Below are 140,687 nucleotides of genomic sequence, written 5' to 3'. Positions count from 1 at the left end.
CTTTTTACTGCTTTATATTCTGGGATCTGGATGTGCCACCATTTTCCTGACCATTCTCCGACTGGAGACAGCTGGGTTCATTCCAACAGGGTTGTAACAAATAAAGCAGCTGCAAACATTGGTGTATAGATTTTTTTTAGGTGAGCATGAGCTTTTGTTTCTCCCAAATAAATGTCCAAGATTGCCGGCTCATTGATTAGACGCATGTTGTGTTTTGTAAGAAAGAACCAATTTCCAGGGCCAGAGCAATAGTACAGCATTGAACAGGGCTGACCCAAATTCCATCCCTGAAATTGACATGTGACATGGTCCCCCAAGCCCTCCCCATCCCAGAGATCTGTGGTTGTGTACCATTTTACTCCTCCACCTATTTACATGAGTTCCTGACTCTCTACAAGGTCTCCAGCATTGGGTGTTATCGTTCATCTTTATTTTATCTTCCTTTGAAAGGTATGGAGTGAGATTGCCCGATGGGATATTAATTTACATTTCCCTAGTGGCCAAATGATGTTGAACAGACTTCCATGGGCGTATTTGCCATCTGTATCTTCTCTCTAGTGAACCGCCATTCTTTCTCTTTTGCACTTTTCTGATTGAATGGTTCTTTTTTTCTTGACTCTTGCTATGGTCCTTTCTTACGTGTCCTGGGTTCTAGTCCTCTGTTGCCTATGTGGAAACAGCATTTTCTCCCAGTCTCACATTCCCCTTTCCCATCATCTTTGCAAGGGGCTCTCGGCCCAGCGAAAGCTTTTATATTCACAAACTCTGAGCCATCCGTTTTCCCGTTGGTGGGGTCACGCTTTGCATATCAAGTCTGAACAGAGACCAGCAGCTTGATTCCTGCCCGTCCTCTGTCTGCTGCTGATGGTCAGGAAGGAAGTGGGTCCCGAGGACTCAGGCGTGTGACCCCGAGAGCCGGGACTGTGATGTGATGATCTGCTATTGGGGACCCAGCCCCGGGTCAGCCTTGGTGTTTGCTCAAGGACCGTGAGATGACGGGCATGTGGACAGAAAACTGCTTCCATAGTCTCTTTCCAGAACCTTCCCTCGTGTCCCCCAACACAGGCCAGTTTTCACTTGAGACCCTCTGTCTGTAGCACTCCTTCCTGCCCCCGGGGCCCCCATCCCTGGGCATCCCCTCTGGTCCTCTGGTGCTCGCCTCCCCAGCCCTTCCTCGCCGTGCCCCCTTACAGCTCTGTGCTCCCCGCTTGCCCAGGGGCACCTCGTCCTGCTTTCCTGTCCACGCGGGTCTCTCCTTATGAACCTGTGGAAACCACAACGTTATACTGAGACGTCAGAATGGAAGGCAGCTTCTCCTCCTCCAAAACAGGTTTCCCAGCCTTGCGCCCCTAGCCTTGTGTCAGTGACAGTTCCTTGTTGTGCGAGGCTGTCCGGAACCTGGGGTGGGGGGTGCTGAGCCGCCCCCGCCCCCACCGTACGCTGACCCTTGACCCCCTCCATGCCGGTGGCCCCATCACGTTCGGTGTAAAAACTAGGAATGTCTCTGCTGCTGCCCAGTGGTCCCTAAGGTTCAAAGCTGACGGTCGCTCATTCTCGACCAGGCGGTGCCACATCTGGGTCTGCCCTTGAGCTCCCGTGGTCCTTGCCTGGCAGGCAGCCCGAGGCGATGTTGGAGAGCACCCTGGAAAGAGCATCATGGATCCAAAGGCGCCAAGGAGGGTAGAGCTGAGTGAGCCCCAAACTCTTCACGGCTCCCCTTCCTTGACGGGGTGCTGGTGCCCTCCTCCCTGTGGGCTGCATGAAGGAGCCTTCCACTTCCTGCCTGATTAGCGCCCACATCCTCTGTGACTGCTGCCCAGGCAGAGAGAAGGGATCAGCGTCGTTTCCACCTCCTGTCCCCACCCCCAGCTCTGAACTTCCGACCAAAGAGGGGATTCCACAGGTGGGCAGGACCTTTCTAGGTGGGCGCCCTTGCATGCCGCAGGCTCCTTCCTCCCGCTGGCTGGTCGCACCGCCCCCCTTTGTACCTGGGGAGGGAGGAAAGTAGGGGTTGGGGCTTGTTCTGGCTTAGCTGTCACCGTCTGCATGTAATTAACTCCAAATGTTCCCAGGGAGAAAGTACAGTGATCATAAGAATAATTTGGGGTGTGGGCAAAGGTTTGCATTGTGCGATCCTTCTCTCAGGACCTGGCAGTCCTGTTCTCGGACCATAAATGATAGAGTTGGTTTTGGTTAGAAAGAGGGGGGAGGGTGGGCAGGCGAAGAGAGAGAGAGAGAGAGAGAGAGAGAGGCGAGAAGGAGAGAGAGAGGGAGGGAGGGAAAGAAGGAGGGAGGGAAGAAAGGAGGGAAGAGGGGAGGGGGAAATGGAAGAGGGAGGGAGGGAAGGAAGGAGGGATGGAGTAGGGAAGAAAGGAGGGAAGAGAGGAGGGGGAAGTGGAAGAGGGAGGGAGAGAGAGGGAGGGAAGGAAGGAAGGAAGGAGGGAAGGAGGAGGGAAGAAAGGAGGGAAGAGAGGGGGAAGTGAAAGAGGGAGGGGGAGAGAGAGAGGGAGGAAAGGAAGGAGGGAGGGAGGAGGGAAGAAAGGGAAGAGAGAGGAGGGGGAAGAGGAAGAGGGAGGGAGAGGGAGAGAGAGAGAGAGAGTTACCGAGAGTAAAGGTAAGCTACCCAGAAATGTCCCCAGCACCACGTGTAAGTGCTCCCAAGCCCTGCCAAGGGTTGCTCCTGAACACAGGTGGTCAGGAGCACCTCTGGGTGTGACCTCAAGAAAAATAGATAGAGGGCCGGAGCGATAGCACAGCGGGTAGGGCGTTTGCCTTGCACGCGGCCGACCCGGGTTCGATCCCCGGCATCCCATATGGTCCCCCAAGCACTGCCAGGAGTAATTCCTGAGTGCAAAGCCAGGAGTAACCCCTGAGCATCGCTGGGTGTGACCCAAAAAGCAAAAAAAAAAAATAGATAGAATAGAATTGCTGGGTGCCATAAGCAGCTTTCCTACCCCCGGGATGAGCACTGGGATGGTCCGGCATGACCTGATGCCCCCTGGACAACGGGGGACAGTGTCAACCTCCTCCTTCCAGGCTGAGAACCCGCCTCTGCACCAGGGTGACAGGACGTCTGTCCGGTTAGGGACAAGACAAGCCCTGCGCCACTGAGCTCCCTTCTAAACTCGAGGATTCACAGACTTCAGCCCAGGACAAGGGAAGTCAAAAGAAGAGAGTGTTTTGGGTTTGGTTTTTTTTTTTTTCACTTCTTTTTTGGGCTTAAACTCTTTCTTTCCAAATTTGTATTTTCATGGCTATCTGGGGGGCTTGGGGAGGTGCAGGCCTGGCAGTGCGTGGGGACCCTCAAACCCACACCTGGTGGTGCTGGATTGGGTGCTCATGGCACCAGGGATCAAAGGCAGGACCAAGACTTGCCAGGCAGGGCTGGAGTGATAGCACAGCGGGTAGGGCATTCGCCTTGCATGCGGCCGACCCGGGTTTGATTCCCAGCATCCCATATGGTCCCCCAAGTACCGCCAGGAGTAATTCCTGAGTGCATGAGACAGGAGTAACCCCTGAGCATCGATGGGTGTGACCCAAAAGAAAAAAAAAATACTCTCCGGGAATGGAGTCTGCCAACTGAGTCACCTATCTGGGTCTTCAAGCCCCACCCAAGATGGCAGAATGTCAGGCTTCAGCCATCTCTTCCCCTTGTGTGAGCCCCAGAGTCTGCAGGTTCTTCTCTTCTTGGCTTCCGTGTCTGTCCTCGGAACATGAGGGGCCACTTCCTGAGCTGAGGACTCGCCTCTAGTAAAGTCGAGGGGCTGGAGCAATAGCACAGCGGGTAGGGAATTTGTCTTGCACGCAGCCGATCTGGGTTCAATTCCCAGCATCCATATGGTCCCCCAATCACTGCCAGGAGTAATTCCTGAGTGCAGAGCCAGAAGTAAGCCCTGAGCATCACTGGGTGTGACCCCCCTCCAAAAAAAAAGAAAGAAAGAAAGAAAGAAAGAAAGAAAGAAAGAAAGAAAGAAAGAAAGAAAGAAAGAAAGAAAGAAAGAAAGAAAGAAAGAAAGAAAGAAAGAAAGGGAGGAAGAAAGGAAGGAAGAAAGAAAAGTTGAACTGGAAGGATAGTACGGCAGATAGGGCACTTGCCTTGCATGCAGTCAACCCAGGTTCAATCCCTGGCATCCTCTATTGTCCCACCAGTGCAAGCCACAAGTAAGTCCTGAGCACTGCTGAGTGTGAGCCCCCCTAAGCCAAAAAAAAAAAATATTGAACTTTAAAAAAATTACCAAAAACAATTGCTACTCTCTAAAATAACAATGAATAGTTTATGTTCACAGAGTCAGATCATAAGCATTATTGTAATCTACACTAGGGACTGTTCTAAATACAGGCAGTAAGAGATTAATAAGCTCATATTCCTGCCTTTAAATATCTACTACATGGCTTCAGCCACATAAAAAGTTCAGAATGGAGCTACCGTATGCTGGGGGAAGCACAGCAGGAAATGCCCTATGGAATGTAACTTCCACTTTATTGTACATCAAGAAATTTCACCATGGTCTTATTCTCCTTTGCCTCTAATGACCATTTTTTATTCACGTTTTTATGATCGTGTGATTTCATCGTTATCGTCTGCCTGTAACCGTTTCTGTTCTGCTTTCTTATACACGGCAGTGGATCTAAATTCTCAGGGCTGGTTTTTATGATGGGGGCCGCTTCACTGGTGCTTGGGGACTGGGTGCCCACTGGCAGTCATACTCGGCCCACCAGCGCTGGGACCAGCAGAGCTGGAGGGTCGTGCAGTGTTGGGGATCAGGCTTCGAGAAGGCGGTGCAGGCACTCTACACCTTGGAGCTGTCTCCCTGCCCCGCTGGTGCTATTTTGGGTTGGCAGAAAGGGGATGCTTATTTAACAGATGTATTCATTGCCCTGGTTTTGAGAACAGTTTCAGGAGCAAACAACTTAAACTCATATTCCCACCGTGAGAAATAACTATCTAGATAATATCTTGATATTTATCTGTCTAGGTTCCCCCCCCCGTGTCTGTGTATAATTTTTACATGATTAATCACACCATAAAGTTTTCTTCTCAACAGCGAAGACGTACGCAGAATACATTACCATATCTTTAAAGTTTTCTTCCAAACCGGCTTCTTTGTCACTGAAGGGTGCTCCGTTGGGTTAAGACTAGTCTTAACCGTAGGGCGGGCGGGTGTCATTCTGAGCTGCCTTCCCAGCCGCAACCCCTGAGCGAAGGGTGAGAGAGATGCAAAGGTTTCATGGAAGAATTGTGGCAGGTGGAACAGCAAGGGAGTGAGGAGGCAGGGGTGGGGAAGTGCGGGGCAGACCTGGAAAGGGAAGCAGCCAATCAAGGAGGTCCTAGCAGTCAGCGCTCTCCCTCTGGGAGTTCTGGAGAGCCGTGACACCCTTAGGTGCTCTCAAGTCAATGGGTTTCAGCCACCAGTCAGCAAACCAGTACCGATCTACAGGTGTTAATAGGTTGAAAACCTGGCCAGACATGTACAGGAAGTAAGCTGCTTGTCTTGCTGACCCACATTTGATCTATAAGGGACCCTGAGCACTGTCAGGAGTGATCCCTGAGTGCAGAACCAGGAGTAATCCCTGAGCACTACTGGGTGTGGGTCCCCTCCCGCCCCCCCACCCAGCCACCACCAGCAACAAAAAAAGGATTGAAAACCTGGCAAGGGAGATGGCTCAGAGGGCTTGAGTGCCTGGTTTGCTTGCAGGAGCCCCAGGTTTGATCCCCAGCACCGCATGGATCCGTGAGCACCACAGCTCGAGGAGCCTTGGGTAACCCCTCAAGTGTGGCTGTCAAACACCCACATAAACAAATCAAGTAAAAGGTTCGAGCTGAAGAGAAAGTACAGCGTGTAGGTCTTTTTCCTGGCATGTTTCCAGTCTGGGTTCAATCCCTGACACCCCACACGGTCCCGTGAGCACCTCCAGGAGTGCTCCCTGAGCACAGAGCCAAGAGTAAGCCCTAAGCGCCTTCAGGCATGACCCCAAAACAACAAAAAGTGAATCAAAGGTTGCAGAACACTGATGTGGACCCCTTTGAAGAGACAGGGCTGGACCTTCATCCTCTCAGATCTAAAACCAGCACTGTGGGCCTCCAAGATGGAGAAATGGTACCCATTCTCTCCCAACCACTTAGGAAAACATCCTTCAGCTTCCGGTAACTTCCGGTAGCTCCCAGTGCTCCCAGCAGTCAGCCTCTGAAGGAAACAGGTGCAAACCATTAGCACCAGCACCACATTCTGAAGCCGGGGCAGTGCACAAAGCTAGGTCAAGGTCCCCGGGGTCCCCTCTGAAAATGGAGGCTTCAGTGATCCTTTGTATTTCCTGCAAAGAATACAGCAGTGATTCTAGAAACAACACTATCATGAATGTCTTTAGACCCAAATCTTTTTTATTGTTGCCTTACGTTGATAGAGGGTTATTACTGTTCTGAGGAATATTACACACTCTTCAAATTATGCATGCCAAAAATTGCCTTTCAGAAAGATTGTTACCCATTTATACTTCCCACACTTAACTGCTCATTTTTTACTAGCAGCCATCCAGAGAGCATTGATTTCTCACCTGTAAACATCACAGTTATTCCCAGGGATAAGAGAAACCATGTTCATAGTCCGCCCTTGAGAACAGACAGACCAAATCACATCACTAAATGGATTTGTAACAAGCTTCTTGATGCCACGATAGAGCCAAAAAATTTGCATTTTATTAAAGTGCTCAGGAATTCACAGCAATTTTTTATGATGCATTTTCACAAGTACTAAAAATAGAATTTGTCACAAACTATCTGTAACACTTTTTCTATGCCAAAAAGTGCATGTTAGCCAGTTTCTGACAGCACCATGGGTCAATAGCCCTCTAATGTCTGAGGTCTCTCTCTTGGCTATTAATTAGGAAAGCACCTATTTGAACTGTCGTATCTTAAAAGATTTGTCAATAAGTGAGTCTATAAGTGCAAAATACAGGGGAATAGATCAGGAAAGGCAAGGAGGGGGCCTCTTTAAAATTTTTTTTAAAAAAAAACAGGAATCAACTCTGCATCCCATCCATTGTGTCACCAGAGGTGTTCAGACCAACTCAAGGCCCTGAACTTGGAAGTGCGGTGTCTGGTAGCCTGTGGTGTTGGCGTGAGAGGGAGAGGGAGGTGGAGCTTCCGGTGTTGACTAGGAAGGACGAGAGCTGCTGCCACAGGGCTGGTGGGACCTCTCAGTGCTGTGGGACCTCGAAGAGGGAAGAGCGAGGGGAGTTCTTCCCTGTGGTTGATGTCTAATCTTGGCAATGATGCAGAGAATACAACCCCCCAGGACTAAGCCTCTAATCTGAGCCTCAGGCTACCTACTTCTCTCGGACCGGAAGTGTTGGCTTTGCTACTGGAACAAGGGCAAGTGCCTGTACACCGGGGACCCGGAGGACTCCAGGACACCAGTGAACTCATTCACAGAGGAAAGGATGCCCAAGACTGTTCAGGCCAGGCTCAGCCAGAGTCTCAGAGATCCCCGCAGCCATGCAGGAGGAGATGCTTCCTTTCCAGCCATCAGTGAAAAGCATCTCCCACCCTTGCTGCCTCAGACTCCCAAAATTCACCTGTTTGCTTCAGCCTTGCAAGGGAGAGCTGGCACGGGAAACCCAGTCAAATTGCAGGAAGAAAATAGTCCCCCAATGATGACAGCAGGCTGGACCGAGAGAAGGGATTGACTGAGCTGAGAGAGAACAGATGAGGTCACAGAGGAGAGATTTCAGACCCAGAGCAGTGATGGAAGGAAACAAAACCATCTCACACCAAGGTCCACCGGGCCTCCTGGTGGAAAACCAGAACAAATGTTGGAAAAGTTCTAGTGACAGTGAGTGAGGATGAAATGCCTTCAGAAATCAGCCTAAATGCCACCCCAACCCGGAAGCCTGATGGAAAGTGGATTTAAATGAAAGCTGTTAGGAAGAAATTCAATCAAGGACAGCAAGTGCCCGCTAACATAGAAAGAAACGTTAAGAGAAGAAGAAAGGGAATGCAGGAGCAAAGGGATGCTGTTAGCGGAGACTGAAACTATGAAAGAAAAATTCCAGATTTACTAGAAATAGAAAACACAGTGACCTAAATGCCTCCAGGGAGAGCTCAACCAGTAGGTCCAGTTTCACAGAGGAAAGACAAGTGAAATCGAAGACAAAATTCCAGTCATGACTCTGCAGATAGGAGAGGAGAGAAGTGAGATTTCAGATAAAAGGAAGAAATCCTTCAGGAACACCAGTCTCCATGAGCAGAAGAAATACCAGGATAGTGGATGTTTTAGAAGCAAAAAGAGCGGAGGGAACAGGTGCCTCGTCAAACAAAATCTACAGGACATATTGTCCTACATAAAAGCAGATTTAATGAACTGAGGCGGCAGAATGGAAAATGTCTCTGAACCAATAAAGGTTTTTGGGAGCATACTTGTCCACCTTCTCTCCTAGCATCAAACCACTTTTTCTGCACTCTCAGAGAGCACAGAAAAATTAGACCAGTGTTGTTTTTAGTCTACATCTTAAGTAGTTCGCAGGAGTTATAAGGGTAGAGGTCATACTTTGGTAAGAGGGTGTGGGATTATCACTTAGTTCCTTAGCTTGATCCTTGGACATTTTTAAATAACTATTGAAAAAATTCAGAGATTATTTCACACATTGACCATTGATTGGCGGGATAGACAAGGAGAAGGAAACCAACATTTATGGGAATTTCTGCCTTTTATGGGAATTATGCAACACCCATGACCATGTTTGCTAAAATAATGGAGCAAAAGGCTCAAACTGGGGCCAGAGAGATAGTACAGTGGGGAGGAGGGGAGGCACGTGCATGCATGTGGCCAACTTGGCTTTCATTGCGGTGCCACCTATAGCCCCAAGCCCTTCCAGGAGAGATCCCTGAGCACAGAGCCAGGAGTAAGCCCTGAGCACTGCTGGGTGTGGTCCCAAAACAAACAAACAAAAAGCCTTCTGCTCAGGTGAACCAAGATAGTCTCCTGACTGTACACATGACCTCATGATAGTGAATGGTAAAGTTTGGGGTTTGCACCTTAGATTATTTTTTCCTAAAATGTAAAGGTAAATAAAATGGATACTTTATTTAAAATCATAGGGCTGGAGCGATTGCACAGCGGTTGGGCATTCGCCTTTCACGCGGCCGACCCGAGTTCGATTCCTCCACCCCTCTCGGAGAGCCCGGCAAGCTACCGAGAGTATGGAGCCCGCACAGCAGAGCCTGGCAAGCTACCCGTGTGATTGGATAAGCCAAAAAACAGTAACAATATGTCTCTCAATGAGAGACATTACTGGTGCCCGCTCGAACAAATCGATGAGCAACGGGATGACAGTGACTCTATAATCTTGTATTTAAAAATATAGACAACTGAAAGAGTTCCTATTGTCTTCATTTTGCCCTTCTCCCTAAACTCCGAGAGATGTTTCAGGGAGAATGATATATGGATGAAAGGCACTTGATGTCAGAGTTAATAAAACACACATGCTTAATAAAATGTGTGTTTCTCTTCAACGAAGGAATCTTTGAAGCATTGCTGTCCATTGCAGCAACTAAAAATGTCTCTCCTGAGTATTTTTAGGTTCTTCTCTGGCTAAATTAATTGGTGTCAAAGGATCAAGCATGCATTTTGAAGTCCCATAAAAAATTGAAGGGGAAAAAAAAAATCTGTGAAGAAGTCTCTAAGCCCCTGTCCACTGAAAAAGCACATTTCAAAACCACCACGCTGCTGCCTTCATCACTGTGATGAGTCAGCATTTTCCTCTCCTGTCTGTTTTCAAGATGCTGAGTCATTCTGATAATGCTCTGTGCACTTCCCAAGGTATCAAGATGATCTTCAGCTTTGCTTTTTCATCTAATTTTCTATCTTAGGGGAAGTGATAGGCGTGAGGAAAGTGAATTAGTGGCAATAGGTGAACTTGTTTCCAAACAGGGCTGGATAGCACAGCGGGTAGAGCGTTTGCCTTGCACACAGCCGACCCAAGTTCAACTCTTCCGCCCCTCTCAGAGAGCCCGGCAAGCTACCGAGAGTATCTCGCTTGCACGGCAGAGGCTGGCAACCTACCCATGGTTTATTCGATATGCCAAAAACAGTAATAAGTCTCACAATGAAAGACATTACTGGTGCCCGCTCGAGTAAATCAATGAGCAGCGGGATGACAGTGACACCGTGATTTCCGAACAGAGTCCCCTCAGCATTGTGGCAGCATCTCTGAGGCTTGACACCCGCTGTGTGGATATTCGCAGCCACTGTCACTCTGCAGAGTCGCCTTTTGCAGTGCAGCCTCTCTTTAACCCCTCTTTGCATGTGAGAAAGGTCATGCTAGTCTCCCTTCTGGTCCACATGGTCCTCCTTAACGCCCCTCAGAGCTCTGCATGTGGCCCCCGACCCCTGTCCTGCACAATTGTTTCTTTGGAAGGGGTGAGGGGTCTGTTAGGTGAGTCTCAGAATAGGGAACAGGGCACCATGGTCAAGGGCATGCCTTGCATACATGAAGCCTGGGTTTGATCCCCAACCCCCTATACATTTATAAAAATAAATAAATAACATGGAAGGGCCTGAGAAAAAATACAGAATGTAAGACACTAACTGGTCTTCCAGTCTGCCGTGGTACTCAAGACTCCAGGCAGCAGACAGAGGTCCCTTGAGCACTGTTACTTTTCATCACTCGAGAGCACAGCACTAGGAATTGCCCCTAGGGAGCAAAAAACCTGGTGCGACTCAACCCCTCCCCTCCAAAAACAACAGCAATGAAGCAAAAAGAATTGTCTTGATTTTAATACAGTCAAATGTGTGGCAAAGGTTCATCTGTCCAGGCTCCAATTAACAAGAGTTCTTACGGGGCTGGAGCGATAGCACAGCAGGTAGGGCATTTGCCTTGCACGTGGCCGACCTGGGTTTGATTCCCAGCATCCCATACGGTCCCCCGAGTACTGCCAGGAGTAATTTCTGAGTGCAAAGCCAGGAGTAATCCCTGTGCATCGCTGGATATGACCCCAAAGAAAAAAAAAGTTTTTACTATCTCAAGGGTACTGGAGCAATAGCACAGCGGATATGGCGTTTGCCTTGCACGTGGATGACCCAGGTTCGATTCTTCTGACCCTCTCGGAGAGCCCGGCAAGCTCCCGAGAGTATCCCGCCCGCACGGCAGAGCCTGGCAAGCTACCCGTGGCGTATTCAATATGCCAAAAACAGTAACCATAAGTCTCACAATGGAGACGTTACTGGTGCCCGCTCGAGCAGATCGATGAACAGTGGGACAATAGTGCTACAGTGCTACCATTCCCAGAACCAGGATCCTTAGAGAGCAGAAGGATAGCAAAACTTTTCTGGTGCTTGAGAAAGTGTGTCCACTTTGGCTGCCCTTGGGGAAACGGCACTTTCCTCTCAGAGAGCAAGTGTGTCTGACCCTGAAGCATGTCTCCGGACCAAATTATCAGCCCTTGGGGTTGTGAGTGTGTTCTTCATTCCAGGCTCTCAAAGTGATGAAGATCTTATTCTCGAGATGGACTTAATTCAGGTGATTCATCCCTTTTAAGCAGGGTGATCTATTTTGATCCTCGCCCAACCTTTAGCACCGGTTCCTTCTGCCATTTTATTTTGTATCCCTGGCCATGCTGCCCATGGACACTGGCCAGGGGAAGCCGACCCATCCTCAGCGCGCAGTCTGTTTCACCTCACCAGTACTTCAGCATCTGAGGACGGTACAGACATCAGTGACTTTGGCTTATCCACATTGCTGTCACCCAGTTTCCGCAAAGTGAATTTAAGACACTGTGAAGTCGACTCGGATGTAGGCTCTAGATACGGACTCCCCCTCGAAGGAGATGAGATCCTCAGGGAAACGGCACTTTCCTCTCAGAGAGCAAGTGTGTCTGACCCTGAAGCATGTCTCCGGACCAAAAAAAAATTTTAAATAAAAAAATAAACCAAAAACAAGGCAGCTGTTGAGTCTTCCACATCCCAGGAAAGGTTCAGATGCCACTACAAGGAAGCTCATGTTGAGTCATTAGAAGGAATCATTTTTAAAATTTGTAAATCATGGGGGCTGGAGCGATAGCACAGTGGTAGGGCGTTTGCCTTTCACGCGGCCAACCCGTGTTCGATTCCTCCACCCCTCTCGGAGAGCCCAGCAAGCTACCGAGAGTATCGAACCTGCACGGCAGAGCCTGGCAAGCTACTCGTGGTGTATTGGATATGCCAAAAACAGTAACAACAAGTCTCACAATGGGGGCTGGAGTGATAGCACAGCAGGTAGGGCGTTTGCCTTGCATGCAGCCAACCCGGGTTCGATTCCCAGCATCCCACATGGTCCCCCAAGCACCGCCAGGAGTAATTCCTGAGTGCAGAGCCAGGTGTGACCCAAAAAGCAAAAAAAAAAAATAAAAAACAAGTCTCACAATGGAGACGTTACTGGTGACAGCTAGAACAAATCGATGAGCGACGGGATGACAGCGACAGTGACAGTGGATCATGAACTTTAAAAATTGCTAAAACATACGAGCTCACAATTATGTTATGCTCACAAAACCCCTCTGGACAACTAAGGATTCTGGGTAAAATGACTTTTTTTTTTAAAGACTATGTAGGGAACGAATCAAACATTCATCTTTCCTTTGTGATATGGGCCGAACATCAGGATAAGCAAACCATTGGTCATGGAACAAATTCTAGCCGTGTTCCGGCTAATAAATGAAGAAAGAAAGTTAGAATTACATTGGGCGGCCCCCTGATGAAACACTGATCGTGAGTAACTGCTAACATCGGGAAGCAGAGACAGATGGCTCCCGTCTCCTGATTCCACCAGTGCTGATGCAGCACCATCCCTCCAGGGATCTGCTCCTGCAAAAAGCAAGCTGTGAATGGGCTCGACTTCGGGGCTGTGAGGGTGTGTGTCTGAGACAGGCGGGCAGACGGTAAGGGCCTCTGGCTCTGTGGACCTTCGATCTCTGTCTGTTGTCAACTGACTGGCTGCCTGTAAAACCAAGTGAGGCCAGACCCACGCCCGGAGCTGCAGTTGGCAGACCCTCCTGTCAAGAGATGCCCTCTTTCCAGGAAGTCCAGAAGACAGAGACGCTGGTTAAGGAGCATCCTGGGAGTGCAGCTTAGCAACATGGAGATGGCAGGAAACTCCACGCGACAAGTAACCAGCTCCTTCATCCAAAGAAATAAAAGGTGACAAGCCAAGAGCAAAGAAATGGAGGCCAGAGAGTAGGACAGAGGGGAAGGCGCTGGCCTTGCACACAGCTGACCTACATCTGGTCCCTGACACCCCCCCTTGAGCACTGCCAGGAATGATTCCTGAGCAGAGCCAGAAGGGAGCCCTGAGCACTGCCAGGTGTGGCCCCAAAACTAAACCAGAAACTCAACGCAAAGCCCAGTTTGGGAATTTTCTCCACGCGGTAAAGATTTGGAGTGAGGGAAGTTGGAAGTGCAGGGGGAAAGAGAACTCCACGTCAAGGGCCAGACGGGGCTTGTTCCAGCCCCACGTCGCCTCCTGTGAGGCGCCAGGCTTGGAGCGGTGTTCACTGTGGTGAAAATACTGTTCCGGGAGTGAACAATGTCTAGCTAGATCTCTGACCTTCCATGCTGACGCTCTGCAATTACCGTGTGGACATCCTTTAGGGGATGGGGTCAAGGAAGGAGGAGGCTCCCAAATAGTGCTCAGGAATCTCAGAGTCCCCAAGGGCGAATCTCAGCCAAGTTAGTGGGGAGTTCACGTGAGGGCCCAAGATGAAGGATGTTTGAGCCCCGTAGTGCCTGGAATTCCCCGGGCCAGTGCCTGGGGGCCGCCCCGGCCATCCACGGTGATGCTCAAGTCACCATTTGGAGCCTGGACTCAAACCCATGCTGGACATGGCCCTCCCTGCTGTACCATCTCCTAACCCCTGAACAACATCTTTATTCTTTCGCTCTTAGAACGAATCAGGAGGTTTCCCTGTTCTTCCCAGCGAGGGGATCCTCTTATTCGGGAGACCCCAAAGCCTGACCCCTCCGACGGTCAGGGCTGAACAGACTTCCGGTTTGGACGCAAGTGTGTTTCAGTGTTGGGGATTTTATAAGCCGTAAGTGATGCCAAAAACAGTCACAACAAGTCTCACAATGGAGACATTACTAGTGCCCGCTCAAACAAATCGATGAGCAACAGGATGACAATGACAGTGACAGTGACAGAAGTGATGGATGGGTCAGACCCACTCTCCTGGCTACTGAAATTTAGAGAGAAGAGGAAGCCGGGTGAAACGGAATGGGTAGCAGCCAGCAAACTGAGGGCAAGAGGAAGTCATGCCCAGAACCGCCTTCTTGGGTCCGCACTCTGGGACGCATACATTGAATGTTTTCCCCAAACCTCCCAAATACGAGAACCCAAGACAGACACCTGGTGGCAGCCTCCCTCCCCCGCTCCAGAATGAAGCTGACATTCCTGACGCCATTCAGAAGTCGCGCTCAGTTCCCGGTGACCCTTTGTCTGAGAGGCCGTCTCTGCTAAGCAGAGGGACACTTGCCTATCTCGAGGATTCGGCTGCTCCCCGATGCCTCATGGTTCAGAGAAACTCAGGGGATGGTCTGCGCCCATCTGAGGGGCCAGCGTGAACAGGGTCCGTGCTGGCCAGAGGACACCAGTGAGGAGCTGCAGGTCGCTCACCCGTCTGGGACCCAGACGGGATGTCTTGGCTGCTCCCGTACAGCGGAGCTCTCTCTGCAGAAATGGAAGGCTCCCGAGTGCTCACTGCACAATACACGCGAACTCTGCAGACTGCCCTGAACGAGGGCCTCTGAGCTGCACCGGGGCACCTAGGGTGGAGGGGGTGGGCCTGGAGAAGGGGCTCAGCCTGCCCCCCAGTTGGCGTTTCCGTTCTCCTTGCAAAATGCTGGCTCCAAGGCCCAGAACCAGACAGTCAGCGGTCTTGGTCACCCCTGATAAGCCACCGTGTTGGTGCAAGGAAGATTCATCAAGGTGACAGGTGATGAATCCTCTCAGGCCTATCAGCACCCCCACACATCCCCGGGTTCTTTTGAGCCTTGGCCGTGACCTGGGCTGGGTGCGAGAGCATAGACGGGAGAGAGGAGAATCTCCCAACAACGTCTGGTGCCTCCGTGTCTTCCTGGGGCACACACGCTTCACGGGAGAGATAGTGCATCGGGTAAGCGCTCACTTTGCACACGGTCTGCAACACCCAGATGCGTCCAGTCCCCTGAGCCGGCCCGGAGCACAGAGCCATGAGTGGTTCCTGAGCACATCTGGCTCCAAAGCAACAAACAAACCACCGAAACCCTCTTATTCTATCTGCCAAGGCTCCCGGCCTCCCCAACTAAAAGTGGTGACCGGAGGACGGCTTTTCCTGGTCGGCAAACTTGAGCTTAGCTGCAGCTCAAAGGAAGAACTGAATTAGCCACCTGACAGACCCCCCCGTTCCCGTCCCCAGCCGCCGCTTCCCAGTTGGGAGGAGCCGGAAGTCTTTGCTTTTCCATCCACACGTGCAGCCAGAAGTCTTTGCTTTTCCATCCACACGTGCAGCTCGCCTGCCGCTTGCTTGTCAGGGCCGAAGGATGCTCAGGCGGCGGTGATCAAAGACAAGGGCGTGTTTCCCACACTGATTTGTCACTGTGCGTCCGCCTGTGAGCCGGGCGGTCCCCTCCCCGCTGGCGACTGCCCACCACTCTGCCCCACGCTGGCTGTCAACTTGTCCCTTTGATTGGAGTCAGCAGTGACTTCTCCTTAAGAATGTAAGCTGCAGCCCAGCTCTGAGAGAGGACAAAATGATGCAACATATGGCCACCTGGATGGGTCACCTGGAGCGTTGCATGCTGAGTGAAGCCGGCCAGGAGGAGAGCGACAGACACAGAGTGATCCCTTCTCATCTATGTGGGACAGAAAGAGACAGCGTCAGGGAGTAACAAATGCCCCAAGGCAACAGAACCTAAAAACTCATCATCATCATCATCATTATCATCATCATCATCATCATCATCATCATCATCATCATCATCCTGTTGATCGTCAAGTTTCTCTAGTGGTCTCAATAACGTCTCCATTCGTCCTAGCCCTGAGATTTTAGCAGCCTCTCTTTACTCGTCCTTCCCAACGATGCCGCATTGGAGGCTCTTTCAGGGTCAGGGGAATGAGACCCATCGTTGTTACTGGTTTTGGTATATGAATACACCATGGGGAGTTTGCCAGGCTCTCCCATGTGGGCAGGAAACTCTCAGTAGCTTGCCAGGTTCTCCCAGAGGGAGAAGTAGGCTATAAGATGTCTCAACCGTGCGCTTCCAGAAGCTTGGTTTTAAGTCTCTTGATGTTGTTGTTTTTTTTTAGGTCTCAGGTCTCAACATCCAGAGACCTAAAAGCTCATCAATGGAATTGAGGGGTTGGCAGGGAGTGGGGTGAGGGCTGGTGGGGGGGACACTGGAGCAGTGGTGGAAGGAGGTTGACCCTGGTGGAGGGTGGGGGCTGGAACATTATTGTACGCGTGAAACACGGAACCTTACCACTGTGAATCACCACGGTGCCTACGGTCATCTTTTAAGTAATATACTTGTGGTTGGGCTGGAGCGATAGCACAGCAGTTGAGCGTTCACCTTTCATGCGGCCGACCCGAGTTCAATTCCTCCGCCCCTCTCGGAGAGCCCGGCAAGCTACCGAGAGTATCAAGCCCGCACGGCAGAGCCTGGCAAGCTACCCGTGCATATCGGATATGCCAGAAACAGTAACAATGAGTCTCTCAATGAGAGACCTGATTGTTTCCCCTTAGCTTGTCAGTGCCTTAGGACAGGGAGTTAGGTCCTTCGAATGTGGTCCTAAGCCCACAGCTCAGATCAAAGCTGGTCCTCAGTAGAAACTCAGTCAGCGAAATAAATAAACAATAAAATAAAATAAAACAACCGGGGCCAGAGCGATAGTACAGTGGGGAAGGCATTTGCCTTGCACATGGCTTACCCGGGCTCAATCCTCGGCATCTCATATGGTCCTCGAACACCGCCAGGAGTAATTCCTGAGTGCACAGCCAGGGGTAACCCCTGAGGATCGCTGGGTGTGACTCAAAAAGAAAAAGAAAAAAACTCAGTAAGCACCGAGGTCTTGCTGGCCGTTCTGAGAACTGAGTAAAGATCAGGACAGCGTCTGACTGCCCTCGGTTGGAACAGTGAGTGGAAGCCCCCCTCCTCTCCTTCCCAAGCCCCTAACCACCATCTGTGTCTTCGCTGTTTTCTCAGGAGAAGACAGAGTCAGAAAGCGTTCATGGGGACTGGGGACATAGCTCAAGTGTGGCGTAACTGCCCGGCGTGCACCAGTCTCCGGGTTGGGCTTCTGCCATGCCAACACCTCACTGATGTCCAGTGAGGCAGCAGCAGAAATAAGGGCCACCAAGAAATTGCACCAGGGGAGGTCCTTCCTTGCCTGCACACAGCCAACCTGGGTTCCATCCCTGTCACCTCATAGGGTCCTGAGAGCCCCACCAGGAGTGGCCCTGAGCACAGAGCCAGGAGTAAGTCCTAAGCACAACTGGAGGTGTCCCCACACAAGAAATAATAACAAAGTAAGGCTGTGTACCAGGAACACTCCAAGACCCAGGAGAACAGAAGTGCCATATTCCCTTCTGTTTCACAGCATAAACACCATCACTTATTTTTATCTATAATAATACTCTTTTTGTTTCTTTGTTTGTTTGGGGCCCACACTAGGTGATGCCCGGGTGATACTCCTGGCTCTGTATTAAGGAATTACTCTTGGCAGTGCGTGGGCGACCATATGAGATCCCAAAGGTTGAACCCAGTCAGCCATGTGTAACGCAAACACCCTACTTGCTACACTATCTCTCCAGCCCCTACGGTACAAGTTTTAATTTCTTTAAGTGTTTATTTATTTCTTTATTTACTTTATCTTTTTGGTGTCATGCCCAATGATGCTCAGGGGTTACTTCTGGCTCAGCACTCAGGAATTACTCCTGACGGTGCTCAGGGAACCATATGGGATGTCGGGAATCGAACACAGGTTGACTGCATGAAAAGCAAACGCCCTATCCGCTGTACTATCACTCCTTCATGGGCTCATTTTTTTTTTTAATGCTTCATACAGTGGTCATGCTCCACTTCTTTGCAAAAAAAAAAAAAATATTGTCATAAAGTCTGTGACAGTTATACGGTGGTCCTGGGTCCTCTAAGATCTGATGGGAGTGACCACTGGAAAAACAGAAGGAGCAGAGCCAGAGAGATATACAGGGGAGGGCACTTGCCTTACGCACAGACGACCCAGGTTCGATCCCCAGCACCCCATGTGATCCCTTATTAGACTTTTTTTTTCTTTTGGGGTCACACCCGGCGATGTTCAGGGGTTACTCCTGGCTCTGCACTCAGGAATCACTCCTGTTGGTTCTCAGGGGACCATATGGGATGCTGGGGATCAAACCAGGGCCAGCCGTGTGCAAGGCAAGCGCCCTACGCTCTGTGCTATCGCTCCAGCCCCCTCATGTGGTCCCTTGAGTGCTAGGAGTATCCCTGAGTGCAGAGCCAGGAGTGACGCCCTGAGCATCGCCTGGTGTGATCAGAAAACACAGAAGCATAAGGAGCAAATGATCGACTCGGTTACACGGAGTAGATCATTTCTCCGAGAGTGCCGAGCAGGGCCCTCCCATGTAGGTGACGACAGAATTTCATTTCTCTCTCCGCCTCCTTTTCAGGTTGTCCTCGCGGCAAGGAGCCATGGCGTGGCACCTTCCCTTCCTCCTGGTGGCCACGGTGACCCTGCCCTCCGTCTGCGCCCACTTCAACCCCCTGTCCCTGGAGGAGCTGGGCTCCAACACGGGGATCCAGATCTTCAACCAGATCGCCAAGGCCCGGCCGCATGACAACATCGTCGTGTCCCCCCACGGGATCGCGGCCGCCCTGGGGATGCTGCAGCTGGGCGCCGACGGCAGGACCAAGAAGCAGCTCACCTTGGTGATGCGATACAGCGTGAACGGTCTGTGCGCCCGGGCCATGGATCCCGGGGATGGGGGGAGGGAGGGGCGGGGCGGGGGCGGGGCCTCCCGGGCAGGGGGCTTCCCCTCCGGCCCCCAGAAGCAAGAGCAGCCCGGAGGCGCCCCCTAAGCCAGCGGGGGCCGGGGGCTGGCTCCTCTCGGGACAGGCACGGGGCTGGGAGGCAGGATGACCCGCTGGTCCCAGTGGGGCTCTGAGGCGGCCCCTCGGGTTTTCAACACAACTAGAGACACATGACAACTTCCTGCCTGCGCCACCTCCCTCCGGGGCACCTCCCAGAGGCTGCAGGCACCTGCGGTCTGGAACATTCTCTGAAAGCCAGGGAGGTGGAGAGCTTGAGGTGTGAGCTCAGAGCACTGTCCGAGTGGGGGACACGGGGACCACCGGGAGCTGGGAGTGTGGACACACGCGCACAGACTCTCACATTCTCACAGATACACACACAGTTACACACACACACTCTCACATACCCTCACACACACCCCCACACACTCTCACACACCCACACACACTCATACACTCCACACACACTCTCACACTCTACACACACTCTCACATATGTTCACACACCTCCCACACACACTCTCAAACACACACACACTCACACACTCTACACACACTCTCACATACCCTCACACACCTCCCCCCACACTCTCACACACTCCACACACACGCTCACATACCCTGACACCCCCACACACACTCACACACACACACACACTCCACACACACACACTCCACACACTCTCATATACGCTCACAAATCTCCCACACACTCTCTCACACACACACACACACTCCACACACACTCTCACATACGCTCACGTAACCTCACAGATGCTCACATACCTACCACACACTCTCTCATGTACACTCACATATCTCCCACGCACTCTCACACACACACACTCTTGCACATTCTCGCACATCCACATACCCACAGGCACTCTCACATACTCCCACACTCCCACACACACTCTCACATACTTCCCGTGCACTCTCTCTCCCACACACTCTTGCACACACACGCACTCGCACACTCTCACACCCACATGCCCGTGCACTCTTGCACACTCACACATATACTCACACGCTCTCATTCTCACCCCCACACAGAAACACACAGACACACTCTTACACACTCACAGCATACTCTCACACTTACCCACGCACACCCATCTACGCTCGGACTCTCACTGTTCTTACACTACACACACGCTCACACACATAGGGAGCCCCTAGTTGCCTGAGCACAGGACTCAAAGGAAGCCTGGCACCAGAACAAAACAAAATGCAGAAGCAGGGAGCCCAGGACGATTTCCTGGGTGCCCCTGGGCCCCGCCAGCGGGGTCTGCAAAAGAGCAGCTGAGGGGCTGGAGCGATAGCACAGTGGGTAGGGCATTTGCCTTGCATGCAGCCAACCCTGGTTCAGTTCCCAGCATCCCATATGGTCCCCCAAGCACCGCCAGGAGTAATTCCTGAGTACAGAGCTAGGAGTAACCCTTGTGCATTGTCGGGTGTGACCCAAAAAGAAAGAAAAAAAAGAAGAAAAAAAAAAGAGCAGCTGAGATCCGGGTGGAGGCTTCCCGTGCTGAGCCACACCCAGCCGAGCTTCTCGAAAACACTGGTCCAGCCCCTGGGCCACCTTGTCCTTGTGCTGGAGATGAGGACTTTGGGGCAGGGGAGGAGGGGAGGGGGCCATGAAGGTCTCCATGCACTGAAGCATCAGGAGACTGGCCAACGCTCCAGGGAACCCTCCAGCGCCCTCTGCTGGTGGGGGGAGCACGGGGCCACTTACACACCCCTTGGGAATCAGGAGGGTCTGGGATCTCGGCTTTCTGGGACCCCAGGGGCCACCTATCATCCAGGCGCCTTATCTGCTTCCTCACCCCACTCCAGAGCCGAATGGCACAGGGATGAGCAGGTCATGGATGGTGATGCTCCAGTGGCCATAAAATCAAATTCTTGGAGAGGGATGTCCAGGAAAACTTACACGGTTCCTGGATGGTGGCAAGTGACAGTTTCATTGCTGCTGTTGCTTCATTTTGCTTGGGGACCCACCTGACGATGGCCAGGGGCTAGCCCTGACTCTGCACTCAAGGATCTCTCCTGGCGGTCATCAGGGGACCCTCTGGGGTACCCGGGATCACACCTGGGTCGGCCGCATGCAAGGCAAGCGCCCTGCCCACTGCACTACCTCTCCGGCCCCCCATGTGACAGCGTCTTCGGTTCTGTCTGATTTTTATTCATTTCCCCCACCCCACCCCCAAAATAGAGACCATCCGTTTAAATTTCTGGCAGGAGGAGAGCTAGTGTTTTGGCTAGCTGAGAAGGAAAGAGAGGAGGAAGTGGGCGTGGAGGCTTCCAGAGGCCTGTTGGAGGCAGGAGGCACAATCGATTTTATTTCATTTATTGATTTCATTGGGCTGGAGCGATAGCACAGCGGTTGGGCTTTCGCCTCTCACTCGACCGACCCGTGTTCGATTCCTCCGCCCCTATCGGAGAGCCTGGCAAGCTACCGAGAGTATCTCGCCCACGCGGCAGAGCCTGGCAAGCTCCCCGTGCGTATTGGATATGCCAAAAACAGTAACAATAAGTCTCTCAGTGAGAGACGTTACTGGTGCCCGCTCGAACAAATCCATGAGCAACGGGATGACAGTGTTCTAATTGATTTCATTCGAATTATTTACTTTTGCTCTGGGTACCCTACCCATCTCTAGCCTCAGAAGAAACTCAGTCAGCCAGTGGCCTTTTTATTTTTTTATTTTTGGGTCACACCAGTGATGCTCGGGGGTCACTCCTGTCTCGGTGCTCGGGGAACCATAGGGGATGTTGGGACTCGAACCCGGGTCAGCCGTGTGCAAGGCAAATGCCCTCCCCGCTGTGTTATCGCTCCCGCCAGGGTGGCTCCCAGCCCCCATGCCACATTGACTTGAGAGGCTGTGAACGGTTAGAACAGCCGCCCCGGCCCATTCTCAGCCCAGATCCCGGAGAAACCACAGACGAGCCGCTGGGCTCCCGCCCCGCCTTTCCCCTGCTCTCTCCGCCTTGGGGAGCTGCTGGGGAACAGGGTTTGGGGGTGCACCGGACGCTTCCTGCTGTCTCCGCAGGTGTGGGGAAGCACCTGAAGAAGATCAACAAGGCCATCAGCTCCAAGAAGAACAAGGACATCGTGACGACGGCCAACGCCGTGTTCGTCCGGGACGGCTTCCGGATGCAGCCGCCCTTCGTGGCCCGCAACAAGGACGTGTTCCAGTGCGAGGTCCGCAACCTGGACTTCGGGGACCCGGCCGCGGCCTGCGACTCCGTCAACGCCTGGGTCAAGAACGAGACCAGGGGTGAGTCCCGGGGGGGCCAGGGCGTGACTCCTCGGGTCCAAGGCCGGCTAAGTTGCTCTTCCTGTCCCCACGCCCCGGGAGACTCTGCTCCCCGAAGTCCAGCACTGCCCCCTCCCCCACCCCACCCCCTGCCTTTCTTCCCTGACTGGCCATGGCCCCGAGTGGCCCCAGTGTCGCCCAGCTCTGCACGGCTTCCTTGCTCCTTGCGGCTTTGGCATCTCCCATCTCTTGGCCTGTGAAGCCGGGACCCCCCCCCCCCAGGGACATGTTTCTCGGCGCCGTCCCCACCGCCTCGCCCGTCCTGCTCTGTCACATCGTGGGGACGGGATGGGGCCCGTCCCGCGTCCCCCCCCTCCTCAAGTCAGCACCTTCCATGTGGTCATATCGGCCTGTCTAAACTGCAGAAATAGGGGCTGGAGCGATAGCACAACTCGGCCGACCCGGGTTCGAATCCCAGCATCCCATAGGGTCCCCTGAGCACCACCAGGGGTAATTCCTGAGTGCAGAGCCAGGAGTAACCCCTGTGCATCGCCGGGTGTGACCCAAAAAGCAAAATAAATAAATAAATAAATAAATAAAAACCAAATGTTTCTAAACCCTGCTCCCCACCCTCCCACCCCCACCCCCACCCCGGAACTTTAAATAAACAGATAGATAGATAGATAGATAGATAGATAGATAGATAAAAAATAAACTGCAGAAATGCCCCATGAGGATGGCTCGAGCCCAGACACATAGGTGGAGGGGGTCAGGATGCAAGGAAGCGGGGAGAGGAGGCGCTAAGGATGCTGGCTTGGCCTGATAGTGGTTTTTTTTGGGGGGTCACACCCAGCAATGTTTAGGGGTTACTCCTGACTCCTGCACTCAGGAATTACTCCTGGTGGTGCTCGGGGGACCATATGGGATGCTGGGAATCGAACCCGGGTTGGCTGAGTGCAAGGCAAATGCCCTACCCGCTATGCCATCACTCCAGCCCCTCTAAAGATGCTGGCTTGGAGCCAGTTTCTTGGCAAGGGGGGAGTTGGGGTCCTAAGAATAAAGGGGGACCCGTGTGTCTCAGAGAGAGTGCAGGGCTAGCGCATTGATTGGCCTTGCACGGGGCCGACCCAAGTTCCATTCTCAGAACCTGACAGGAATGAACCTTGAGCTCTAATGGGTGTGACAAACATCAGATTGAGATTCAGCTGACCGTAAGACAAAAAACTTGGGGAGTGGGCAGAGTGATAGTACAGCAGGTTGGGCGATTGCCTTGTACGCAGCCAATCCGAGTTCAGTCCCCAGCATCCCATATGGTCCCCCAATCACCCGAGCAAAGAGTAATTCCTGAGTGCAGAGCCAGGAGTAACCCCTGAGCATTGCTGGGTATCACTGTATCACTGTCATCCCGTTGATCATCAAATTGCTCAAGCGGGCCCAATAAGTCTCCATTCGTCCGAGCCCTGAGATTTTAGCAGTCTCTCTTTACTCGTCCTTTCCAACGGTGCCGCATTGGAGGCTCTTTCAGAGTCAGGGGAATGGGACCCATCATTGTTACTGGTTTTGGCATATGAATATGCCACAGGGAGTTTGCCAGGCTCTCCCATGCAGGCAGGAAACTCAGTAGCTTGCCAGGTTCTCCGAGAGGGAGAAGTAGACCATAAGATGTCACGCTGCTGTGTGGTATGGACCAAAAAGAAAATAAATAAATGTGGGGTAGCTCCCACTTTCCAGGCTCTATCCCCCACCCCACACCGGTCTCAGAATGCCCCGGGGCTTAGCCTTAGGGTGCAGGCAGGGGCCCCTCCCGGCCTGAGCCAGAGTCCTCCTCGACAGCCCACCAGCAGATTTTCAGGCGTGAATGTCAGCAGCCCTTGGCAGCACCTGGGAAAGGAGGACGGGGTGGCGACACTGACGGGTGTTTGCGTCCTTGTCCGCAGGATCCTCCCGGGGTTCCCTTCCTGGACTCCACAATGCAAACAGGAAATGAAACCCGCCAACAGCGGGAATGTCAGGGGCGTTTTCTAAGCCCGTTAGAGACCTAAGACCCCTCGGTTGGGAGCTGAGGGGCCGGATGCTCGTGGCCGTGGCAGCCCCTCCCGGCCGCCGACATGGTGCCCACCAGGAAACCATGTCAGCTCGACAGCGGGCAGCTGTGGAAGCGTCTGGACACACGCGGAGTCTGGGCTTCTCGCATCCCAGTGCTCCGCGGTGCAACCAACCCTCACACAGAGCGCCCGAGATGGGCAGCACCCCCTGGCAGCGGGACCCAGTGCTCGTGGGTCTCCGAGCATGCATCCACACGGTGCCTAAAGGGAAACCCCAAATCCCCCTGTACAGGGACATAGGTGACCCTGAGCTGCTTGACCCTCAAAACGTCACAGGGCAGTCCAGTTGCCGATCCCCAGCAGGCATCTGAAAGCTGCCACACAGAGGCCCCGTGGTGACATCCAGCTGCACCACTGCCTGGGGAGGCGTGTTCAGAGCTGGTGCAAGACTCCAGGTTTAAGAGTCCAGGTGTTGGGGCTGGAGCGATAGCACAGCGGGTAGGGCGTTGGCCTTGCACGCAGCCAACCCGGGTTCAGTTCCCAGCATCCCATAGGGTCCCCTGAGCACCTCCAGGGTAATTCCTGAGTGCAGAGCCACAAGTAACCCCTGTGCATCACCGGGTGTGACCCAAAAAGGAAAAACAAACAAAAAAAAAGGTCTGGAGCAATAGCACAGCAGGTAGGACATTTGCCTTGCACGCGGCCGACCCGGGTTCAGTTCCCAGCATCCCATATGGTCCCCTGAGCACTGCCAGGAGTAATTCCTGAGTGCAGAGCAAGGGGTCACCCCTGAGCATCACTGGGTATGACCCAAAACAAAACAAAACAAACGAACATAAACACTCCTGGTGTCTTTCCAGCCCACCTAAGCCAGAGCTGTATCTGCATTTGATTCTTCCCCTCCTCCTCCTCCTCTCTCTCTTTCATTTCCTCACGGCTCCCTTCTAATGATATCCTTGCTTCCACCAGGGGCCGTCAGAGGCTTTATTTTTCAGCAGGAGGAGGCCAGGGAGATTTCTTTAGACACTTACGACACCCTCTCTGCCGAGCGTGGGGCTCGCCGTGATTTAAACCCCAACAACGGGGCCCTGGGTCCTTACCATCGGTTCAGTAGGGGACGGATGCATTATCCTGGGCTAGAATAAAGCACCCTGGGGCCTGGGGGCGGCTCTGTGCTGGGCTTCGTGGAGCAGGAAAGATCCGTTTGGGGTGTAGGGAAGGAAAGAGGTGCCCGGGGAGCTGTGTGTCAGCCGCAGGCCTGGATAATGTTCCTAGCAAAGGCAAGAAACAGTATTCATTGGGGGGGGACCCGCTCAGGAGCTGGCTGTCGCCAGAACAGAGTCATAACTCCCTTCTCGCAGCAGGGGGGTCTGATCCTGGAGGTGCTGGTGGGACCCTCATTCTTTATAGCTGCTGTTGGTGGCTTGCAGGCTCTGATGCCGGGTGACGGTGGCGCCCCCTTCTGGACGTAAGGAGCAGTAAGGAAACTTTCTTGACTCTGCCTTATTATTATTATTATTATTATTATTATTATTATTATTATTATTATTATTATTATTATTTACTGTGGCTTATTTAAATGGTGGTTCATGGCACACCAGAATCTTTCGTTAGCTTCATTTAAAGGGACTGGAGGCGTCTTCTCATGAATTTGGACCATCAGGACACAGTGGTTTTCCTCTTGCCACTTAAAGAATCCCACTGGCATTTCCATCGCCTGTGCCATCGTTTTAACATACACATGGGCCGAAAGCTTAATAGTTTTGCAGACTAGTGCTGTCTCTTGAACACTCACACATTCGCTCACATACGTGCACACCCACAACTGACTCTTCACAGAACACACGAAAGATGGCGAGATGGAAAAATAGAAAAGCTCCAAGACAGCACTTGATTGGTTTGGTTTTTTTTTTTTAAGTTTTTGGCCTTCACCCAGCAGTGCCCAGGCCTTACTCCTGGCTCTGTGCTCAGGGATCACTCCTGGGTCAGCGCAGGGGACAGTCTGCACTGCCGGGGCTTCAACTCAGGCCAGCTGTGTGCAAAGCAATGCAAGCACTTTACCTGTTCTGTTGTTTCCCTGGTTTTTCTGTTAGCACTTTAAGCAATCCAACTTGCACTTATATTGCATGTGACCTTTTTTTTTTTTTCCACACATATGTCGGCCGAAACCTTCATGAACTGAAGGGACGAGAGATCCCTCTTGAACTCTCACTTAAAGTTTGTGGAGGAGGCTTGGGCCACACCTTCTCATGTGCTAGTCCTGACTGTGCTCAGGGGTGATGCCTGGTGATGCTCAGGGGCCACGCCAGGGATGGAGCTGGGTCAGCCTCTCCTCTCCAGTGCTCTCTCCAAGCCCTGAACCTGGCACTTGAGCACAGGTGCTTCCAGACCTAAAAGTATCTGAAACTCAAACTGTCATGTTCGCTCCCTGACCTTGAGCCCTGGCACAAACGAGAGGGAGCACCGACATCTTTTTCCCTCTAAGAAAAGCCTCTTTTCTTTCTTTTCTTCTCCTTCCTTTGCCCCTTTTCATCCCGTCCTGTCAGCTCCCAGCCCAAGCCCCCCTTTTAGTGCCAAAGCTCCCTGAGCGCGGAGGCCCTGTGATGACCCAGGATGAGCATTTATAAAGAGATTTCCCCCAGAACCTCGCCCCTCTCCTCCTAAGCTAAAAGTGTCCCTTCATTTCCGGTTTGGGACCCAGTTGGTTAAGAACAACATGCATTCCTTGGAATAGGGAGCATGGTGACTCGCCGAGTGTGGCTCATTGAAGTCCGTCAAGTTTTCTTCACAGTTAGGACGGAGAAACTCTTCAACTGAGCTTCTCTAGAATCTCTTCTGGCTCTCTGATTTTCTCTTTCTCTTCCATTTTGATTTTATTGATTAAAAAAATAGAGAGCACATGGAGCGTGGTTGAATGTTTCTTTTGAGACTGTTTATACAAACACCTGTGCTCCTTGAAATGCCATAGGTAAGTGCAAGCAGACTGTTACTCTTGGTCATTCTTTGATTTCTGGTTTGGGGGCCACACTGGCCAGCACTCAGGGTTTACTCCTGGCTCTGCGCTCAGGGATCACTCAAGGAGAGCTCAGGGGGCCATATGGGTACCGGAGATCGAACCCAGGTCGGCCGTGCACAAGGCAAGCGCCGTACACTATCCTCTGTCGAGCGAGCCCCTGTATTTGTCTCTCTGCCTCTGGCTTCTGTCGCTTAGCACCGTCCCCTCCAGTTCCGTCCTCGCTGTCTCTAACTGCAGGCCCTTCCTTCTGCTGCAATGACATGCTTGTTTCGTCCTCTAAGGAGACCACAACTTCTCTTTCCCCTCATCTCCACTCATCTGTCGCTAGGCGTGTATGTTGCCTCCAAATCCTGCCTGTTGCCCTAAGAATGTAATGAGCCTAGGCATGCATGTGTTTTTTTCTAATCGATCTTTTCCCTGTTGGGGAGGACGGGTACATGCCTAGAAACTAGTCAAGGGTATGGACACTCTCCAGAAGAAGCCTTGGATGCTGGAGTGTAGACCTGAGAGTGCCGTTTTGGGGGGATGGAGAGTAGGGTGACGGGAAGTAACACGGGAGCATAAATGGAGAGTCAGGTGCACGCAGGGATGCTAAGGGATGTAGCGAAATGCACAAAACTGTAACTGTCAATCAAAAAGAACAGAGGGGGTTCATCTTTTCCAACAGCTGCATAGTATTCCGTTGTATATGTGTGCCAAAGTTTCTTAAAGAAACGTTGGTACACATATACAGTCATCTATTCTCGGGAACTCGGGTTTTTTGGTTGTTTTTTTTTTTTTTCAGATTCTGGCTATTATAAATAGTGCGTATAAGTGGATCAACATGGAGAGTATCACGCTAAGTGAAATGAGTCAGAGAGAGAGAGGGACAGACATAGAAGGACTGCACTCCTGTGTGGAATATAAAGTAACAGAATGGGAGAGTAACACCCAAGGATAATAGAGATAAGGGCCAGGAGGATCGCTCCAAGGCTTGAAAGTTGGCTTCACATGCTGGGGGAAAGGCAGCTGAGATAGAGAAGGGACCACTAAGTAAATGATGCTTGGAGGGCCCGCTCGGGATGGGAGATGCATGCTGAAAGTAGACTAGAGACCGAATATGATGGCCATTTTCTACCTGTATTGCAAACCATAACACCCCAAAAGGAGAGAGAGAGTAAAAGGGAATGTGCCTGCCACAGAGGCAGGTGGGGGGGATGGAGTGGGGGTAGTGGGAGGGATACTGGGAACATTGGTGTCGGAGAATGGGCACTGGTGGAGGGATGGTCACTCAATCATTGTGTGACTGAAATGTAATCACAAAAGTTTGTACGTCTGTAACTACCTCCTGGTCATGTATTAAAGGTTTTTTTTTAATGTAGGCTATCACTGTCACTGTCACTGTCATCCCGTTGCTCATCGATTTGTTCGAGCAGGCACCAGTAACGTCTCTCATTGAAAGACTTATTGTTACTGTTTTTGGCATATCCAATACGCACAGGGAGCTTGCCAGGCTCTGCCGTGCGGGCTTGATACTCTCGGTAGCTTGCCGGGCTCTCCGAGAGGGGCGGAGGAATCGAACTTGGGTCGGCCGCGTGAAAGGCGAATGCTCAACCACTGTGCTATCGCTCCATCCAGACCCCCCCTACCCCCGAAATGTAGGCTATAAAACCTTTAAATAATAATGAAAAGTCACAAACTTTAAAAAAAAAAGATAGAACGAACGGGGAGGGAGAAGGGAGGAGAGGGGAAAGGTGGGGTCAGAGGGACCCGGTGTGTGTTTGGGGGTGTGGTCACGGCACTTTGCTGGCAGCTGTGTGCAGTGACTTTGCACATTATTACGATAAACGTAAGCACTCTTGGAGCCCTGGTACCTAAGGTGCAATTTGAGAAGGAGGGGGCAGGAGGCTGCTTTCCCTTCTCCTGCCCTCTTCTCCTGACGCTGCCCCTCCCCCGCCCTGATCCGCTCCCCTGGGTCTCGGCCTCCAGGTATGATCGACAGCGTGCTGTCCCCGGACCTCATCGATGGGATGCTCACCCGCCTCGTCCTGGTCAACGCCGTGTACTTCAAGGGCCTGTGGAAGTCGCGCTTCCCCCCGGAGAACACCAAGAAGCGCATGTTCACAGCGGCGGACGGGAAGTCGTACCAGGTGCCCATGCTCGCCCAGCTCTCCGTGTTCCGGTGCGGTAAGTGCGCCCTTTCTGGAATGTTCTGGGCCCGGAAAGGGGCCACGTTATTTTCGAGAGCAAGAGCTGACCTTTTCTTTTGAAATAGTGGAGGAGAGGCGAGAAAAGAGTCTTTGGGTTTGGGTTTTGCTTTTGCTTTTTTGGCTTTTGGGGTCCCACCTGGCGATGCTCAGGGGTGACTCCTGGCTCTGCACTGAAGATTTTACTCCTGGTGGTGCTCGGGGACCATGTGGGATGCAAGGGATGGAACTCAGGTCAGCCGTGTGCAAGGCAAGTGCCCTCCCCACTGTATCATTGCTCGGGCCCTGAGAAAGAGTCTTTTAAATGCTCGTGATAAATCTCTACTTCCTTCTTTCCTCCCTCCCTCCCTCCCTCCCTTTCTTCCTTCCTTCCTTCCTTCCTTCTTTCCTCCCTCCCTCCCTCCCTTCCTCCCTCCATTCCTTCCTTCCTTCCTTCCTTCCTTCCTTCCTTCCTTCCTTCCTTCCTTCCTTCCTTCCTTCCTTCCCCCTTTCTCCCTGAGCATATTCAGTAAAATGTTAGCAGTGGTAGTACAGCAAATGATTCTTTTTCCTTATCTGAATCTTTTTTTTTTTTTGCTTTTTGGGTCACACCCAGCGATGCACAGGGGTCACTCCTGGCTCTGCACTCAGGAATTACCCCTGGCGGTGCTCAGGGGACCATATGGGATGCTGGGAATTGAACCCGGGTTGGACCTCGTGCAAGGCAAATGCCCTACCCGCTGTGCTATTGCTCCAGCCCCTCTGAATCTTCTTCTTAAGTAAACAGACACCAGTTTTATCGTGGCAGTGGGAGAAGTGACTTCCTGCTGCTCTGCTCACCCAGACGACAGGATCCCTAAGTCTCCCAGCTGTCTTTCCTTCTCTTTGGCGTGGAGTCACATCCAGGGGTGCTTGGGCAGATGATGCTGTGCCAGGGTTCAAAATCAGGGCTACCGGGCTGGAGCAATAGCACAGCGGGTAGGGCGTTTGCCTTGCCCGCAGCCGACCCGGGTTCGATTGCCAGCATCCCATATGGTCCCCTGAGTACTGCCAGGAGTAACTCCTGAGTGCAAAGCCAGGAGGTAATCCCTCTGCATTGCCAGGTGTGACTCAAAAAGAAAAAAAAAAAAATCAGGGCTCCCTCCCACAAAGCACGTGGGCCCAGTCCAAAAGCCAGTTCCCCGGCCCTCTGAGGGCCTCCTAAACCTGGCCTAAAAGAAGCACTTGTGTGTGACCCAGTTTGATTGAACCGTCTCTAACTGGGCCTCAAAATCTCCAGCCGCCTTTTCCCTACATTTGTAGATCCCAGTTTCGTCACGATTGTTCCAAGTGCTATTACTGTAAGCGGGTATTATTGAAATAATACAGCAATTATTAGCAAGTATTATTCAGTATCCATCAGCGCCAAGCTGTGTTCCACCTCAGCGCCTAAATCCCCCGATTCTGAAGAATGAATGAACACAGCAAATGAAGTCGCCTCCCTGCTTGCTTTTCTTTTCTTTTCTTTTCTTTTTTTTTTTTTTTTTTTGCTTTTCGGGTCACACCCAGCGATGCACAGGACTTACTCCCCCCATACCCCCTCCACCACAGGCTCTCAGTATCGGGCTCAGCTCTGGCCAGCAGGGGCCGCCCCAGGGCTGCGTCTTCAGGCTGGGTCTCTCCCGAGGCTCTCCCTGTCCGTGCCAGCCCAAGGCGGGTAGTGAAGCCCATTCCTTGCAGCTCTAGGAGGGTCCCGAATGCCCACCGCACTCTCCCCCAAGCTTTCCAGGAGACCCCTTCATGCAACTCTGCTCAAGGCCCGATGTGCCCATTTCCCCTCGGCCGGTTGCGTTCTGAACTCAGCACAGAAAGTGGAGGCCACCGTCCGGACCCCGGCTCCTGGCCTGGCCTGTGTGTCGCAGGGAAACGGGGTGGGGGGTTGTGTATCAAGCCCACCTGCCTTGTTCCCTGGCCGCCCGCTCAGCCAGCTCGCAGCAGCTTCTCCTCCGAGAGAGCATGCATGCCCCCAGCTCTCAGCAAAGGCCCCGGGGCAGGCAGACCCTGGCAGGCCCACATCTCCCTGCTTTGCAAACTGCTTCGCCCGCTTTCTGCCAACTCAGCCAAGCCAGGAACGGGGCAGTCGGGCTGCGGCCGCCGGCCAGCACCAGGCCGGCCCTGTCCACCCCTCCCACCCACCCCTCACTCGGAGGTCCGACCGCCCCGTGCCGGGCCTTGGCCGCACCCTTGCTGCTCACTTGGCTGAGACGGCTCCGTTCATCTGGCTGCCTGGCTGCTGCCCCGAGACAGCCCTGGAGGCCACAGGGAAGATTCATGTGGGAATCCCGGGAGAGAGAGAAAGAGAGAGAGAGAGAGAGAGAGACAGAGAGAGAGAGAGAGAGAGAGAGAGAGAGAGAGAGAGAGAGAGAGAGAGAGAGAGAGAGAGAGAGAGAGAAGGGAGAAACTAGCAGCCGCGGGGAGCAGCCCCCTGGGTGGGCGCCCGGGAGGACGAAGCTGTTTCCGGAAGGGGAGGAGGCTGGGCTGGCTCCTGTTCCATGCAACCCCCCTGCCATCACCACCACCAGCATCTCCCCCTGCCCAGCCCCCCTCTCCCCCCTCCCTGGCCCCCGCCCTCTCCTCCACGGGGGCAAGGCCTCGCCCCAGGACCTGACAGTGGTCGTCCTCCCTGGCTCCTGATGCGTTTCTCCTGAGACAGGCCGACCAGGCTGAGAGTGACCCTGAAAGAGCTTTGACCCTCTTTGACCCTCTTTGACCCTCGAGGTCAAAGAGCAGCGGCATCTCTGGGCTCCTGCGTTGGGAGAGGTCAGCTGACCACACAAACCCCCGTCTCCCTCGGCCCCGGATATTCTAATCACAGCGCTATTTTTTATTTTTTATTTTTTATCTGACTGCTAGGATGTAGCTCGAAGGGTTCACGGTGGAACAAAGGCAAAGAACTGGGCCCTTCCCCGTGACCCCTCCCTCCCAGCCCCACTCAGAGAGAGCGGCCTCGAGGGCACCCCAAAGGCAGGGCTGGTCAACGTGCCAGACCAGGCCGGCCAACAAAATGCAAGAGACAGGTGTCCAGGACGAAAATATTTTTTTAAAGTTTTTCCCCAATTTAAAAAATATTTGGCCTTTGTTCAAGGCCAAATAGCACAGCGGGTAGGGTGTTTGCCTTGCACACAACCAACCTGGGTTCGATTCCTCTGTCCCTTTCAGAGAGCCCGGCAAGCTACCGAGAGTATCCCACCCGCACAGCAGAGCCTGGCAAGCTCCCCGTGGCGTATTCAATATGCCAAAAACAGTAACAACAAGTCTCACAATGGAGACGTTCCTGGTGCCCACTTGAGCAAATCCGGATGACAGTGACAGGGATGCAGTGATTTTAAAAAATATTTAGATGACTCCATGACTGAAGTCGAGTTTCAGACACCCACGCTCCCAAGACTAGCTCCACCACCAGGGACAGCTTCCTACCCCCAGTGTCCCCGGGTCCCCTCTCACTGTCCTGATCACCAGCCTCCTTCCTTCACAGGCACGTTTTGAAGATGGATTATTGTAGTTCGGGTGCCAGGCTCTGTGGTTTGAAATCCGCATGGACCACGCGTCTTCACCATGGCTGCTTCCATGGCCCCAGCACTCTTATCTCTCTCTCTCTCTCTCTCTCTCTCTCTCTCTCTCTCTCTCTCTCTCTCTCTCTGTCTCTCTCTCTCTCTCTCTCTGTCTCTGTCTCTCTCTCTCTCTCTCTCTCTCTCTCTCTCTCTCTCTCTCTCTCTCTCTCGGCTTTTTGGGTCACACAGGCCAATGGGATGACAGGAATCAAACCTGGGTCAGCCACATGCAAGGCAGGCGCCCTCCGTGCTGTACTATTGCTCCAGCCCTTCTTCCCTGGCCATTTCGTTTCTTACATGCATAGCTCATTTCAGTCATCGAAGGAACCAGGGTGCTCTGATGAGCACTTTGAATTTCTGTGGGGCAGGGCAGGGATGGATTTGGAGCCGCACACAGCAGTGCTTAGGGGTTCCTCCTGGCTCTGCACTCGGGGATCACTCCCAGTGGTGCTGAGGGGGGGACCACAGGGGATGCAGGGGATCAAACCCAGGTTGGCTGCCCTACCCTCTGTATTATCACTCTGGCCCCTGGTGAGCACTTTCTAGATGCCTCTGCCTCTTCTTGCTGGTCTCCGCCATCCTGTGGAGGGGGAGTCACTCCTCGTAGCCCAGGGTCTCCATAGCACCCCCCTTCACTGGCCACCGGGCTTACCAGACTGCAGACTGTTCCTTCAAAGGTTTGAAGTGTTTCATAGAACATTCCAGAAAGGCCCCTAAACCTCTCGGTGTCCGTTTGCTTTCTGGCGGGTGTTTTCCAACTCTTCTAATCACGTGACCCACATTCAGGGTCTAGTGGCGCCCCACACGGAACCCCTTCTCCCCTGAGTCAGGCCCAGCCCCCCTCCCCCACCGGTGCTGGGCCCAAGAGCACCCCTCCTGGCTAATTAGCCCGGTCAGAGAAGTCAGCGCCCAGCGGCACCGTGCTCTGTGTCTTTGACATGAGGACCGGAAGGGCCTGGCGATGGGAATGCCAGAGTCAAACAGCATTCTTGCCCTCAGAGTGTTGGACATCCTGGGCTGGAGTGATAGATAGCACAGCGGGTAGGGCGTTTGGCTGACCCGAGTTCGATTCCCAGCATCCCATATGGTCCCCTGAGCACCTCTAGGAGTAATTCCTGAGTGCAGAGCCAGGAGTAACCCCTGGGCATCGCCGAGTGTGACCAAAACTAAAAACACAAACAGAGTGTTGGACATCTCCCCCAGCATCCTGGAGGATGCAGCGCTTCCTGGACCACCGGTGAAAGCCGCGCGGTGCACAGCGCCCCCTGCCGCCCGTGCGCGGTCACACAGCGTTTGGAGGGAGGCGTGGTTGCGTCACCCTGGGGCGTTTGTCCCAGGACGGGAGAAGAGGGGCGGGGTGAGGGAGAAGGAGCGGTGAGCGCTGGCTTCCGGGCGTGGGGCCCCGTCCCGAGAGCCCCCCGTCTCCGCTGCGCATCGTTGCGCCTGCGGTAGCCCCTCCAAGCTGCGGAGTGGGACAGGTTAAGCCTCCGTGTGGGGCCTGGGGCTTGCAAGGGTGGGGGATGGCCCTGAGCCCACAAGCAGGGAAACTGCTTCAACACCTCCCCACGCGCACACACACACACACACACACACACACACACACACACACACACACACACACACACCCTTCCTCCACGCGCACGCTTAGGGTCAGGGAGAAAGGTCCACTGGGCGGCCCAGAGAAGGCGCTCGGTGGGGTGAGCACAGGCTTTGCACGTGGGAGCTAGATTTGCCTCGACCCCGGAGCACTGCAGGACGTGAGTCCCAGAGCCCCCAGACAGAGACCAGAAGAGCCACTCTGGGCCAGAGGGGTGGTGACTCAGAGTGACCGTGCCTGGGCCGCAGGTGCAGTCTCAGCATCACACGGTCCCTGAGCGTGGCCGGGCGTGACCCCAGATACTGCTGCCTCCAGGTCCTTACTCCCTCCAAAATGAGGAATTAATAAGAGGAACCACTCCGTGTCAGTGCACAATCGTTCTCTTGCTCACAGGCGGGTCAGCTTCTTGTAAAGTGCTTAGAGCCTAGTTAAATTCTGCTCAGCAGAATCCCTGGGGTTTTAGCGAGGTCCAAAGGCCTCCTGCTGGCTGGGGCCCGAGGCGGGAAACCGGCTTCAAGTGCTTGGAGAAAAGGCGCTTGCTTGGGCAAGAGCAGGGACCACTACAACAAAGAGACAAAGATAGCTGGGACTGTCACTCTGGGTCAGAACTGCATGCTGAGTGTAGGTGAAGGAGCAGCCGTGACAACCTCTCAGTATCTGTACTGCAAGCCATAATGCCCAAAGTGGGGAGGGAGGGAGGGAAGGAGAGGGAGGGAGGGAGGGAGGGAGAGAGAGAGAGAGAGAGAGAGAGAGAGAGAGAGAGAGAGAGAGAGAGAGAGAGAGAGAGAAAGTGCCTTCCATAGCAACAAGCTGAGGTGAGGGAATGGCGGGAGGGAAACTGGGGTCTCTGATGCTGGGAAGTGTGCACTGGTGGAGGGACGGGTGTTGGAATACTGCATGACTGAAACCTGATCATGAACAGCTTTGTAAGGGCCTATCTCACAGTGACTCAATAAAAAACAAAGGGGGGAATAAAATTTGAAAAATAATTTCAGGGGCTGGAGCGATAGCACAGCGGGTAGGGCGTTTGCCTTGCGCGCCGCCGATCCGGGTTCGATTCCCAGCATCCCATATGGTCCCCTGAGCACCGCCAGGAGTAATTCCTGAGTGCAGAGCCAGGGGTAACCCCTGTGCATCGCCAGGTGTGACCCAAAAAGAAAAAAAAAAAAGTTGTTGATTTGCAGGAAACATACACACACACACACACACACACACACACACACACACACACACACACATACACCTAAGCACCTAAGGCCTGCTAAGGCTTTTCTTGAATATAGGGAGGAGTTGCCGTCCTGCTCTTAGCCGCCCCAAAGGCAGCCGTGTGTGGCAGAAGCTTCTCAAACACAGCGGCCCTCCTCAGCCCTTGGCCACACATTGGAGACCCCCCTCCAGCCCCCGTCTGGATGTCTCTGCAGAGCCGCTGACTGGCTTCTCCTCTCTTTAGGGTCCACCAGCACCCCGGGCGACTTGTGGTACAACTTCATCGAGCTGCCGTACCACGGAGAGAGCATCAGCATGCTCATCGCGCTGCCCACGGAGAGCTCTACGCCGCTCTCCGCGCTCATCCCGCACATCAGCAGCCGCACCATCGACAGCTGGATGGGCATCATGGTGCCCAAGCGGGTGCAGGTCATCCTGCCCAAGTGAGTAGCCCCTCGCCCCCCGGGAGGAAGCGCAGGCCCCGGGCTGGTGCCTTGCTGTCTGGTCTCTGCAGAAACTGCTTTAGGTGGGCGGACCGGGCAGTGCTTTGGTGACTGTCCAGAGATAACGAAGGTGACGGGGAAGGAGAGGAGGCTGGGTTGGGCCCAGAGTCTCCCCGACAGATGGAAGCTTCTCCTCTCCCAGAGACAGCGCCTGACATCCCTCGTTCCGTGCCGAAGACTAGGAGACGCCCGCTGTCACGCATGATGGAATGTTCATTGAGTTTGGTAGCAGGCTATGGGGAGGGGGGGTTGTTTTGGTTTTTGCATCACATCCAGTGACAGTCAGGGCCTACTCCTGGATCTGTGGCTCAGGAATTATCCCTGGCGGGTTCAGGGAACCATATAGAGTACCTGGGATCCAACCCAGGTCGGCCACATACACGGTAAACATCCTACCCATGACCACCTCTCTGGCCCAGGCCGTGGGTTATGATACAGAGTTTTCACTCGCTTACTTTGGAGCTTTTGTTGGAAATAGCTGAAGATCAAGGTGAAAAATATCACTGTCACTGTGACTGTCATCCTGTTGCTCATCGATTTGTTTGAGCGGGCACCAGTAACGTCTCTCATTGAGAGACTTATTGTTACTGTTTTTTGTCATATCCAATATGCACGGGGAGCTTGCCAGGCTCTGCCGCGTGGGCAAGATACTCTCGGTAGCTTGCCGGGCTCTCCGAGAGGGGCGGAGGAATCGAACACGGGTCGGCTGCGTGAAAGGCGAAAGCCCAACCACTGTGCTATAGATAGCAAATGTTTGGGGAGACTGGCCAGATAGTACAATGGGTAAGACTCTTGCCTTGCATGTGACCAACCTCGATTTGATCCCAGCACTACATGTGGTCCCCCACGCACAGAACCAGGAGCCCTGAGCACACCTGAGAGTGGCCCCCTCCCCCCGCCCCCAGAAAAGAAATCTTTTGAGATATTTTTCTTTTGAAAAAGAAATCCTTTTCTTCTGAAAAAGAAAAATATTGAAATATCCAACAGATTCTTTAGTTCCCCAACTATTAAGATCTAATTGTTGCATGCAGCATAGTGATATAAGTGTATATTGCTAAAAGATGAAGGTGACTTGGCACCCCCGTCACCTCCCATAGGGACATTTTTCTTTTATTTTTTTTCCAATGGTAAACAATAATACTTAATTTTTTAAAAAAATTTTTTTAATTTTCATAAAGTTGTTCACAATAATGGATTACATTCTATATTTCAATACCAGTCCCACCACCATTACACCTTCCCACCACCGTTATTTTGAATTTCCCACCCCCACTCAAACCTGCCGAGTAGGCACATGCTAGATAATTTATTTGTATTGCCCGCCATGAATAACAAAGGATGTCTCACGGCCACACGCACCTAGAAATCTAAAATTTTAGATAATTAGGGTCTGGAGAAGTCTCTGCAGCAAGCTGCTCAGTTCCGAGATTATTCTGGGTGTCTCTGGACCTCGGCTGTTAATGAGCTTAAATAGTAGCAGGAGGCAGCTTGTGGGCGTGACCTCCAGGGTCCCCTGGGGGCCGGGAGACAGAGACGGGAAGGCCGGCCCATCCCCTATCTCATGAGACCTGGAGTTTGCCGTCACTAGTCCCAAGTACCTGGCAATAATACTTTAAAAAGTGTCCCAAACTTGAGTTAGAGACATTTTTCATGTGCAAGAATCCTTCCGACAGCTTTCATTCTTGTTGGCTGTGGACACGGAGCTCTACATTTTCTCTCTAGGACTTCGTCATCTTACAACAGACCGTTCCTACCGTTGGCCCCCTCTCCCCTCCCCCACTCACCTTCCCCCCTCCGTCCCCCTGCCTCTGGCAGCCACCAGCTGCTCAGCTTCTTGTTTGGGTTCTCCTTGATTCCACAAGTCAGGGAGGTGGCAATTGTCTCTCCTTGCTCTCATGTCTCACACTGCCCTCGGGGTCATCCCTGTTCTGGAAAACGGCCAATTGCTTTCATTTTACAGCTGAATGCTGACCTGCTCCGTGCATGCGCCTTTATTTCACGCCCTCAGCCACCAGTGGCCACTTACTTCGCCTGGTCTCCCTCTCTCGGCTGTTGTAAATGAAGCTGCACTGGCCGGAGGAGACAGCTTTGTCTTCGCAGTCTCGTTCCCTGGTGCTTTGTACCCGGAAGTGGAACTGGTGATTCATAGAGTATTTCTGTTTACCTGTTCTGGAGGGAGCTCTGCTTTTCTGCCATGCAGAAGTCTAGCATTAGTACCTAGCATATACCCAAAAATACACAATCAAGAAGACTTTGGAGCTGTCAGTGCCTTGAGACCAAGGGAAAAGGGATGTCAGATTGTGAGTCAAATATTTCAGCAAGTGAGTCAGTGCTTTGTCAGGTGTGAGCGAGAGGGAACAGATGTCCTCTTTCCACGGGCTTCTCCTCCTCTCGCTCTGTCAACCTCCTGAGCTCTAAAACACCCCCCCCCACACCGGTCTCAGGAGGGCCAGAGACCCTTCAAGGTCTTATGCTTTTGATGGATTCTCCGGTTACTGAGTTATCAACAGAATATATTAATAATAACTACTAGTAGAGAACTCTGAAGATCTTTTCATTGTAAAATTGTCTTTGGGGGGCCAGAGCAATAGTCCAACAGGTAGGACTATCTGTTGGACTATCGCTTGCCTTGCTCGTGGCTCACCCAGGCTCAATCCCTGCCTGACACCCCCTTTGGTTCCCTGAGCCCCACCCGGAGTGATCCCTGAGAGCAGAGTCAGACGTCAGCCCTGACCACAGCCATGTGTGGCCTCAAAACCAAAACAGTAAAATAAAATTAGCCTGAGCACACGCCGTGCTTGATAGAAGTGAGTTCTATGGCGACTTTGCAGGTAAGTTGCAGTTCCGGTGGTGAGGTACGGTTGTAACCGTCTGTGATGAGGGTCTGCTCTTCTGCCCTGCCCCGTTTCCCACAGGCCGGCGTAAAGCCTGGTTCACCCGGGTCTGATTCTCGGCACTGCGTGGTCTCCTGCCTGGAGGCCCTTGAGCGCCACTGGGTGTGGCCCTAGAGACCCCCAGCAGTGCCAGGGCGGTCCACGTACCCCAGGACCATCACATCCTTAGACCCTTCCGTGGAAACACCAGCCTGGTTGGCTGAGAGTACCCCCAGTGGGGCCTCCCATGCCCATCCCTCCCCCAAAAAAAATTTATGATAGGGCTGGAGCAATAGTACAGCAGGTAAGGCGTTTGCCTTGCACGCAGCTGACCCAGGTTCGATTCCCAGCATCCCATATGGTCCCCTGAGCACCGCCAGGGGTAATTCCTGAGTGCATGAGCCAGGAGTAACCCCTGTGCATTGCTGGGTGTGACTCAAAAAGCAAAAATAAAAAAAAAAAAGTATGATGGTTTTAATTACTAAAGCTTACCTAGGTAGAGCCACAAGGCCAAATCACCCTCAGATAGCCGAAAGAAAGCTCCTGTGATCCCCACATGGTATACCGTGTCACTGATTCTGAATGTTTGCCCCTGTTTGGGTGGTGCAATGCTTCCACACTCCCAGCCTGAACCTGCAGGCATGTCTCTCCCCCCAGTCGCAGTGGGTGGGATGGAGGGGGTGGGCAGAATTGGAGAGATTTCACAGCACCAGGAACTCACGTCTGCACAGCACATGAGAGAAAGCACGAGTGCGGCCCTCCCTGAGAAGGGGGAACGGGAGCCGCCTGGGTGACATTGTCCCAACTGGCTTTTACTCTGCCACACACGTTTTGCCAACAAAGCGTTTGGGAGCCCAGTTGCCCTCTCTTTACGTAGGACTTACATCTTGGGATGATACTTGAAGGGGCAGAGGAGACGGGTTTTCAAAGCAAACTGCAGGAAGATCTTTGATTTTGCCACTTTGATATCAGGGTCTAATGATCTTCCTCTCTTATTTTCTTCTTTGTGACCAGGTTCTCGGCTGAAGCACAAACAGATTTGAAGGAGCCGCTAAAATATCTTGGCCTCACTGACATGTTTGATCCGTCAAAGGCAAATTTTTCGAAAATAACAAGTAGGTTCCCTCTATACAACTTTCTCTTAAACGTGAAGCTTGTGTTACAAACAGACTCTATGATTTGCCCAGGGAGGAGAAGTCGAATTAAGAGTATGTCGAATGTTTTCTGGGAAGCCCAAGAAAATCTACACAGTTAAAAAGCGTTTTATAAATTGCCTCTGATTCCCTGAAAATTTGGCCCACCTCTATAGATGTGTCTATCTCTTTGTTTTTAATGAAAGTCTTCGATGTTAGGAAAATCCTAGCTTTGCTACTTTAAAGACTTACTTCCACTCAACCACAGCAGGCATGCAGTTTGGCATTTCATGCCCAGTAATCTGAAAGTCATAGAAATCCTTCCTTCCTTCCTTCCCACCCTTCTTTCCATCGTCCTTACTTTCTCCCTCTCTTTTTTCTATGTGTCTTGCTCCGTTCCTCCCTCTCTTCTCCTCTCCTCTCTCTTTTCTCTTCTCTCTTCCTTCTTTCTTTATTTTTTCTTCTCCCTTCTCTCTCTGTTCTTTCTTTCTTTTCCCTTCCTTCCTTCTCTCTCTTTCCTTCTTTCTTTCTTCCTTTATCTTTCTTCTCCCTTCTTTCCTTCTTCTCTTTCCTTCTTTCTTTCAGTTCTTTCTTATTCTTTCTTTCTTTTTCTTCTCCCTTCCCTCTTTCTTTTCCCTTCCTTCTCTCTCTTTCCTTCTTTCTTTCTTCCTTTCTTTTTCTTTCTTTATTCTTTCTTCCTTCTCTTTCCTTCTTTCTATTTTTCTTTCTTCCTGTTTTTTCTTATTCTTTCTCTTTCTTTCTTTCCATCTTTCCTTCTTTCTTCTCCCTTCCTTCCTCCCTTCTTTTTTTCTTTTCTTTTATCTCTAACTTTCTTTCTGTTTGGGGGGCACCCTAGTGGTGTTCCTGGACCCGCAATACTCAGGCTTACTCCTGGCTCTGTCAGTCATCAAATCCAGGTCAGCGGCATGCAAAGCAAATGCCGTGTTCGCTATACTAGCTCTCTGGTTCCCATGAAAATGCCAAAATTAAAAGGAGTCTGATTAGAACTTTTCTGTGCCAGAACATACAGGCCCCAGCTGCTAGCATATCTCTTCTTTGGCCAATCACTGACTTCTTCCTAAAATTCAATCAGTGACTGATCCTTTATCCTTTGAGAAAGCCTTCTTCCAAGGGAACGCCGAGGCGAGTGCCTGATTGGTATGCGTTGCAGATTGATCCCCTTGAGCAGAAAGAAATTAGATCTCAAGCAGGTTCAGCAGCCTGCTTGCGAGTCTGTCCTGGGCAGAAACCCAGCGCCCGTCCGTGCTGACCTAACCCGGCTCTTGGCTGGCAGGCCAGTAGCATTCCTGTCTGCTGACCGCTGGCTGGAAACGCAGACATGGTCCGCCCCAGAACTGCAAAGCCAGTGTGTGCTCTGCCCCCGCGTAGCCGTGCGCTCTGGGTGCAGATTCCTCAACTGCTGCCGGGCCTCAGTTTCCCCATCTCCGTCTCATGCTGCTGTCCCAAGGCTTTTCATATCTGATGTCACGTCACTGAAAACAATGACAGCGTCAGCTTGCGCTTTGGGAAAAGAGGACCTTTCACTGCTCTGCACTTTTTATTCTTTGTATTTTAATAAAACTCTTAGAGATCAGAGCTGACTGCGTACACAAACTAGGTCTCCCCCGAAGAGCCCGGTCCAGGCATTTGGAAGGTGACAGCCCACCCGCCATCAGCCAACCTGTCCCAGGTCACTCTTCTGTGACCCCCGTCAAGAACTGGACCTCGGGAATGGCAAGATAGGACAGTGGTGAGGGCATTTGCCTTGCATGCAGATAATCCAAGTTCGATCCCCTGAGCACTGCCAGGAGTGATCCCTGAGCACAGAACCAGCAGTATACCCTGAGCACTGTATAGGGTGTGCCCCCCCAAAAAACCAAACTTATTAGAAATAAAAAGAGAAAGAACTGGCCTTTGCCACCCCTCTGAGCTTGCTCCCCCAGCGTACTGGAGGACTTGCGTGTCAAACCAACGGCGTGTTTGTTTCCTGCACACAGAGTCAGAAAACCTTCATGTTTCTCACATCTTGCAAAAAGCGAAAATCGAAGTCAGCGAAGATGGAACCAAGGCTTCAGCAGCAACAAGTAAGTTCCGGGCTGTGCATCGGGGCCGGGACAGGGAGGCGGGGAGCAAGGATGCTCAGGTCCATCCGTTAACTTCGCGAGTTCGCGCACGCGCACACACACACACACACACACACACACACACACACACACACGCACACAGAGCGAGCCCTGATTCTGGACCAGGCACAGAAGGTTGCCCCCCTGAGACTCAGATAGATTTCGGAACCTGTGCCTCATAAAACCTAGAGTCTATGCATGCCGTTAAGTAAAGCTCCTCTCGGACAGGAGTCAGCACTTTTTTCCGAAGAGATCCTCCAGTATCTTGTGGAGGCTCCGGTGGGCAGTCTCCATCGAAGCTTCTCCACTCTGACACTGTCAAATGACATGGCCCTGGAGGAGGCAAGTCCGTGAGTGTGCCAATAAAACTTTATTTATACAGATGGCCCCTGGCCCCTGGGTCTTGGCCTGAGAACCTTAGTTTGCTCTTAGGAGGAGCAAGCTTACCCTGGCTTGTCATTGGTAGAAAAGACTGAAACTGGGGCCGGAGCCATAGCACAGCGGGTAGGGTGTTTGCCTTGCACGAGGCCGACCCGGGTTCGATCCCCGGCATCCCCAAGCACCGCCAGGAGTAATTCCTGAGTGCAAAGCCAGGAGTAACCCCTGAGCATCGCTGGGTGTGACCCAAAGAGCAAAAAAAAAAAAAAAGACTGAAACAAAATCATAGCAAAAGTGAGTAGGAAATAGCCCAGAGAGTCCATGCAGAAGTGGCATGAAAGATTATTGGGCAGCTGTTGAATTACAGTAGGTGGTCCTGCAGCCTTCCCTGATAATTAGAACAGCCACACCTGCCTTCTCCCCGATGACTTATTAATGAAGGAGAAAATAGAAAAGTCTTAGGTTGACTTTTTTGGTGCCTTCATTCCCCCACCTCTAATTACCCATGCGAGAGTGGAAATCTGCCCAAATTCTGTGAACTCATAAAGCAAATATCTTAGCTGCACTGGTAACTAGGTCAAAGACATCTGGTCATTAAGATACCACTGATGCTCACAGCGGAAACCGCATTGCTTTTCTAAAATAAACGCGATGATTTTATCCCTTGAAAATAACATTTAAACAAAGACCCATAATAAGAGGGCTTAGACTTTTTCAGAAGCCTTTTTGTCTTTTTTCTAGACAATTGACTAGAAACCCTATCTAGGGCCGGAGTGATAGTTCCGTGGGCAGGGGAGTTGGCCTGAATGCAGCCAATCCTTGTTCAATCCCCAGCACCACATATCATCCCCCTAGCCTGCCAGGAATGATCCCTGAGCGTAGAGCCAGGAGTAAGACATGAGCACTGCTGAGTGAGTCTCCCCCTAAAAAAACAAAAACAAAAACAAAAAAGACTGTTAATAAAATACCTCACCCTGCAACTCATCTCACATGTCTTCTATGATATTATGACCAAATCCCGTTTCAGAACTCCCCACTTGAAGGCCATTATGTAGGAGACAAGGTGATAAATTAAACCTAGTTCCACTCCGAACTTGAAGCCATTGAATACTGGCCTCCAAAAGTGGAATTCTTAACATCCTTGTCATGTCTGTCTTCCAGAGAACTTTTTTAGTTTAGTGTCTAAACCTTTCATACTTCCAGAAGATGTCATCCTTTTCAAATCAAAGCTTCCAAATTGTTTCATTGAAAACCAGTATATTGGGGCTGGAGGGTTAGCACCGCAGCAGGTAGGGAACTTGCCTTGCACACAGCTGACCTCAGCATCCCATGTGCTCCCCCAAGCCCTAACAGTAGTGAGCCCTGAGCACAGAGCCCGGAGTGAGCCCTGAGCACTGACCCCAGAGTGAGCCCTGAGCACAGAGTCAGGAGTAAGCCCTGAGCACAGAGCCTGGAGTGAGCCTTGAGCACTGTGCCAGGAGTGACCCCTGAGCCCAGAGCCAGGAGTGAGCTCTGAGTACAGAGCCAGGAGTGAGCCCTGAGCACTGGCCCCGGAGTGAGCCCTGAGCACTGAGCCTGGGGTGAGCCCTGAGCACTGAGTGCAGAGTTAGCTCTGAGCCCTGAGCCCAGAGTGAGCCCTGAGCAGCACTGGGGGTGGCCTCCCCCTCAAAAAAATGACATCTAAATTTTGCCAGTGTTGTTGACCCATTTTGCCAACCAGCAGGACTGGCTCCATCAATCCTCAAGGTCCTGTAACAAACAAGAGCATGAAGCTACTGGCTCAGAACTCACTAAAAACCTTAACACACCAACAGCAAAGCAGTGGCCCAGAGGCAGTTCTTTGTGGTGCGTTCGTGGTACAGCCAGCCAGCCACACAGCCCGGGGCCGCCCTGCCGCCTACACCAGTCTGCTGGACCCACCTAACATGCTGCCACAGACCCGTAGCTTTGGCCACAGAATTCGTCTCTCCCAGATCTAGGCACCGGGGGTCCACGGAGCGGCTGTTGGCAGGATGGGTTTCTCCTGAAGCCCCTTTCCTGCGCCTACAGACAGCTGCCTTCTTCTCTTCAGCATCCTTTCATTAGACGAGAGTCCCCCTGTCAGGTCCTCATTTAAAAAATTAGATCCTGGGGCTGAAGCGATAGTACAGTGGTTAGGGCATTTGCCTTGCATGCAGCCGGTCCAGGTTCAATCCCCGGCATCCCCTATGGTCCCCCAAGCACCGTCAGGAGTCATTTCTGAGTGCAGAGCCAGGGAGTATCACTGATGTGACCCAAACAGCAGGAAAAAAAATTTTTTTAATTAAAACAAAAAATTAGATCTTTCTTTCAAGGTGCCTTTGTCCAACCCAGTTGCATTAAGATTGTGGCTCCAACAGGTGTATTTTGAGGGCTGTCGTTCAGTTCATATGACTGGAAGAAAATGACTTTTTTACTTTAATAATTCTGAATCAGGGTCTGGAAAGATAGTTGAGTGGGCAGGGTTCTTGCCTTGCATACGTCCATCAAGTCCACCCAGGCCTGCTGCCCTGCATCCCACACGGGAGTGACCCCTGAGCACAGAGCCAGGAGTAAGCCCGAATGCCGTAGGGTGTGGCCCCCAAAGCAAACACCAAACAACAGCTACTATTCACTGGTGTTTGTGCTTCAAGCGTTTATTTTAAAGCCAGAGACACTGGGGCTGGAGCGATAGCACAGCGGGTAGGGCGTTTGCCTTGCACTCGGCCAACCCGGGTTCGATTCCCGGCATCCCATATGGTCCCCTGAGCACCGCCAGGAGTAATTCCTGAGTGCAGAGCCAGGAGTAACTCCTGTGCATCACCGGGTGTGACCCAAAAACCCCAAAAAATAAAAATAAAAATAAAAAACAAACCCCCCCACTGTTCTAAGAGGTGTCATATGTTTCATGCCATTTAATCCTCAGAGGAGAAAGTGCGCTTATTACAGAAGATGAAGGCAATGGTGTAGATCAATGACAAAGTCATGGCATAGAGCTGTGGCCATGGGGGGTGCAGGAAGGGCTGAAGTGTGACCTCAGACAGCCGCCTCCAGGGCCCCAGGCAGGTGCTGTGTTGTCTTTACACACCGTGTAACACCTTTTCCCTTTTCTTTCCCCCCACAGCTGCAATTCTCATTGCCCGGTCGTCACCCCCCTGGTTTATCGTAGACAGGCCTTTTCTATTTTTCATCCGACATAATCCCACCGGTAAGTGGTTCTCTTCCAGACGAGTGTTCGGGACGCAGCCAGGTCACTGTCTCTCTTTGTCCTGTCCAACCATGTGCTTCCTAACCCTCTCCACTTCGGCAGCTGGAGAGATGGGCCAGGGATGACGGCCCTTACTCGCCTTGTATGTGGCTGGCACTGGTTTTCCTCCCATCATCACATATGACCCCCTGAGCACTAGCAAGAGTGAGTCCTTGGGGCTGGAGCAACAGCACAGCAGGTAGGGTGTTTGCCTTGCACGAGGCTGACCCAGGTTCGATTCCCAGCATCCCATATGGTCCCCCGAGCACCGCCAGGAGTGATTTCTGAGTGCATGAGCCAGGAGTAACCTCTGAGCATCGCTGGGTGTGACCCAAAAAGCAGAAAAAACAAACAAACAAAAAAAGAGTGAGCCCTGAGCACAGAGCTGGAAATAGCTCCTGAGCACCGCCAGGTGTGGCCCAAAGCTCCCCCCGCACCCCGTTTCCAATCCCTTTCTCTTGTCACAACCATTACAAATACTACTATCACCCGCCTTGAAGAGAGAGGAAAATCAAGTTTGTATTTACAGACTGTGATGGAATCCCTTAAACACTGACAAGATCTTAAGGGACTGGTATTATTTTGATTTTCAGTTATAGAGAATCCAGCAGCTCTCTGGGCCCTTTAGACTTTTATTGATTTTTCCTCTATAGTTTTATCAATGCAGGAGTCAAATTTTATTTTTAAAAAAAATTTTAAAAAAAAGGGTCTTCAACTTGCATAAGCCCCCGCAGTCCTTAGGAGCTGAGATTCGTTAGTTCAGTAGCTCAGACCTTTAGCTTCGTGTCTAACATGCTGCAGTTTGTGTTAATTAAGCAGCAGCCCAATGTGAGCCACCTGTGGTATGTGCAGAGACCAACGTACTCAAAAGTTAATGATTGTTCAGTCTCCCGGCACAATGGTTAAGAACAACTCTGATTGTCTTTGGTGATAGAGTCACATATCTCATCTTTCATTCTTTTTTTTAATCACATAAACTATCTTTCTGTTCCATTAGGGGGTGAGTGTGTCTGTGTGTGTGTGTCTGTGTGTGTGTGTGTGTGTGTGAGAGAGAGAGAGAGAGAGAGAGAGAGAGAGAGAGAGAGAGCAATCAGGGAGGAACCATTTGGTCCCCATCTTTTTCAGCCCCTCATTGGTTTTTAATGTCATTGAATTTCACAGTCCAGCGCTACCCTCTAGCCTTATGGAGATATGTCATGTAAACGTATAACTCACTAAAATGGACTCATCAGAAACTTAAGCGTTTTTATCCACACTGTCCACGTTTCAAGGGCTCCGTAGCCCGTGGTTACCCGATGCTGCTCCACGGCACCAGAGCGTGTGGGACCATTCATTTTCCCCCACTGCAGGCAGCTGGAGGGTCAGGCTGCTGGCGAATGTGACCTCTTCTCAAGATACCTTCTGTCTCATCATAAGGATGCGCTTCTTCCTGGACTTACGTGTCGTTTCCCTTGACCCCCGCAGGTGCTGTCTTATTCATGGGGCAGATCAACAAACCCTGACGAGCTCTCGAGTGAATCCCTGCACCGCGAAGACTCCTTTGCTGCCCTCCTACGTCTTCCATAGTTCTGTTCAATATTTTTGTACATGACCTTCTTTTCCACATACAGCCGTCGGGACAGAGTCTCAGTGACGCAAGCAAGGGATTCGATTCTGGGATGGGTTTGAGAGCCGGGGCGGGGAGGGAAGAAGGGCTGGACACGGCCCTAAGAAGTGAGCGGGAAGCCTGCGGAGTGTCGCAAAGATTCTTTTCAACTACTGAGCGGTCACCTAGCCTAGCAACCCTCTTGAGGATTTAACTGTCCAGGAGTTTTGTTCTGTTTCTATGTGGGCTTTTCAGGAGAAACTTAATCAGTGTAACACAGGGGCGGGGCGGAGGGTGGGCGGGGGGGGAAAGACATTTTATGGTAGCTTTTACTTTTTTATAAAAATGTTATTGGCCTTTGAAACTTGTTTTTTGGTCCCATCCAAAGTCTTGCTCATAGACAGCATTATTTGGGAGGGAGGGGGGGTAGGAATAGTGAGCTCTAGCCTCTCTGTGTCTTTGTTGTTTTAGAGGATGCATGTATTCACTAAAATCAAATCTGCAGAGCTAATGATGTCTTGCTAGACCGGGTTTGCTGTTGTGCAGTGTGCCTGTTGCTGCTGGTCCGTATTCTTGGGATTTGCATTTTTGTATTTTGTACAAAGTAAAAATAAAGTGTTATGAGTAGTAAAAAAAAAAATCGTCAATATAGTACCATGTCTCTGCTCTATGGAAATATAACCAAAGAAATGGAACCTCTTTAAAAAAAAAAAAATCCCTCTCCCCGATTCTAAGAAAACTTTGCAATTGGGAAAATTGAAAACTCCATGCTCGGGGCTCCCCCAAACCCCTTTTTTCTAAGCCTGGCTGTAGGCATTATTCTCAATTCACAGATCACTTCAAAGGAGTCACTATAGCAGAAAACTCAATGCTTTTTTTTTTTTTTGCTTTTTTTGTCTTTTTTGGTCACACCTGCGATGCTCAGGGGTTACTCCTGGCTCTGCACTCAGGAATTACTCCTGGCAGTGCTTGGGGGGGCCATATGGGATGCTGGGAATCGAACGTGGGTCCGCGGTGAAAGGCAAACGCCCTCCCTGTTGTACTATCGCTCCAGCCCCCAAAACTCAATGCTGTGGGCTCCCCCAGACCTCCTCCTCCTGGTCTCAGCAGGGGTCCCATCACTGGGCCTTGCTGGGCTGGGAGCTGAGAACTGGCCACAGTGAAGATGAGGTTCAGGCAAGGGCTGGAGGGAGGGGCTGCTTTGGAAATGGGAGTGAACAGCTCGTGTTGCGTTTCCGGTGCCAGGCTGGAGTGTTTCCTTCCTGAAAGGGCCACGTGGAACTGTTTCCTGAGGACTCCTCACAATTCTAATGTGTTGGATTGGCCTGTTTCCTCCTGCTCCCCAACCCTCCACTGCCTCCCTCCCCCCCCCATTTACTAAGCCTTTTTTTTTTTTTTTTGGTCATCTTCTTAAGTCAGAATGACTTGCAACATTTCTTATCCATGGCCACCTAGCCCAGGACTTAAGGGACGTGCCTTGCTTGTGGCTGACCCCGGGTCGATCCCCAGGATAGGGTCCCCAATGCCTGCCCGGAGTGAGCGGAGCCAGGAGAGTCCCTGAACATCACTTAGAAAAATATTTAAAATTTCTCTCTTTTTTTTTCTCTTTTGGGTCACCCCCAGTGATGCTCTGGGGTTACTCTTGGCTCTGCATTCCGGAATTGCTCCTGATGGTGCTGAGGGGACCATATGGGATGCTGGGAATCATACCTGGGTCAGCCTCGTGCAAGGCAAACGCCCTCCCCACTGTGCTATCGCTCCAGCCCCATAAAAAAAAAACATTTTTAACCTCTGACCTCTACTTGTCGCCCTCTCATGAAACAGGACAGGCTCAGCTTCAGCATTCCTAGGGCCGCATCTGTCATTCAGGTCCCGTGGCTGAGCCTAGCTGCTGGCCACTCTGGAAGCATGGAAACTTTCATTCATCAGGAGAGAAGAAAGGAAGAGGGTTGTTCTGATTTCAGAGTTAAGGCCCCTCCGGACTCCTAATGAGATCGGCACTGCCTGAGGCATGCTAGGAAAATTAAAAAGGCCAGGCACCACTTAGTACCCCTACTGCAAACCGTAACACCCAAAAGGAGAGAGAGTAAAGAGCGAATGTGCCTGCCACAGAGGCGGGGGGGGGGGGGGGCTGGGGGTGGCGGGAGGGATACTGGGACCATTGGTGGTGGAGAATGGGCACTGGTGGCGGGATGGGTACTCGATCATTGTGTGACTGAAACGTAATCACGCGAGTTTGTCAGTCTGTAACTGTATCTCATGGTGATTCACTAAAATTAAAAATTAAAAGGGCTAGATGCAAACTCAAGTGGGAAGGCGGCTGTGTCTCACCAGCTTTGGGGGGGGGGGGGTCGGTCCTTTAAAAAATGATGAGACCAGAGAAAAAATGCCAATCCTAAGTGATTCTTGCAGTCGAGGGCTTGCAGCTTCTGTTATTGTTTGTTTGTTTGTTTGTTTGTTTTTATGGGCCAGCCCCAGAGGTCTTGGGGGTCACTCCCTGCGGTGCTCAGGGGGCTGTCGTGCTCCCATGTGCAAAGATGCTCTCCAGCTCTCATTGTTTTGAAAATGGAAAGAGGAACGACACAGCCCTCTGGGAATCATTGTCATGAGTCTAGGAAACTCTGGCTGGAAAGATCGGGGTTTTCTGTCAGTGAACAAGGATCGCTGGAAAGACTGAGTCCTTCTGTCTGCAAGCGGCCCCATTTCTAGGAACTGCTGGGAGCTTCTCTACCCCCAGCCTCCACGAGTGCTGACAAGACCGTGTTGATTTGGGCACATGACGCCTGGAAGACACCTCTACCCTAGTCCTGTTTCTTTTCTCTCTCTCTCTCTTTTTTTTTTTTTTCCGCTTTTTGGGTCACACCCAGCCAGGCTCAGAGGTGGGTTCCTCCTGGCTCTGCACTTAGGAATTACAAGCGGCAGCGCTCGGGGGACCATCTAGCATGCCGCGGATTGAACCCAGGTTGGCGGCATGCAAGGCAAACACCCTACCCGCTATCGCTCCGGCCCCCGCCCTGTTCCTCTAGAGATTTCCAAACTGCCCTTAGGCCTCCCTTCCCAAATCTTGAAAATGGGGGTGCCAAGATGTCATTGAAAGGGAAAATTAGCCCCCCGAGGAGTCACCATTCTAGGTGACACCAGGTATGATGAGAGCATCAGCAGACGAAGTTGAACATTGGGTCGCTCAGAAGCCAAGTTCCCAGTGTCTGAGTGGTTTGACCCTTCCCCCGGATTGGACCATCTGTGGCATCAAAGATAGACGGAAGGGCCTTTGTGGCTGTCCTTCCCGGGCAAGCAAAAAAAGAAGTGAATGTGAGGGACCAGCTGTCAGGAGCCGGGGGACTGCACAGGCAGGGTCAGGAACCCGAGGACGCTTCCCTGTGGCTGCTTTCCTTCTGATGAATCACTCTCCCCCGGCCCTGGCTGGTCTTGCTGTGAATTGCCGTTATTAATGACTTAGCAGTGTTGGGCGTGCCCGCCTACGCTTCACCTGCTTAGTAGAGGTACCCTGGAACCGTCAGTGGCGAGTGTCATCATATTCACAATGCTCAGAACAAGCTCACTTCCGTCTCGTGCGTTTTTAATTACAGCAGGGGTGGCTGAGAGTCACAGCGTTCCTCCACGGATGAAGGGAGGATAATAGCCCTAGTTTTCACTGTCTCTCCCCCCCACGCACCCACACACGTTGGTTAAGCCATCTTCAGTTCTCAGTAAAAGCACAAAGGCGTGTTGGTGGGCGCACTCCCGATGCCAGGCGTCTGTTTTCAGGGGCCAGGGGGCTGGTGATGTGCTCGCCTGAATCTCCTCCTGGATTAACGGTGCTTCGTGTGCACCCCGTGATTCCATCTTGCCATCCTTGGCAGCGCCCACCAGACCTAGTTGTCACGGGCTCTTGACAGCCGCCCAAAGTGGTGGGCAACCATAGTAGGAAGGCTGCCTCCTGAGCGGGGTGGGGGGAGTGGGGGAGAAGACAGCTGGGATAGAGGAGGGGTCACTAGGGATGGTTGGAGGGATCGTTCGGGACGGGAGATGTGTGCTGAAAGTAGATAAAGAGCCAAACGTGACAGCTCTCAGTATCTGTATTACAAACCATAATGCCCCAAAAGAGAGAGAGAGAGAGTATGGGGGAAATTATCTGCCACGGAGGCAGGGGGAGAGTTGAGAAGGGGGGGCGGTATACTGGGGTTCTTGGTGGTGGAGAATGTGCACTGGTGGAGGGATGGGTGTTTGATCATTGTATGACTGAAACTCAAACATGAATGCTTTGTCACTGTATCTCACGGTGATTCAAAATAATAATAATAATAAAAACCAAAGTGGCAGGTAAGCCACAGCTCCGGGTCCTGGGGGCTTCATGGACTGAGGTTTGGAGGGATGATAAGTGGGGTCTGCTGAGGGGGTGAGAGGAGGCTGTCGGAGCTGGCAGCAGGGCACCATCAAGATGCTAAGGTGGGGGCTGGGGGGCTGGAGCGATAGCACAGTGGGTAGGGTGTTTGCCTTGCACGCGGCCAACCCGGGTTCGATTCCCAGCATCCCATAGGGTCCCCCGAGCACCGCCAAGAGTAATTCCTGAGTGCAGAGCCAGGAGTAACCCCTGTGCATCACCGGGTGTGACCCAAAAAGAAAAAAGAAATGCTAAGGCAGATGCCCACATCTGGGGCGAGGGAGAGGATGTGCTGTCAGGCCACATGCCTGTGTCCTGCAGCTCTCCCCATCCCAAAAGAAGAAGCCAGGAGGAAAACACCTCTTCAGAGTTTCAGCCGGGTAAGGCAAAATCGTGCCATTCGCTGCTACCTGGATGCATCTGGGAAGTTACCGTGCTGAGTGCAATTAGGAGGATTGAGACGAACACGGAAACATCTCCCGCCCGTGGGACAAAAAGCAGCACAGGAAGGAAACACCAATACTCAAAGGCAACAGAAACTGAGAACTGGTCTTCAGTCAGAGGCGTAGCACTGTGTGTGGGGGGATTGGTGGCGGTGAGGGGGGACAGGACGGCAGGTGGGGGACACGGGGAAGCTGGAGGAGGGGCGCTGGCATTCTGGAGCAGGGTGTGGGGTTGCGATTTTTATGCATGAAACCCTGTCCTCATTCAATACTGGAAGTCATGGCGCCTAAAATGAAATTTTTCAATAAAAAGGAAAGCAATAAAAATAAAAGTTTCCAGGTTGGAGCAATAGTACGTACAGTAGGTAGGGCGTTTGCCTTGCACACGGCCGACCCGAATTCAATCCCTGGCACCCCATGTGGTCCACCAAGCACCACCAGGAGTAATTCCTGAGTGCAGAGCCAGGAGTGACCCCTGAGCATAGCTGGTGTGACCCAAAAAGCAAAAAAATAAATCAAAGTTTCAGCTAGCCAGGGAGATAGCTCCGAGAGAGCATCCTCTACAGGGTGAGGCCGAGTTTGATCCTGGCACTGAATTGTCTCCAAACACCTTAATGTGTGGTCCTTGATGGCCTTGAGCACCATGGGCCCCGGGACCAAGCAGCCAACCACCAAACCGAGTATCACCTTGAGTGGCCCGGGGGACCCCAGCCATCCATAGTGTGGGTCCCTGTTAAAAACAAGAGACGTACCTATGGCAGCCTTGAAGTTTCCCTCATCCACAGTGAATGCAGAAGAGCTCAGATGCCCAAACCTTGGCATCAGAGGGTTCATGCGTGAATTCTTTACAGTGGTAAGTTGGCATCTCCTGGCCTATTCACAGGATAGGAGAGAGCTGTAAGGGATGGAGGGAAGTTGGGTACCACGGTAATCACATGCCCTGTGAATCTATCATGGAGGATGGTCTTCTCTACCATTGTTCTTTCTCTATAATTTCTCTTTGCAGGCCACTTTATGGTGAAGTAGCGCTGTAGCACTGTCGTCCCCGGTGCTCACCGATTTGCTCTAGTGGGCACCAGTAATGTCTCCATTGTGAGACTTGTTACTGTTTTTGACATATCGAACACGCCACGGGTAGCTTGCCAGTCTCTGCTGGGCTGGTGGGATACTCTTGGTAGCTCGCTGGGCTCTCCGAGAGGGACGGAGGAATCAAACCCAGGTTGCAAGACAACCGTCCTACTGACTGTGTTATCGCTCCAGTTCAATGGTGAAGTAATAAAGCACATGAGATTAGAGCCCCATCTTGTGGTCAAAATGTATACAATATTGAACATACACACCACACACACACACACAAAGCTCCACTTTACACACACAGCTCTATTTTAGACATACACACATTCAGCTCCACTGTATACACAAACACACACAGCTCCACTTTTCACACACATACACACACATACACACACACACACACACACACAGAGCTCTACTTTTCTCTCTCTCACACACACACACACACAGCAGCTCCACTAGGGATGATTCCGTGACCCCAGACAGAATCTTCAGAGGCTGGTTGGCTGAGGCCCTACCAGTGAGATCCATTCCCCACGAAGCTCATGGGGAAGTCCCTGCCGTGAGGACGAGGGAGGACACCAGGGCCCTGTGAGGACAACAGCTTACGGGGTCTGCCGGCGAGTTCTCCAAAGGCCTTTAAGTAAAAGCAGAGCAATACTCTCGTGAGGATCTGACAGCTGTCACACTGCGACAAGAAAGCAGCTGGATGGCAGTGCCCCTCTGTCCCCTCCCAGAGACTTCCCACAGTCTCCTCTGCCCAGTGGTATCAACGAGACGACGACCTAATCATCTTTCCTACTGTGGGTGATACAAGTGGCACTTCGTGGTTTGGCCCCCTGTTCCTCTATGGGGGAAAATTAAAAAGGTGAAATAATTTACTTGACTCACCAATGTGCTATCACTGGGCTGGAGCAATAGCACAGCAAGTAGGGTGTCTGCCTTGCATGCGGCCAACCCGGGTTCGATTCCTCCGTCCCTCTTGGAGAGTACAGCAAGCTACCGAGAGTATCCCACCCGCAGGTAGAGCCTGGCAAGCTCCCCATGGCATATTCGATATGCCAAAAACAGTAACAAGTTTCACAATGGAGACATTACTGGTGCCCGCTCGAGCAAATCAATGAACAACGGGACGACAGTGCCAAGACAGACAGTGCTACAGTGACCCACCAATGCAACCAATGAGGTAATCTGCAAACACCTCCTCTAAGAAGTCTAGACGGGAAGTGAGCGCCTTCAGCTTTCTGCCCCACTTTTCTAACAGGTCCCGGGAAAGGAGTTTCAAAGGCCCTTCAGCTTCAGAGTAAAAAACATTTTGGGGGCCAGGGGTATGGTGCCGCCAGTAGGTCAACCTGTACCTGCGGGGTGAGTGAATCAGCAGCTTGATGGTGCCTTCAGGCTGACACCCCAAAATTGCCACTGTGCCTTTGGCCAGACCCCCAACAACTTGGGACCAAGTTTACCAAGAAATTAAATGGCCAAAAGTTAGGTATGTGAGAGCCACACCCACATACCACCTCCAGCTCAGCTACATAAGCTCATTTATTGGCCCTATCTCAGAGACCCATAGATACATCTTGAAAGAGACCAAAAGCCACAGTTAATCTCGGACCCACGTATGGCTGAACAGACTGGAGTGAATAGGAGGGGGGGCAGGTTAGTCTGTGCCCGCCCAAGCAGAGCCCCCAGCAGCCACTTGCTTCCACAATCCAAAATCACCGCCATACCCCCGGCCTGACTCCACTGTCTCAGGACGGACCTCACCAAGATATAATCTACTGAAAATTCTGGTATATGGGTTTTGTGACTGAACTCTCCAGGCTTTCACGGAGTTGGGGTGGGCTACCTCCTCCCACTTCCCAATACACATGGAAGCACTGACAGTCACCCCCACAAACCAACTCCAGCACCACCTGTAAGCTCTACTGCCGGTCTTGCTTCAGAGACCCATAAATAAATCTCGAAAGAGATCAAAAGCACAGAGCCGGAGATCTGTCCAGGCCCCATCCCAAGTCAATTTCACCATGGAACCCCAGGAGGAGCAGGTATAGTCTCCCTGCCTACTCCAGATGGAATCCTGGCAACCAAGAGCTTCCACAAGCAAGGCCCAGGTATGCGGGTTCCAGGACTCAATCTCCAGGCCACATGGTGGCAGAGGACCCAGGCTGTCCTTCCCCCACTCCCCGCCCGCGTGTAGGCCTGTCACCCCCACAATGTACATCCGGGTGCCATCTTAGCGCACCAACAGCCCTGGTCCAGAGACGTCCAATTGAACCCCAAAATGGATTAGTGCCCTACAGAAATGTCTTTGGACCCAACCATGTACAACCTAGGATTCCAGAAGTGCACAGCCGCAGTACCCATGATACTCAAAATGAACGATGGGCAATAAATAACCTAGCATCTGCCCCTGGCAGGCAGGCTTGAATGGTGGTGGGAAAATTCGAGCAAAACGTAATGTCCAAAAGCAGAGAGAGTATTGGGGAAATTGCCTGCCATGGAGGCAGGGTGAGGACTGGGATGGGGGGATAGGGGTGGGGGTGGGATGTACTGGAGACATGGTGGTGGAAAGTGTGCACTGGTGGAGGGATGGATGTTCGATCATTGTATGGCTGAGTCTCGAACAGGAAAGCTTTGTAACTATCTCACGGTGATTCAATAAAAAATAATAATTAAATAAATAAAGATTTGGGGGCAAAAGAGCTGCATTAGCATTTACCTCTGTGTATTTTCAGCTCCTAGCCCCACTCTTCTCATTACCCCTGAGGGCAACTGGCACATTCACACAAAAACAATTAGTGTCCAAAAGCTAAGATAAATAAAGCTAAGGGAAATTTGTAGCTTTAAGGATCATAGAATTTTGAACCAAACATGATGGCCTCTCAGTGTCCGTGTTGCAAGCCATAATGCCCAAAAGTAGAGAGAGAGTATGGGGAATATTGTCTGCCATGGAGGCAGGGGGAGGGTGGGAAAGGGGGGGGTATACTGGGGATATCAGTGGTGGGGAATGTGCACTGGTGGAGGGATGGGTGTTTGATCATTGTGAGATTGTAACCCACACATGAAAGCTTGTAACTATCTCATGGTGATTCAATAAAATTTTTAAAATTAAAAAAAATAATAAAAGGATTGTAGAATTAAACACTAAGGATTAAAGACCCAGGATACGCTCCTAAAATGTGTCCTCGGCTGACTCACAGGTGTTACAGTAAAAGGCCTGGAAGGGGCTTGCGGCGCATTGGCTATGACCGGATGGTCCCACACTGACAAACCGGTACCTCTCCATTTCCATCAACATTTTAAGTCATTTTCTATTTCCGTGTTTTTCTGAAAAGACATACCTTAACACCTTTTCTGCAATGTACCTGTAGAAGCTGAGTAGCCATGAGATACACAGAATTTTAAACCCGGCTCTGAAGATTGACATAGGTGCCTGGAGAGCTGTCAGCATCTGCGTTTTACACTTCTAGAGGTTCCAAAGCACACCGTTACTCCTTTCACTAAAATTCTATTAGAGAGACGAAGTTCACTCCTGCTATGTCAAATTCACTACAACGTACTCTTTCGAGAAGGAAACTGTTTTTAATTGGTATGACAGCCAAACCCAAATACTTATTAAAATGAAGCCTCCAAGCAGGAGGGGATAACGCACGCCTATCTGTAGAGATGATATGCAACAGTAAAATCAAGAACTTTGGGGAAATTTCTTAGAAAAATGACAAAAATAAGAAAGAGTCCAAAAAAAAACCCCCGAGTGCCCCATGAACGCGTATGTCCTTGCGGGGGCCGGCCAGGCTGAGGGCATTGGCCCGGCTGCTTTGCGCTCGAGTTTCAGGCGTCCGCACCCGGGCTGGCTAGCTGGCGGCGACGGTCTTTTCTGCTTGGGGCTTCTCCTTGGGCCTGGAATAGTCCCACGGCCGCCGGTTCTCGGTGAAGCCGTAGAGTTTCCGCAGTGCCACGCGGGCAGCTTCCTCTTCGGCCACCAGCACTGTCTCCCCGGGGCCTTCTGCGATCAGCTGCTTGTCGCTGGAAGGGAAACCAAGAGCGGCCTGAAACTCCGCGGGGCACCGCACACCCGCCCTCCTCTCGGGGCAGGGCCCGCAGGAAGGAACAGAACTGCTTCGGATGCCGCCTCTGGATGCCAGCACATTTAGAGGGCCGGCTAAGCACGTTTTATAAGCCCTTGGACAAAGAAGCAGTCGCGTTTCCAAAGAAACAAGCAGTCGACTAGGCATAATGCTTCTCAAGTCAAAACTGCAAGGCAAGGCAGGTCTAAATACATAAATATGTGTTGTGAGAAAACTGGAAGACTGTATTGAATCTAGTCATAAATACCTAAACTATTCAATTTTTCTTCATTTTGAAGCTTAACTTGAAAAAAATAGTATACTTGAGGAAAATGCTCTAGGCCTTTTGGGTAATTATATAAACTTTGATTAGTTTTTTAAATGTATCTGGCTTTTGGGCCACACCTAGCATTGCTTGGGCATCACTCCCCAGCGGACCATATACAGTACCCAGGAAGTAGTACATGATCATGACATGAGACAGAGATACACACACACACACACATACACACACACACACACACACACACGTGTGTGTGTGTGTGTGTGTGTGTGTGTGTATAGGGTTTTTAGGTCACACCTGACGATGCTCAGGGGTTACTCCTGGCTCTGCACTCAGGAATTACTACTAGCGTTGCTTGGGGGACCATACAGGATGCCGGGGATTGAACCCAGGTTGACTGCATGCAAAGCAGACACCCTACCCACTGTACTATCACTCCAACCCCGGCATGAGATATATATATTTTTAATTTTGTTGTCATTTTGGGCCACACCTGGTGGTGCTGAGGGCTTACTCCTGGCTCTGCGCTCAGCAATCACTCCTGGCAGTGCTCGGGGGTCCACCTGGGATGCTGGGGATCAAAGTCACCTGCAAGGCCGCATGCCAGGCCAGAGTCTTACCCTCTGTGGTATGGCTCTGGCCCTTTAAAAGTATTTTCATGTGCTTAGAGGCCACATTAAGGAAGTGTGAAGGCCAGTCTGTGAAGGCCAGCTTGAGATAAAGAGGAGAGTCGCACTAACCAGTACAGTCCAACGAAATACAGCGGCAGAGCTGTGGTGCTCCCCGACTGCCTCGTGAGGCGGGACTCGGGGGCCGGGAGCTTCCTGCGCTTCAGCTCCTCCGCCAGCAGCCCCATGGGGTTCACCACCTCCCAGACCTCAAAGAGCTCCTTCCCGGTCAGCTGAGTCACCAGGAAGTCCTGCAGACGAAAGCACGAATTAATACAAATGACACACGTAACTCAACATAGGGAAGGCGAGGGTCACGATTCAAAGTTCACTTTTAAATTTAAAGCTTAATAGGAAATCAAAGACAAAATATTATTCTCTCCCACTCCCAGTTTTGTCACATGTATGTATTGGGGGGAGGGGCCGTTGAGATCAGACCTGGCAGTGCCCAGAGCTTACTTCTGTGCTCAAGGATCATCCCTGGTGGGATTCGGGGGAGCTTATATGGTGTTGGAAATTGACCTCGGGTCGGCTACCTACTATATAGTGTGTATGTATGTATGTGTGTGTGTGTGTGTGTATGTGTGTGTGTGTGTGTATAGATATATATATTTACACACATACTATATCTATGCTATATATGTATACTATACATACTATATATGCCTACTATATATACATATACTATATAGCACTGCAGCACTATCATCCCATTGTTCATCGATTTGCTCGAGCAGGCACCAGTAACATCTCCATTGTGAGACTTGTTGTTACTGGGTTGTTGGGGTTTTTTTTTGCTTTTTTTTTTGGGGGGGGTCACACCCGGCAATGCACAGGGGTTACTCCTGGCTCTGCACTCAGGAATTACTCCTGGCGGTGCTGGGGGACCATATGGGATGCTGGGAATCGAACCCGGGTTGGCCGAGTGCAGGGCAAACGCCCTCCCCGCTCTGCTATCGCTCCAGCCCCTGTAGTCACTGTTTTTAGCATATCAAATACGCCACGGGTAGCTTGCCAGGCACAGGAATATAAATTTTCAAAACAATATACTGTTATTGACTCAACTTAACCAACACATGTAGAATCAGCTAACAGGATGGGAAAATGGGACAGAAGATGTTTTTTTAAAAAAAATAATAAATTTAAAAAACCAAAACCAGATAAAATCCCGTAGCTTTTGCAATACAGCTAAATTTCATTACACTTCCCCAAGCGCCAGAACTCTATCTCAGTTTAGTTTATAAAGAATGTAAGTTCATTCTCAACAGGGAGTCTGAGTCTTTCAATAGCCAGAAACAGAATATATTACGAGACAGATACTCTGCCGTGCAGAAAACCAGCTGAAGAGGAAGGGAACAGCCATTCTAATGCCGAAGGAATTAATAGGATACGTACACAACAACAGCTCAGTTACGCTAGGTAATTACCTCTGCCTCCACAAAGCCTTTCCCTATTGGTTCCTGCCTTTCTAGTTTATTAGTAGAACTTTCTGTAAGCTGTGGGTTGAATACTCCAATTTCATCTCCCCAGAACATGGAGGTTATTTAAAGAAGTATCTCTAAAATGCGTATTCAATTATAGAAATCATTTCAAATTTCACGAGCAGGGGCCAGGACTACAGCTCAAAGGGCTGGGGCACAAGCTTTATGTGCAGAAAACCTGGGTTCAAGGGACCACAGAGACTGTAAAACAGGGAGGGCATCTGCCTTGCATGTGGTCGACCCGGGTTCGGTCCCCGGCGCCCCATACAGTCCCCACAGTACCACCAGGAGTGACCCCTGAGTGCAGAGCCAGGAACCTGGGCGCCATCCTTAGGAGCACATGGTCTTAGAGTATCACTGGGGAGTAAGTGATGCCCAAACCCACCAGGTGTGGCCCCCTGCCCCCAAACAAACCCAAATTCCTGCAGCTGGTCCACATGAAGCTATAGACGCTCAAAAGTACATACTCCTGGGGCTGGAGTGATAGCACAGCGGGTAGGGCGTTTGCCTTGCACGCAGCTGACCCGGGTTCGATCCCCGGCATCCCATATGGTCCCCCAAGCACTGCCAGGAGTAATTCCTGAGTGCAAAGCCAGGAGTAACCCCTGAGCATCGCTGGGTGTGACCCAAAAAAAAGAAAAAAAAAAGTACATACTCCCTCACATTACAAACAGGCTGCTCAGGGTTCAGACAGACTCCCAGGGACGGCTCCCAGGTGTCCTGGTCCAGCGGCCTGAAGGGATGCTAACGCTGACACCAACCAGGTTCTGAGGAGCACGGGCTTAGAGAGCACCCTCGGGACCGGCTCCCGCAGAGGGGAAGGTGCTCTCCTTAGACGCCGGTGACCCAAGTGTGAACCCCGGTACTGCGTATGATCCCCTGAGCACCACCAGGCGTGATCCCAGAGTGCAGGGCCAGGAGTAAAGCCTGAGCACCAGCAAGATGTGTGGCCCAAAAGCCTGATAAAGGAATAATCATCTCCTGGGGCGGGAGCGATAGCACAGCGGGGAGGGTGTTTGCCTTGCACACGGCCAACCCAGGTTCGAGTCCCAGCATCCCGTATGGTCCCCCGAGCACTGCCAGGAGTAATTCCTGAGTGCAAAGCCAGGAGTAACCCCTGAGCATAGCCAGGTGTGACCCAAAAAGCAAAAAGAAATAATCGTCTCATATAGAGAGTCTTAAAGGTCCAGACTCACCCACAGGACTCCCCCAGATACAACAGAAACTGGCCAAATCTGGCTTCCCAGTTACAAACCCGGCCCTGAGGCTCCTTCCTGGAATGCTTCTGGAAAATTTGTCTTCTGTAAAATCTCCCCAGCCTTCCTAGAGCGGATGGCTGCCTCCACGGACTCCCACCACTCCCACCGTCCCCTTACCCTCTCCCGGGAGGACCTCCCACATTCCACTCTATCTGCCACATGCACTGCAACCAAACACTGTTTTTAGACATTTGGAGACTCCAGTCTGTGGAAAACACAGGCGATGGGCAGGCAAAGACATAACTGGCTGAGAGGCAAGAGGCTGGCAAAAGCAGCTTGCGGTTTGACCTCTAACGCCAGGCACGAAAGTCAGATCAAAGTGGATTAAAGACCTCAGTATCAGACCTGAATCCAAAAGGTACATGGAGGAAAATACAAGCAGAACCCTCCATGACACAGAAACAGCACTGACCAAGCAAGTAGAAACAAACATAAACAAATGGGACTACATCAAACTAAGAAGTTTCTATACCTCAAAGGACAGTGACCAAAATACAGAGAGAACCCAAAGAATGGTAAAGAATATTTACCCAACACCCATCTGATAAGGGTTTAGTATTCAGGATATACAAGACTAGTAGATAATCGTACAAGAAAAAGCCTCCAACCTCATCAACAAATGGAGAGAAGAAATGAACAGAAGCTTCCTCAAAAAAGAAATACAAATGGCTAAAAGGCACATGAAAAAATTCTCTACATCGCTAATCATCAGGGAGACGCAAATCAAAACAAGAATGAGGTATCATCTCACACCACAGAGACTGGCACACATCAAAAAGAACAAGAATAACCAGTGCTGGCGTGGATGTGGAGAGAAAGGGACTCTCTTTCCCTTTCCGTTGGTGGGAATGCTGACTGGTCCAGCCTTTTTGGAAAACAATATGAGCATTCCTTCAAAAATTAGAAATTGAACTTCCATATGACCCAGCAATATCACTTCTGCAAATATAACCCAAGGGTGCAGAAAAGCACAATAGAAATGACATCTGCACCTGTATGTTCATTGCAACACCGCTCACAATAGCCAGAATCTGGAAACAATGGGAGTGCCCGGGAACAGATGACTGGTTAAGAAAACTCTGGTACATCTACACAATGGAATACTATGCGGCTATTAGGAAAGATGAAGTCATGAAATTTGCTTTTAAGTGGACGGTCATGGAGAGTATCCTGCTAAGTGAAATAAGTCAGAAAGAGAAGGACAGACATAGAATAACTGCACTCGTTTGTGGAATATAAAGTAACATGAGACTGACACCCAAAGACAGTAGAGACAAGGGCCAGGAAGATTGCTCCATGGTTGGAAGCCGGCCTCAGGAGCTGGGGGAGAAAGAAGGCAGCTGGGAGAGAAAAAGGATCACTAAGAAAATGATGGCTGGAGGGATTGTTTGGGATGGGAGATGTGTGCTGAAAGCAGATAAAGGACCAAACGTGATGGCCTCTCAGTATCTGTATTGCAAACCATAATGCCCACAAGTAGAGTGAGGGTATGGGGGAAATTGGCTGCCATGGAGGCAGGGGGAGGGTTGGAAAGGGGGGGGGTATACTGGGGACATTGGTGGTGGAGAATGTGCACTGGTGGAGGCATGGGTGTTCAATCACATTGTATGATTGAAACTCAAACATGAATGCTTTGTCACAGTATCTCATGGTGATTCAATAAAAATATAAAAAAAAGAATTCTCATTTCAAAAGGCCAGTGGGAGTAGTCACGCTGAATATTTAAGCGCTTCCAAGCCGTTTGCTATTGTTGTTGTTTCTTCACACCGGCTGTGCTCAGGGGACCATCTGCAGTGCTGGGTATCAAACCCAAATGGCTGTGAGCAAGGCAAGCTCCTTACCTGCTACGTCTCTCTCTGACCCTCAAATATTTCAATTGGCTACGCTACTGGCTAACAAAGAGTTATACTACACCGGGACTCTGAAATCCAAAATGTTCTCACTTGGGAGATGACAAGAGTCACTAGTCCTTGGTCACAATCCCCTTAAGCTCCTGCAAATGGCCCTCTAACAGCCCTTCGCCCTCATTCATTCACTGCAGCTGACAGAGGACCTGCCCTACAGGAGTTCAGGTCTAAAAATGAAGACACATCACGCGGCCGACCCCGGTTCAAATCCCAGCATCCCATATGGTCCCCTGAGCACCACCAGGGGTGATTCCTGAGTGCAGAGCTAGGAGTGACCCCTGTGCATTGCTGGGTGTGACCGAAAAAGCAAAAAAAAAAAAAAATACTCCTTAGGGGCTGGAGTGATAAAAATGAAGACACACAACTCCGCAGTGCTCTGAACTCAGCACCTAGAAGTGAACCTTCACCCTGACAAGGACCTCAAGGACAAAAGACAACCAGGAGAACTAAGCCACAATCACCAAAGAGCGTCAGGTCGGGCCCAGCTGGGGAGGAAAAGAGTCACACGTGGGGCTGGAGCGACAGCACTAGCGGGTAGGGCGTTTGCCTTGCACGCCGGTGACCCAGGTTCGAATCTCAGCATCCCATATGGTCCCCCGAGCACCGCCAGGAGTAATTCCTGAGTGCAGAGCCAGGAGTAATCCCTGTGCATCGCCGGGTGTGACCCCCCCCAGCAAAAAAAAAAGTCACACGGAAGCCTTGCAGGATGGTACGGGAAGAAATGCTCTCCAAGGGTTTCCTGCCGGCCACCTCGAGCACCGGCCAGCCGGGAAGGTGCAACCGGCTCTGCCGTGACTTACCCGGACAAAAAGCGCGGCCCGCTCGGGCCCGCTGCTCTGCAGCAGCGCGCCGACGACAGCAAAGAAGGTCGTCTGCAACACGGCCGGGGGCACCGGGAACTCGGCGCTCAGCGTGAGCTGCTCCACGGCCAAGTTCCTCGCCACGTGGCACACCACCTCCTCTCCCGTGAGGAAGGCCACCAGGCTCCCGACGCCTTGGGCGGGCAAGGCCGGGTAGGCGTCCTCCAGCCAGCGGGAGAGGCGGGTCCGCGCGAAGGCGGCCCCCTGCTCGGCCAGTGCCTGGTTGTCCTGGAGGTTCAGGGCCGCCGCCGCCTTCCCCACGCCCAGCTCCCGGCGCCGGGCTTCCTCGCTCTCGATGTAGCAGCGGTTCACAAAGGCGGTTTTGAGGAGCTCCAGGGAAAAGTCTTCCTGCAGCCGAGGTCCGAAGGCCTGGATTTCGGCGTGGTAATCCCAGTTGGGCTTCTCGGAACTGAAACCAGGAACCCAGAGGCGGAGGGTGAATGCAGAGAAACCCGGTGTGACTATCACTGCAAGTGCTCTCTATGTGATGCAGTTTTATTAGTTCAAAGCAGAATGCAAGAATTCATTAGTTTATTTAATGAATAAACAAGATTGAGTTTTATGTTATTTATGCTATTTGGGGTTTTCATGGGGTGTTTTTTTTTGGGGGGGGAGGGCCTGCATCCCCGGTGGTACTCAGGGCTTAGTCCTGGCTCCACTCAGAGATCACTCTCTGTGGGCTTGGGAACCATAAAGGGTGCTGGGGATCAAACCTGGGTGGGTCAGCCACATGCAAGGCAAGCACCCGATCTGCTGTACTATCTCTCTGGTCCCTGCTATTTTATTATTATTATTATTATTATTATTATTATTATTTTAGATTTTTGGGGTCGCACCTGGCCATGCTCAGGAGTTACTTCTGGCTCTGCACTCAGGAATTACTCCTGGCAGTGCTCCGGGGACCATATGGGATGTTGGGGGTTGAAACCGGGTCAGCCATGTGCAAGGCAAATGCCCTACCTGCTGTGCGATTGCTCTGGCCCCCATTATTTTTATTTTAATACCAAAATTTGATCTTTTAGATGTAAAAGCTGGACTGAAGCGAGAGCACAGCGAGTAGGGCATTTGCCTTGCACGCAGCCAACCCGGGTTCGATTCCTCCGTCCCTCTAGGAGAGCCTGGCAAGCTACCGAGAGTATCCAGCCCGCATGGCAGAGCCTGGCAAGCTACCTGTGGCGTATTCAATATGCCAAAAACAGTCACAACAAGTCTCACAATGGAGATGTTACTGGTGCCCACTGGAGCAAATCAATGAACAACTGGACGGCAGTGCTACAGATGTAAAAGCTGAGGTCATGGGACTGTGTAGTTCTTCACTGTGAACAGAAAATTTGTTTTCCCTTTGAGCCAACGGCCTCCATCAGAGTAGTTCTGCATGAAAAGATTAAGCCACTGTCCTAATTTTTAGATCCCTTATTTCTCTCCCAAGGAACTATGCTTTTTACCCAAGCATGAAAAAACAGAAAGTTTCACAGATCCTGCACATAAACAACACTCTACTTCTTTCATGGGTTTGTTTGCAAAGCATCCATTTAAATATCAAACAATCTCCCATCAATGTAATAGCACTGTAGCACTGTCGTCCCGTTATTCATCAATTTGCTCCAGCGGGCACCAGTAACGTCTCCACTGTGAGACTTGTTGTGACTGTTTTTGGCATACTGAATACACCAGCACCTTGCCCGCAGCTGACCTGGATCAATGTAATAGGTTAAAATAATAATCCCCAAGAATGGACTAAAAGATCTCACTACCACTATTATCACTGTTGCGGCTGCTGTAGTGTTGCTTTGGCCACACCCCAGCGAGGTGCCCAGAAGTCACTTCTGCTGGTGCTTTTGGGACCCGACAATACCCAGAGTCCAACATACAAGGCAAGTGTTCCACCACTGAGCCACCCATCACCACGGCCTGGTCCCGTTTTTTGGGTGAGGAGGGGTAGCAAAAAAAGACAATCCAAGATAAAACTTCTAAATAAGAGAGGTCTGCTGAGAAATCAGAGAGACAGTACACGGGCAAAGTCACTCGCCTTGCCTGAAGCCAACGCAGCCTGATCCCTGGCACCCCAGGGCTACCCAGCACCTCAGGAGAAACCCCTGAGCACAGAACCAGGAGCCAGAGCCCCTAGTAGCCTGAGATGTGCTCACCCAACCCCAAATCCAAAAAAAAAAAGGGGCAACAAAGAAAATATAAAGATCGGGGTTTAAATGCACATGGCAGGGTCTGAGCCTTGCACACAACTGACCCGGGTTTGATCGACAGCACCCTGTGGGGTCCCTGGTGCCCCGGTGACGCCTGAGCGCAGAGCCCAGAGTAAGTCCTGAACACTGCCAGGTGTGGTAAAAAGCAAATACATGGTTCTTAGATTTAAGGCCTAAAATTACAAACCACTGAAGCCTCTGAGGACTGCCCTCACGAGCATCAGAAGAAAGATTACAGATGCTATTTTTTTTTTTGCTTATTAGGAAAAAAAAGATAATGCCATGAGTGGAAAGCATTATGAATTCTTATTCCTACGGGCACATATGAAACAATCTGTTTTTTTTTTGCAGGACGAGGGGGGACGGGAATAATATTAAAGTAGCCACAAACAAGGTATTACTCAATTTCCCCAAAGGAGCAATGACCGCGGAGGGCGCAGTTATACGGGGTTATACGGTGAACCGTTTCACGGGGTTGTCCCAGCGCTAATACTGGCACGCAAACGCCCGCTGGGCCGAGCTGTCAAAGAAACGGGCGCGATCGCCGTGCCCCGCCACGACGGGCGGGCAGCGGGCACCTCCGGGAGGAAGGAAAGGCTGCAAGGAACGCCCGGGGTGGGCAGCGAGGAAGCCGGGGGGCAGCCCCGCCCGGCCTGGAACCCGGGCTCCCCCCAAGCCCGACCCCCCGGCCGCTCCCTCCTACCGGCGCGCGGGCGGCGGCGGGTTGCGCAGCAGGCGCCAGCGCTCCAGCTCCTTCTGGAAGCGGAAGGCGGCGCGGAAGCCCTTCTTCACCCCGCGCACCGGCGGGGACAGCGTGGGCGCCGCGGGGGCCAGCAGGCCGCGAGGCCCCAGCAGCAGCACCCTGGCCAGCCCCGCAGCCATGCCGGCGGAAAGGGCGACGGGCAGCGGAAGGCGCCGGGGCGGACGGGTGTCGCGGCAACACCGCGCCCGGGGAAGCCGAGGGCCGGGAAGTGGGGGCGTTTCCGAGGCGTGGCCAGGGCGTGGCTAAAAGCGAAATGGGACCTGAAGCATGGTTAGAGATAGATCGAGGGGCGTGGCTGGGGCGGGGTCAGGGCGGCTGAGAGCGCGGCCGGCGCTAGGCCGGGGGCGTGGTCGGGTCGTGGCTGGGGCGGGGCCAGAGCGCTGAGGGCGGGGCGGCCGCATCTCCGGTTTGTGGTGTTTCTCCTGTACACAGGCTGGAAGGAGTAATAAGAATTACTTTTGTCAGGCTGGACCTGTAGCATCGTGTTAGTAATCTTTTTTATTTTAAATGTAGGAGTACTGCTATTTATTCAGCCACTGATTAAACTGATTGAATTGGTCATGAACTCCACATTACTTTTTTTTTTCTTAATTCAGAACAGTAATCTCTTATACAAGGATTTAATGGCGCCAGGGTGAGATACAACCGTGACACACTGATTATTCATAACAAGCAATACAACGTAAATTATTTAGGACCTGGGGCCAGGCTTGCGTGGTGGTGGGCAGGTGTAATGGTGGTGGGGTTGGTGTTGGAATATTGAATGTAATAAATTATTGTGGACAGCAATAATAAAATAAAACAAAGTGCAAAAAATTTGCTTTTTTTTTCTTTTTTGGGTTTTTGGGTTTGTTGTTGTTGTTGTTGTTGTTGTTGTTGTTGTTGTTGTTGTTGTTGTTGGGCCACACCCAACAATACTCAGAGATTACTCCTGGGTTTGCATTCAGGAATTACTCCTGGCAGTGCTTAGGGGATCATATGGGATACCGGGAATCAAACCCAGATCAGCCACATGCAAGTCAAGCACCCTACCCATTGTACTATTGCTCTGGGCCCTGGAGCTAAAATTTCTGAGAAGCTGCTTTATCTTGTCAATTGCTCTTCTGTTCCTTCCTTTTTCATTAAAAAAAAAAAAAAAGCAAAAAACAAACACAAAAGTCCAATTCACTGTTCACTGCTTTAAGAAATATAAATGGTACTGGGAAAGATGAAAACTAGACCACTATTTCATACATTCATGGGTACAAAAATGAATGCAAAATGGATTAAAGACGTGGGGCTGGAGTGATAGCACAGCGGGTAGGGCGTTTGCTTTGCACGCGGCCGACCCAGGTTCAAATCCCAGCATCCCATATGGTCCCCTGAGCACCGCCAGGGGTGATTCCTGAGTGCATGAGCCAGGAGTGACCCCTGTGCATCACAGGTGTGACCCAAAAAGCAAAAAAAAAAAAAAATGGATTAAAGACGTATGAGATCAGAAACCATAAAGGACACAGAAGAAATTACAGGCAAAATGCTCCACAAGATTGACTTCACTGCTACCTTTGGGGACGTCTAACAAGGAAAACAAAATTAAAAATAAACAATTGGGACGACATACATCAAGCAGAACATTTTAAACCAGCAAAAGATATCATCAGTAAAGGAAAAGACAGCATTAGGGAAATATCTGATACTCATATAGCCAAAAGGGGCTGACACCCTATTTGTATGAAGAACCTAAAAAAACTAAAGCAACAAAAAATAAAAACATCTTTAAATGGCCAGAAAAGATAAACAGGCACTTTGTCAAAGACATAGGTAAACAACATACACATTCGAAAAGTGCTCATCATCACTTTTGTCAGGGAAATGCAAATCAGAACCACAATGAGATGTGGTCTCACGTTTGAGACTGGTCTTCGTCACAAAGACCTGAGCCAATCGTGGATAAGGCTGCAGAGAAACAGAGCCCTTGTACATGGCTGGGAGTGCAACTGGTCCAGGGTCTTTGGAAATCAGTCAAGTCTTTTTGCAAGATACTAAAAGCGCACTTAGAGTACCAGTCTGCAATTATATTGCCGTCTGTAGCAAGTCTATCCAGAGACTATAAAAGCGCTAGTTGAAAATGATATTCCCTCCTCTGGGAATACAGAACCAGGAACAAGCTCCGAGTGCTGCCAGGTGTGTCCCCCACACCAAGGAAGAAGAAAATGCAGACAATCAGAAATGAGCTACAGGGACGTTACAAGGGCATCTGGGCTGTTCCCATAGCCGGTAAATAAATTTATCAGATAATTAAATTAGCTAATGTAGTTCACTCCTGAATATTCTTTCTCACAGTAAGAGCAACATTAGTATAAGCCAGGCATGCATGAACACTTTATAAGGAGCAAACCTTCCCTGGGTTAGTAGCAGCTAGCAAGACAACTCACAAAGATTCCCACTTCCCCGTTGCACACTTTGAGCCTTTCTGGGTGATAGTGTTTTTCTGCTTGTAGACCATAAACACTGACTCAGGGCATGAGGCCAAAGACCTGATTTAAAATGTTTAGATAAGGGGCTGGAGTGATAGCACAGCGGGTAGGGCGTTTGCCTTGCACGTGGCCGACCCGGGTTCGATTCCCAGCATCCCATATGGTCCCCTGAGCACCCCCAGGGGTGATTCCTGAGTGCAGAGCCAGGAGTAATTCCTGTGCATCGCCGGGTGTGACCCAAAAAGAAAAAATAAATAAGTAAAATAAAATGTTTAGATAAGACTCCCTATAAATGTCTTCCCTCTCACTGAATTCTCTCAATTCTTACTTCTACTATACTGCTCTTGAAGTAAAAAAAAATTACAGGCAGAAGCAGGAAAACTAAAGGCAGGACCCCTGAGTGACCCATTCTAAGAGCAGGCAAAGATGGATGGATTGTAAATTGTTCTTATCTCAGGTACGAGGAGAACAGGAGTCCGATCTGATCAGGTCACTTGAGCAGGAACAGGTCACAGAAACACTTAGTAAATGTCAGTATGGAACATTTTGGAACAATTATATTAGTCACTGATTGTACTGATCACTATAGATGTTGCCAAATAACAACACTGTGTATGGTAGATGGAAAAACTCTTTCTCCTAGAAACATGTTGCCTGCAACTAGCCTCTCAGAGCTCTTTGTGAAATATGTTCAGGGACCTGGCCTTTGTGGTGCGAACCACGCTGAGTCCGCCTGCGTAAATTAAAAACGTTGACCCTCCGAACTTCGCCAGGTGCCTGTCTGTTTCTTGCTCAGATTTCTTTAATGCTTTCCGGTCGGGTGTAACCTGGATCCCCCCTAGAGTGCTCACTCTCCGAGGGGTGCAACCCCCTCCCCCCGTGAGCCTCTAAACCCCAGAGTTCTGCCAGCTGACCAGACCTTTCCATCAATTTTTTCAAAATTTCTTTAAAATTTTTTTTATTTGTTTTTTTTTGGGGGGCCACGAAAAAGGATATTCTCCCCATGTAGGGTGATTGTTCATTGTCGTTTTGATTTGCTCTCCATGGCAATCTGTAATGTTGAACATTTGTACACATTTTATCTGTTTATCTACTTTGAAGAAGTGTATGTTCATCTGTTTGCTCCATTTTTGTTGACTTCTGAATTTTTTATCCATTCATTAAAATGTTTTCTACCTGGCAATTCTCAGGGGTTACTAGAATTACCCTCTGGCAATGCTCAGGGGACCATATGGGATGCCAAGAATCAAACAAGGGCCCTACCTGCTGTATGATCTCCCCGGCCCCTCTCCACTGTTCAGTGTAGGTAAACGGTACCCAACTGCCTACAAACGCCTTTACCCCGTGGCAGGTCTCTCCACCTTTCTATGTCCATAACCAAACTCCCCATCTCTCCCCAACCTGCCCTTCCACCTCTTCCCCAGACTCTGCTTCTCAGTCTGGGGTCCGTCTGGATTGTCCCTCTCACATGATGTCAGGGTGAGTCACGGGCTCCACCTTCCAGATAGTGCCCGGAAGCCAACATTAGCTCAACACACCTGCCCTCCACCTTCAAGTTTTCAACTGTTTTGATTTCATCAGCCTCCTGACACCCTTGCCTTTTATTTATTTATTATTGATTGATTGATTGATTGCTTTTTGGGTCACACCCGGCAATGCACAGGGATCACTCCTGGCTCTGTGCTCAGGAATTGTCCCTGCCGGTGCTCAGGGGACTATGTGGGATGCTGGGAATCGAATCTGGGTCAGCCTCATGCAAGGTAAACGTCCTCCCTGCTGTGCTATAGCTCCAGCCCTGACACCCTTGCCTTTTAAAGTGGAAGGCAAATGGTTAACTGGTCCCTCTCAAAACCTTCAGGGATCTTCCTGTCTCATGTAAAGTAAAAACCCAGTCATGGGGCTGGAGCCATAGTACAGCAGGTAGGGCCTTTACCTTGCAGGCAGCTGACCCGGGTTCGATTCCCAGCATCCTATATCGTCCCCTGAGCAGCACCAGGAGTAATTCCTGAGTGCAAACCCAGGAGTAAGCCCTGTGCATCGCCAGGTGTGACCCAAAAAGAAAAAAACAAACAAACTTGAGTTGGAGAGTTAGCACAGCAGGTAGGGTGTTTGCCTTGCACGCAGCCAACCTGGGTTCGATTCCCAGCATCCCATATGGTCCCCTGAGCGAGCACTGCCAGGGGTGATTTTGAGTGCAGAGCCAGCAATGACCCCTGTGCATCGCTGGGTGTGACCCAGAAAGAAAAAAAAAAAGACCCAAAAAATTCAATCTTGCTATAGCTCAGAGTTTGATCTGCCCTGGTTTCGAGTTGCACTGCTTACTCTGATCCCCCTGCAACCAGCGGCCTCGCCGTTTCCAGAACCCTGCACCTACCCAGCCATACTTTCACCCCGGGGGATCTTAGCCTTTCCTGCTCCGTCTTCCAGAAGTTCACCCCATCCTGTCTTTCCCCCCGAACTTACTCTGACCTCTCCTTCTGGGCTCAAATTTTAATTTCTCCTGGCGGCCCTTCCCGGCCATCCGTCTCAGGATGCATTCTCCAGAAGCAGATAAGAAGGCAGAGACGAATGCGAAGGGGAATTTATCTTAATATTGATGATGGGATGGATAGGGAAGGGCATTGGGAAGAAGCAGTCAGCTGCAACACAGGCCCGGCAAAGACTCGTCCCACACAGAAGAGAGTTCTAGAGCAAACAGGGCCTATCTGGGTTTCCCGCACAGGGTGGAACAGAACAGAACCCAGGCCTGTCCAACCCTGCCTTATTCAGCCACTCAGTTGGGGTGGCCCACATGAAGGGCCATGGCAAGTCCTGTAGGCTGGTGTGCCTTTTTTTTTTTGCTTTTTGGGTCACACCCAACGATGCTCAGGGATCACTCCTGGCTCTGCACTCAGGAATTACCCATGCTCAGGGGACCATATGGGATGCTGGGAATCAAACCCGGGTTGGCTGCGTGCAAGGCAAACGCCCTACCCGCTGTGCTATAGCTCCAGCCCCGAGGCTGGTGTGCTTGAGAGAGCCCATGAAGCTGCTGGAAGATCATGGTGCTGGGCTTAGCCCCATATCTCCTCCAGCTTTTAAAGACGGGTCTGTGCAGTGACTGGATCTACCCACCATCCTTCCTAATCTTGCAGTTCCCACCTCCGCCCTGAGTCTCTACTGCCTTCCCAGCTTGCCTTCCTTCCACAGCTCTTAACATCTAAAATACTATGCAATATAGTGATTTATTTTGTTTTATGATGTGGCTTTCCACTGGAATATAGGTTCATGTGGAAAGGGCGGGGGTTGTCTCTGGAAGGCTGCATTTAGAAGTGACAACACATATCTGTGGTTTGGAAAAGGTTGTGCGGGGCCGGAGTGATGTACAGCGGGTAGGGCGTTTGCCTTGCACTTGGCCGACCCGGGTTCGATCCCTGGCATCCCATATGGTTCCCCAGCAACAATGCCAGGAGTAACTTAGTGCAGAACCGGGAGGAACCCCTGAGCATTGCTGGATGTGACCCAAAAAGAAAAAAAAGAAAGTTGTGTGGTAGCCTGTCCAGTCATCCAACTGCACATGCCTTGCAAGAATCCAAGTTTATTCATCTGGTCAACACACTGCACACAGTAGGTACACAATGCACGTTTGCTCAATGGATGAATAACTCCATCAGGGAATGGACACTAATGCCATCATAATAAAGAACCCCAGAGCATTGTCTAATAAAAATAGTACAGAGTTAAGACACATACCTTGCCTGGCCAACCTGGTTTAATCCCCCAAATCACATGATCCCTTCGCATCTTCCAGGTATAACCCTGGAGGCCTCTGGGCACCCCCAAAGTAGTCTGTGTAATCTAGCACCAGAGAGCCCCAATAGTGCGGGACTCTGGCCCTGTAGCCCCAGTGTCCTCAGCCCCTTCATTGGATCCCCAGTCCAGATGGCCGAGAATTGCTAGGAATATTTCTTTGTATTAAAAAGTATTTGTCAGGCCTGGAGCAATAGCACAGTGGGTAGGGCATTTGCCTTGCACGCTGTTGACCAGGGCTCGATTCCCAGCATCCCATATGATTCCCTGAGCACTGCCAGGAGTATTTCCTGAGTGCAGAGCCAGGAGTAACCCCTGAGCATCGCCGGGCGTGACTCAAAAAGCAAAAAAAAAAAAAAAAAAGTATTTGTCAGTGCCAGAGCGATAGTACAGTGGGCTGGGCATTTGCCTTGCACGTGGCCTACCTTGGTTCAATCCTGGGCATCCCATATGGTCCCCCAGCAATGCCAGGAGTAATTGCTGAGTGCAGAGACAGAAGGAACCCCTAAACATTGCTGGGTGTGACCCCAAAGAGCAAATATATATATGTGTGTGTTTTTAAGACTAATTTTAGTATTTAATGGGATATATAAAAATATCATTTTCAACATGTAACAACAAATTATTAATGAAATGCCTTACATGCTTGTTGATCAGCATTGTGTCTTGAATTCCAGTCCCATTTGAGGGGGTTACAGACCACATCTTACCTTGATCTCTCCGCCTGTCAGATGCCGGAGAGCCATATGGACAGCAAAAGTCTGGAGCAATTCTGCAAGACGAGCCCGAATCCTGTGGTTTCTGCGTGCAGGAGAGAGGGGGGGAGGTCTGGGGAGGGGTGCTCTGGGAAGCCACTTTCTGGCAAGTCATGAGCCCGACGTGCCGTTGATGTTCTGCAGCCTGGTCACCAACGAACACGGCTGGAATGCAGTAGGGTGGGCTGGTTGCTGGTCCCCAAAGCAGGGCACTCTGGAAAGTACAGGACATTAGTCATCGGAAGAACTGACAGGACTTGGGATTGTTTTAGGGGATTCTGAGGTGAGTGTGAGGAAGAAGAGCTTCCCTTTGCATTGGCTGCCGTCAGGAAGCCGGGGCAGTTCTATTATTGGATGTCATTAAAAAAAAAAATCATGTCGAGATGCAGGAAGACCAGAGGGAAGCTAGACGCCGTAAGTGGCAGAGAAATAGAAGTCACTTATATTAGACCGAGTTGAGGGAAGTTGGGTCTCTTTGTGGTTTGGCTCATGTCCACGTGTTGGCCGTGCTTCCGTGCGAGTCTGTCTGCTGATTGCCCGCCACAGGACCACGCTCTGAGCTCCAGGCCGGCTATCAGCAACGTGGGCTGAGAGAGCCAGCCGGCTGCTGTGGATCACGAGGGTGTCCTTTCCCCTCTCTCATCGCTTGCGACTTCAAGCAAGTTGAACTTCTCCTTGGTTTCTTTTTCTCCTCTCTAAAACGAGAAGGAAAGGACACGTGTCCGTTTCTTGCGCTCACCATCCATATGCAGTGAAATAGCCAATGCAAAGGAACTGGGACTAAAATACACACAATGGTATAGTATATATATGTATATATATGTATGGTCACTGTCACTGTCATCCCGTTGCTCATTGATTTGTTCGAGCGGGCACCAGTAGAGTCTCTCATTGAGAGACTTATTGTTACTGTTTTTGGCATATCCAATATGCCACGGGTAGCTTGCCAGGCTCTGCCTTGCGGGTGTGATACTCTCGGTAGCTTGCTGGGCTCTCCGAGAAGGGTAGAGGAATCGAACTCGGGTCAGCCGCGTGAAAGGTGAACACCCAACCGCTGTGCTATTGCTCCAGCCCATATGTATGGTAGAAGAATAATATCCATGGCCAGGGAAATCAGGGGCTAGGAGGACTGGTCAATGGTTGAAACTAACCACAAGTGTGTGTGGTCTGAGGGTAGGTAAGATAGAGAAGGAACCGGTATGACAATAATAGCTGGGAAGGATCACGCTGGACAAGAGCTGAGGGTTAAAAGTAGGTAAGGGATATTGTTGATAACCTTTCACTATCAATATTGCAAACCACAATGTGCAGAAGGAGAGAGAGAGAGGGAAAGAGAGAGAGAGACAGAGACAGAGAGAGACAGAGACAGAGAGAGACAGAGACAGAGTGAGAGAGAAGAAAGAAGAAAAAGAAAAGCGCCTGCCATAGAGGCAAAGGGGATGAGGGGTGGAGGCTGATGGGAGGAACCTGGGGCACCGGTGCTGGGAAATGTACACTGGGGAAGGGATGGGTGTTGGAATGCTTATGACAATCTAATCTTAAACAGCTTTCCAATAGTCTATTCCACAGTGATTCAATAAAAAGTTTTTTTTTTTTTAAAGAGGGGGCTGGAACAATAGCACAGCGGGTAGGGCTGTTTGCCTTGCACACGACCCATCTGGGTTCGATTCCCAGCATTCCATATGGTCCCCTGAGCATCACTGTCACTTTCACTGTCATCCCATTGCTCATCGATTTGTTCGAGCGGGCACCAGTAGAGTCTCTCATTGAGAGACTTATTGTTACTGTTTTTGGCATATCCAATATGCATGGGTAGCTTGCCAGGCTCTGCCATGCAGGCGCGATACTCTCAATAGCTTGCTGGGCTCTCTGAGAGGGGCGGAGGAATCGAACTCGGGTCGGCTGCATGAAAGGTGACCAGCTATTGCTCCAGCCCTGAGCATCACCAGGAGTAATTCCTGAGTGTGCAGCCAGGAGTATCCCCTGTGCATCCCCGAGTGTGACCCAAAAAGTAAAACAAAAACAAAACAAAAAACAACCAAAGAAAGAGTACTGAGAAGAAAATAAAATATACACAACTCTCAATGAGTGTCACCTGCTGTATGTCACTGCACTGTATTTGCCCAGACTTGAGCTAACTTTTTTGTTTGTTTATTGAAGGGCTGGGAGGAGGAACTGGTGGTGCTCAGGACTTACTCCTGGCCCTGTGTTCAGTGGTCACTCCTGGTGGGGATCAGGTTACTGGGGATTGAACCTGGGTCACCCACGTGCAAGACTCTACCCACTGGACTATCTCCCTGGCCCCAGAAATTGAGACACCTTCCAAACAATGGCTGATTAGAACGAATGCCAGGCTCTTAATTTCTTTATTTTATTATTTTTGAATTATTTTTTGTTGAATCACCATGTCACGGTGAGATAGTTGCAAAGCTTTCATGATTGAGTTTCAGTCATACAGTGTTCCAACACCCGTCCTTCCACCAGTGCACACTTCCCATCACCAATACCCCCAGTTTCCTCCGGCCCCCCTCCCCATAGAGGCAGGTTCTTCTTTCTTCCCTCCTCCTCCTCCTCCTCCTCCTCCTCTTCCTCCTCCTCCTCCTTTCTCTTCCTCCTTCTCCCTCCTCTTCCTCCTCTTCCTCCTCCTCCTTTCCCTTCCTTCTCTTCTTCCTCTTCCTCCCTCCTCCCTTCTCTTCCTCCTCCTCCTCCTTCTCCTCTCTTCCTTCTCTTCCTCCTCCTCCTCCTTTATCTCCCTTCTCTTCCTCCTCCTCCTCCCTCTTCCTCCTCCTCCTCTTTTCCTCCTCCTCCTCTCTTTTCCTCCTCCTCCTCCTCCTCCCTCTTCCTCCTCCTTTTCCTCCTCCTCTTCCTTCTCTTCGTCCTCCTCCTCCTCCTTTCTTTTCTCTTCCTCCTCCTCCTCCTCCCTTCTCTTCCTCCTCCTCCCTCTTCCTCCTCCTTCTCCTCCTCCTCCTCCTTCTCCTCCTCCTCATCTCTCCTCCTCCTCCTCCAGGTGCGGCTGGCGAGTAGCGCCCCCGCTAGCGTCCGCGTGCGCGGCTTCCCGCAGCACTACGGCCTCGTGCGCGGCGCCCGGGGCTTTACGGCGGCGCCCCCGCGCCCGCGCCCGTGCCCGCGCGGCCGTCAGGGCGGGCGAACATGGCGGCCGAGATCCACTCCAGGCCGCAGAGCAGCCGCCCGGCGCTGCTGAGCAAGATCGAGGGCCACCAGGACGCCGTCACGGCCGCGCTGCTCATCCCCAAGGAGGACGGGGTCATCACGGCCAGCGAGGACAGGTGGGGCCGCGGGACGCGGGGGGGCGTGTGCCGGGGGGGGCCCGCCGCCGCGACCCCCGCCGCGAGGACACGTCCGGGGACCCCCCGCCGCCGGTGCCCTCGCGCCCAGAGCCCCCGCCGCCGACCCCCGGCCGGACCTCGTCCCTTCTCTGGACCCCCCGAGCCGGACCCCCAGTCCCGCCTCCGGACCCTCCGGGCCGGACCCCCGCCCCCTGCCGGTACCCCTGGGCCGGACTCCCCAGTTCCCCCTCCGCACCCCTCGGGTTGGACCCCCGTCTCGCCTCCGCACCCCCGGGGCCGGACCCCCGTCCCCCTTCCTTAGCCCCGGGCGGGGACCCCCGTCCCCCTCCGCACCCCTGTGCCTCCGGCGCGGTCCCGCTGCGTCCTCTTCCCGGGCTCCTCCGGGACCCCCGTCCCCCCCCCAGCCGCCGCCCCGCACTGTGTCAGGGGGAACCTGAACCCGGCTCATGTAAGACCCTTCCTCCTTGCGTCCCTCCAGTTTGGGGCCCCCCACCCCGTTCCCTTCTGGCCTCCCGCCCGCGCTGTGCCCTAGGACCACCGTGTCCCTCCAGTCCAGGGGGGACCCTCTGGGCCACTTTGCGCCGCTGCTTCATCCCGGACCCCCGCCCACCCCCACCCCGCGGCGGCGTCCCGCTTGGCTTCAGGGGCTGTCTGAGCCCCCCAGTTCCCAGGCGCCTTCCGGGAGCCGGGCTGAGCGCGGAGGGTCCCCACCCCCCGGGGTCCTGCTGCCTGGATCCCCTGAGTGCAGACAGACCCCCGGGACGCCAGCCTGCCCCTCGGGCTTTGCTCGCGGGCTCACACCCGCCCTAGGGCGGTTATTTTTCCAAAGCAGCCACAGCCGCCTGAACTCAGTACTAAGTGTAAGTTAGGCGGTTTGGTTTTTTTCTTTTCTTTTTTTAAGGAAACGACTCATTTTGGGGAAAAGCTCAACCACTTTTCCTTTAGAGAAACTGTCTTCAGCGCGAAGGAGAAATCAGTGTTAGTTGACATAAAGAAGGAAACTGAGTCACTACACACGGTGCTCTGTGTGCATCCAGTGTGCTCTGGGACCCAACTCTCACCCCACTTTGGGGGACCCAGGACTCCCCTTCCAGCTCTCCTGTCCAGATATGTGTGTGTGTGTGTGTGTGTGTGTACAGAGAGAGAGAGTGAGAGCGAGTAAAACTTTAAGCTCCCTAAAAGCCCCAAGGACTCCCCTTCCAGCTCTCCTGTCCAGATATGTGTGTTTGTGTGTGTGTGTGCATGTGTATATATATATACATATATACAGAGCGAGTAAAACTTGAGCTCCCTACAAGCCCCAAACATTAGGAAGATTAGCTGGGCAGGTGAGTTGTGCCCTGTAGATTGGGCGGAAGTGGCTGATAGTTTTTGAATGAGAAACTCTGTTTCCTGGCTTCCCGGAGCCCTGTCGCCTGGTGATTTTGCAAACCAGCCCTGCTGTGTTGTCAGCCCACTGAGGGCACCGCGGCAGCCCCTAGTTCCTGGGGCCTTGGCATTTGCGTTGGAGGGAGCTACTCAGTCCCCCGGGCATGCTGGGTAGGGCCTGGATTGCGAGTGGGAGGGAGGGGGCGGGCTCCTTGCCCCACCCCCAAAAGGGCCGGGGCCAGAGTAATGCCACTTGCCTAGTGAGGGAATGAGACACAGGCAACATTTTTCCGCAGCTATCTTTATTCCGCGGAGTACTTGATTCATGACTCATGCGTGTCGGGCCCGTCGCTGAGTCTCTGAGGGCCTTGGCGGGGAGCGGCGCTAATCCGTGTTTTTGGGGAAATCGATTACTTAGCAGTGCCGGGGCCATCGTTCTGAGCAGCATTGAGGTCAGCTCCTTTACCGACCGCAGGGCCCTGGCAGGTGAGGGCGGGGTGCCCGCAGGACTCCCGGGAGGTGGGCAGCCTTGTTAGCAGGTGCCCCCACTCAGGAGAGAGGACTGTGGGTCTTTAGGGGGTGCAAAAGGGGCGTTTCGTTGTTTCCCTCACCGTAAATATGGGCAGTGCACCGCAGTCCCCTGGATTCCGCGTGTTTAGAGATGTCGTATTTAACCAGCGCCAGGCCCCCGAGGATCAAAGCACAGCGTCGCCCTCATATAACTTTATGATTCACTGATTTTATTTTTTTTATGGCCCCTGACCTAGAACCAGCATGTAGAAGAAACAGAACACTAGCCACCCTAATTCCTCAGGCAAGCATTTATTGGACACTTGCTGTATGCCTGGCCCTGCTCGACCTGAGAGTGCTCTCTGCACAGGGGTCACTGTTCCAGGCCAGAGCTGGCCTTGTGTGTCAGGGGTGGCCACCGGGCAGCGCGGGTCCCAGCTGGAGGGGATGCCGTTGGCTGGAGGAGTGGGCTCCAAGGGTGAAGGAGAGGCTGTAGCGGGGTGACCGTGTCAGAAGGTGGAGGGGTGCAGGCCCGGGGCTCCATGTGCAAAGGCCCCTGTGTTGTTCTCTGGGGCTCTGGAACTTCGTCCTGCAGGCTGTGTGTGAGTCACCGGTCAGGGAGCTCAGAGGCAAAGCAGAATCTTAGCTGTTAGCTCCTGGCACTGCCTGGAGTGATCCCTGAGCACAGAGCCAGGAGTGAGCCCTGAGCACAGAGCCTGGAGTAAGCCCTGAGCACAGAGCCAGGAGTGAGCCCTGAGCACAGAGCCTGGAGTAAGCCCTGAGCACAGAGCCAGGAGTGATCACTGAGCACAGAGCCAGGAGTAAGCCCTGAGCACAGAGCCAGGAGTGATCACTGAGCACAGAGCCAGGAGTGAGCCCTGAGCACAGAGCCTGGAGTGAGCCCTGAGCACAGAGCCAGGAGTGAGCCCTGAGCACAGAGCCTGGAGTGATCACTGAGCACAGAGCCAGGAGTGAGCCCTGAGCACAGATCCTGGAGTGATTCCTGAGCACAGAGCCAGAAGTGAGCCCTGATCACAGAGCCTGGAGTGATCACTGAGCACAGAGCCAGGAGTGAGCACTGAGCACAGAGCCAGGAGTGAGCACTGAGCACAGAGCCATGAGTAAGAAGCCCTGAGCACAGACCTGGGAGTGATCCCTGAGCACAGAGCCAGGAGTAAGCCCTGAGCACAGAACCTGGAATGATCACTGAGCACAGAGCCAGGAGTGAGCACTGAGCACAGAGCCAGGAGTGAGCACTGAGCACAGAGCCAGGAGTGAGCCCTGAGCACAGAGTCTGGAGTGAGCCCTGAGCACAGAGCCAGGAGTGAGCCCTGAGCACAGAGTCTGGAGTGATTCCTGAGCACAGAGCCAGGAGTGAGCCCTGAGCACAGAGCCTGGAATGATCACTGAGCACAGAGCCAGGAGTGAGCCCTGAGCACAGAGCCGTGAGTAAGAAGCCCTGAGCACAGACCTGGGAGTGATCCCTGAGCACAGAGCCAGGAGCAGGCCCCGGGCACAGCCAGGCGTAGCCCCAAATGGACTTTCCCGGGGGCCAGAGATAGTTGAGGGGGAGGCGCTAGCCAGTTTGGTTCCCAAGCGGAGCCCGTGGGGCGGCCGGGGAATGTAGGGGTCACGCAGCGTCCTGCGTCCTCATGAAAGACGCGGGCTCGGGCCGGGCTCAGGCCATGACAGATCTCCCGGCCGGGTCTGCCACACACCAGCTTCCTCCCGCGGGGAATGGGGCCTGGGCAGTACCCAGGAGGGGCTGCCAGGGCCAGTGAGAAATGCTGGGTGCAGCCTTCGCCCTGTGCCCCCTCCTCCCTCGGTTAGTGAGGAGCATTTTATTTTTTATTTTTTTGCTTTTTGGGTCACGCCCAGCAATGCACAGGGGCCACTCCTGGCTCATGCACTCAGGAATCACCCCTGGCGGTGCTCAGGGGACCATATAGGATGCTGGGATTTGAACCCGGGTTGGCCGCATGCAAGGCAAACGCCCTACCTGCTGTGCTATTGCTCCAGCCCCAAGCGAGGAGCATTTTAGAAAGAAGCAACAGAGACCTGGGCAGGCGGGGAAACGCCCTGGGCTGCAGAGGCCCTGTAGAGGCCCTGGCCGGAGGCCCGCCCCCGCCCCCACCACTGGGGCCCTGAGCACTGAAGGTGGCTCTGGTGGCCCCCAGCCCTGCGACCCGCCATTGAGCCGTGACATCACTCAGAGTGACCCCCAACGCTGCTGGGGACCCCTCCCCCCCAGGAAATGGCCTTTTCCCGTTCCACCCGGGGGTGCTTCCGTGCCCGTCCAGATGTGAAGGGTGTGGCGGCGTGGGGCTGAGCTGGCTCCCGGAGCACCCACTCACCCTGGCCGGGGGAGCGGCAGGCTGTGCGCGCTCCAGATGCCTCCAGATGCCGACTCTGGGCCCGGCTGCAGGGTGACGCGGCCGGTGGCAGGAGCATGCTTGGGGTGGGGGTGGGGGGTGGGGACGAGCCTCCCTTGAGCCCTCCGGGTGACCCCCACAGAGAATCCCACTTGCTGTCCCTGTTTTTGTCTGAGGGGCCTGTGGTTTCCCGGAGCTGTTCCCGGGCACCCGGCTTCTCTCCCAGTGAGGCAGACCTGGGCGACTCCCCGGAGAGGGTTCAGCTGGATGAGGGGTCCTACATCACCCCCAGGGGTGGGCGCCTGCCGGGACCCCCCCACAGAGCCCGGCAGGACCTTGCCAGGGCTGCATTTACCCCCCTCCCTGCCCTCGTCCCCGGTCCGCTCATGGAGACAGCGCTTGCCCCGTCTCCGGGGTGGGGCCCCGGGGACCCCCGAGAGCAGGGCCTCCAGCCACACTCCTGCTTCCAGGGCCACGCAGCAAATGGAGTCACACCGGGCCGGACCCTCTGTGACCCCCCTGGCCTGGGCCAGCCTGCCTGGGGAGCCTGCGCTCTGGCCGGAGATCTGAGCACGCAGCGGGGAGGCATGGAACATGGTTTTATCCTTGACCTTGATCAAGTTGGACTGGGATGTATGGGGGGGGAATGTCCCCTCCTCAGTAGTAACGTTTCAGAACTGGGACTCCAGCCATCTTCCTGCTAGCCGGAGAGACGGAAAAATGAAACTACTGTAGAAGAAGAGGAAGAAGGAGGGAGAGAGGGGGAGAGGGGGAGGGGAGAGAGGGAGAGAGAGAGGAGAGAGGAGAGAGAAAGAGCAGAGAGAGGGAGAGAGAGAAAGAGGAGAGGGAGAGAGAAGGGGGAGAGAGAGAAGAAGAGAGAGAGGGGAGAGAGGGAGAGAGGAGGGAGGGAGAGAGAGAGAAGGAGAGAGGAGGAGGAGGAGGAGGAGGAGGAAGAAGGTAGGGGAGAAACAGGACTGTTTCTGTAATAATCTGATTTCCTGGCTTTTGGCCACCTGCATCACAGCACCAGCCGCAGGGTAGACTGAGAGGTGGGAAGCAGGCAGAACCTTCTTAGAGGGAGGAGACACTGGGGGTAGGAAATTGCACACTGGTGAAGGGACAGTGTTGGGACGTTGCATGACTGAAACCCAACCAGGAACAACTTCATAATTGTGTCTCTCACCCATTCCTGACTCAGTTAGCAAATTTTAAAAAGTTATTTAAGTAACAAAAGGCTGTGGCCCGGAGGAGCTTGGAGGCGCCCAGACTCGAGCTCCTTCTGAGCTCCTTTCGGGGGCCTCCCTTCTGTCTGGCCCCAGGGCCCACCCACATCCCTTTGAAAGTCTGTTGGGACGTGGGCCAGGTCAGGCACCTGCCCTGCACGCAGCTGGCCGAGGTCCCATCCCCGACCCCTACCCGGTCAGTGCCCGCCGGCCTGGACGGGGTCCCGGAGCCCAGAGCCAGGAGGAAGTCCTGAGCCCCCTGCGTGGCTCCCAGCCCAGACGCAGAAGAGAGAAACTTGCTGGGATGTTGCCTCTTAGCTGCATGCAGTAGGGACGGCAGAGTGAGTGTGTGTGTGTGTGTGTGTGTGTGTGTGTGTGTGTGTGAGAAAATTGCTGGGATGTTGCCCTTTAGCTCATGCAGTAGGGACACATGCAGTAGGGACGGCAGAGTGTGAGTGTGTGTGTGTGTGTGTGTGTGTGTGTGTGTGTGTGTGTGTTGGGGGGGCCATACCTGCAGCTTCTGCCTGTGCTCAGGGGACCACAGAGGGCCATGGGGATGAGGTCGGGGCCTCCTGCCCTCAGAGCATGTGCCCAGAAAAACTGACTTCTAAGATTTTTTTTTTTTTTTTTTTTTTGCTTTTTGGGTCACACCGGGCAATGCTCAGGGCTTACTCCTGCCTCTGCACTCAGGAATCACTCCTGGCAATGCTCGGGGGACCATGTGGGATGCTGGGGATAGAACCCGAGTCAGCTGCGCACACGGCAAACGCCCTCCCCGCTGTGCTATCGCTCTGGCCCCCTTCTAAGACGTTCTTGGTAGCATCAACTCTTTCTTTCCTGGGGGCGGGGGTGTGAGGGGGTGGGGTGGGGTGTCTCCGCAGACTATTTTGGTATATTCCCTCTAAGACATTTCTAAACAGAGTAGAGTGTTGTGGGGTTTTTTTTGTGGGGGGGAGTAGATTATATATTTCCTAACCGTGTGGAAACAATTCTGAGGGAAGAACTTGATTTTGAAGTGTCCTACTTGGGGTGGGGGGGTGGGGAGGATCTGGCAGAGCTGGGGGTCAGCTTAGACAGGAAAACCCGGGTTTGAAACAGCCGCGTGTCCCTTGTCTCGCCATTCCTAAGGCGACGCTTTCGTGTGGAGTGTGAAGTGAAGAGGCAGGCAGGCAGCCCGGGTGTGAACGGGCTTATTCTCTGTTGCTGGAGGGGCCCCGTCGGCCCCCTCGTATCTGAGGGGAGAATAGCTCCGGGGTCCAGGATGCCGGAGTCTGAACCCCAGCCGTGGCACGCAAGGTCTGATCACTGCCCCGCCTCCCATCTTTCCTCTCTCACTCTTTTTTTTTCTTTTTTTTGGGTCACACCCGGCGATGCACAGGGGTCACTCCTGGCTCTGCACTCAGGAATTACCCCTGGCGGTGCTCAGGGGACCCTATGGGATGCTGGGATTCGAACCGGGTCGGCCTTGTGCAAGGCAAACGCCCTCCCCGCTGTGCTATCGCTCCAGCACCTCACTCTTCCTTTTGTCTTTTTATTAGTGAATTGCCATGAGATACCGTTCCAAACTTATGAACTTTCGTGTTTGCACTTGGTTTCCATCCCTCCGCCAGGGCCCATTCTCCCCCACCAATGTTCCCATATCCCTCCCACCACCCCCACCGACCCGCCCCGCCCCGCCTCTGCGGCAGGGCATTCCCTTTTGTTCTCTCTCCTGTTGATCACTGCCCCCCCCATCTTTTCTCTCACTCCTTTTTTTTCTTTAATTTTTATCGAATCATCATGAGATATACTTGCAAAGCTGTCATGTTTGGGTTTCAGTCATACAGTGATCCGACACCCATCCCTCCACCAGTGCACATTCCCCACCACCAGTGTCCCCAGTATTCCCACACCCGTCCCAACCCGCCCCTGCCTCCATGGCAGACAGCTTCCCTCTTACTTTCTCTCTACTTCTGGGCATTATGGTTTGCAGTACAGGTACTGAGAGGCCGTCCTGTGTGGTCCTCTATCTACTTCCAGCCCACACCTCCCATCCTGAACAATCTCTCCGACCATCGTTGACTTGGTGACCCCTTCTCTATCCCAGCTGCCTTCTCCCCCCCGCTCATGAGGCAGGCTGCCAACCATGGGGCAGTATTCCTGGCCCTTGTGTCTACTGTCCTTGGGTGTCAGCCTCCTACTGTGTTATTTTATATTCCACAAGTGAGTGCAGTCCTTCTGTCTGTCCCTCTCTTCCTGACTCATTTCATTTATCTCTTTATTGTATTTTTTTTTTGGTGGGGAGGGGTCACAGCCGGCAGTGCCCAGGGCTTCCTCCTGGCTCAGGAAACCATCTGAGGTGCCGAGAGACCAAGGCTGGTCGGTCCCCCCCGTGCTGTGGCTCCAGCCCGTCTCTGTTTGCTCACTGGCCGGGTGGCGAGGACGCTGGTGTCCCCTCACAAGGCCCGAGCAGTGGTAGGTCAGAGCACCTGCAGGACACAGAGAAGCCTCTGAAAGGGGCTTTTCCTTATTTTCCGTCTCACTGGCTTGCCACCTAATCGCTTTAATCTCACCAGAGGCTCAAGCTGTTCCTACTTATTGTTGTAGGTAAACAAAATCAGCGTCCAGCAGGCAGGGCGCTTGCCTTATACACGGCTGACCCGGGTTCGATCCCCGGCACCCCATATGGTCCCCTGACCCTGCCAGGGGTGATCCCTGAGCATCCCCGGGTGTGATCCCGCCCTCCCTGATACCGTTCCGGGGGTCGAGGGGCTTAAGTGCCTTGCAGTCAGGCCTTCTTTTTCATACTTGGTCACAAATGACTCATGCCAGCCAGGAGTGTCGCCAAATCCAGGTTTTACCCTTCATAGGGCTAGTGTGACGGTACAGGAGGGGAGGTGCTTGCCTTGCACGCGGCTGACCCAGGTTCAATCCCTGGCACAGCACTGGGTCCCCCTGAGCCCCTCCAGGAGTCAACCTTGAGCACAGACCCAGGAGTCGTCCCTGATCACTGCCGGGGGTGGCCGAGCAAACAAACACAAATTGTTTTTACGCTTCCGTGTGAGGGGGCCCGCAGGGTGCCCCCGGCCCCTTGGTTCTCCAGGAGCACTGAGAGCAGCTGGGTTCCGACGGGCCCAGAACAACTCCCGGAGGAGAAGCGGAACCCCGAGGAAGGCAGGTTCCGGCCCCCTCTCTGCTGCCGGTGGGCACATAGCAGGGGGTCAGGACACCAGCCCCCCGGAGGCACCGCGGGGACTCTGCCCCCATTAGCTCACATCCCCCCGCCCCCAGCCTGGTTTTGTGGGGGTTGGTGGTGTCTGGCCCCTTTGGGGCTCGAGATAATTGGGACAGACTGGAGGCGTGGCGGTATGGTGCTGGCGGGGGAGTCGGGGGGGGGGAACGGGGAGGCTTCTCCTTGGGCTTCCGGCAGAGCAGTGACGGTGGGTTTGGTTGTTTTCATGTTAAGGGATGTTGCCCGGACCCTCCCCCTTGGACCCGCCACTGACCCCTTCTTGGTGGCGCAGGTCACCTGGAAGTCACTGTGACGCTAACCGTGCATAGGGCGCGCGGGGATGGCGTGTCGCCTGCACGAGGAGTTCTGTCGGGCGCCGTGGTTGGCAGCACTGGGCCGCAAGGCCCGCGGGAGTGGCCCCGCCTGCTCGAGACACTGGTTCTTGCCCAGCACGGTCATTCCCAGCTGCTGTTCCGTGGCGGTCCCTGAACTATCTTCTGTCTTACCTAAGGGGGGGAGGGAGGAGAGAGAGAGAGCGAGAGAGAGAGAGAGAGAGAGAGAGAGAGAGAGAGAGAGAGAGAGAGAGGAGAGAGAGAAGGGAAAGAGAGGAGAGAAAGAGAGGGAAAGCAAAGCAGCGACTGATCTGCCTGAAATCCAATATATATATATTGTTTTGGAGCCATATCCAGAGCCATATCTGAGCCGATACTCAGAGATCACTCCTGGCAGGCAGAGAGAAAGAGGGAGCGGGAGAGGGGAGCAAGAAAGAGCACAGGCTGGGGTGTGGAATGGGGCGTGATGGGAGGGAACCTAGAGAAAGAGTGAGAGAGAGACAGAGACAGAGAAACAGAGAGAGACAGAGACAGACAGAGAGAGAGCAAGAGCATAGGCTGGGTGGGGTTGGGGGGCGGGCGGCACCTGGGGACACTGGTGTGGGAAATGCACCCCTGGAGGGGTCGCACGTATGACTGACACCTCGTCATGAGCAGCTTTGTAAGGCTCTATCTCACAGTGATTCAATTTAAAAAATTTAAAACACACACACACACACACACACCCCAACAGAAAACAACATAAAAAAGTTTTCCCTACACCACCCACCTCGCAAAAGGAGAGAAGCTCTACAGGTCGGGCCATTGGGGAGGCGTCAGCTGCCCCCAGCCTTCCCCCGCCCCCCCTCAGCCTGTGCGGAGCCGGCAGTGGGCTGGGGCGCGGCTGCCTCGCGTGCAGAAGGAGAGCGGTGTTGGGATTTCGCCTGGACACTGTCGCTCTCTGCCCTTCTGCAGCCCGCGGGCCCTCCAAGGGTCACGGGAGGGCAGGGAGCAGGCCACGGGCCGGGCCGAGGGCCGAGAGAGGCCAGGGGAGCAGATGGCCTCCGTGACCTCCCCGCTGGCCTTCTCCAGCCAGCGGCCCCTGCGGAACTTCTCCCCCGGCCCGGAAGGTGCTGCCCGTCTAGTCAAGAGGATGTTTTGCTGCCGATAGCAGAAATGTGCGGAGCTGTACCAGAAATAGAGTCGCCGCAGCCTGGGTGGCCGGGAAATCAGATCTCCCCGGCTTTCCTCCCGGCCCACAGTGACGAGAACTCAGGCCACGGCTTCAGAACTCAGGCGGGGGCTATAGAACTCAGGAGAGGGGCCTTAGAATTCAGGCGGGGGGCTTCAGAACTCAGGAGAGGGGCTTTAGAATTCAGTCAGGCCTGGGGCTTCAGAACTCAGACCGAGGCTTCAGAACTCAGGTGGGGGGCTTCAGAACTCAGGCGGGAAGCCTTCAGAACTCAGGCGGGGGCTTTAGAACTCAGGCGGGGGACGGGGGGAGAGCGCTTCAGAGCTCAGGCCGGGGCTTTGTGTGTGCCGGGGCTTTGTGTGTGCCGGGGCTTTGTGTGTGCCGGGGCCTTGTGTGTGCCGTATTCTGTGTTGTCTTGGGAATCAAGTCGGCTGCTTCCTGGCCCTGGGCTCCCAGTGTCCGGGTGATTAAATGGCCCTTCGTGGCTAGGTAGGGTCCGAGAACACTTTGGGGACCTCAGTTCCCCTGCTGAGGGGCCCGGGGAGGGAGAACCTGTGCATTTGCAGAGACTCCCGAAGCTGCCTGAGCATGTACATGCGCTCACGGGGACCAGCCCGCGTGTCTCACATCCGTCTTCCTTCCTTCCTTCCTTCCTTCCTTCCTTCCTTCCTTCCTTCCTTCCTTCCTTCCTTCCTTCCTTCCTTCCTTCCTTCCTTCCTTCCTTCCTTCCTTCCTTCCTTCCTTCCTTCCTTCCTTCCTTCCTTTCTCCTTCTCTTCTTTCTTTCTTTCTTTCTTTTCTTTCTTTCTTTCTTTCTTTCTTTCTTTCTTTCTTTCTTTCTTTCTTTCTTTCTTTCTTTCTTTCTTTCTTTCTTTCTCTTTTTCTCTTTCTTTCTTTCTTTCTTTCTTTCTTTCTTTCTTTCTTTCTTTCTTTCTTTCTTTCTTTCTTTCTGTCTTTCTCTTTCTCTTTCTTTTTCTTTCTTTTTTCCTTCTTTCTTTCTTTCTTCTTTCTTTCTTTCTTTCTTTCTTTCTTTCTTTCTTCTTCTTTCTTTCTTTCTTTCTTTCTTTTCTTTCTCTCTTTCTCTTTCCCTCCCTCCCTCCCTCCCTCCCTCCCTCCTTCCTTCTTTCTTCTTTCTTCCTTTCCTTTCTTTCTTTCTTTCTTTCTTTCTTTCTTTCTTTCTCTTTTCTTTCTCTTTCTCTTTCTCTTTCCCTCCCTCCCTTCTTCCTTCCTTCCTTCCTTCCTTCCTTCCTTCCTTCCTTCCTTCCTTCCTTCCTTCCTTTTCTTTCTTTTCTTTCTTTCCTTCTTTTTTCTTTTTGGGCGGGGTTAACACCCGGCAATGCACAGCAGTGTCTCTGCACTCAGGAATTACTCCTGGTGGTACTCGGGGCACCTTATGGGATACCGGGTCAGGGGCACGAAAGGCAAATGCCCGCTCTGCCGTGTTGTCGCTCTGGCCCCAGTGTGTTTCCTTTCTTACAAGAGGGCCCACTCCAATGTAAATTGGGCGCCATGCAGCACCAGGGACCGACTCGGTGGTCTCGGCCATGCCCGGCCAGCCCCCCGCCACCTGGGCCGTCTCCCTGGAAGTACGGGTGTGACTGGCTTTTCGCCCGCCGCCCTGTGAGGGGTTCCAGTCCAGCCCCAGAGGGAGGGAACTTGCTGCTGCTTTGCTCCTCGGGCTTTGAAGAGCTTCTTCACGCTTCTGAGCAAATCAGCAACTGATCTGCCTGAAATCCAGTTTATATATATATATATATATATATATATATATATATATATATGTATGTATATATATATATATGTTTGTTTTGGAGCCATATCCAGCGATGCTCAGGGGTCACTCCTGGCAGGCTCTGGGGACCATTTGCAATGCCAGGGATTGGACCGGGGTCAGCCACGTGCAAGACAGATGCCGTACCCTCTGTACTATTGCTCTGGCCCCGGAAACCCACCATATTTACGAGGAATAACTTCGCTTAGGCTTATACAGCTTTTAAAAAAGCCTTAATGAGGGGCTGGAGCAATAGCACAGCGGGTAGGGTGCTTGCCTTGCATGCGGCCGACCCAGGTTCGATTCGATTCTCAGCATCCTATATGGTCCCCCAAGCACCTCCAGGAGTAATTCCTGAGTGCATGAGCCAGGAATAACCCCTGTGCATCACCGGGTGTGACCCAAAAAGCAAAATAAATAAATAAATAAAAATAAAAAAGCCTTAACGCTTCGGTTGGCAATGTTCAAATTGGTGCCAGGTTGAGGATTCGCTATTGCAGTCGCCTTGCATGTGGCTAGGTCCCTGGCATCACTTCCCGTAGGGCCCCCCCCAAGCACCACCAGGAGTGATCCAGGTGGATCCAGGTAGCGGACCCAGGCGGTCCCCTGAGAACTCCAGGAGTGATGGCGTAATTCCTGAGTGCAGAGCCAGGACTAACCCCTGACGATCCCCGGGTCTGGCTTATGCTCCCCCACCCCCAAACAAAATGAAACAAAACAAGACAAAACAAAAGGAAAGTATGGCCCACCCTGCTGGTCAGTGATCCGCTGATGGTGGTGTGCACGCAGCATGGTTTGTCATTGATGACGTCTTGTTGCAGAAAGGCGCCGTTTTCTCAGCTGTCCGTGCAAGATACTGTCAGCTGTTGGGAAGGGCCAAGTCTCTGTCTAGGGGGACAGAAGGAAGCGGTGTGTTGTTTGGTCCTCTCGAGGAGGAGTTTGGAAAAGTCCGAGGGCTCTGGAAGAAATGACACACTTCCCGTTTAAGTACCTTTGGGGAAATAGCAGGCCGTTGTTTTTGATGAACTTAAAAATTGGGGCTGGCCAAAAAAAAAAAAAAAAAAGAGACGTTTTGGCTGTCTTGATTTTAAGGAAAGAGTCGTTTTCAAAGGGATGTGGACTTGGAATAGCAGCGAAAACCCAACCCTGAGAGAAAATGGGTGGAATCCGCATCATGGAAAACACGAACTGAGCGTGGCTGCGTCGGGGGTGCGGCTGTCAAAATATTACAGGGGAAGCTGAGCTGTTTCATCGCACGTCAGTGGATCGAGGAGCTGCAGCTGTCACCTAAGTCGAAAATGCAGTTTCCATAGACATACAACCACCTGATCCCGACGCTGTCTCGATGGCATGATTTATTCCTGTCATCGCCGTCTCTTCTTAGGAGTTGTGTGCCTGGAGGGGGTTACCAGACTGTGTCACTGTGCAGCTTTCAGCGGAGTAGGTGGTCGTGCTTTGCTTCCAGCTGACTCAGTTTACTAACTGGGCCAGGCCGGAGGGCCAGCTGGGAGAGAGACCTTCCCGGAACCTCACTCACCAGGCCAGAGATCAGCCTTGCACCACCCGGCGATCCCCTGAGCACAGAGGCAGGAGCACCCCGAGCATTACCAGGTGTGGCCCCTCAAAGCCCCCCCCCCAGTCAAAGACCCAGGAGGATACAACTCTGCCACCGCGGCCTTGTGGAGCAAGCGCCTACACGCCTGCGTCTGCGGCCTGCACTGTGGGTGTGCGTTGAAGTTCGTGTGTGGCAGCATTTGAGCCCCCGCGAAACCGGGCATTGTGGCCGGCGCTAGTGGGAGCTGAGGGAGCCCGAGCGCGCCATGGCACCACAGGGCCTTTGTTTCCCTGGCTGCGGTGACTCCGGGGGCTCAGGTCATGCTTGACGGGGCACTTGCCGCTCACCCAACACAACGCCTTGGGTTCGTTTCCTGTGTTGGCCCGATATATGTATCTGTAAGTGGGGCCGGAGCCAGAGCGCAGCGGGGAGGGCGTTTGCCTTGCACGCGGCCGACCCAGGTTGGATTCCCGGCATCCCATAGGGTCCCCCGAGCACCGCCAGGGGTGATTCCTGAGTGCAGAGCCAGGAGTGACCCCTGAGAATCACCAGGTGTGACCAAAATCAAACAAAACAAAACAAAACAATGTATCTATAAGTAACCTGTATCAATCGACATAGAATATAGTGAAATATGTGCACACGTGTCAGTATACTATATTGTGTATGGTATATGATATGTATGATATATATGATATGTATGCTATATATCGTATATATGGACTGGATATACATATCATATGTATATGGACTGGAGCGATAGCACAGCGGGTAGGGCATTCGTTTTGCATGTGGCTGACCTGGGTTCGATTCCTCCGCCCCTCTCGGAGAGCCCGGCAAGCTACTGAGAGTATCCCGCTCGCATGGCAGAGCCTGGCAAGCTACCCGTGGCGTATTCAATATGCCAAAAGCAGTAACAATAAGTCTCTCAATGAGAGACGTTACTGGTGCCTGCTCGAGCAAATCGATGAGCAGTGGGACGACAGTGCTGTCCTTTGGGTCCCCTATTTTCAGGGCAGCTGAGTCTGGCTGGGACGGACAGCCGTCCAGCTCCCATCACCAGGGGCACCTCCCTTTCTCATCATCTTTCTCCCCTGGTTTCCCTCCTTCTCTCTCCTTGCCCTTCCCGTCCTCAGGGATCGGAGGGGGGGCATCACGGCATCCCCGCTTTGCTCCGTCGCGTTTCCTCATCCGGCTGTTCTCTCCATCAGCGAGGGCGCCCCTGTGCGTGTCCTTCTCCGTCTGATGTCACCCAACAAGTTCTCTTCCAGTTCCTCCCGGTCACGCCAATTGCAGGATTCCATGGGCATCTTTATTTGGTTTATTTATTTATTTATAAATAAATAAATAAATGAATGAATAAGCTCCTGCCTGCCCGGGCTCCGGGCAGGAGCTTATTTAATTGTGCTTGGACAGGGGAATACTTGGGATTCCCGGTGATGCTCAGGGGTTACTCCTGGCTCTGCACTCAGGAATTACTCCTGCCGGTGCTCCCTCACTCCCCTCCCCTCCCTCTCTCCCCTCCCCTCCCTCTCTCCCCTCCCCTCCCTCTCTCCCCTCCCCCCTCTCCCCTCCCCTCCCTCTCTCCCCTCCCCCCCTCTCCTCTCCCCCTCTCCCCTCCCCCCTCTCCCCTCTCCTCCCTCCCTCTTTCCCCTCCCCTCCCTCTCTCCCCTCCCTCTCTCCCCCTCTCCTTCCTCTCTCCCCCCTCTCTCCCTTCTCCCCTCCCCCTCCCTTCTCTCTCTCCCTCCCCTCCCCCTTCCCTCCCCTCCCTCTCTCCCTCCGTCTCTCTGTCCCCCTCTCCTGCAGTTCTCCTGTGGTGTCTGTGAGACTCTTCATCCACAGCCCACTCTCCCATCTCTCCTTCCTCCCCCACCCCGGGAGTTATTTCTGGGGGAAACTGATCATTTGTAGACTTCCCAGCTGTCTCCCTTTCCCGCTCGCCCTGGCTGTGGTGGCTGTTGAGGCGTTCCTCCTCCTCCTCCTCCTCCTGCTTCCCTGTGCCCAGGGGCCTGGTTTCGAGGGCCATCAGGCTGTGTTTGAGATGGGCGCCTTGGGGCTTTCGCTGCACGCGGTGCTGTGGACACTGGCTCTCCCCAGTTCATATTCCTTAGGGCTCCGTGGGCCCGGCTGCAGACCGGGAAGGTCCGTGTCGTGAGAGGCACGGTCAGCTCTGGTCTCTGTAGGGGCAGAAAACCGAGTACTTCAGCGTCAGGAGCAGAAACCCGCCACTAGTAACCAGTCGGCCTGACCGCTGCCTCCGGGCAGACCGCATCTGTAGGATGCTGAATTACAAACGGGGAGAATCAGAGGTGTCCTGATGCACACTGCAGGGGGACTCCTCCTGCCGCGCAGATCGGTGTGACGTTTGTCTAGAACGTTCCTCACACGATAGCTGCCTCCAGGCCTGTCTTGTGTGGGGCTGGGAGGGAGCGCAGGGGGGGCAAGGGGAGCAGAGGGGGCAGAGGGGGGCAGAGGGGAGCAGAGGGGCCAGAGGGGGGCAGAGGGGAGCAGAGGGGAGCAGAGGGGGCAGAGGGGAGCAGAGTGGGGTGCTTGCTCCTTCCCTGCAGCTCTGCAGGACCCCCTCCCCCCCCCAGAGGCTAGCCCTGAGCACAGAGCCCAGACGAGGCCCTGAGCACCTCTGGGTGTGGCCCCAAAGCAAGCAGGGAAGAAAACAAGATCTTTCTGACCCGCCTCCCGGAGCCCGGGCAGGCAGGAGCTTATTTAAAGGTGCTTGGACAGGGGAATACTTGGGATTCCCGAGCCTCGCGCTGGGTTCCCTGGCGGTGTTTGACGATGAAGGAGGAGGAGGGGCAGCCACGCTCTGTGGGTGGGAAGGCGGATGCGGATTCCGCCCCGCCAGAGACCGGCTTCCTCCTGCTTCTCCTCTCTTCCTCGCCACCTTCTTTACATTTCTCCTTCTTTCTTCACTTTTTTAAGACCAAAATTCTCCAGTCCAAACTGTAAACTCAGAACGGCTAGGGCCAGCCATCCCGCAACCCCCACGGTGTGCGTCTGTGTTTCTCCTCGCTCTCTTCGCTCTCTGTCTCTCTTCTCTGTCTCTCTCCGTCTCTCTGTCTCTCCCCCTCTCCCTCCCTCCCTTTCTCCCTCCCTTCCTCCCTCCCTCCCTCTCTCTCCCTCTCTCTCCCTCTCCCTCTCCCTCTCTCCCTCTCCCCCTCTCTCCGTCTCCCTCCCTCCCTCCCTTCCTCTCTCCCTCTCTCTCCCTCTTTCTCTACTTCTCTCTCTCCCTCCCTCCCTCTCTCCCTCTCTCCCTCTCTCTCCCTCTCTCCCTCTCCCCCCCTCTCTCCGTCTCCCTCCCTCCCTCCCTTCCTCTCTCCTTCTCTCTCCCTCTCTCTACTTCTCTCTCCCTCTCTCTCCCTCCCTCCCTCTCTCTCTCTCCCTCTCTCTCTCCCTCCCTCTCTCTCCCCTCCCTCCCTCCCTCTCTCTGTCCCTCTCCCTCTCCCTCTCTCCCTTTCTCTCTCTCCCTCCCTCTCTCTCCCTCTCTCTCTCCCTCCCTCTCTCTCTCTCCCCCTCCCCCTCCTCTCTCCCTCTCCCTCTCCCTCTCTCTCTCTCCCTCCCTCTCCCTCTCTCCCCCTCCCTCCCAGGGAAGAGCCGAGTTGGCCCAGCTAGAGTCAGATGCCTCTTTCTGGCTCAGCCAGTTCTGACCCCGCTGGGGGCATGGGGAAAGCTCCTGTGGCCAGTTGCCTGGCAGCGGCTGCCCGGGCGCCCTCTGGGCAGTGTCCAGAAGACGGGGTACATTGTACCGTGGCTGCTGCCGCCCGGGCACACGTCCGGTTCCCAGGCAAAGTCAGGAGCCCCCGCTGTGCTGCCGGGACATCAGTACTCTGTACTGAGTACAGTACTGTATAGTACTCAGTACTCTGGGGGATGGAAGCTCAGTGTCTAGATTTTTAAAAATCAGGAACAATCACACACTTTGTTTGGTCTGTGTAGGTGGGCAAGTCTGTGAAGTGTTGACCCCTCCCCCATGTACCCAGCTCCCAGCTCCTCCCCATGCCCGCCCGAGTAGTTCCCAGCGGCCCTCTGCTCTTCTGTTCCCACCAGAAACCGGCACTGTTCTGTCTTAGGTGGGGTGGGGTCAGGGCCACACCCATCGATACTTAGCGTGATTCCTGGCCCTGCACTCAGGAACGCCTGGCGGTGCTCGGGGACCACATGGGATGCTGGGGATGGAACCCGAGTCAGCCGCGCGCACGGCAAGTGCCCTCCCCCTCTGTAACATGGCCCTGGCCCTGTCCTGATTTTGTCCTCACAGCCTGCCCCCGCTTGTCTTGACCTTTGGGCAGAAGGAAAAGCCGTCCTGTGTCCTGTATAATCTCCGGGCTTTTCCCTGGAGCCCGGGTTGGGGGGGTCTCAGGCTGCTCGACCCGGGTCATGGGCGGACGGAGGAGGGGACGAGGGCCAGGCCGGTTGGTTGGTAGTTGCCGTTTATTCCATTCTCCCCACGCGCCTGTTCCAGTCTCTCTGAGCCCCCCGTTCTAGTCTCACACTGCCCGTCATTCCCGTCTCCTCCTGTCTCTCCCGCCCGTCTCCCCGCGCTCCCTCTTGCTCCCTGCTCTCTCTCTCAACAACTCCCACTCTCTCGTCTCTCCACGCCTAGCACTTGGGGCCAAGGCTACACCCAGTCCGGTAGGGTAGCAAAATCAGCACGAGAAAACCCTTCCTGACTGTCCATCAGGCTCAAGGATGGAAACACCACCTAGGGGTGTGCCTCTTCTCCTCAGTCCAATAACTTAATCAACATCTTAATTAACATCTTAACACTAGTTATTTTTGTATGGGCACAGTGAGAGACATTGAGGCGTGTAGGGCAGCTCTCCTGGGAACATCTTGCCACAGACTCAGACTACAGCGCTTAGGCCAGATTAATCATTGCTAACCCTAGCAAGGTTCGAATCTAGTTATTACTTTTTTGGATCATGACAGAATTTGTCCATGACCACACTCTTTTTTTTTTTTTTTTTATTGAATCACCGTGAGAGCAGTTACAGAGCTTTCCAGTTTAAGTCTCATCATACAATGATCAAACAGCCGTCCCTTCACCAGTGCACATTTTCCACCACCAAGAACCCCAGTATCCCCCCATCCCACCCCTCCTCCTGCCTGTGTGGCAGGTGGTTTCTACTTTACTCTCTCTCCACTTTGATCACATTCAGTATTTCGACAAAAGACCCACCATTATTATTTGGACTTTTCCCCAACAATCAGACCTGCCGCAAAGGCATCATTAGATCATTTGTTTTCTATTGCTGATTATGAAGAGCATAAGATGTCGTGTGGCCACAATAGCGGCCGTGTGATTTTGGATTTCTGATATTTAAGTAGAAAGTCTAGAGGGATTTCTGCCAAAAGCTGCTGGTTCCGAGATTGGTTTGTGTGCCTCTGGGATCACGGCCGTTCAGGAGCCGGAGGAGCCGTTTGTGGGTGGCAACTGGGGGCCTCATCAGGGTGGGGAGCATGACCACACTCTTATAACTAAGCATTAGGCACTTTGGCCAGGCCCATCACGATGCTAGGGTAGCATATAGCTCACCGCTTGCCCTGGGTCCATCCAGTCCCTCGTCGGGACCCTGCCTTTGGGGGTGCTAGGAAGTTAGGACACCTGAGTCTTAAGTCTAGAGAACAGATGCCCAGGAGGTAAATATCACTGAGAGTCCATTAACTCCCAAGTTACAAAAGCATAGCCTTAAACTGTCTTCCTGTGCCCATACAAAAAGGACATTGCTCTGGATTAACTATGCAAAGGACTTAAGGAGAAGAGCAAAACAATATTTATTTATTTATTTATTTATTTATTTATTTATTTTTGCTTTTTGGGTCACACCCAGCAATGCACAGGGGTTACTCCTGGCTCTGCTACTCAGGAAAAAACAATATTTAAAAGTCAACAGAGAACAAGGAAAGACGTTACAAATAAACACAGAGTAAAAGGAGCACTGTGATGGGAGTAACCCAGTAAACCTAAACTGTGTAATCCGGTATGTTATCCTACACCATCCCATCAGCATTGAGTCCTGAGTGTGAGTTTTGTTTTGTTTTGTTTTGTTTTGTTTTGTTTTGTTGTTTTAGGCCCTTTGGGTCAAAGCTGGCTATGCTCAGGGTCTCCTCCTGGCTCTGCACTCAGGGATCACTTGTGACAGTGCTCAGGGAACCAATTGGGATGCCGGGGATCGAGCCTCGGCTCCGGCCCCTGGCCTGAGGGTGCTGTCGCCGGGGTGGGAAGAGCAGCGGGGGGTGTGTCTGGCACGAGAGTCGGCGCGACCGGTGGACACAGCTGGACACGCGCCAGCTGGAGCAGGGCCTGCTGTGGGGCCATGGGCGGTGTGTGTCCTGGGGGGCTCCCAGGAGGAGGCGCTTTCCTCTCGCCCTCGCTGTCCCTCCTGCGGCTGAGGCTACTTTGCCCCTTTGCCTGTCTCCCTGCCCCTGCCCAGGGTTTCCTCGCCTTTCTGTGGGCTCCGATGCAAGGAGAGATCCGAAGAGCCCATGCGGAATCCCCCCACCCTGCCATTCGCACCCCACAGGGCCTTAGCGTGGGTGGGCAGAGGTGGGGGCTCTGTTGGGGGTGAGCAGGGCTCGGGGCTGCCCTCTGCCCCCCCCTCACCTAGCACCCTCAGACCACCACGTTGCAGCCCCTTGCACAGGACCCAGTTCCAGGCTGGCCGATTCCCGGGAGTGTCCTGGGGGCGGGAGGGAAGACAGCTTCTTCCCCCCCCCTTTTTTTTTCTTTTTTGTGGGTCACACCCGGCGATGCACAGGGGTTACTCCTGGCTCATGCGCTCAGGAATTACTCCTGGCAGTGCCCGGGGACCCTATGGGATGCTGGGAATCGAACCCGGGTCGGCCGCGTGCAAGACAAACGCCCTCCCCGCCGAGCTGTCGCTCCCACCCCAAGAGCAGACCGTTTCTGAAGCCTCTCTCGTTTTCTCTCCTCCCCAGAACCATCCGCGTGTGGCTGAAGAGGGACAGCGGGCAGTACTGGCCCAGCATATACCACACCATGGCCTGTAAGTCTCCACCGGGGTCCCCCGAGGGAAACGCCTCTCCCGGCTCTGGGTCGCGTTTTCAGCGCGTCTGAAGCATGCCCGCTCCGTTTCAGAGCGGGGCGGGGGGGGGGGGTCTGGGGGCCGCAGACCGCGGGCAGACTGATAAGCTGCAGGAAATGTTTTCTTTTGCACCAGGAAGTCAGGTGAGCCACTGAACTGGTGACCCGTGTGACACTCAGGTGGGGCGAGAGCAGGAGAGGGACTCGCGCCTCCCGTTCCCTGGCTCAGCTTTCCTGGGCCTTTATCTATTTGGTTTTTTTGGGTTTTTTTTTTTTGGCACCACACCCTGCAGTGCTCAGGGCTGACTCCTGGCTCTGCACTCAGCAGTCACTCCTGGTGGGGCGCAGGGGGCGGGGGGGTGGTGCTGGGGATCGAACCCGGATCAGTCACATGCGAAGTAAGCAGACCTCTACCCGCTGTACTGCTGCCTCTCCGGTCCGCCCCTCGGTCTTTATTTTTCCTCACTTGTGTGTGTGGCACTTTGTATGTCCTTTCTGTGCAGACCCCGGAAGGCAGTTGCTGCTGTGCTCTGCGACATGCGTGCCCCTCCCCCGCTTTTCCCCGGAAACTCGCAGTGGTCAGCCTGGGCAGCAGTGCTGCTGCCGTTCCTCCCCCTGCACGGCTCCCACCCCCCCCAGCACGCACACGTCCACCCTCGCTCCGTCCCCGGTGCCCTGTCCTTGGCATCTTGCCCGCTAGAGTGGGGATGGAGATGGGCTTTGCCCTGGAGTTGCTGCATTCGCTGTCCAGCTCCTGTGTCCTCCGGCCACTCCCGGGGCCGTCTCCTCCCCTTCTCACCCGGCGCGACCTCGCGGCTGAAGGAAACCCTTTGCACTGGCGTCTCGATCTTGGGGTCTTAGCACTGTCTGTGGCCTTCGTGCTCACCGGCTTAAGCTGACTCTCTGCAGCTCGCCCCCAGCTCTCGCTGTGGCTAGGAAGAACAGTAAAGACGGCAGACAGGAGCAGGGGGCAGCACTAGCCCAGCGCAGAGGGCTGTTGCCTTGCACAGGGCTGGCCAGCCCAGGTTCGACCCCCGACACCCCATAGCGTCCCCCGAGCCCCGCCAGGAGTGATCCCTGAGCATAGAGCCCGGAGTCAGCCCCGAGCACAGCCGGGTGTGGCTCAGACAAGGGCCAGGGAGATTGTATAGGGGTTTGGGTGCACGCCCCAGCACCCACGGCCCCCGGCGCATTGCTGGCTGTGACCCTGGGTGTCCCTGGGTGTCCCTGGCACCGGAAGGCCCAAGAAGCACCGTGTTCTTGGACCCTGGCACTGAGTCACCAGCCCAGTTTGCTGAGGGTTACCGAAGTGGACCCCCCCAATCCCCTGGGCACTGCTTGGGAGTCCCCTCCCCCCTTGCCGTAGACGTAGCCCCTTTGGCGTGGGTGACCGCTGCACGGCTCACCCGACTTCTCTGCAGGTCATTGCTTCCAGGTGCTTCTTTATAGCCTTTCTCTGGAGCTGCATCTGCTGCCAAAACCATGGAATCTGCCCAAACAAAACAGAAGGAACGGATCCTAAGAAATAGCTTGCTCGTCTGTCCTAGGATGGCTTTCACTTCAAAGTTAAATCCTGAATAAGAGGAAGAAAATCAGGCAGGGCAGGGGAACAACAGGCTGCAGTTCAAGCTGTCTGGGACACTTCAGTGGTTCTCTACGGATCTGACCCTTTTCCTGTTGAGGGCGGCTGTCACACTGCCCGGGCAGGCTGGTCTGCAATGCACAAGGATGTGTGTCCGTACACAGGACGGTCCTTTCACGTATGCCTCCTGAAGTTGCCACACAGAACAGAAATGATCTGGAAGAAAGGATAGAAAAAGCGGAGCCACTTGGTTCCTATCTGTGGCATGCCTCATGCTGTCTGTGTGTGTGTGTGTGTGTGTGTGTGTGTGTGTGTGTGTGTGTGCATGCGCGCGCGCCGCGTGCGCATGCGTGCAGGCTCACCACAATAAGCATTGCATGAAATCAAAGGTTTCATTGACTTCATGCTGTGCGTGAGAATCCTAGCATGATCTGCTGGGCCGCTGACGTCTTTCCCAGTAAGTAGACAGGAGAACGGAAACCAGGGGGTGAACAGCTTCAGTTAGGATGACAGTGCACGGCTGCCTGTTTGCAAAATTACGCCCCCGCCCCCTCCCCCAGTTATAGGCTGGGGGCCCAGATCCGCAGAGGGCCAGGTTAGGTTGCAAACCGCTGGTGGAAAGAAAAATCCTTATTCACTAAAGCACAGTCTTAAGCATACGAGTCTGGACTGCGGTGGTGCTAAAAGATGATTTACGTTCTGCTTTTTAGAAAAATTCTGGGACTGTCCAACTTTTTGTTGTTGTTTCCAGTAGAAAGCTGTTTTTCTACTAGAAAGCTGTTTCACTAGAAAGCTCGACCTTCTAGGAAAAAAGCCAAAGCGTCTTTGTTTACAAAACAAATAGACCAGGGAAGCCCTTTGGTTTATTTTTCCCTAAATGAAGGAATTCTTGAGAGCTTCTTTAAAATAACTTTTCTTCCACAAAAGTGATTCTGGACAAAGGTGCACAGTTGGTTAAAGTGTTTGGCATGAAACTTCGCAAAGAATTCTAAAACTAATGTGTTGAAATCTAGTCCAAACTGAAAAGTAAGCCACATGAAATTATCAGAGCTCAATTGCTCAATTTAACAATGCAGTATAGTCTATTAAAGAATGATGCATTCTTATCTAAGCACACTTTACATGATATTTAGCTATTTATAGTTGTGGATGTAGTTTTTGAACACAAGAGTTTTTATAGCACTAGCATCAGTCTTATGGCATAGTTGGCTTATAGTCAGTTCTCATTGTTTTGTGTATAGTTGCCACACACACACACACACACACACACACACACACACACACACACCCGCTTTCAAATCTATATCTTTCAGATATACGTCCAGCGGCCCTCGGGGCTTACTCCTGGCTCTCTGCTCAGGGGTCATTCCTGGCGGTGCTCTGGGGACCATATGTGGTTCCGGGGATTGAACCCCAGTCAGCTGTGTCCCAGGCTTGCGCCCTACCCGCTGTCCTATTCCCCAGCACCTAGATAGACTTCTGAGTGCCCCTGAAACCTCTCTCCCCGTGGCCTGATCCTGCGGTTGCTGTGTTTATGCCTTTGGACGTGACCCAGTATCGTTTGCTGCTCTGCTTTGGCGGGCAGAGTCAGCCCATTGTCAAGAGAGAACGTTTAGTTTAAGCTGTTTTCCAGTGGTGACTTCATTTCTAAGGCGCTCTCTTGCACAGGAAATGCCCAGTTGACTGGGTGTTTATTTATTTATTTTTTCCTGGCATGCATTTTCTGCTTGTCATTTCCCCATGACCAGTCTCAGGTCTTGGGTTGACTCATACCCAACCCCCTGCTGCCACATCCCATCTTCTACCTCGCACTGATTCCTTCCGCCTTTCAGCAGGAGGCAGGTTAGAGTGTCTGCGTTCCGAGAGCTCGGGCTCTGGCCCTTGCTTCCTGGAGCCGGATCTGGAAGGGAAAAGGTGCGTGAAAAAACCCAGGCTGCTGGCCCGTCATGTGACACGGCTGTGGGCACACGTCACCTCACCACCACATGGCTCCGGTCATGCAGACAGGACCTGGGGAACCATCTTTGACTCTTGGGGAAGAAGACAGACCCCAAGGTGGCTTCCCCAGCTTGCCCACCCGCACCGTGGAATGGAGCGTTTGGGCTGGGAACCCCTTTGCCCGCAGAGGCCAGCCCTTTGCCCTGCAGGAAGAGGGCGGGGTTGGGGTCCCAGCCTCCCACGCCCAGTCCTGCTCCCTGGACCTTTCCTGCGTGTAGGCTACAGCCCCCACTCAGACAAATCTTCCTGCCAGCTTGCAGGAAGCTTTCCATAGAAGGGTTTTTTAAATTTTCATTTATTTAATTTTTGCTTTTTGGGTCACACCCAACGATGCACAGGGGTTACTCCTGGCTCTGCACTCAGGAATTAACTCCTGGCGGTGCTCAGGGGACCATATGGGATGCTGGGAATCGGACCTGGTTGGCTGTGTGCAAGGCAAACGCCCTACTTGCTGTACTATTGGCTCCAGCCCCTAGACTTTTTTTTTTTGCTTTTTTGGGTCGCACCTGCCAATGCACAGGGGTTACTCCTGGCTGTGCACTCAGGAACCACCCCTGGCAGTGCTCAGGGGACCATATGAGATGCTGGGATTCAAACCCGGGTTGGCTGCATGCAAGGCAAACGCCCTACCCACTGTGCTATCACTCCAGCCCCAACCTAGACTTCTTTTTAAAAATGAGAATTTGTATTGGTTTTATTTGGGCCAAGAGGGGCTTGTCCACACCCGCCATGGTGCCGAGGAGCTGCCCTTTACTCCGAGCTCAGCGGCGCCTTCTGATGGTGCCATGGGTTTCGGGGGCACCACAGGCTGAGCTGGGAATTGAAGTGGGGTCCGCCTCATGTAAAAACAAGCTCCCGAACCCCTGTACTAGCTCTCCAGCCCCTTAAGTTAGAATTTGAAATGGAAAAAGGACAGTGGATTTTAATGACATTTTTCAGTTTATGTTCACTTTTTTCCCACAGCCTGTTTTGTCATCTCGAGTATAAACGGCCCCTGCAGCAGCGTGCTTTGAACCGCGACCTGTAATGCTTAGCTTTGCTGGTAACGAACGTGCTCTTTGTCTTCCCGGCAGCTCCTTGCTCCGCTATGGCTTACCATCACGATAGCAGACGGATATTTGTGGGCCAGGATAACGGAGCCGTGATGGTAGGTAGCTCCCAGACGTGATCCTCCTGCCGACCTCCCCGTGCCCGGTCCTGCCGGGCGGATCGAGTGAAGGGAACAATTCACACCCGGTCGCTGGGCCTACGGGTTGTTGATCCAGCTCAGTTATTAGACCTGAGAATGGTTTTATTTCGGTTGAGGGGAAAGAAGAATGAGGTTAGGGGCTAGTCATTGAGCAACCGGCCATGTAATGTTAAGGCAGCGCTGCTCAAATAGTCAGTTCCTTGGAGGACCTGATGTTTAAGTGTTCAGTTTATTATAGACAGATACTTCCTGTGGGTCTGGGTTGTACTAGTTGTGTATGTATGTGTTTTTCAGTTTCTTTCTTTCTTTCTTTCCTTCTTTCTTTCTTTCTTTTTTTCTTTTCTTTCTTTCTTTTCCCTTTTTTTTTTCTTTTTGGGTCACATGGGCTACAGCGATAGCACAGCGGGTAGGGCATTTGCCTTGCACACGGCCGACCTGGGTTCAATTCCTCTGCCCCTCTTGGAGAGCCCGGCAAGCTACCAAGAGTATCTCGCCCACATGGCAGAGTCTGGCAAGCTACCTGTGGCATATTCAATATGCCAAAAACAGTAACAACAAGTCTCAAAATGGAGACATTACTGGTGCCCACTCGAGCAAATCGATGAGCAACAGATGACAGTGGTGACAGTGGTGGTGGTGTTGGGTCACACCCGGCGATGCACAGGGGTTACTCCTGGCTCTGTACTCAGGAATTACTCCTGGCGGTGCTCAGGGGACCATGTGGGATGCTGGGAATCAAACCTGGGTTGACTTCGTGCAAAGCAAATGCCCTCCCTGCTGTGCTCTCTCCAGCCCTGTTTTTTTAGTTTCTTAATTGAGATTTAATTCATTTCATGCAATCAGGTGCACCACGTTATTATTTTCAGTTTTAAATTCTTTTGGCTTTGGAGTGACGCCCACCCAGGGGACCAAGCGACGCTGGGGATCGAACACAGGCATCCTGAACCCCTCAGCCCACGGAGTTACCTTGCCGGCCCAGGGCTCACTGCTGTGAAGCGAGGTTCAGTGGTTCTGTAGTTTCACCGCTCTCCTCCTCCCGTCCCAGAAACCACCCACCCCTCAGTAATGACACCCCACTTCCCACCCCACCCCCCAGCTTTTTAGTTGGCTCTCTGAGTCCAGAGATTTTTCTGTGCTGGACGTTTTCCATATGCAGAGTGATAGGAGAGGTGTGGGGTTTTAGAGTCTGGATTCTTTTATATGGCACCATCGTGTTTACAAATTTTACCTATGCCGTCACGCCTCATTCCTTACTTGTGCCGACATAGTCATTCCGTTCTGTGGTCTTGCTGTGCTTGGTCAGCCCGTTCCCTGCTGGCTGGGCGTTTGGCTTGCTCCCCGTTTTCACTAATCCGATGAACACAGCTGTGAGCATTCACATACATGGGTGTCAGCCTGTGTTTCAGTTCTGCGGGGTCCTGGGGGACTCACCTGACTTTCCCAAAGTCCCTGTGCCCTTTCACGTTCCCACCAGCAGGGTCATAGGGATTTTCATTCCTCCATGTGGCCGTCAACACTTTTTATTCTCTGGTTATTTTTGTGCTTGTTGTTGCTTTTAGGGTGTTGGTCTTTGTCTCTTGGTGCCTGGGATTGGACCCAGGGCCTTGTACACACAAGGCCTGCGCTCAGCCACCGGGCCATACCCTGGCCATTTTCTCTTCTCTAGGTTTTTTTTTTTTTTTTTAATTTTTTTTAAAAGCCATCCTAGTGTGGTATCTTGTTGATTTTGATTTGCATTTCCCTAATCACGGGTGAGGTCCAGCTTGTTGGATGTTTATTTGCATCTCTTTGTCAAAATACCTATCCAATTTCTACTCTCATTAAATATTATTATTATTATTATTATTATTATTATTATTATTGGTTTTGGGGCTATGCCCGGTGATGCCTGGGGGTTCCTCCTGGCTCTGCATGCAGGAATCACTCCTGGCAGTGCTCAGGGGACCATATGGGATGCCAGAGATCAAACCTGGGTCTGCCGTGTGCAGACACCCTCCCTGCTAGACTATCAATCCCCATTGTTTAGTTTTAAGAGATTCACATTTCCACTATGGGAATATTTACCAGTGGGCTTTTCATTGCGGGAAGAGTTTGAGTCCTAATTCGTCCCTTACTGTTAGTTTTCTGTCCCTTCCTCGGTGTTTGTTGGTGTCTTCTAGGAATGTGCCCATTTCATCTGCTTTATCTGATTGGTTGGTGCATAAGTTTTTACAGTAACCCTTTTTATCTATGTAAAAGTGAGATACTTTCCTCCCTTTCATTCCTAAACTAGGGTTTTGGGTTTTTTTTCCAGTTCAGTTTTTATCAATTCTGTTGGTTTCTTAGCAGCCATTTTGGTCTAATTTTATGTTCTCTGTTTCTTTTTTTTTTTTTTTTTTTTGCTTTTTGGGTCACACCTGGCAATGCACAGGGGTTACTCCTGGCTTTTCACTCAGGAATTACCCCTGGCTGTGCTCAGGGGACCATATGGGATGCTGGGATTTGAACCTGGGTCGGCCGAGTGCAAGGCAAACGCCCTACCCGCTGTGCTATCTCTCCAGCCCCTCTGTTTCTTTTTTCTTTCTTTCTTTCTTTTTTTTTTTGAAAATTCTGTTTACTTCTTTCAGTTCTACTCTTTATTATTTTCTTCCTTCTGTTTGCTTGGGTGTGCTTTGTTAGGCTGCTATTTTTTGGTATCACATCAGTGGGTGAAGAAAATGCCCCAGTTGCCTCATCCTCGGAGGTCACAGCAGTATTGAGCCCCCTGGTTTCCTGCATCTCTGCTCTGGGCTGTGTCCATCCTGTCTGAAGACAGAGCAGCCGCAGCCCGAGGGTGTCCCCGGAAGGTGTGTCCACGTTGCGGGAAGGAGGGAGGCAGAGGCGTGGCCCGCCCCACCCAGGCCCAGGGGTCAGCAGGAGAAAGTCGCAGCAGGACGCCAGTCCCGAGAGCCGGAGTGGGCCCTGGAGTGTCCTGCTGTGTCCAGCTGAGGGGGGGAGTCCACAGTCAGGTCGGGGCGGGCCGCTGCGACATCTGTCCAGTTGGGTGGAGGAAACGATACCGACCAAAGTGTCTCGGGCGCAGAGTGGGTGGGTGGCCGGTGGCCTCGGTCACGTTCTCTGGGGAATGCCAGTAGCTGGGGAAAAGTTGGGGGGAGCAGGAGCCCCCCGGGAGGCAGGGGTGGGGGCAGTCAGCCAGGGAGGCCCAGGGACAGTGACTGAGTGCCAGGGGCAGGGCAAGTGGCGGTAGAGGTGACGCTGGCGGGGCTGGAATGTGACCTTGGGGACAGCGGTCAGACGGAAGTTGGTGCCAGGGCATCCGGGAGGCAGCCGGTGGCCAGGGTCTGCAGACAGGCGTTTGGGCCGCGAGGGAGGCTTAAGGAAGTGGGGGTCCTGGGTGGCATGGGCTCCTCTTCCGGCTGAATGTCACCTCCTCGGGGCTGCTGTGGAGTCCCGCCCGCTCTCCTAGCCACAGCCGTGGAAGGCATCTTCCTAGGAGTGGCCCTGTGGAGGGTTCTCTGGGTAAGAGCCGTGAGAGCCTTTGAGCCTTAACAATGGGCCCTTTTCTCCCTGCACCGTGAGATTAGTCACCCACAGGCAATAATGACATTGTTTTTTGTTTTGTTTCCGGAGGTGATGCTCAGGGCTTACTCTTGGCTCTGTGCTCAGGGATCATTCCTGGTGGGGCTCTGGGGATCGACCCTGGGTCGGCCATGGCCACGGTCAGGGCGAGCGCCCTACCCACTGTCCCGCCACTCTGTGCTCCGCGCTGTCCGGCCGCTGTGCTGATGGCGCGTGCTGTGCCCTGCCAGGCCCAGAGGGAGGGGAACCCCTGGTCCGGATTCCTCCGTGGGGACTTTTTCAAGCCTCATCAGCCAACAATTCCTGGCCTCTTTGTTACTTGGAACCTACAGAATTTACAAGCCAGAGAGAAAAGTGCCTGCCATAGAGGCCGGCTGTGTGGGTGGGGGGGGTTGGGGGGGAGGGAACTGGGGACACTGGTGCTGGAAAGGCGGAGGGCCGGGTATTGGAACACTCTCTGCCGAACCCTAATCGTGAACAGCTCTGTAAGGGTTTATCTCACAGCGATTCAATTGAAAAAGTAAACAATAATCAGCATCATCATTTACAAGCCAGTTTTGTTCAATAAAAATTTAATTCATGATTTTATTTCTTTGGATTTTTTTTAGTTTCTAGGCTGAGGTTCATTTTCATTTTAAGAAGTAAAATTTGGGGGGCTGGAGTGATAGCATAGCAGGTGGCCGGGTTCAAACCCGGGTTCGATTCCCAGCATCCCATATGGTCCCCTGAGCACCGTCAGGAGTGATTCCTGAGTGCAGAGCCAGGAGTAACCCCTGTGCATTGTCGGGTGTGATCCAAAAAGCGGAAAAAAAAAAGAAGTAAAATTTGCCCTCTAGATATATAGTCTTAGTCCAAAATCAATTTGGAAAATACAAGAGTATTAAAAAAAAGTTGTTAAAAGAGGGAAACTAGCTTCTGAGTGTTCTTCTTTTGCTCCGTGTTTGTATATTAAATGAATGTGACCCTTTGCCCGTCCATGGCTGAGGTTCCCCATCCCCACCCCGACCCCATTTCCGCTAGCTGAGACCTGGGGGGTGGGGGGGGGGCTGTGTCCATGCAGTGTCTGTCCTGGACGCAGCAGCGTGTAGCAGTGAGAGCAGAGTGAGCCGGAGGAGGGACACCCCAGTGCCCAGGTGACTCCTGTCCTGTCCCAGCTCCCTGGAGACCCAGGCTGGGCAGAGCTGGCTTCCCCCTCCCCTTCCCCTCCCTCTCTGGTTGTCCCTTGGTTTTGAAAGCAAAGCACCCGTTGGTTTGAAGCCCTGACGCTTTCTCACCGCCTGCGTCTGCTTTCAGGAATTCCACGTATCTGAAGACTTCAATAAGATGAACTTTATCAAGACCTACCCAGGTAACTCTAATCCCGCGCGCCCTCGTCCACACGTTCCTGTGGGTCAAGCGCGCTGAGATTGTGCAGTTCCGCTTTAGATTCGCCCCCTGGGATGCAGGAGACTCTCAGCGCTTGAAGTGCCTGTCGCATTCTTTGCCTCCGACCGAGCACGCCCTTTTGTACAGGGCTGGACACTGGTATCAGCTTCGAGCCTGTTGCCGCAACCCTGGCCGGCTCCCCTTTGCCTCTGTCTCTCTCTCTGCCGATTACCTGTGTGCACACACGTGTTTGAGTGTGTAAATCTGACGGGGATCTGGGTTCTATTCCCTGATTGTTTTCATTTAAGCCAGATTACTAAGAAGTGGCGTAACTGGCTCACATGTCAGTTTTGTGATGCTTTCTAGTCACTTTGCAGAGTCCTTCCCAGCACTTGGATAGTTTTCTCAGCCCGGGGAGCAGTGTTTGAGCGTCGCTGCTCCTTCCGGCTTCACGACTCTGCCCCTTTAGGCATTTTTGGGGGAGTGCCAGTTTGCTGGTCACATGATTCAGGGGTTTTTTTTTCCCCTTTTTGGGTCACACCCGGCAATGCGTACTCCTGACTCTGCATTCAGGAATTAATTACTTCTGGCGGTGCTTGGCAGACCATATGGGATTTCGGGGATTGAACCCAGGTCAGCTGTGTGCAAGGCAAAAACGCCCTACCTGCTGAACTATCTGTTCGGCTCCAACAATTTTAAAATGAAGTTTTCTTGACTGTTGGCCGTTTGTCATCTCTTGAGTGTGTTCACCACTCTGCCTGTGTTCCCCAGGGAGCTGTCCCGGGGAGTTTCCTAACCTGGGAAGTGCCTTTCCCCTCAAGGCCATGAAGTTCTGCAGACCCCGTGGTGGAAACACTTTGCTGGCTTTTACTTTGCCTTGGAAGTTTACATTTTAAAGTAACCAAAAGCTAGTTTCGGGTGCTCACTGCATTTGTTCGCTGATGTGTCTGTGTGCGTGTGGGTCTGGGCCGGCGTGGCTTGTTCCGGGGCGCCGGCAGCTCCCTGTGCGATCCCCCGGGATGCGCCACCGTCATCCTGTGCTGCTGAGGGTTACCTGGGCTACCCTCCCCCTGCTCCGGACGTTTGGAGCTGAACCAGGAAGTGCTCGGGGTTCTCCAGGGCTCCTGGGACTATGTGCAACCAGAAATTGAACCGGAATTGGCTCCACGCAAGGCAGCGCCTTCATCCCTAAAATAGTTCTCTTACCCTTTATTTTATTTATTTATTTTTTTGCTTTTTGGGTCACACCCAGTGATGCTCAGGGGTCACTCCTGGCTCTGCACTCAGGAATTACTCCTGGCGGTGCTCAGGGGACCATATGGGATGCTGGGAATCGAACCCAGGTTGGCCGCTTGCAAGGCAAACGCCCTGCCTGCTATGTTATCGCTCCAGCCCTGCTTTTTCTTTTTCTTTTTTTTTTAATAGAGGTGTTCTTGCCTGCCGCACTCTGCCTCTGCTGGTAACTTCGAGTGGAGTTGAAGAACGAAGGGCTAAAAGCTCTTGGCTCCCAGAAATTTTACCTGAAGATATAATAGTTCGTCTCATTTTATTCAGCCCATATTTCTAAAATTTTTTTTATGCTCATGGGTAAAACAGGAACGTTGGGGGCCTGGAGAGACTGAACAGCAGGTACGGTGCTTGCCTCGCATGTGGCCAGCCCAGGGTCAGTCCCCTGATACTCCATGTGGTTCCCCCGAGCCGGCCAGGAGCGAGCCCTGACCACTGCTGGGTGTGGCCCCAAACAAGCAAAAATGAAAGATTCTAGGCACGTGAGGTGTACATTGTTCATCTTTATGATATTTGGCCTAATAATGAAATACCAAAAAAGACTTTCAGACTATAATTAGAACACGTTGCTCTTCCCCTGGATAGCTGTTCTACCTCTTCCAAATAGAAACTAGGCCAGTGACCCATTAATTACTGTCCATTTGGGTGCATGTTGGTCAGGGAAACTGTTTTGGTGCAGAGGAATAAAAGATTTTCCAGTTTGCACTCCTGAATAATGTATAAGATTGCATGCTTTTACTAGAATTTGAACTGCTTTTTTTTTAAATTGTGTTTGAGCCACAACCTCTTTGCTCAGCACTTACTCCTTGCCCGGTGCTCAGGGAACACTCACGGCTGTGCTGAGTGATCACCATTTGTGGTTCCCAGGCTGAACCCAGGACAGCCACATGGAAGGCAGGCAGGCACCTTACCTGCCCACTGCTCTCTCTCTCTCTCTCTCTCTCTCTCTCTCTCTCTCTCTCTCTCTCTGTCTCGCCCCTTGAACTACTTTTTAAAAGCCAAAATAACAGAAACAGCTTAAAATTCTCAACTGTCACCGCAGGTTTGTCTTGAACGTCCTTAACAGTCATGGGTTAGAGGGATAGTACAGGGGTTAAGACTCTTGCCTTGCAAACTCCCAGCTCCAGTTTGATTTTCAGCATCCTCTATGGTCCCCTGAGCACCATCAGGAGTGATCATGATCCCTGAACAGCTTAATAGTTGCTTAATATCTGAGCTAGTATTAAGCCCCAAATGCCACTGGATATACCACCCCTCCTCCCACCAAGAGAGAGAGAGAAAATAATCAAGGATCATAAGTTTCTTCATCCATAGGAATTTGAAGACCTCTGTGATCAATATTTCTATCTCGCCCCCTCCCCAAGTTTCCTTTTTCTTTTTTTTTGACTTTTTGGGTCATACTTGGCAATGCTTAGGGGTTCCCGGCTCTGCATTCAGGAATTATTCCTGGCGGTGCTCAAGGGACCAAACGGATGCCAGGGATTGAACCCAGGTGGGCCACATGCAAGGCAAATGCCCTACCTGCTGTGCTATTGCTCCATCGCCACCCCCAAGTTTCTGAATTATTTTATCTGTCAGTGAATATTAGGTGATTTCACATTTACACTGACAGTGGTATTTTAATCTCTATTTTGGTTGTAAGTTCTCTATGGGTATAAGGCAGCAAAGTTTGCAGTGGTCTCTGTACCTTTGTATTTCATTGACTTATAAAATCTTTAAAAGCATTTTGAGGAACTTATATAGGAATTCTGAAGCTTTCTTTTTTGTCATAGGAAACGGTTGAAGAAAAAGGAAGCAAAAAGACATTCTCATATTTTGCCATAATTCTGATAAAAGTTAAGGCATTAAAAGACCAAACAGAAAAGGCCATAAAAATGAGAAAGCTCGTCCTGTAGAGATGGTTAGGTGCTTTGCGTGTGGTCCACCCCAGGCTGATCTCCAGCGCCACATAAGATGCCTCAAACACCAAGAGGAGTGATTACTGAGCGCAGAGCCAGGAATAAGCCCTGAGCAACGCCTGGTGTGGCCCAAAACACAAAAAAGGAGAGAAATAAATAGGAGGGCTTGGGGCTAGAGCGATAGCACAGCGGGTAGGGTGTTTGCCTTGCACGTAGCCGACCCAGGTTCGATTCCCAGCATCCCATATGGTCCCCTGAGCACCGCCAGGAGTGATTCCTGAGTGCAGAGCCAGGAGTAACCCCTGTGCATAGCCAGGTGTGACCCAAAAAGCAAAAAAAAAAAAAGGCTTGTTGTGAGAGCAGGTAGGGGTGTGCTTCCCCTTCCTCATCCCTGACGAGGGCAAACCTTCAGGCTCTCCTGTCTCCAGGGCAGGTATGGGCTTAGTGGGACAGCTCTCTGGAGTCAGGCCGACCAAGTTAGCCCACCATTCACTCGACTTTGAACTTGCTCTTGACCTTGCTCCGCCTCCTAGTTACCCGTCTGAAAGTGGACCTGTGAACCGCTATAGATGTGCGTAAGTCGCAGAGGGCTCTCTCCACACTGAGAGCACCAGGCCCACCTGGCCTGTCACCCCGTCCCTTGCAGCAAATGGGCTTGTCATGATCTGAGACTGGGTTTCCTGGTGTTTGGGGCCATCGGCGATCAGCACCCCCTTTCCATCCCAGCATCCTCCCATGGTGTCCGAGGTTCAGCCCGGCCTCTTGGCACCGGGCCAGTGGGACTTCCTGAGCCACCTTTGCGGCTGAGATCAAGGGCAGCTGCTTCTGTCCGGCCCCTGACTTCCTGCTGCCAACTGGGCATGTGCAAAATGGTGTCCGACCTCCTCGGCCCTGGCCAGGAGCTTAGAAGGCCGGTCACTGTCCCGGTGTGGCGGACAGTTGGTCCGGAAATACAAATGTCCCGGGAGTTAGGGCGCAGACGGCAGGAAGCACCTGCTGCTCGTGGGGGTTAAACTGTCCAAAGGCCTCGTCCTTATAGAGAGTAAAGACTAAATACAAGCAGTTCCAGAGTTGTTTCATAGGCAGAGAACTGCCAACACCCACACTTGTTTTTGGTCAACTCCGAGTCCCCTAGTTTGCTCCTTTACGATTCTGAAATGCCAGAACCTTAATGGGACAGATAATCAAATCCCTCGTCTGATAAAATTGCCGCTTCTTGACTGGAGCGATGGCACAGCAGGTAGGGCGTTTGCCTTGCACGCGGCCGACCCGGGTTCGATTCCCAGCATCCCATATGGTCCCCCGAGCACCGCCAGGAGTAATTCCTGAGTGCAGAGCCAGGAGTGACCCCTGAGCATCGCCGGGTGTGACCCAAAAAGAAAAAAAAAAATTGCCGCTTCTAATATAAAACTCATCAATAGTAAGGGATTTGATTTAAGGATTTTTCTTTTTTTGGAAAGAAATCTGTGATCAGTTTCTTTCACTCCGCCGGAGCATTCCTCTCTTTTCAGATAAGTGTATCGAAGTCACAGTACACAGCTTCAGCCGCACTGTGTTGGATTTTGACATCTGCATTTTAGGCTGTGATCACCCCAGAACACTGGCACCCAGCAGCCCCTGCCATATACTCGGACCTCCCCCCCTCCCCCCCCACACACACATACACACATATTCCTTTTTTTTGTTGTTCTGGGCCACACCCAGGTCCTCAGGGCTGACTCCTGTCTCTGCACTCAGGGATCACTTCTGGTGGGCTTGGGGGACCATATGGGGTCCCAGGAATCAAACCTGGGTGAGTCGCATGCAAGGCAAGTACCCCACCTGCTCCAGCACCGTCGTTGATCCTTCTTACCTGGTTTGACCCACCCACCTCCCTGCTGTTGAGTCAGAGTTTGTTCTGTTCTTCACCTCCTGCGTCCGAGTGAAGTCACTGTGGTGATATCCCTCTGTCCCACCCGCTTCCCTCCATGTCCCTCAAGGCCCGACTGTGCTGGTTGCAAGCACCAGGATCTCCTCTTCTTTTTTAAAAAAATTATTTTCTTACTGAATCACCGTGAGACACAGTTACAAGCTTTCAAGTTTGAGTTTCAATCATACAATGATCAAACACCCATCCCTCCACCAGTGCCCATTCCCCACCACCAGTGTCCCCAGTATACCCCCCTTTCCCACCCTCCTCCTGCCTCTTTGGCAGTTTCCCCCAGACTCTGTCTCTGCTTTGGGGCATTATGGTTTGCCATACAGATACTGAGCGGTTATCCCGTTTGGTCCTTTATCTGCTTTCAGCACACACAGGATCTCTCTCTTTTTTTTTTTCCTTTTTGGGTCACACCTGGCAATGCACAGGGGTTACTCCTGGCTCTGCATTCAGGAATCACTCCTGGCGGTGCTCAGGGGACCATATGGGATGCTGGGAATCGAACCCGGGTTGGTTGGCTGCATGCAAGGCAAACGCCCTCCCTGCTGTGCTATCACTACAGCCCCCAGGATCTCTTGTCTGCCGTTCCTGTCTGTCTGGAGCTTCAGAATGACCCCCCTTGAGGCCTGGGGGGGGACAGGTGGGAAGGGCAAAGCAGCCGGAAGCAGGTGCAGAGGCGGGGGGCGGGCCTCAGCGCCCCCCCTCCCCCCCGCCCCAGGTTTGATCCTCCAGGCCCCCGTTTCCTGCGAGAGGTGACGGTCGTGCCTTCTCTGTCCCCGCAGCGCACCAGAACCGGGTGTCGGCCATCATCTTCAGCCTGGCCGCAGAGTGGCTGATCAGCACGGGCCACGACAAGTGCGTGAGCTGGATGTGCACGCGCAGCGGGAGCATGCTGGGCCGGCACTTCTTCAGCTCCTGGGCCTCGTGTCTGCAGTATCCTTCGGCCGCCAGAGGGCGCGCCAGAGGCCGGGCGCCCACGCTCCTGGGGGATGGATGATTCTCTCCCCCCTGCCATGACTGGGATGAAGTGCAAGACTTTCAGTGTCGTCTTTGGTATAAAATTGGTTTCTCGAGATAATGAGATAATATATATATATTTTTTCTCTTTTGCAGGGGTGGGGAAGTGCCTGGGAAATGCTCTCTGTCTTTCATTCGAAATCCGGGGGAAATGAAACATCATTAATGTAACCTTTCCATCTTTTTGAAGTTTGAAGTGAAAGAAGAGACTTAAAAAATATGTATTGGGGCTAGAGAGATAGCACAGCGGGTAGGGCGTTTGCCTTGCACGTGGCCGACCCGGGTTCAAATCCCAGCATCCCATATGGTCCCCTGAGCACCGCCAGGAGTAATTCCTGAGTGCAGAGCCAGGAGTAACCTCTGTGCATCGCCGGGTGTGACCCAAAAACCAAAAAATATATATATATACATATATATGTATTAAGTTGTATGAATGCACTGTGGGTCTGCGAGACCGTGAGATTTCAGGAACACGGTGTCACACCTCTGTACTCGTCACTGGAGCCCCCACCAATGTCCTGGAGCCGTGGCACAAGGGGACCTTCCTGTCCCCACCCACGTCCCTCCCCTTTCCCTCTGCCATCACCGTAGTCAAGAAAAGATCTTTGGTTTTTATTTTTGGGTTTGTTTGTAAGGGGAGTTGGAGGAGCCACAGAGAGAGAGGAGGTCAGGACGCTTGCTCTGCACACAGCTGACCGGGGTTCAATCCCGGGCACCCCGAACGGTCTCCCAGACCCTCCTGGAGTCAGCAGGCTCTGAGCACTGGCAGATGTGGCCCACCCCCCATGCCCAGTGAAATGAAAATGGAGGACCAGCTAGACTCAGTCTTCCAGGACTTGTGCTGTTTGCAGACCCAGTGAGGCAAATCATGGTTTACGACTCTGCTGTTTATAAGTGGGTGACAAGTATTGTCTGTGAAACTCAACAGAACTCTACTTAAATTTTTGTAATTAAATTGAGGTTATTGTTTGTACAGATATGACTTTCGTGGGGGTTTGTTGGGGGCCACACCTGGTGGTGTGTAACTGCTACTGTATTTTGTTTGTTTGTTTGGGGGACACACTAAGTCGTGCCTCTGTGCCCAAGACTGACCCCCACCTCCCCTTGGCAGGCCCTGTGTGGTGACGGGGATTCAAACCAGGGCAAGTGCTGTAACCCCAGAGCTGTCTCTCTGGCCCCACAATTCTATTTTAACGTTCAGTTTTACAAAGTGTGTTTGTGATCATGGAAACGATTCATAATTTGTTATGCTGTTTCCAGTGGGCTTTCACAGAGACGCTCAGGAGTCCCCGGGGCTGGAGCAGGGCCACAGTGACAGCAGGGCTGGCCGGACTCCAGACACCCGCGGGAGCTTCAGGGCGCTCAGGGCGGGCGGGCAGGGCTGTTCACAGGAGGCGGACAGGCCTCAGTCTGGGCGCACTTCGGGAGCCAGGGCCTGGCCCAGGGGAGTTCCTCTCCTCCGCTGCGCCTTCTCAGCCGTCCTGTTTAGTCCACGTGAACATGCTCACGCTGCTGGAAATGCTGTTTGAAATAGAGTCAGGATGGAAGAGAGTAAAAGGAAAACCACAATTCACAATTCAGGTGTCGAGGGTGCAAAGTAAATGTTTATGTGTTGTGTTGGGCTTTCTGTATCATACAGAGCCACGGGGTCCTGGCCAGCTTGAAGGGCGCCTAGTGATGGCGGGAGAGTGTTTACCCTGCCTGTGTGCACTAGTGGTGTTTCTCAGGGTTCCCTGCCCAAAGAGGAACTGAGGAAGTGATGAATTGACACCAGTAGTATCAACCAGTAGTGTGTGTGTGTGTGTGTGTGTGTGTGTGTGTGTGTACATGTATATATACACCCATATTCATACCTGGGTGTGTGTGTATATATATATATATATTTTTTTTTTTTTCTTTTTTGGACAACTCCTTGCGGTGCTCAGGGCTTATTATCTGAACTTGAACCTAGACTGGCTATCTGTCCGGCAAGTCCTTGAGCCCCTGACTCTGTCTCTCTGGCCCCAGTAATTACTCTATATTTAAAATACAAGTTCGCAACTACCCCTGCCTTTCAGAGCGCCAGCCTGTCCAGAGGAATTTATTTATTTTTTATTTATTTTTATTTATTTATATTTTTTTGCTTTTTGGGTCACACCTGGCAATGCACAGGGGTTACTCCTGGCTCTGCACTCAGGAATTACTCCTGGCGGTGCTGGGGGACCATATGGGATGCTGGGAATCGAACTCGGGTCGGCCGCGTGCAAGGCAAACGCCCTCCCCGCTGTGCTATTGCTCCAGCCCCTGTCCAGAGGAATTTAAAGTCCTTCCTTCTCCTCACGCAGAGCTCAGCCCTCTGGGCTCCGAATCTGGAGAGGGCAGCCGTGCCCTGCCCGCCCTCGCCGCTGCCTGTCCTCAGACGCTTTCCCTGGGTGCACTCTCCCAGTGGGTCCTGCTTCTTCCCTGCCGGTTCAAGATTGGGTTTCATGGCTTCAGGTTGGGAGTCTGTCTCAGGGATCCCTCGAAGTGCTCAGGCAGCCAAGAGGCGCTGGGGGCCGGCCCCTGGCTGCCCGGCCGCTTCCCTGGAGACTTGTACTTGCTTCTTCTGTCCTGCGAGGGTTGCTGATCTCTCACCCTCATGCCGTATTTCTCCACAGCCCCTTTATCTCCACTGCGGGTTATACAATACCATTAATACAGTGGCTACTCCCCCTTCCTGCCGAGTGAGCGAGTGGAGACGTTTCCCATCAATCCCAGCGGAATTTTAGTTTTCCACTGTTGACAGACTGCGTGTTGGATGTTCCCTTTGCCTCTTCCTATCTGGGCTGGTGCTGACGCGCATTTCACTGTGCATGTTCTATTCTCTAACACCGAGCTGGGTCGCATCTCCTTGACCGCTTCTCCACAGATACGACCTCGATACGCAGTATGCCTTTGTCGGGGATTATTCCGGACAGATCACCCTGCTGAAGCTGGAGCAGAGCAGCTGCTCGGTCATCACCACCCTCAAAGGGCACGAAGGTAGGCCGGGTGAGCGCGCCCTGGTTCCTCGCCTGATTGGCGGGCCATGCGTGCTCCTGGGCGCCGTTTCGTGCAAATGACCAGCTCCTGGTGGCCACTTGGGCTTCCAGTTGACTGCACAGATAGGGGGTTTGGATCTCAAAGCGTGGAGACCAGGGGCCAGATAGACTGTATGGCGGGGAGGGTACTTGCTTGCACACAGCAGACCCGGGTTCAGTCCCCGGCATCTCACATGGTCCCCTGAGCCCTCCAGCAGTGATCCTGGGTGCAGGGCCAGGAGTAAGCCCCAAGCACTGCCAGGGGTGCCCCCCACCCTCCAAGAAAAAAAAAAAACCTTAACAAAGCCAAATCAAGCAGTGCAGAATAAATGAAGGTTCGTATCACTGTAATTATTTGTTAGTTTCTAGGACATTAAACATAAGATGATTTTTTTTTTTTTGCCTGATGAATTAGGAATTAGGCAACTCATTCAGCCTCTCCTTGGGACCCATGCCCTGGTGAGGGCTGAGGAAAGAATTCCTGGGTAGAGATCCATCACGGCTCCAGGGGAAGAGTGTTTCAACTCAGCTGCTACTACTGGATTCAGTAACAAATTAGAATCCTTGTGGCCTTTTGGATTAGACGGGAGAACTGGGGGTTACTTGGAAATCGGAGATGGACTGACTGACAGACACAGGGTTTTAAGTATCACAAGCTAAAGGCACTGTCTCCTTCTGAGGTAACATGGTTAGGCGAAATTGAGTTCAGTTGGGTTGCAGGGAACTTGTGTGGAAAAAGAAGAAGAGCAGTGAAAATAGATTCGGCCAGGAGAGCACGAGGCTTGAGGAACTGCTTTCCGCCCTGTCAGACACTGTGTTTTGTGGGGGCCTGGGGACCGGGTGGCCTCTGGTGACCGCTGCGTGTGTCTGTATAAGAAGGATGACGTTATCTGCTCCGGGGCATTAGCTGGGGTGTTGCGGGCGCGGGGTTCACAGGGCCGGGACTCGGCAAGATTGACCCCAAGGACAGTGCTACAGAAGTCTTTGGTTTCTATCATCCAGGTCCATGAGAAACCAGTTTCTGCTATTTGGTTTTGAATATGTTCATACACACTCACACACACACGCGCACGCACGCACACAGACACCACAATCACCATTAGCTCATGTAACAGGTTCAGTTTTAAGCTTATGAATAGTTTTTTTTTTCCTCGACTTTTTTCTAGCCAAACCGCAGTTATTGGAGAATGGGTTGAAAGAAAATCTGCAGAATGTTTTTGTTTCTTTCACACAAACACACACACATACACACACACACACACAGAATGGGTTGAAGAAAATCTGCAGAATGCTTTTGTTTCACACACACAAACACACACACACACACACAATCACCATTAGCTTGTGTAACTGGTTCAGTTTTAAGCTTATGAGTAGGTTTTTTTTTCCCTCGCCTTTTTTCTAGCCAAACTGCAGTTATTGGAGAATGGGTTGAAAGAAAATCTGCAGAATGCTTTTGTTTCCCACGAGCAGCAACCAGATGAGTGTAGCCAGCAGTGAGTGAAAAGTTAAGGCTTCGGGTCTTGCTTTTTTACCTAAAATCTCTGGCATAAACCTGCAGAGCCTTTTTTCTGGAGCACCGAATTTCATTTTTCTGAACTCTGGCCCGCCATGCCTACAGGCTGCCCAGCCCTGGAGCCACCTTGTTAGGCCTCCCTTATGAGATGACCACAGTACACTTGACTGTGCTTTCTCATAAAGTATGAAGAACTTTCTTTTTTTTTTTTGAAAGTTTTTTCTGAAACAAACATTCTCAGTTATTCAGCAGTATTTTGGTGCAGAGCAAAGGGGGTGGGGGAATCATCTAAAAATCTTTGATGCACGGTGGCACTGTCGTCCTGTTGTTCATCGATTTGCTCGAGTGGGCACCAGTAACATCTCCATTATGAGACTTGTTACTGTTTTTGGCATATCGAATATGCCACGGGTAGCTTGCCAGGCTCTGCCATGCGGGTGGGATACTCTCGGTAGCTTGCCGGGCTCTCTGAGAGGGACGGAGGAATCAAACCTGTGTTGGCCTCATGCAAGGCAAATGCCCTACCCGCTGTGCTATCACCATAGTCCTATTGCTGTGAGTTCATTCCATCATTCGCATCCAGACAATCTTGAGAGTTCTTACTTTATGCATCTTTTCTTTTTTAATGAATCACTGTGAGATACAGTTACAAAGCTTTCATGTTTAAATTTCAGTCATACAATGATCAAACACCCATCTCTCCATCAGTGCACATTCTCCACCACCAGTGTCCCCAGTGTAACCCCCTTTCCAACCCTCCCCCTGCCTCCAGATAACTTCCCCCATACTCTACTTTTGGGCATTATGGTTTGCAGTATAGATACTGAGAGACCATAATGTTTGGTCCTTACCTACTTTCAGCACACATCTCCCATCCAGAACGATCCCTCCAGCCACCAGTGACTTAGTGATCTCTTCTCTATCCCAGCTGCCATCTCCCCAGCTCCTGAGGCAGGCTGCCAACTATGGGGCATTATTCCTGGCCCTTTTGTCTACTGTCCTTGGGTGTCAGTCTCATATTATTTTATATTCCACAAATGAGTGCAGTCCTTCTATGTCTGCCCTCTTTCTGAGTCATTTCACTTGGCATGATACTCTCCATGACCATCCACTTATAAGCAAATTTCATGACTTCATCTCTCCTGACAGCTGCATAGTATTCCACTGTGTAGATGTACCAGTTTCTTTTACCAGCCCAGATCTCGTAGTGCCCACTGTCTTCCCCCAGTATCCTGGATTCCCTTCCTCCCCCCGAGCCTGCTTCTCGGGCAGGCAGTCTCCCCTCCCCCATTGCCCTGGTGTCCCCCTCCCTGCCTGATCCCCTCCCCCACCCCTGCCCCGTGCCCAGCTTCCTCCCGAGGGCCAGTTCTCCTGCTCCTCCTGTGCTTCGTTGGAGAAGGCATCCCTTGCCTCAGAGGGCCGAGCAGACGTTGCACTTCAACCTTTGGCCTCTCACAGGATGACCCCGGGCAGGGGGTGTCAGGCTGGAGGGGCCCCGGTGCCCCGTGGGTGTGCGTGCGACTCCCGCCACCCTCTTTCTCGCCCTAGGGAGCATCGCCTGCCTCTGGTGGGACCCCCTGCAGCGGCTCCTCTTCTCGGGCGCGTCCGACAACAGCATCATCATGTGGGACATCGGGGGCCGGAAGGGCCGCACGCTCCTGCTCCAGGGCCATCAGTACGTGGGGCTGGGGGCGGGGGCGGGGGTGGGGGCGAGGGGGCCGTGACTGGGGGCTTAATAGGCCTCGCCCAGCAATGCTCAGGGCTTACTTCTGACTCTGGGCTCAAGGGTCATTCCTGGCCGGGGCCCAGGGACACAGTACGGCTCCAGGGATCGAGCCCGGGTCAGCTCCAGGCAGGGCAAGTGCCCTCTGTTCTGTCCCGTGGCGCTGGCCCACTCTTGCACCCACCTCCGACCCTGCCTCTCTCGGTCTCGAGGGTGGTGTCCACAGCCAGGGTTTTTCCGCCTTCTTGGTCCAAGCAAGCCTACCCCAAGACCCCCAACCCTCACCCGGCCCTCTCAGGACATCAGCCCGAAAAGACCTGAAATTTGGGTCCCCTTGGCTTGGAGGCCACAGGCAGGGAGGAAAGGGAAAGAAAGAAAGAGAGAAAGAGAGAAAGAGAAGGAGAGGAAGGAAGGAAGGAAGGAAGGAAGGAAGGAAGGAAGGAAGGAAGGAAGGAAGGAAGGAAGGAAGGAAGGAAGAGAAAGAAAGAAGAAAAGAGAAAGAAAGAAAAGAGAAAGGGAGAGAAAGAAGAGAGGAGAAGGAAAGAAGAGGAAGGAAGGGAGGGAGGGAGGAAGGGAGGGAAGGAAGAAAAAGGAAGAGGGAGTGAGGGCGGGCCCCCATCTAGGCCCCTTTGGCAGGTAGGTTGTGTGTCCGGCACTCCCGGCCGTTCCTGGGCCCAAGCTCTGACGTGTTTTGCTCTCGGCGAAAACACAGTTTGACACAGTCAGATGCACTGTGGAAGGCGGGTCCCGGCCCGGGTGCCTCCGGGGACTGTGCCTTCCCCTCGCTGGCGCCTCCTCCCGGGTTGGGCCAGCCGCCTGCTGCCCCACTGGGTCCAGGGACAGAGTGGCCACACGGCCCGCGGGCAGGGGCGGCTCTCCGTGTCCTCTGAGCGTGCATCTGTGCACGTGTGGGCATGTGTGCGGGCCCACGTGGGTGCCGGTGGCCTCCCGAGCATTGGGTGACTCAATCTCGGGGGTCAGAGCGTGTCCCCGCCGCTACACGTCTCTGGACAGGTAGGGAGTGTGGCGCTCCTGAGCCACCTTCCCAGGCGGGGACTGACCCGGGCCGTCTCGGCCACCTCGGGATGGATGAGAGGGCGCCCGGGCACGCGGCTGACCCGGCTTCCGGCCCCGGCCCCCCGGAGGGTCCCCTGAGCCCCACCAGGAGTGATCTCTGAGCACAGAGCCAGGAATAGGCCCTGAGCACCGCTGGGGGTAACCCCAAAACAACAGGACTAGTTTGAACAGTGCCGGGTGGGCTTCCCGGCCAGCGCAGGGGTGCAGGGGTGCAGGGTGTCCCCCAGACCCGGGGCCCGGCCGCGTGGGCGCGCACTCGGTGCGGATGGTCCCCCACGCGTCCCTTTTGTGCCTGTCCCCACCGGATCAGGAGATGGGGCAGCTGGGAGCCGCCACCCCCCCCCCCCCCATGCACGCCAGGCGGCTGGCACTTGGGGGTGAGCCCCGCTGACAGTGTGGCTGGGAGAGGACGCCCCAGAGGTGATGCAAGTGCAAAGACCACCCCCCCCCCCCCGCCCGGAGCTGCCGCTGTGGCCTGCTGACTGGGTGACCTCGACCACGGTCCTAGGCCCTGCCCATGGCCTCTTGGCCTGCGAGCCCCAGGGCAGGGCCCAGGCCAGCTCGGCCCCCTGACCCCAGGTGCCCCCTGTCACCGAGGAAGGCAGCCGTGCCGCGTGCCCGGGTCTTCCCGAGAAACTGTGACCAGTTGGCAGGTCGCGGGCGGCAGGGAACGCCTGCCCGGGAGTCCCGAGCCCCGAGCCTGCGGGCGAGTGGCGTCTCCGTGTCTCCCCGCGGCCCCAGTGACCGTGCGTGTCCTTTGCAGTGACCGCGTCCAGGCGCTGTGCTACCTGCAGCTCACACGGCAGCTGGTGTCCTGCTCCTCGGACGGGGGCATCGCCGTGTGGAACATGGACGTGAGCAGGGAGGAGGTGAGTGTGGGCGCCCGGGGCCCGGCCCAGACTTGCCCCCTCAGGGCAGCGGGAGGGGCCCGGGACGTCTGTGGGCTCCGCCTGGTGTCCACGGAGGTGCGGGGGCCCTCGGGCCGTTTCCCCTGGGCCTGCGCCCTGCACGGGGGTCAGCCGTGGGCCGCCGGAGAACCCGAGGTGGGTCCTGAGGTGTGGGCTGTTCTAGAGACGGGCCTCCCCCCTCCGCCCACTGTCCTCTCCGGGAAGGGAGAGAGGAGAACGTCTGTCCGGAGTCTCTTCTAGCGCTTTTTCCTTCTCCCCTCCCCTCCTCTCCCTCCCTCCTCCTCTCCCCTCCCCTCCCTCTCTCCCTCCTCCTTTTTCTTTTCCTTCCTTCCTTCCTTCCCTTCCCACTCCCTCCCCCTTCCCTCCCCCCTCCATCCCTCCCTCCCTCCTCCCCCTCCTCCTTCCTTCCTTCCTTCCTTTCTTCTTTCTTTCTTTCTTTCTTTCTTTCTTTCTTTCTTTCTTTCTTTCTTTCTTTCTTTCTTTCTTTCTTTCTTTCTTTCTTTCTTTCTTTCTTCCTTTCATTCTTTCTTCTTCCTTCCTTCCTTCCTTCCTTCCTTCCTTCCTTCCTTCCTTCCTTCCTTCCTTCCTTCCTTCCTTTTTTCTCCCTTCTTCCCTTTCTTCCCATCTCTTCCTTCCCATCCCTCTTTCCCTCCCTCCCTCTCTCCTTCCTTCCTCCTTCCTTCCTTCCTTCCTTCCTTCCTTCCTTCCTTCCTTCCTTCCTTCCTTCCTTCCTTCCTTCCTTCCTTCCTTCCTTCCTTCCTTTCTTCCTTCTTCTTTCTTCTCTCTCCTCCCCTCCCCTCATCCTCTCCATGTCTTTTGTAATTTTGGACCCAGCAGTGCTTCAGATGGGGTTTGTGGGGTGGAGGAGGGGTGGGATCTCCTAGCTCTGGACTTGGCAGTTGCCCCCGGTGGTGCTCGGCGGGGGGGGGGGGGGGGCGTGTGGTCCCTGCAGAACATGTGCTCAGCCCATGGGGCTTTCTCTCCCGCCCTTTTCTAGTTCTCTTTTCTAGTTCTTTTTTAAAAGAATTATTTAGTTTTTTTATTCAGGCACTGGGATTTAATAATGTTGTTCATAATCAAGTTCCACGCGGCCACTCTGGCGTCAGTCCCGCCACCCGTGCCAGCTTCCAACTTCTCCCCCCGCCCCCGCCACCGCCACCGTCTCCAGGTTGCCCCCCACCGCGAGTTCGCTTCGTCCTAGCTCTGAGTGTTGTTTTCTTGTCTGTTGTGATTTCTGCGGCCACACCTGGTGGTGCTCAGGCTTATCTGGTGACTCTGTGCTCGGGGTTTATTCCTGGCGGGACTTGTGGGACCTCATGGGGCCTTGGGGATCGAACTCAGGTCGGCCACACGCAAAGCGAGTCCCCTACCCACAGGACTGTCACCCTGGCCCCGTCCTCCCTGTTTGAGAGAATGCTGAGTGAGCCTCTCGGGGCTGCCCCCGAGCGACCCTTGGGCGGTGCATCTCAGTCCGGCCTCTGAGAGCGCCCTCCAGGGCCAGGAGAGGGGTGCTTCGAGATGCCGCTGGTGTCTGCGCCCGGGTAGGTGCTGATGCTGTGCTGGCGCGAGCCGCGGATGGACAGAGAGAGGCAGCTCGGGACAGGAGAGTGAGGAGAGTGAGTTCATTGGAAGCTCAGCGCTGAGGACCCCGAGTCAGAGGAGGAGGAGACTTTGAGCCCCGCTTGCTGAGAGGGTCTCTCTGTTATCCTCCGAAGGTGGGCTACAAACTGGTACTTTCCCGTCAGTGAGACAGGAGATGCGGAGGGCGCTGGCAGAAAGCAGTGAAGGCATCTTTCCCGCACGGCGTGACTGGGAACGGCGGTGTCAGCCTGTCTCGCCCCGCGGTACGGCCTTCAGGGCCGTCTCTCTTGGCTCCCACCAATCGTCAGGCCCAGGACACTTCCAGGAATCCGTCCGGGGGGCTGGTGGGCCCTAACTCTGCTAATCGGCGACATGAAAGGATGCTTCTCCCTCCCTTCTCTTCTCTGGTTTAGGGGTCAGGGTCAGTGTCTCAGTCCCCATCACACTTTCTTAATTTTCCTGTAACAGTTGTGCAATTCTCATTACCTACGGCTCCTCAGTTGTCACTACACTCGTCTCTGTCCCCAGCGCCATCTCCTGCCCGTGACAGAGACAACCAGAGACACTGCGGTTCTAGAGCATCTTAGAGCCGCTGGTGAGGGGCGCTAGGGGTGTCGAGGCACTGTCCCCTCTGGATGCGTGGGCCAGGGCCCGGGGTGGCTGCGTGTCCGAAGGGGCCCCTCGTGGGTCCTGCGTGGCCACACTGCTGCATTGCCCAGTCGCACGCCATGTGGACGGGCACCTGCCATCCTTCGTCCCGGGCTCGGGTCCCGGGCATGGGGCTCGTTTGCAGTGGATGCCGGTGTGGCGGGGACCTTCCCACCGGCCACTGCCCAGGGACCTGACCGGTGCCGTCTGAGTCCGATTCTCGCCCTAGAGACCCGCTGCTTCCCCTTTCGGGGGGCCCCCCCGGGGCCCCATCCGTCCTGTCAGCCGTGCTCCTCATCACACAGACTCTCGCCTGCGGAAGCTTCTGGTTAGTGAAGGAGGAGGCAGCCCTGGGAATAACGAGACGCGCGGGGAATCCCCCTGGATGCTGCTCGGGGTTCCGTAGGAGGGAACCTCAGAGACGCGTCTACGGGGCAGTTTCTCCTTCTGAGTTTTGTAAAACTCTGGGTTCTGCTTCTTTCTGGGCACCGTGGTGTAGAAGGCTTGGCGGGGTCAGTGTTCCGGAGTGTGGGCCGCTCTCGGCCGAGGCTGCACAGCTGCCCTTTGGCCTCCGCTTCCGTTTCTTCGGCTCCCCTGACTGGCACGGCCAGGGGCCCTGGGGTCGGAGGGCGGGCACCCCGGGACCCGAAGCCACTCAAAGACCCTTGCAAAATCATTCTGGATTCAGTCCGCTTCGGGGGATCAGTTCGTTTCCAGTCTCTGTGTGCACCCCTGGCCGTGCCCTCAGAGGGCCGTGAGGCTGAGGGCCGAGCCCAGGCCCCGTCCACGCGGGCACGCACTGACGCTTGAGCCACACCCCTGATGTTCTGCTCTTCTGGGGCTTTTAGTGTGTGTGTGTGTGTGTGTGTGTGTGTGTGTGTGTGTGTGTGTGTGTGTGGTTGGAGGGCCACATTCAGGGACTGTTCCTGGCCTTGTGCTCAGGAGTCACCCCTGGCAGTGCTCGGGTTATCCTCGGTGCTGGGGTTTCCTGCCAGGGTCAGCTGCATGCCAGGCGCGCACCTGACTTCTGTACTGTCTCTCCAGCCCCTAATCCACTCTTTAAAAAAAAAAAAAAAAAAATTGAATCGCCATGGGATAGTTACAAAGCTCTCATGCTTGGCTTCCAGTCTTACAATGACCTTACACCCGTCTCTCCACCAGTGCACATTTCCCACCACCAGTGTCCCCAGCGTCCCTCCTGCCACCCCCACCCCGCCCCAGCCTCTGCCCCCATGGCAGACCGTTTCCTTCCTCCTCTCTCTCTCTCTCCTTCTGGGCCTTATGGTTTGCAGTTCAGATCCTTAGAGGCCGTCCAAAGACACAGTGACCCAAGCAGAGAGAGAGCCCACTGAATTGGGAAGATGATCTACCCAATACCCATCAGATAAGGGGTTAATAGCCAGGATATACAAGACGTTAGCAGAGCCGTACAAGAAAAACGCTTCCACCCCCATCAAAAAACGGAGAGAAGAAATGAACAGAAACTTCCTTAAAAAACGAAATACAAATGGCCAAAATACACGTGGAAAAAAATGCTCTGCGTCCCTCTCGTCATCAGGGAGATGCAAAGCGAAGCAACAGTGAGATGCCACCTCACTCCTCAGAGACTGGCACTAACTCACGGTTCTTACCCTTGATTCGCTCTGGGAGAAGGACAGAAAGTAGAGGCAGGGTCCTGCCTCCAGCCGCGTGCCCGGGGTCCTGGCGTTCCTCTGTAGTCTCTGAAAGGAAAGAGGCTGATCCCCACAGGCTTCCTGTGCGGAGAGCGCACTTCCTCTCAGTTTGTGGACACCTCCCTGCCCCCCCTCCCAGCGTCCGTGCCGGGAACACATTTCACCTGACTTCCTGGTCTGTCCCCGTGGTTGGGCGGTGTTGGGCAAGCCGAGAGTGCGGCAGAGATGACGCACTGTTGACTGTGGTTGTGGGGGGGGGGGTGTTGCCACCTAGTTAAAGGGGTGCAGGAGCCTGGGTTTGGGCTCTGCATGGGTCTGTCAGACTCCTCGGGCGGGGGCAGAGGAGAGGCGCCGTGTGGGAACTGCCGCCCAGGTTCCAGCGCGTGTTGGCGTCAGCCACCGCCTGGCTGGGTTAGAAGCGAATTTGCATCCCTGCCCGCTCCTAGATCACAGGGTTCCTTTGGGGAAGTCGGGCCGGGACGCCCACGAGCGACTTAGAGCATGAGAATGGAGTGTCTGGGGGCTAGAGCGACAGCACAGCGGGGAGGGCATTTGCCTTGCACACAGCCAACCTGGGTTCGATTCCCAGCATCCCATATGGTCCCCCGAGCACCGCCAGGGGTGACTCCTGAGCACAGAGCCAGGAGTAACCCCTGAGCATTGCTGGGTGTGGCCCAAAAACTAAAAAGAAAAAAAAAATAAGAAGAAAAGGGAAAAAAAAAATGGAGCGTCATGAAAAGCGAGCCCAGTGTTCTCCTCCTCACCCTGCCCTGGGCCGCGTTAGATTCACTGGGACAGGATGCAGAGGCGAGGCCGGGGCCACGGGGCAGCGAGGAGCGGGTTGGCCTTGCACGCGGCTGACCCAGGTTCCATCCCCGGCATCCATAAGGTCCCCTGAGCACTGCCAGAGTGACCCCAAGTGCAGAGCCAGGAGTTAGCTGGGAGAACCGCTGGGTGTGGCTCCAGAAGGAAAACAAAGAGATGGTTGTAGAAAGAGTGAAACTCAGTACGTGAACATTCCAGTTCTTTCTCCTCTCTCCCCAAAGGGAATTTCCTCCCTCCCTCCCTTCCTTCCTCCTCCCTTCCTTCCTTCTTCCCTCCCTCCCTCCCTCCCTCCCTTCCTTCCTTCCTTCCTTCCTTCCTCCCTCCCTCTCTCCCTCCCTCCCTTCTTTCCTTCCTTAAAAAAATTTTTTATTTTCTGGCTTTTTGAGTCACATCCTTTGATGCTTAGGGGTTGCTCCTGGCTCTGCACTCAGGAATTACTCCTGTTGATGCTCAGGGACCATGTGGAGGTCTGAGGACTCAAACCCTGGTCGACCAAAGCGCCCCACCCGCTGTACTATGGCTCTAGCCCCAAGAGAATAGATTTTTTTCTTCGGAGAGAATGAGCATTTAACCCCGTGGTTCCTTTGCAGTGCAATATAACCTTCAGGGTTAACAGGGAACAAAGTCACAGGTAGAATATGGAAAGGTGTCTCCGCCCTTTCCATATTTATGGAAATGTGAATTCCATATTCAGAGCAGGAAAGCACCTGCACCTGCTTTCCCTCCCACGCCTCTCGGAAGCCTCCCCAGGCCCGCCCATGTGTGGTGACCGTCTCCCCTTCTGTCTCCCGCGGGGGCGTCCGCCCCCCTCCCGCCGGTCATGGCAGCAGGAGGTTCTGCACGGGGCCAGCACCCCGCTCCCACGGGGCCGCGTCTCTGGAGCTCTGTCCTCTCCTTACCTGCAGTGGCGTGTCTCTCCACACACACACACACACACACACACACACACACACACACACACACACACACACACACACACACACACACACACACACACACACACACACACACACACACACACACACACACACACCCCTCGTTGCCTAGAGAGCCTCCGAAGCCCACTCAGTACCCTCTCAAGTTCCAGGCCCCCCCTCTCGGCCAGAAGGACGCGTCGCTGTCATTTGCAGGCGCGGGTTGGGTCCAGAGCGCGGTTCGGGCCCCTGGGAAGGCGGCTCTTGCTGGCCGGGGGTCTGGGCTCCAGACAGAAAACTAGGGAACAGGAAATGCCCAGACGCCCCTGTGCGCTCAAAGGGGAAAATTCCGAGCAGGCTGACGTGGTCGTTTAGCAGAGCCCTGCCAGGTTCTCAGTTGGGTCATTCGGGGGCTTCAGTGCCTGCCGCTGTTGAACAAAAAACGAGACCCTCACTTTATTTTATTCACGTATTTTTTTTATTTATTTATTTATTTATTTATTTATTGCTTTTTGTGTCACACCTGGCGATGCACAGGGGTCACTCCTGGCTCATGCACTCAGGAATCACCCCTGGCACTGCTCAGGGGACCCTATGGGATGCTGGGATTCAAACCCGGGTCTGCCACATGCAAGGCAAATGCCCTACCCGCTGTGCTATCCCTCCAGCCCCATGTATTTCTTTTTTATCGGGTCACCGTGAGATGCACAGTTACAAAGATGTTCGTGATGGGTTTCAGCCGTACAGTGTCCCGCTGCCCAGCCTTTCAGTGGTGGACATTCCCAACCCCGGTGACCCCAACTTCCCTCCCAGCACACCGCCAAGCCCACCTCTAGGGCACTCCCCCCCCTCCCTGGACATTATGGTTTGCGACACAGGCACTGAGAGGTGACCGTGTCTGTCCCGTAGCCTGCTCTCAGCCTCTGCTCTTGCCCAGAGTGGACATTCCAGCTGCCATTACACACAGTGGCTCCTTCTCCACCCCAGCTGCCCTGCCTGCGCCCTTTCCCTTGCGGCAGGCTTCTGGCTCCACCCAGTGCTCCTGGGCCTTCTTGCTACCGTCCTTAGGTATTGCATTGGTCTGCACGTTTCTCTAATATCCCACAGGTGAGTGCAGTCGTCCTAGGTCTGCCCCTTCCTCTTTTTTTTTTTTCTTTTTGGGTCACACCCGGCGATGCACAGGGGTCACTCCTGGCTCTGCACTCAAGAATTACTCCTGGCGGTGCTCAGAGGACCATATGGGATGCTGGGAATCGAACCCGGGTCGGCCACGTGCAAGGCAAACGCTCTACCCGCTATGCTATCACTCCAGCCCCTGCCCCTTCCTCTCGACGCAGTTCACTCAGCGTGATACTCTCCATGTCCACCCACTTGTAGGCAAATTTCATGGATTTTTTCCCCCAGTGGTTGTGTAGTATTCCATAGTATAGACGTCCCGTAGGTTTTTTTAAATGCAGTTGTCTGTCTGCCCTGGGCTCAGGTGTTCAGCTTCTGGCTATGGTGAGCAGCACAGCCGTGAGCGTGGGAGTGGGAGTGCGGATGGTGTTTCGCTTTGTGTCTTGTGGCTCCCAGGGTGGGTGGCTGAGAGACCCCCTGCTTCCTGTCAGGCTGTACGCCCAGACGGGGAGGCCAGGGGGGAGAGCTCACTGTTGTCTAGAGCGGGAGTGGGGTAAGTGGAGTGACGGAAACTTGGTCTCTCCCTGCTGGAGGCGGCCGGGAGTGGAGCAGATGCCGGGGGACGGTGTCTGCCCCCACGAGACTCTCCGTCACTTCCCTGCCGGCCCCCGTACACCTCACAGGCCTGGAAATGGATTTTTACCCACCTGGGTGTGGATCGTAAACAACTTTGGCCAAAAACAAAAAGGTCTAAAGACAACTCTCTGTGCCCACGGTGACAATCAGCCACTCCTCACCGCAGATTAAAAGTGCAATACGTAGGGCCCAGGGGAGCGAGTCCTGAGCACTGAGCCAGGAGTAAGCCCCGAATATTTCAGGGTGTGGTTCTAAAGCCAAAAACATTACCCCCTCCCCCAATTTTTTTTTTTTTGACTAATCTGTGGAATATGCTTGAGTATTTGATGGCAGAGCCATCAGAATTCCCAGAAACAAACGTACGGTGGAATGAGCCACAGTAGCTAGAGGATCTCTAAGTGGGAAGCTCAGCGGGAGCACTGCCCCGTGAGTCTCAGAGAGAGTTGGCAGCGGGAGCACCGCCCCGTGAGTCTCAGAGAGAGTCGGCACGGACACACAGCGGCTCGAGACCCACGGGGCTTCCACAGGGGCTTCTGGGAGGGCTCTGGTGCCGAGGGGGCTTCCACGGGGTCTCTGACGCCCACGGGGGCTTCTTTTCCCAGGCTCCTCAGTGGCTGGAAAGTGATTCGTGTCAGAAGTGTGAGCAGCCGTTTTTCTGGAACATAAAGCAGATGTGGGACACGAAGACGCTGGGACTGAGGCAGGTAAGCACGGGGAAGGGAGAGGAAGGAAGTCGGGGAGAGGGAAGGAGAGGGAGGAAGTGGAGAGGGAGACAGAGAAGGAGAGGGAGAGAGAGAGGCAGCAAGGGAGAGGGAGAAGAAGGGAGAGAGGGAGAGGGAGGGAGTGGGGGAGAGAGGGAAGGAGAGGGAGAGGGAGGAAGTGGAGAGGGAGAGAGAGGAAGAGAGAGAGGCAGCAAGGGAGAGGTAGAGAAAGAGGGAGAGGGAGGAAGTGGGGGAGAGGGAGATAGAGAGAGGGAGAGAAGGGAAGGAGAGGGAGAGGCAGCAAGGGAGAGGGCGAGAGGGGGCGAGGGAAAGGGGCGAGTACAGCAGGCCGGGCATGTGTGGTGTGCCTGGTGCCTTGTCACTGCTGGGCTAACATTGTCCCTACTGCTAAGGAGACACAGAGCAAGCAGTGTTGCTCTTCCGAGTTAACTAGGAGCAGAGACCAAACCGTAAAGGCACGTGCCCAAGAGTAGTAACTGGGGTCTTCTGGAATGTTCTTCTTCTGTTTTGTTGTTTTTATTTTGCCCAGAGCCACACCCAGCCGTGCTCAGAGCTCATTCCTGTCTCTGCTCAGGGTTCACTCCTGCCGGGGCGTGGAGGCCCTACGGGGTCCCGGGGATCAAACTGGGGTTGCCTGTGTGCAAGGGGAACACCCTGTCCCCTCCCTGTAACCCCGGCACCCGACTGTTTGCCATTCAGTGGGACCGTGTCGCTTTTCAGATTTCAGAAACCGGCGCGATAGTGCCGCGGATACGTCACTGGTCTTGCGGGTGGCTGGCCTGGGTTCAATCCCATGTATCCCATCACCCGAGCACTGCGAAGAGTGAGCCCTGAGCACTGTCGGGAGGAATCCCCCAAATGAAAACAGAATAACGGGGAGGGGGGGAATAAAAGGCACCCTTTGGTCCAGAGCTTCCTGTGCTGCGGGCAGGGCGGGGCTCGGGTGTCAGTGCTCCCCGTGGGTGCCCTAGACGGACGATAGAGAGGAGCAAAGCAGTGGCGGGGGCCGGCGGTCACCCCGACTCCTCTCCCCCCCTACCCCGGCGCCCAGCACCACTGCAGGAAGTGCGGGCAGGCCGTGTGCGGCAAATGCAGCAGCAAGCGCTCCAGCTACCCCATCATGGGCTTCGAGCTCCAGGTCCGCATGTGCGACTCCTGCTACGCCTCCATCAAGGACGAGGAGTGAGTGTCGCCCGCAGCCCGTCCTCAGCGGCGAGGACCCCCCGCCCCCCCCAGCCTCCCTCCCCTCCCCATGAGCAGGCGCGGGGGTGCCGCGGGGAGGCCGCAGACACTCCCTGGCAGCTGCTGATCGAACTCAGCACCCCAGGCAGGGCTCTGGGGCAGAAGCAAGGCCCCCGATGGCCGGCCATCTGTCCGTCCGTCCGTCCTTCTGGCAGTGGGCGGGGGCTCAGGCTCTCCCCAGACTCTGCCCACGCCGGCAGACCCATTTCTGGCAGAGTCCCCGGTGGCAGGGCGTTGGGGCGGGGACCAGGGCCGGGCCTGGGAACTGTCCGGGCTCGGGGTTACTTCCTCCTCCGAAGCCCGGCTTCCTGCCTTCCCGTCTGGGAAGGCCCAGGCGGCGGCCTTCGGGCGGGAACCCGCAGGGCCAGTGACTGCTGACCCCCTGGGCCCTCCTGCCCCTCCTCGGACCCCTGTAAAGTCAGCCTGCATGCCCCCCCGCCCCTGGCTGCGTCCGTGCGTGCGGAGGGTGGGCCCTGCGCACGGCGTTCCCGCCCGTCTCACCCGCCTCTCGTCTTCCAGCCGGACTCCCCTGGCCACCTTCCACGAAGGCAAACACAACATCTCCCACATGTCCATGGACGCGGCCAGGGGCCTGATGGTCACCTGCGGGACCGACCGGGTGGTGAAGGTACCTGCCCCGCTGGCCGCGTGACTCTCCCCTCCCGGCTCTTCTGAGCGGCATTGGGCGCGCCGAGAACAATCTCGCCCCCTGATTGGCAAGCGGGAAACGCACCCAGGAGCCAGCCGAGACCCCGGGGGACAGACCCCCGAGTTCCCGCGGCTCTCCTGCCAGAGCTGTGGCCTCTGGCCAGGCCTTTGTGGTTGTGAGAAGTGACCCCGCTTGGGGCCTGGCCGGTGAGGCACTTGCCTCGCGCGCCGTTGCCCTGGGTTCAGTCCCCTGGAGCACCCCCTGGTGAGCACCACCAGGAGAGATTCCCGAGGGTAGGGACAGAAGTAACCCCCGAGCATCGCCGGGCAAGGCCCAAGAACAAAACAAAAGGAAAGTTAAAAGAAACGGCCACACATCTCTCCATGCTCTCCCAGAGGCCCCAGACCGCTTCCTAGCACCAGGCTGGAGCTCACCGTGAAACCCTTTTCCAGGACAAGCCAGGGCCTCTTCCCCGGGGCCCGTATGCGCGACAGGATTACAGTTGTAGTGAGATACTGAGATAGGGAGATTCCCAGGCCCCAGAGAGGGACGGCTCAGCCAGCTGGAACGCTGGAGCTTCCGGGTTAGATCCCTGGCTCCACTCGGTCCCCGAGCACTGGGTGGGGAGTAGCCCCCCAGCTCTGAGCAGTGTGGCCTCTCTTCCCCACCCCCACGCCCCCAGCCGTGTCATCTGGTCTCTGAGCCTTGGCGCAGGCTTTGTGTTGAAGGGAGAGGATGAGCTGTTTGGAGCCAGTACTGAACCTTGGGGGTCCCCAGCACCCCCCCCCCCGCCTCGCCCCCCCTCCCCCCAAGGCATTTCCGTCACCAAGTCCCGAGTCCATGGGAGTCCGTGGCTCTCTGGGCAGCCCTGCCTCCCGCCTCTTCGTTTGTCTTGCAGATCTGGGACATGACGCCCGTGGTGGGCTGCAGCCTGGCCACCGGCTTCTCTCCGCACTGACCGGCAGCCGGCGGAGTCCGCGCGTCCCCACCAGCGCCGCCGCCCAGCGCCCCCTGCCCCCGTAGCCCGCGCTCACAGTAGCCACTAAAACCAAACCAAACCGATCAGCATTTTGTTTTCTATGTTTTGTTGGGTTTTTTTTTGGTTTTTGATTATTATTATTATCTTTTTTTTTTTTTTTAAGAAAAAACATGCCCAGGTGTGTTTGGTGGCGCGAGCAGAGGGAGCCCACTGGGGCTGGTCCCCCTCTCTCCCCCCTGGGGGGAGGGGCGTGCCCAGGCGTGGAGCCACTTGGGCGAGCGTTTTCCTGGTTTTCCCCGCGGGCCGTGAGCTGGTGTGTGCGCCAAGAACGCCCTGGCCCGTGAGCACCGCCGAGGAAACGGCCCCGAACCCCAGCGGACGTGGCCGAAGCATTCCCGAGAGTTCCAGCGCCCTCCCCCGCAGACCAACCCAGAGGGGCCCCCCCAAGCCCCAGGACGGGCCTCCCCGGGGCCCTCGGCCACTGGCTGGGGCGGGAGCGTGGGGGAGGAAGGACTTGGTCTAGCTTCCTCGCGGGGGTCTCTCCTGCAAGGACTTGGTCTAGCTTCCTCGCGGGGGTCTCTCCTGCCAGGGGCTGTGCGGGTGGCCGGGACGGGCCAGCCCAGAGGATGTGTCCGTGTCCAGTGTCCACTCGCTGCTCTCGCTCAGCTCGTCCAGGAGCGAAGGGTGGCAGGGCCGGGCGCCCAGGCCCGCCCCTCTCCTGCCGGCCCTGCCCGCCCGCGCCCGCCCGCGCTGGGCTCAGAACGTTTTCATGGTGCTGGTCGCGGGCTGCATCGCCGCCCACCCGCCCCGGCTAGCAGAGGTCCAGCTCCCAGCCCAGGTGCGACGGGGAAGATGAAGAATCTGTCCTGGAACCCCCGCGGCCGCCTTGGAGGCAGCACAGCGATTCCCAGAGAAGCCGCAGCCCATCCCGTGGTGGTCTGTTCCCCTCCTCAGGGGAGACCTCCGGAGCTTTGCAAGGGTCTCGGACTTTCCGTGGTAGCTCCCGTTGCTAAGGCCGGGGGTGGGGGGGGGGGGGAACCAGGGGCCCAGAGCAGCAGTCCCCCACCGGTCCCGTGTGTGTGGTCACTCCGAATTCATGAATGCCTTTCTCTCCCTGTTGTTGCCGGCGGCCACTTGGAAAGCTCTCGAGTGCTGATCAGGCCTAGGGTGTGCATGAGGTGGGGGTCGGGCGCCTTGGAGCTTCAGACATCCATTGCTGGTTAACAGTCGGAGATGGTTGTTGTGCAGAGATATGTTGGGCTTTGGGCCAGGGGTGACTCAGCGGCAAAATGAAAGTAGTAACGGGATTTTCCTTAGTCTTGTGAACGGCTCCTGTCGGGGAATTCACCACCGCCTGCTTCTCTCTCCCAGCTGCACGCCCAGTGAGCCGGGAGCTGAGAACGCAGGTACCGAGATGTCTTAATGGACAAGGAAAGGGGGCCGGGCCCATCATGGCCTAGAGGGAGCCACATTCCAAGCTGACTTGCTGGTGACTCGACATAGTGTTTAGTGGTGAGGCCTTGCACGTGGCAGACACAGGTTCTGTTCCCCAAACACAGCCAGGAGGAACCCCTGAGCGTCCCCAGCTGTGGGCCAAGAAACACGTTGACTTGCCTTCAGAGATGACACTGAAGGGTTTTGTTTGCTCCTTGAAGTTTCTGTGTTTTGTTTCCTGGAAAAAAGAAAAAAAAAAAGTGGTGTTTTTTTTTTCCTAAACTTTTCCTAGGCTTTTTTTGCACAACATCCTATACTAACATAGTCTGGAAGAGGAAGAAAAAAAGAGTGACGTCATAACTTTAAAGCGGCAGCTTCTGTTCAGTTCACGGTTCACCCCAGCTACTATCCCGGGGGTTTTTATTTCATTCTGAAAGGAAAACAGAAGGGGGAGGGCCGGGGGAGTCTGCTGAACTCTAGTTCCGCTTTGAACTGCTGAAAATGTGACGATTATTATTCAAGTCTGTGGTGGACTGAGCGGAAGAAACCCAGTTGCGGAGAGTCTCGAGCATTTTAATTGAAAAGAATTCTTAATTAAAGAGCCCGCTGAGAAGCTAAAGTGCTCACACCGCCTCCTGGGGGTTGCAGAGTTAAGGAGACCGTCTGCCTCCCATTTTCTCTCTGCTGCAGCCAGTCACCATTTTCCTTTCTTAAAAAAAAACGCACTGTCCGCCCCGGGGCTCGCCAGCCTGCGGGCAGCAGTGAGACCCCCCCCACACACACTGTGGAGGGCCTTGGGCAAACGAGACCGTTTCCCCTTTCCTTCTTGGGCGCCCACGGAGACGCGTGCGGGCGTCTGGTTCTGTTGCCTTATTGAGACCACATTCCTCCGACACGGGTCATTTGCAATCAGAGTTCTTGAACGGTTTACTGTTGTTGTTTTGTTGTTGTTTGTTTCTGTTTTTGGTTTCTTTTTTCATCCTGCACACTCCCTACTCTGTACAGCAGAGATGAGGAAGTAGACTGTTTGGGAGAGGTCTGACGCGTAGAGCTAGGATGTCTGTGCGAAGGAAGCACCCAGGTCCCACTTCAAACACGTGTCTAGAGCGCCCCGGATTCGTGCAAGCGATAGGAAGACCCCTGAGCATTCAGTGGCCGCTGAGTACCGGCCCCGCTGCGCTGTCGCGTGGCACGTCTGTTTACTGTGTCCCAGCCCTGCCCGCCGCCTCTCCCAGGGAGACCGACAATTGCTGCAGAATGAGCTCACTTCATCCTCCCCCTGATGAATTCAGCTTTCACTCTTTCTTTTTTAACCGTGGAAACCTGCCCGAGTATGTAATTCAGAACCATTAGTGGCCCAGACCGGAGGAAGCGATTCCTAAAGTCAGTTTTTTTTTTAAATGGAATTACTTTCTACTTCTGTTCTGGTGACTCCAAGCCCGTCTGGGAAACCAGCTCCTATTCCTTAAAGACTGTGCGGTTGCCCCGGGGTCCTCCCCCTGGTGACGCAGGTGTCTGTTGCTTAACTGTGACTTTGAGCAGAGGGTCGAATGGCAACTATATTTTCTGCAGTTTCCTATACAATGACTTTTGAGTAAAATCGAAGTTTAATCGTGCAACAAATTTATAACAATTTAAAGTGTTTTTCTCTATCGCCTTTTTTTGGACGGGGCAGCCATAGGCAGTGCTGAGTACTACCTTTTTCGTCGTGTACCAGCTCTGTTTCTATACGACACAGTGCCCGCAGAGCCCAGAGAGCTAGAAACCTTTGTTCTTTGCACCTACCTGTGGGTTCCTATTTTTGTGTGTGTATATGTATGTCTTTTGGAAAATATGTACAATAAAACTACCTTGCTTGTTATACCATGTGGCTTGACTGAGCTTTTGTTGCATAGGCTCCTTACACGGGTGGAAAGTAGCAACAAGTAGCAATGGCCACCTGCTTAACAAGCTCCAAGACCTGGACTCTGTATTATACAATGGGCCCCGTTTCACAGATGAGCGGCTTTGGAGGGCGAGGGCTGGGTCAGGGTGCTTCTGGGTGAGGTGGTGGTCCTGTACGGGCAGGAGGGGGCAAGTACCCTGGAACAAGAGGTCTGTGGAGCAAGGACCCAGCCCTGGAGCCCACCCCACAGCTTTGTGAATTGTGTAAACACACAAAAAAGAAAAGAGAGGGGAGGGCACCACACCAGGCACAGGGCAGTGGCGCTCTCTCTCCCGCCGCCCACGTTCGGTAGTCTCCAGCCCCCTCCCCCACCCCGGGGAGGTTGATGGCGATGATGAGGCAGATGAAGGAAGGAATGGAGCCAGGCTGGTTGGTTTCAGTTGCAGATTATTCCATTCCCATCTCCATTCTCCTCTGATTCTCCTCCTGCTTCTTCCTTCCCCATGCGACTTCATTCTCCTTCTCTGGGTCTGGATCAGGATCTGGCTTCTCCGGATCTGGCTCTGGAACCCCCAGCCCACTCTTACAGCCTAGTCAAATCCCCCAGCATGAGGGGTTGGGGCTTACACATAGGTGTGGTCACAATCAATAGGGGTAAAGTTCTTTCCCTCAGGGGATGTTTCTTCTAGGACAGAATCTCTTTCAACAGGACACCTGCCCAAGAGCGGAATCCCATGGGTGTGTTTCTCCTCTCCTTGTCCAACTAACATATAAGTATTCATAATATTAATCATTTTGTATGGACATAGCAAGAGATGCATTAAGCTTATAGAATTGCTCTCCTGGGGTCATCTCGATCTCAAACTACAGTGCTCAGGCCAGATTAGTCTTTCCTATCCCTAGCAGGGTCCTAGTCTTGTCGTTGCTTTTGGATCATGACATGACATGTCCATGACCAAGCTCTTAACATATAGTTAAGCATTAGGCGCTTTGGCCAGGCCCATCTCGATGCCAGGGTAGCACGTAACTCACCGCTTGCCCTGGGTCCCGTCCCTCATCAGGACCCTGCTTTTGGGGGTGCTAGGAAGTAAGGGCAGCTGAGGCTTAAGTCAAGAAAGCAGATGCCCAGGAGTGAATAATATTCGAAGCCAATTAAATCTCATGTTACCAAAGCATATCAACAACTGTCTTTCTTTGTCTATACAAAAAGGACATTTTAAAGTAAACTATTCAAAAGATACGAGGAGAGGAATAAGACAATATTAACTTACAATACAAGTTCAACGTCCTAGAAAGGTCTGACCTTACAAATTAACAGAGTCCAATTAGGGGAAAAGCTGATAAACTGGTTGGGGAAGAGAGCATAGAAGTGATTACGGAATGGGAGTGACTCGGGAGCACCTTGATGGGCGTGACTGATATACCTAGGCTCCTAGTGGCAAGGGGAGCAGGACATACCAATGTAGTCTAGAATAGTTTAGAGATTATTACCAGATAAGCCCAAACTCTGTGGCAAGGGAGAAAGGACAAACCAATATGATATCCTACAGTGAATAAACACTGGGGACAGGGATGGTGGGGGGGAGGTTTCAGTCCTCAGGAAAAGAAATTCTTCATCTTGATAAGTAGTTGATGTAGAAACAATGACAGCTGATTGTGATTTAAAAAAAAAAAGTTTGGGTCACAACCAGTGATGCTTAGGGATGACTCCTGGCTCTGCACTCAGGAATTACTCCTGGAGGTGCTCAGGGGACCATGTGGGATGCTGGGGATCAAACCCAGGTCGGCCACATGCAAGGCAAACGCCCTACCCGCTGTACTATCGTTCCAGCCCTGATTGTGATTTTTGTTTGTTGTTTGGGGACCTACACCCGACCGTGCTCAGGGCTTACTCCTGGCTCTGCACTCTGGAATCCGCCCTGGAAGAACACGGGACCATGTGGGGGATAGAACCTGTGTGCAAGACAAGCACCCTACCTGCACTGTACTATTGCTCCGGCCCTGATCATGATGTTTTTTTTTAAAGAAATGCAACTGGGGCAAGAGATAGTATAGCGGAATGGGTGCTTGCATTTCACATAGCTAACGCAGGTTTAATCCCCGGCACCCCTTGTTACATAATGTTTTCCCCAAGCCTCACTAGGAGTGATCCCTGAGCACAGAGCCAGGAGTAAGCCTTGAGCACCACCGAGTATCCCCCATTCACTCCCTCAAAGGGAAATGCAGCTTTATTTTCTCTCATCATTAAAGCGACAAATTTATCACAATAAAAGCACTGTTGTAGCACTGTAGCACTGTTGTCCCGTTGTTCATCGATTTGCTCGAGGGGGCACCGGTAATGCCTCCATTGTGAGACTTGTTGTTACTGTTTTTGGCATATTGAATATGCCACGGGGAGCTTGCCAGGCTCTGCTGTGTGGGCAGGATACTCTCGGTAGCTTGCTGGGCTCTCTGAGAGGGACGAGGAATGGAACCCGGGTCGGCCGCCTGCAAGGCAATTGCCCTACCCGCTGTGCTATCGTCAACATCACAATAAAAAGGAAAGAAAAATTAGCACTAAGAGTATAAAGGAAGAAAAGAATTCTGCCAGCTGGAGAAAGCAGAGTGGAACCCATGGGGTGTGTCTCTCCGATGTCTTCAAGTACATAGAGTAACACACACCTCTCTCCCCAGGGCTTTCTGTCTTGCCCTCTCCATGCCTTAGGGGACATCTGCCCATGTCGGAAAGTAGAGCTTTGGGAGGATGGTACAGCAGGCATGTAGCCAACCAGGGTTCGATCCCTGGGGTCCCTAGTGACCCCCAGCCCCCACCAGGAGTGATTCCTGTGGTCAGAGTCAAGAGTAAGTCCTCCTGAGCACTGCCGGGTGTGGCCCAAAGCAAAAATTGAGCTCTGTGTTGCCGTTTCTTGTTGCTGCCTTGCTGAGGGCTGGGCGTCAGTTCTCTGCCATGGATGTGGAGGGGAGCGCCTTGGGGTGAGATCTCGCCTGACCTTCAAGTGAGGGGATTGGACATCTGTGGCTCGCATGCATGGCAGGTATTTTCAGCCACAACCCTCCATGGGGCCCGGGGACCACCTTTGGATTGTCTGTTTGGAGATGGGGATACTCTCGGTGCAGTGCTCTTGGCTTACTCATGGCTCTGGGCTCAGGGGTGCTCCTGGCTGTGCTTGGGGGACCATGGACAAAGCCAGGGCCTCATACCCGGGTCAGCCACAGGGAAGGCTTCCCCCTGTACCTCTCTCTGGCTCCGGTCTACCTTCTTTTTTTTTAATTTTTTAAAAAAATTTATTTTATTATATTGAATCACCATGAAAAAAATACAAAGCTTTCAGGTTTAAGTCTCAGTCATATAATGATTGAACCCCCATCCCTTCACCAGTGCACATGTTCCACCACCAAGAACCCCAGTATACCCCCCTCCCACCCGCCCCCCACCTAAGTAGCTAATGGTCTTCACTTTATTCTCTCCATACTTTGAATACATTCAATACTTCAATAGAGAACTCACTATTATTGTCTGGAATTTTCCCCCAACAATCAGGCCTGCTGAAAAGGCATCATTTAATAATTTCATTGCTGAGAATGAAGATTCTATGAGCTCCCAGTGGCTGCGTGGTTTTGGATTTCTGATATTTTAGTTCAGTTCACAGTCTAGATGCATTTCTGTAAGAAGCCGCTCTGGGTGACAAAATGGGTTAGAAGACCTCTGGAATCATAGTCTTTAGGAGCAGAGGGGCTGTTTCTCGGGCAGCAGCTCCGGATCTTATCTGGGCCGAGGGCGTGCCAGTAACGCCCGCTTCCCATGATCACCTATGAGCCACAATATTGCAAAGTTCCTACCTCTGGGTGGAAGTCTTAGGGGGTGGCTCTCGTCCGGGTCTACCTTCTTGACTTCACTGTAGCACTTATAACAAGTGGATGCTTCCGAGAGAATGTCCAGGCGGACGGTGAGATCTAAAGTTCCAAATTCTGGGGCTGGAGTGATAGCATAGCGGATAGGGCGTTTGCCTTGCATGCGGCCGACCCGGGTTCAAATCCCAGCATCTCATATGGTCCCCTGAGCACCGCCAGGAGTAATTCCTGAGTGCAGAGCCAGGAGTAACCCCTGTGCATCGCCAGGTGTGACCCAAAAACAAAACAAAACCAAAAAGTTCCAAATTCTGATCCATTGGACCTCAGAGCTCGTACCCTTGTCTGTGGCTCATCTGACTCTTGCACAGCTCATCTGACTCTTGCACATGAGAAGAAATTTCAGGGGGTGAGATTGACATTCTGTAGTGGGAAGTAGGACCCTATC

General features: G+C 53.2%; 3 protein-coding genes across 4 annotated transcripts in view; 2 read left to right on the top strand and 1 right to left on the bottom strand.

Moving 5' to 3' along the window:
• Window positions 1–48,395, top strand: part of SERPINE2 (serpin family E member 2) — a 66,334-nt gene extending 17,939 nt beyond the window's left edge. For both annotated transcript variants that reach the window (XM_055122399.1, XM_055122398.1), the window contains exons 2-9: window positions 18,671–18,951; window positions 22,079–22,306; window positions 29,315–29,512; window positions 36,149–36,347; window positions 40,295–40,395; window positions 42,411–42,497; window positions 46,036–46,119; window positions 47,623–48,395. In XM_055122399.1, the coding sequence (XP_054978374.1) occupies window positions 18,693–18,951; window positions 22,079–22,306; window positions 29,315–29,512; window positions 36,149–36,347; window positions 40,295–40,395; window positions 42,411–42,497; window positions 46,036–46,119; window positions 47,623–47,660 (1,194 nt within the window). In that variant the 5' untranslated portion in view covers window positions 18,671–18,692 and the 3' untranslated portion in view covers window positions 47,661–48,395. The remainder of the gene's footprint in view (window positions 1–18,670; window positions 18,952–22,078; window positions 22,307–29,314; window positions 29,513–36,148; window positions 36,348–40,294; window positions 40,396–42,410; window positions 42,498–46,035; window positions 46,120–47,622) is intronic.
• Window positions 48,396–57,206: 8,811 nt separating this feature from the next.
• On the bottom strand, window positions 57,207–67,321 carry MRPL44 (mitochondrial ribosomal protein L44). Its single transcript, XM_055121649.1, has 4 exons — window positions 67,074–67,321; window positions 64,110–64,578; window positions 58,735–58,913; window positions 57,207–57,670 (listed from the first exon to the last, which is right to left on the bottom strand). The coding sequence occupies exons 1-4, from the start codon at window positions 67,250–67,252 to the stop codon at window positions 57,499–57,501; spliced, it is 999 nt and encodes a 332-aa protein (XP_054977624.1). The 5' UTR covers window positions 67,253–67,321; the 3' UTR covers window positions 57,207–57,498.
• A 9,922-nt stretch (window positions 67,322–77,243) lies between these two features.
• Window positions 77,244–136,366, top strand: WDFY1 (WD repeat and FYVE domain containing 1). The gene is made up of 12 exons (XM_055121520.1): window positions 77,244–77,420; window positions 97,907–97,974; window positions 102,666–102,739; window positions 107,633–107,687; window positions 113,590–113,740; window positions 116,712–116,824; window positions 119,927–120,053; window positions 121,942–122,047; window positions 130,082–130,183; window positions 131,253–131,383; window positions 131,963–132,071; window positions 132,991–136,366. The coding sequence occupies exons 1-12, from the start codon at window positions 77,284–77,286 to the stop codon at window positions 133,048–133,050; spliced, it is 1,233 nt and encodes a 410-aa protein (XP_054977495.1). The 5' UTR covers window positions 77,244–77,283; the 3' UTR covers window positions 133,051–136,366.
• Window positions 136,367–140,687: the final 4,321 nt, after the last annotated feature.

The sequence above is a fragment of the Sorex araneus genome, chromosome X (assembly GCF_027595985.1).
Source record: "Sorex araneus isolate mSorAra2 chromosome X, mSorAra2.pri, whole genome shotgun sequence".
In the NCBI taxonomy this organism is placed as follows: domain Eukaryota; kingdom Metazoa; phylum Chordata; class Mammalia; order Eulipotyphla; family Soricidae; genus Sorex; species Sorex araneus.
Note: the sequence above shows the minus strand (reverse complement) of the source record. Positions and strands in the feature narration are given on the sequence as shown.

Coding starts and splice junctions, on each gene's coding strand:
- MRPL44 (XM_055121649.1), bottom strand. CDS start 67,252: ATGGCTGCGGGGCTGGCCAGGGTGCTGCTGCTGGGGCCTCGCGGCCTG. Junction 64,579..67,073: donor CCGCCGCCGCCCGCGCGCCG/GTAGGAGGGAGC, acceptor TCCTGGTTTCAG/TTCCGAGAAGCCCAACTGGG. Junction 58,914..64,109: donor GGGCCGCGCTTTTTGTCCGG/GTAAGTCACGGC, acceptor TTTCGTCTGCAG/GACTTCCTGGTGACTCAGCT.
- WDFY1 (XM_055121520.1), top strand. CDS start 77,284: ATGGCGGCCGAGATCCACTCCAGGCCGCAGAGCAGCCGCCCGGCGCTG. Junction 97,975..102,665: donor CATATACCACACCATGGCCT/GTAAGTCTCCAC, acceptor TCTTCCCGGCAG/CTCCTTGCTCCGCTATGGCT. Junction 131,384..131,962: donor GCCTCCATCAAGGACGAGGA/GTGAGTGTCGCC, acceptor CTCGTCTTCCAG/CCGGACTCCCCTGGCCACCT.